This window comes from Coffea arabica, chromosome 8c (genome assembly GCF_036785885.1).
Source record: "Coffea arabica cultivar ET-39 chromosome 8c, Coffea Arabica ET-39 HiFi, whole genome shotgun sequence".
In the NCBI taxonomy this organism is placed as follows: Eukaryota; Viridiplantae; Streptophyta; class Magnoliopsida; order Gentianales; family Rubiaceae; genus Coffea; species Coffea arabica.
The window spans coordinates 41,498,766-41,630,019 of NC_092325.1; the positions used below are offsets into that span (position 1 = coordinate 41,498,766).

At 35.6% G+C, this 131,254-nt stretch overlaps 13 protein-coding genes, 2 long non-coding RNA genes and 1 other non-coding gene across 32 annotated transcripts; 10 read left to right on the forward strand and 6 right to left on the reverse strand.

Annotated features, from left to right (window-relative positions):
- The first annotated feature begins 998 nt into the window (after positions 1-998).
- LOC140013739 (serine/threonine-protein kinase SAPK3-like) lies at positions 999-5,454 on the forward strand. 2 transcript variants are annotated; one of them, XM_072063810.1, is made up of 9 exons: positions 999-1,359; positions 2,534-2,608; positions 3,490-3,591; positions 3,698-3,751; positions 3,823-3,915; positions 4,026-4,118; positions 4,490-4,594; positions 4,702-4,800; positions 5,013-5,454. In XM_072063810.1, exons 1-9 carry the CDS (start codon positions 1,237-1,239, stop codon positions 5,277-5,279), a joined length of 1,011 nt encoding a protein of 336 aa, XP_071919911.1. In that variant the 5' UTR covers positions 999-1,236; the 3' UTR covers positions 5,280-5,454. The 2 variants fall into 2 exon arrangements, with proteins under 2 accessions (XP_071919911.1, XP_071919912.1); XM_072063811.1 differs by having other exon boundaries at positions 1,082-1,359; positions 3,698-3,730.
- A 751-nt stretch (positions 5,455-6,205) lies between these two features.
- On the forward strand, positions 6,206-8,117 carry LOC140013762 (uncharacterized). Its single transcript, XR_011820602.1, has 4 exons — positions 6,206-7,026; positions 7,136-7,415; positions 7,571-7,692; positions 7,778-8,117. It is a non-coding gene; the product is annotated as an uncharacterized lncRNA (long non-coding RNA).
- Positions 8,118-16,405: 8,288 nt separating this feature from the next.
- On the forward strand, positions 16,406-21,407 carry LOC140004296 (uncharacterized). Of its 2 annotated transcripts, XM_072063369.1 has the most exons (5): positions 16,408-17,346; positions 17,938-18,036; positions 19,244-19,288; positions 20,134-20,271; positions 20,702-21,407. In XM_072063369.1, exons 1-5 carry the CDS (start codon positions 16,960-16,962, stop codon positions 21,056-21,058), a joined length of 1,026 nt encoding a protein of 341 aa, XP_071919470.1. In that variant the 5' UTR covers positions 16,408-16,959; the 3' UTR covers positions 21,059-21,407. The 2 variants fall into 2 exon arrangements, with proteins under 2 accessions (XP_071919471.1, XP_071919470.1); XM_072063370.1 differs by lacking the exon at positions 19,244-19,288 and having other exon boundaries at positions 16,406-17,346.
- Positions 21,408-22,887: 1,480 nt separating this feature from the next.
- On the forward strand, positions 22,888-25,050 carry LOC113706559 (flavonoid 3'-monooxygenase CYP75B137-like). Its single transcript, XM_027228486.2, has 2 exons — positions 22,888-23,891; positions 24,266-25,050. Exons 1-2 carry the CDS (start codon positions 22,941-22,943, stop codon positions 24,884-24,886), a joined length of 1,572 nt encoding a protein of 523 aa, XP_027084287.1. The 5' UTR covers positions 22,888-22,940; the 3' UTR covers positions 24,887-25,050.
- Positions 25,051-27,137: 2,087 nt separating this feature from the next.
- LOC140013654 (uncharacterized) lies at positions 27,138-34,022 on the forward strand. Of its 8 annotated transcripts, none has more exons than XM_072063256.1 (9): positions 27,138-27,337; positions 27,785-28,144; positions 29,351-29,512; positions 30,217-30,300; positions 31,764-31,856; positions 31,929-32,072; positions 32,997-33,104; positions 33,340-33,391; positions 33,475-34,022. In XM_072063256.1, the coding sequence occupies exons 2-9, from the start codon at positions 27,818-27,820 to the stop codon at positions 33,504-33,506; spliced, it is 1,002 nt and encodes a 333-aa protein (XP_071919357.1). In that variant the 5' UTR covers positions 27,138-27,337; positions 27,785-27,817; the 3' UTR covers positions 33,507-34,022. The 8 variants fall into 8 exon arrangements, with proteins under 8 accessions (XP_071919357.1, XP_071919362.1, XP_071919361.1 ...); XM_072063261.1 differs by having other exon boundaries at positions 27,168-27,321; XM_072063260.1 differs by having other exon boundaries at positions 27,173-27,415.
- Positions 34,023-34,572: 550 nt separating this feature from the next.
- Positions 34,573-40,903, forward strand: LOC140004071 (DNA repair endonuclease UVH1-like). 4 transcript variants are annotated; one of them, XM_072063251.1, is made up of 10 exons: positions 34,574-35,250; positions 35,844-36,148; positions 37,228-37,448; positions 37,693-37,772; positions 37,897-38,061; positions 38,467-39,264; positions 39,479-39,586; positions 39,660-39,920; positions 39,994-40,217; positions 40,525-40,903. In XM_072063251.1, exons 1-10 carry the CDS (start codon positions 34,693-34,695, stop codon positions 40,733-40,735), a joined length of 2,931 nt encoding a protein of 976 aa, XP_071919352.1. In that variant the 5' UTR covers positions 34,574-34,692; the 3' UTR covers positions 40,736-40,903. The 4 variants fall into 4 exon arrangements, with proteins under 4 accessions (XP_071919354.1, XP_071919355.1, XP_071919352.1 ...); XM_072063252.1 differs by having other exon boundaries at positions 37,696-37,772; XM_072063253.1 differs by lacking the exons at positions 39,994-40,217; positions 40,525-40,903 and having other exon boundaries at positions 34,573-35,250; positions 39,645-39,792.
- A 1,323-nt stretch (positions 40,904-42,226) lies between these two features.
- On the forward strand, positions 42,227-42,298 carry TRNAW-CCA (transfer RNA tryptophan (anticodon CCA)). The gene has a single exon. It is a non-coding gene; the product is annotated as a tRNA-Trp (tRNA).
- A 124-nt stretch (positions 42,299-42,422) lies between these two features.
- Positions 42,423-45,788, forward strand: LOC140013836 (thioredoxin-like protein CITRX, chloroplastic). Of its 4 annotated transcripts, none has more exons than XR_011820650.1 (5): positions 42,423-42,796; positions 43,042-43,164; positions 43,725-43,822; positions 44,967-45,047; positions 45,375-45,788. XR_011820650.1 is itself a non-coding variant. In XM_072064021.1 (4 exons), exons 1-4 carry the CDS (start codon positions 42,563-42,565, stop codon positions 45,489-45,491), a joined length of 555 nt encoding a protein of 184 aa, XP_071920122.1. In that variant the 5' UTR covers positions 42,423-42,562; the 3' UTR covers positions 45,492-45,788. The 4 variants fall into 4 exon arrangements, 2 of the variants coding, with proteins under 2 accessions (XP_071920122.1, XP_071920123.1); XR_011820651.1 differs by having other exon boundaries at positions 45,354-45,486; XM_072064021.1 differs by lacking the exon at positions 43,725-43,822.
- Positions 45,789-49,603: 3,815 nt separating this feature from the next.
- Positions 49,604-50,417, forward strand: LOC140013283 (uncharacterized). The gene is made up of 3 exons (XR_011820358.1): positions 49,604-49,819; positions 49,902-50,004; positions 50,147-50,417. It is a non-coding gene; the product is annotated as an uncharacterized lncRNA (long non-coding RNA).
- Positions 50,418-56,515: 6,098 nt separating this feature from the next.
- LOC140013581 (receptor-like protein 6) lies at positions 56,516-60,798 on the reverse strand. Its single transcript, XM_072062921.1, has 2 exons — positions 57,706-60,798; positions 56,516-56,726 (listed from the first exon to the last, which is right to left on the reverse strand). The coding sequence occupies exon 1, from the start codon at positions 60,796-60,798 to the stop codon at positions 57,760-57,762; it is 3,039 nt and encodes a 1,012-aa protein (XP_071919022.1). The 3' UTR covers positions 56,516-56,726; positions 57,706-57,759.
- A 2,230-nt stretch (positions 60,799-63,028) lies between these two features.
- LOC140013582 (receptor-like protein 6) lies at positions 63,029-67,311 on the reverse strand. Its single transcript, XM_072062922.1, has 2 exons — positions 64,219-67,311; positions 63,029-63,239 (listed from the first exon to the last, which is right to left on the reverse strand). The coding sequence occupies exon 1, from the start codon at positions 67,309-67,311 to the stop codon at positions 64,273-64,275; it is 3,039 nt and encodes a 1,012-aa protein (XP_071919023.1). The 3' UTR covers positions 63,029-63,239; positions 64,219-64,272.
- A 3,597-nt stretch (positions 67,312-70,908) lies between these two features.
- LOC113706171 (beta-amyrin synthase 2) lies at positions 70,909-85,166 on the reverse strand. Its single transcript, XM_072063903.1, has 16 exons — positions 85,082-85,166; positions 84,394-84,591; positions 83,513-83,597; positions 78,876-79,042; positions 77,948-78,136; positions 77,206-77,325; positions 76,864-76,983; positions 76,230-76,352; positions 76,005-76,103; positions 75,853-75,909; positions 75,578-75,624; positions 75,300-75,443; positions 74,576-74,753; positions 74,053-74,133; positions 73,581-73,664; positions 70,909-71,191 (listed from the first exon to the last, which is right to left on the reverse strand). Exons 1-16 carry the CDS (start codon positions 85,142-85,144, stop codon positions 71,075-71,077), a joined length of 1,872 nt encoding a protein of 623 aa, XP_071920004.1. The 5' UTR covers positions 85,145-85,166; the 3' UTR covers positions 70,909-71,074.
- Positions 85,167-86,706: 1,540 nt separating this feature from the next.
- On the reverse strand, positions 86,707-87,757 carry LOC140013786 (germanicol synthase-like). Its single transcript, XM_072063902.1, has 2 exons — positions 87,508-87,757; positions 86,707-87,033 (listed from the first exon to the last, which is right to left on the reverse strand). Exons 1-2 carry the CDS (start codon positions 87,703-87,705, stop codon positions 86,836-86,838), a joined length of 396 nt encoding a protein of 131 aa, XP_071920003.1. The 5' UTR covers positions 87,706-87,757; the 3' UTR covers positions 86,707-86,835.
- Positions 87,758-102,456: 14,699 nt separating this feature from the next.
- On the reverse strand, positions 102,457-108,496 carry LOC140013260 (receptor-like protein 6). 2 transcript variants are annotated; one of them, XM_072062464.1, is made up of 2 exons: positions 105,334-108,496; positions 102,457-102,738 (listed from the first exon to the last, which is right to left on the reverse strand). In XM_072062464.1, the coding sequence occupies exon 1, from the start codon at positions 108,475-108,477 to the stop codon at positions 105,448-105,450; it is 3,030 nt and encodes a 1,009-aa protein (XP_071918565.1). In that variant the 5' UTR covers positions 108,478-108,496; the 3' UTR covers positions 102,457-102,738; positions 105,334-105,447. The 2 variants fall into 2 exon arrangements, with proteins under 2 accessions (XP_071918565.1, XP_071918564.1); XM_072062463.1 differs by having other exon boundaries at positions 102,461-102,738; positions 105,323-108,496.
- Positions 108,497-112,284: 3,788 nt separating this feature from the next.
- Positions 112,285-115,255, forward strand: LOC113706863 (uncharacterized). The gene has a single exon (XM_027228893.2). It carries the CDS (start codon positions 113,652-113,654, stop codon positions 114,981-114,983), a length of 1,332 nt encoding a protein of 443 aa, XP_027084694.2. The 5' UTR covers positions 112,285-113,651; the 3' UTR covers positions 114,984-115,255.
- A 1,538-nt stretch (positions 115,256-116,793) lies between these two features.
- On the reverse strand, positions 116,794-120,906 carry LOC113706701 (cationic amino acid transporter 6, chloroplastic-like). The gene is made up of 5 exons (XM_027228651.2): positions 120,470-120,906; positions 120,070-120,292; positions 119,211-119,541; positions 118,840-119,068; positions 116,794-117,366 (listed from the first exon to the last, which is right to left on the reverse strand). The coding sequence occupies exons 1-5, from the start codon at positions 120,861-120,863 to the stop codon at positions 116,798-116,800; spliced, it is 1,746 nt and encodes a 581-aa protein (XP_027084452.1). The 5' UTR covers positions 120,864-120,906; the 3' UTR covers positions 116,794-116,797.
- Positions 120,907-131,254: the final 10,348 nt, after the last annotated feature.

Here is a 131,254-nt window from a genome sequence, read left to right on the forward strand (position 1 = left end):
AAATATATCTCCATCAAAAGTAAGGAGGTTTTTCAAGGTTTTAAAATCATTAACTACAATACGACATTTGCCCAGAAACCAAATTGACATTTGCCCCAACTAGATTATTGTTTGTTTAATGATCTTCTTGTCCCTTAATAACACAGAAAGCAGTAATTTGTTATCTTTGGTTATAGTAAATGAAGATTTCTTTGGACCAGGAAAAAAAAAAGAAAAAAGAAAAACTAGAATTATGCCAATCAGAGGTGGAAGTTCAAAAACTTGATCCTGCTACTTGTCCAAAAGCAGACAAAAATCCAAGACACCGACCATCCAATAAAGTAGCAAACTTGAGAAGCACCTATAATCTTGGTCGGTAGAAAGAACATTAGAAAATATTAGGTGTGGGGCTAAACACACACACACACACACACACACACACACACACACACACACTTTCTTAGCTAAATTAGTAAACAAAAGCTGTACCAGTACAGTTCCACCCCAATTATTGGATTTAACATATTTAGAAATACATCAAACTCCATTTCAGCAACTGGGCCCCACATATACTACCGCCTTTTTTTTTTTTTTTCTTTTTTCCGTCACTTGCTCATGCTTAACTTAATACTTTCATGAAAATAGCTTTACATTTTAACTAGTTTAAAATTTTATTTAATTTAACTGAATTAAACTTAAAACAAGGTGCAAATATACTACTATCATCTTAGAGCTAAGTGACTGATTTAGTTTAGCCATAAATAAATTCTAAATTTTATGCTTATTGAGTTAAAATCGAGCTAAGAGGTTAGAAATATTCATACTCAATTTTTATACTCTACTTGATAGTGACCCGTGGGTCACAAGTGAGCTAAGATGTACCTGTCAGGTGCACAACATGGACAAATTGTCAACATCAGGTTCTATCACGAAGATTGACCCTGCTTTAAGCCGACTCTTTAACGTACGTGTCCCTTTAACGTATTCTTATATTGCAACTGTCGATGTTTAGATCCTCCAGACTTTAAATGGGACAATTTTGTCAGCAATAGTGACTTGGTTGGCTCTATTTAGCGTACAATAATCATCTAGACTGTTTGATATGGTGGTCTTGTTGCTTTGAAGCAGTTCTTTCCTTTTGCCTTACTCTTAATTTGCGCGGTTGTTGATCAGGGGTTTCCCGCTTTCTGCATATCTTTTGTGGGGTGCTCAATTTTTTGGCTTTGAAGTTTTCTTTATTGTTGAATTTGAGCTGGGATGGAGGAAAGGTATGAGCCATTGAAGGATCTCGGTGCTGGGAATTTTGGTGTGGCAAGGCTGGTCAAGGATAAGAAGACAAAAGAGCTTCTTGCTGTCAAATACATTGAAAGAGGGAAGAAGGTGAATTTATCTTCCATATGTATCTTTTTATTTGCATGTTATTCCAGCAACGAAAAGAATTTATGTTGCCTCTGTCCATGGAAGGTGTCTTTCCACAAAAAGAACAAAAAATAACTATTTTTATCTGCTGAATTGTCTGGAAATGCCAGTTTTTTGAAATTGGAATGTGCAATTTTTTGGGGGGGGGGGGGGGGGGGGAGGCGTTGAAATATGGTAGAATCATATATGCTGTTTTGTCCTGAGGATTTTCCAAACTTTTCGATTTGGAAAGTTGATCTCAGCCTATAGCGGGGTTAACAGAAGCAAAGTCATCTTGAATGGTGGCTCTCCTGTACTTGTTGACAACGAATAAAATGGACAAAATATCTTTAATCTGAGCTAAAACACAAAATTTTGATAAACCGGAATTGCAACCTGCAGGAGGGGCTGGTAAGTAGTAAAGGTTTTCCGGCTAAGCCAGCATCTTATGTACTGCAGTTGGCGGGAGTAATAGTTTGGCTGATATCTTGTACTCTAGGTGGGGAGTTTGGATGAATTTGGTTTTTATTAAACCGGTAGAACTTCTTTCAGTTTAGTTACTGTGTTTGCAGTTCAAAATTGTCATTAGCCCTGTTTTCATTGCAAGTAAAAGATTAATCTATTCGGGCATTGAAATTTTTGTACATCCAAACTGAAAGCTAAAGGACTAGGGCATTTCAATGTGAAGTCCGAGGCCCAGCAATTAATGGAAAGTCTTCTTATCATGAGTGCAGGTCTTCTCTTAAATGTGATTCTTTTGTTTTGTTTTGGAGATTGCGTCCTATTTCTTACAGTTTCTGTGGGTTATCTATAATTTTCAACAAAAACAGCTATATGTGAATTCTTGTTTACTTGGCACTTGCATATCTGCAGTGAAGCATTTGTTACTTTTGCTGGTCCTGTTTAGTAGGAAGCTTGCAAATCTTTTGGGTTCTTGTGTTGGAGAAATGCTCTTATTTATTCTCTTGAGCTTAGATTGACTTTGAAAGGAAAAAGAAAAATTCTTAAGGAACGGTGTCATTCATTTAGCATTTTCACCAAAAATTGATATGCTGTTTTGGTTTTGGAACGGTCATTTGAGCTAAATTCCACCGAGGATCATTCCAATGTGATGGATGGAGCGCATTCAAGTACGTAATATATTTCTTCTTATCAGATTGATGAGAATGTGCAAAGAGAAATCATCAACCACAGGTCGTTGAGGCATCCTAACATTATTAGATTTAAAGAGGTAAGCATCTCAATTAATTTATTTTGGAACTCTGATGTTTGCTTTAGTTTTTGCTGCACTTCTGAAGCTTCGTCTGGGTAGAATACCTCAATTTCATATGGTAGGGAATTGGACGTGCGTGCAAGCATGTATATAATTCTAGATTTCCTGGTGTAAAAACCACCAAGAGAAATTGCTGAGTTCAAGGATGAACACTATCACACATATGAGTTTCTTTGATGAATGGATTCACCTCATCAAATTTCTGTCTTTGTGAAACTGGTTGGTTCCTTGAACTTTGTGGCTGTTTAGCTCTTCAAATTGTAGAAAACCTATGATCTAGACCTTAGTTTCTGTGCCCTTCTGACCCTAGGAATGCATAGCCAGTTTCCTTATCTTGCATCAAGCCTCCAGTAATGAAGTCTCTAGCTATAAAACTGATAATCGCCTATAAAGTATATATTTTCAATTCTATAAGCAGTGAGTGTCCTGATAATTGGAGTTAGATTTTGGCAGAAACAACAGCAGTTTTAGAGGTGGGGACACCTGAGAAAATTTGTGCGTTATTATCTAGAATTAGTCCCCTTCCCCAAGGTCCGAGAAAAGCATGTTAAAGTAGCGACATGAACTGCTTTTTCATGCTTTGATTAAGTGGTACAGGAACACATTTTTATTCGGCCGAAGTTGGTCGCTAATTGGTAGGAATGGGTCCTGTTTTTGGCTTCAATTAAACAGAAAATAGTGTTGTCTTCGAGATCATAGATGAGAGATGATAAGATAGAAATGGAACTAGATTATGAATCAGGATGAGGAGCTATTGTTTGTACTTTCAACTTCCTTAGTGGGAGATGTCTGTGATAAAAATCATGGAACCATATTTTGATGCATACTTTTGTCTGCAGGTCGTGCTAACTCCGACACATTTAGCTATTGTGATGGAATATGCTGCTGGTGGAGAGCTCTTTGCAAAAATTTGCAGTGCTGGCAGATTCAGTGAAGATGAGGTGTTAACACATGCAAAATATATTTCGTCTGCTTTGATCTCTTTTTTTTTTTGGCATTGATTTTATACAGAGATACTTATGGGACTTTCTTATTCTTCAAACGCAGGCTCGCTTTTTCTTCCAGCAGCTAATATCTGGTGTTAGTTACTGTCATTCGATGGTGAGATATTAGAACTGTTTATTCTTTTTGAGTCCTCTCATTACTACCTCATTGTTGTTCTCTCAATGCAGGAAATCTGTCACAGGGACTTGAAGCTGGAAAACACACTTCTGGATGGGAGTCCAACACCACGTCTTAAAATATGCGATTTTGGTTATTCTAAGGTTACAAATCTTTGCATTTGGAATTAAAAAAAAAATTGTGATTCAATTGACTTCATATTTTTTTCTGTAGATAATTTGAAACTTTGTTGGTTTCTGACATTTACTTGCAGTCCGGTTTGTTGCACTCACAACCCAAATCAGCAGTTGGAACACCAGCATATATTGCACCTGAGGTCCTGTCAAGAAAGGAATATGATGGGAAGGTATGTATCATCAAAATTCTTAAAGAATTTACAGAGATTCTCTACCTGTGAGCATTAGTTTCCTCTGCTAGTTAACACTTCACTATGATAGTATAATGGAATTTCCTGCCCTTTTGCTGTGATATGGTATTACTAGATGGACTAGTATCCCCAACTTGCATCCAAACATAATCAAGACTAGCAGTACTGTTTCTTCTAAATCAGCAATGTGGCCCTTGTCTCAAGCATCCTGTAAACTTTGTGCTGGTGGTTATGCTTGTTCAGTTCATTTCTTTTCCTGCTTAATAGGCACTGCTGCTTACTTTCTGCCCATTAAATAGCTTGTTTCAAGTAGGTCTTCATTCATTTTGTAATTGTTGTCTATTTTCTAGATTGCAGATGTTTGGTCCTGTGGTGTGACATTGTACGTGATGTTGGTGGGAGCTTATCCTTTTGAGGATCCTGATGACCCAAGAAATTTCCGGAAAAGCATTGCGGTAAGAACGAATGTTTGAACCTGATAATTTATTAAGGTATCTATTATGACAATCTTGTCATGATCTGTCATTACCTGATCCGATTCTTGGTATTTTCCTTTTAACAGCGAATAATGAGTGCTCAGTACTCAATACCTGATTATGTGCGAGTATCTGCCGATTGCAGGCAACTCCTTTCACGCATATTTGTTACTAATCCATCAAAGGTGATTTCACTTCTTGTATATAGACATTATTGCAATATTTTCTGAAAGCTTCGAATGAGATATTTGCATAATCTTAAGAGAAAAGGTAAGATTAAGTTTGTTCTTGTTTTTCTAGCACCAAAAAGGAATCACTACATACTTGCTCCAATCATATTATTTCTATTTTCTCAAACCCCTTATTCATCCAGTTAAATTTTCTTTTCTTTGTGTAGAGGATTACCATTCCAGAAATAAAACAGCATCCTTGGTTTTTAAAGAATTTGCCAAAGGAGCTGATAGAGGTGGAGAAAGCAAAGAACAAGGAACCTGACCCTCACCAACAACTTCAAAGGGTGGAAGAAATAACGCGGATCGTACAAGAGGCAAAAATCCCAGGTGACGGAACCAAATCAGCAGCACAAACCACTGCTGGTTCAATAGATCCTGATGACTTGGAATCTGAAATTGACAACAGCGGTGATTTTGGCGTTCGAGTCTGAGAGTACCTTTGTCTTCTGAAAATAATATAGCAGAGTTTGTTCATGATAAACAGTTGTTTACACAACCTGGCTTGTATCTAATGGTTTTGTATATTGTAGATTATGCACTTTAATTACATTTTCATCCTGAACAATCCAGAAAACAGCTCAATATGTACAACTCGAAATTCGTACTTGCAGAGGGGTTCAGCAGCATTTTCTTGAACTTGTACAACTGTTTCAAGTAGATGAAAATATCCTTCTACTGAAACTCTTTTCTTTCATGCATATTTGATCATACTATGAATATTAATTACCCCAACAATATCTTTCAATAGATCCTTGAGGATGGACTTTAGGGATGAGAAATATAAAACTATCTGATTAGTTTCTGGAGATGGGCCTGTTTGGAGCTCTTATTGCAACCTTACAAGTAGAAACCAGATTAAGAGTAGAGAATCGGATGAGAAATTTAAGACAATGTCGTTAATCAAGAATTATTTGCAGGACTGAGGAGGTATGACAATTTTCCAAGTCTTTGGTACCAGATAATAAACGAGTCTCTCAAGAGCCTTCCAGTCCAGGCGTCAAGGCCAACCAAAGGAAACACAGGTGAGAAGCAAATTGTCTCTAGTCGATGACCGTTTGTCAGAGGTAAAAGTCTTTTGGCCATAACCCAACTGGTCCTACAAATAAATATTCCAGATGAAGACTTGGAAATCTTGAATGTTATTTTCTCAGAACCAATTGTCGTTGTATGTGACTCGTCACTCAACTGGCTTAAAATTCTCATGAATGCATAGTGCATTTCATTTGATCCGGATAGTAGTTTAGTCTCCGTCGATCCCCTCATTGGATCAGTTGGACCCTCTCCATAAAATAGGCTTAAGTACAAGTATGAGTAGGTGTAAAGTAGATTAATGCTAACTACCGGTCCCTAGCTTTGAAGATGGCCTGCATGGTTTTGCTTTTATCAGTGCTGGTTATGCATGAGGGGGAAATGGTGCACGTGCAGCAATTGAGCCCCGGGCAGTGCAGAGAAGAGATACGGCTAGTAACCAATGCCTGTAGGCCGGTGGTTTTCGGGCAGCCGGCGTCCCCGGGATGCTGCCAGAGGGCGAGAGTAAGCCACTTTGAGTGTGTGTGCCCCATGTTTACTCATAAGCAGGCAACTTTGTTGAATGTTAGCAAGGTTACTAAGCTCCTTCAAAGATGTGGAAGAAAGGTTCCTCGTAAAAATTTTTCTTTTAAAAATTAGAATCCAAACAAGACTATCGTGCGACTTTTGGATATACAATTGGGAGTGTTTGGATACGCAACGGATCTTCTGTCCCATACCCTGTCTCACATCCTATCCCACTCCTTATAATTTCGCCAAGTGTTCCTTAATAAATCAAACCCTCAAATAACCCAACTCAGACCATAGTAAGTTAATTAATCGGTTAATCGGCAAAGAAACTTAAACCCATTCAATCTCTATAACCAAAACTGATTAAAATAAAAACATAATCTGAAATTCACGGTTGTTTCAAGAGGAAAAAAACCCTAAAAGCCAGGAAATCTCTGTCCTCTCTTCATCATCTTCTCCATTCAAACAGACAACTTCACGGATAATTCAGCGTCATGAATCAGCTTTGACGAAATATTCACGGATATGGTCCGACATGCCGAAAAGGGTTTGCACGAAGATGCATTGGCCGGAATTTCATGGATAAGGAATGGGTTACAAGAGGATCCCCCACCTGATGCTCTGAACGAGAAGATTGTGGTAAGTTTGATTGTTTGTTTTTGGTTTTCACAAATCCCCTCCTTTCTCCGCTTCCGAAGTTTTGTTTTTGGATGCAAAGTTAATTTAGCTTTTGTTGTTTGCGTCAAAGCTCATCAAATTACATGCTCTCAATGGGCAATTGGACGAAGCTCACCACCTGTTCGATCAAATGCCTAAGAGGAAGATGAATCAAACTGTTTATAGTTACTTCTATGTGCCTCTGGCCTTGAATGAATAACTTGAGCACAGGTGCTATCAGGGGGATCTGCTAAATCATCCCATGGTGACATAGGTTGAGGACTGTCAACTTCTACAATCCTTTTTGACCAAGAACTCTGCTGGAAGGAGATATTACAATCAATTGACGCTATAAACAAACTTGATCACGGGTATGTTTAAGAGTAATCACACGTAAAGTGGACATTATGAATTAGTTTCCACAATGTTTTTAAGTTTTGCGGTGCACTTTATCACTCGAAGATGAACACAGACTCCCTAAATTACAAATGCATGATAAAGTATTTTTACTATTTCCATTTTGCAGTTGATGACGCCAAACAAAATGAATTGGTCAAGGTCTTCTTGCAGTTGATGACGCCAGAGGCACATAGCAGTAACTGGGTGGGATATGCTACGGTTTTTCCTTCCCTGTTTACAGTTATAAAGGTTTGATCCCGAAAACAAAAACATTTTCATTTCTTGAATTTGTTAAACATTTTCATTTCTTGAATTTGTTCTGTGTTGTCGAAAGTCGTCAGATTGGTTTTGGAGAAACCAAGAAAAATTCGTGTTAATGCATCTGAGACTATAGAAGCCTATATCATTCCGTGCAACCTTGATGGTGGACAAGAAGAGCAGGAGAGGAAAAGGTTCTTGCGTGAAGGAGGAGGAGGAGTGGGGTAAGGCAAAGCCATCAACTCTCAAGAATTTGCCGGTTTACAAGCTAAGGGAGGCTCTTGAGGAGGCTTCTGAATAATATTTTAAATAATATTTCGCTTGCATCACAAACACATTTTTCAACCTACTTTTTTATATTTCCAATAATTTTTTTATCTCACATTCATCATATCACAAAAAATACTACAATAGTTATTTCAAATAATATTTCAAATAATACACTGTCCAAACAAAATGATTTCCTTGAAAGTAGTCTTTTACCTAACCCGTCAATCACTACTGCGACAAGTAAAAATGGACGACCACCGACTAGCTACTGCAATCTACCTATTGAGTATTCTCTTCAAGCACGCCATCCCAGGGTTACATTCCAGAAATTAAACATGTCATATGGGATATGGCCCATGGACAAAATCATTTTACCAATGAAAATAAACGAAAATGAAACTTCTTAGCATCTTCATCAGGCTTCACGGGTCCAATCTCGACTTTTACCTGGTAAACCACGAGTCTTCGCAAATATGTTATTGTCCTTGTTATGTAATAGTTATTGGGGAAGTTGTACTGAATAATAGGTGAGAAGCAGACCTAAAATGTGATGTTTCAAAACTTAAGAATTGCTTCAAATTCCTAAATTTGGAACAAAAAGTTTCTGTAAGGAGAATTACAGTAAAGATAGGAGGTCCAAAAATTTGAAAACGCTTATGCTTTCCTTCGCTAAAATTTCTTCACAGAGAATATTAATGCGACTTTAGATATGTTATCCAAATTGAAACATGCTCAACTCACTATATTTTACTTTCTTGAAGTCCTCGAAATCCACTACAATCCCATAAAGTGCTGCATGCCGAGCATTTCCGCACTAGTAACATGCACTGCAAAGGCCGTACTGGAAAAAAGGATTTCAGTGTTGACCATTGTGTCCGCTAGTGGGGCGAAGCTGGCTACATAGAATCATCAAAGTCAACATTAACCAAAAGAGACAAAAGAGTATTCGGCAGTGCACTTAACAGTTAACAAACAATGGCTATCTTCCAATTTCGATGCCTCTGCTCTACCATATATAAATACCCAGTCATAGCTAGGTGTCTAAATTGAAGAGTAGGTGAGAAGAAAAAAGAGAGAGGCCGAAATGGGAGAATTTAGATCGTGTTTTGTGAGCATCAGCATCACGATCTTGCTCCTCCTTTGTTTGAGTGCGAAAAGGGCTAGTGCAGCACCAAGTGAGGCACAATGCAGGCTGGAAAGGAAGCTTGGGATTAATGCATGCAAGCCTGTTGTGTATGGAAAGCCTCCTTCAGCTGATTGCTGTGAGCGTGTTAGAGTCACTGATATTGAGTGTGTTTGCCCTGTTATCACTCCCAAGTTGGCTGCCCTTATCGACCTCAATCGAGCTATTCGCCTTGTTGAAGGTTGCGGAAGGAGGGTCCCTCGTCACTTCAAGTGTGGAAGTACGTCCCTTTAATTACCCTCTTACTCTCTTCTTTTTAGATCAAAGAAAGCGTATAAATTTTGTTTTTACCAAAATTTCAACCCCTTTATAAGAGGGGTAAAAATTCATTCGAAGTGATTCTTGTAGTATTCGTAGGAGTTGGCACTATCACTAAGACAACACTTGTATAAATAGCTTAGGAGCTTGATTTGTGATTCGAAATCCATGTCCTTGCTTATTATTGTATTTAGCCAAACAGGCTTACGTAAAAGAAGAAGAGGATAAGCAAGTTAGCTAGCTAACACTTTTCTCTAACTCTTTGATTTTCAGGTATCACCACACCCTGAGCCCACTGGATAGTCTGGCAGCTTACAAAAATACAAGTGCAATTACGGTTTTCTACTTGTGTGCTTTGTTTTGATAATAAGATGATAAGACATTGTATCGTAACATGGTACCAAACAATAGATGCGATACAAAATATGATGGTGATTTCCACAGTCTTTCCCTTACTTGATCTGTAGTTATCTATCTAAGCGGGAAGGCATCTTAAGCTTTGTATGATTTTGGTAACCGAATAAAGAAGTGTCACTATTGTGTAGAAGTTGCGAATTTTGGATACCTATCATATTCATGTAACAGCACCGATTTTCTTTTTCTGTTATGGACTACAATGACAAGTTAATTATATTTAATTGTTTGAGAGCTAAAATTCAGTATTTTCTGAAATCTGCTCTTACGGATCAAATAAAAGGGGAAAATTGGAAGATTGGAGTCTGAGTTAGATGACCTTTTGGGTGAAGAGAAAAATATGAGAAACGGGCTCGCAAATTGAGTTCTGTCTAATTCAAATCGATTTTTATGTAATTTTTTCAATGAATGTTTAGTTTAAACTCATATAACTTGGGTTTGTTAATTTATACAATTGAATTGGTTCGCGATTATACCAAAACTATATGGGTTTACGCCAAATGTTGCAAAAACTACACGAACTGAATTGAACTAGTGGCCCCGGATCCAAAATTATGTGAAGCCAATGTAGCAAAAAGCATTAGTTTAGGGCCGCAACACAAGATATTTTCATTCTAAAGCTTCTGCTATGATATGGGGGGCGCGGCGTTAGGTGATATTGAAAGAATTATTATGGATCATTTTCGGAGATTAATTTCCTCCTCGGAGGAGAATATTCAACTAGTGTCGAAGAGAGTTTGGTGTAAGGCGACAGATGGCATGAACCAAGAACTCACTAAACCATATACATACTCAGGCTGAGGTCGTTAGGGTTTTGAGTCAGATTTTTCCCTGTAAATCTCCGAGGCCAGATGGCTTTGTATGGTCCTGTTTTGTACCAGAAGGAGGCTTGCTCTTTTTTATTTATATCTGGTAAGGAGTGAACTTTTGCATAGAAACACTGTAAAAGACAATTCAGTATATATTACCTGACTATAAGCAATACTCTGGACAAATCAAACTCAGAAATAATAGTCCTCGACCACTTCAAAGCTTCCTAGGTTAGATCTTAATCTACCTATTATATAAGAAAAAAGCCAAGTTACTATTGCACCCCATCTTTTTGACACATGTATTGCACATATTTTTGACAAGTGGATTCTTTGTCATTTTAGCTAAACTTTTCCTTCTACCTATTATATAAGAAAAAAGCCAAGTTACTATAGCACCCCATCTTTTTGACACATGTATTGCACATATATTTTGACAAATGGATTCTTGGTCATTTTAGCTAAACTTTTCCTTTCATTTTTTGATTCAATTGGGCCAAAATAATTAAAATATTTTTTCTCCTTCACAAAATCAACTGTGTCGCTTCTTCTTCTTCTTGCGGCAAGTGCTATTTTTTTTTTTTTAAAAACTAATCTAACTAAAATTGTTGCCATGTTCTTTTTTTTCGTCGAGATGATTAGCTACTTAACAAAGAGAAGTTTTTATTATTTTTTTATCCCATTTTACATTTTCTTTTCTTCCTTTTTTTTCTTCATGTCTAATCTCTCATATTTGCTCTATTCTTCGATCATAATGTTATAGTCAACTGGCATTTGTTTGTTAAATTTATAGGATGATGCTATTATTTGGTATTTTTCATGGGTAAAAGGTGAAATATTAAAATATGTAAAAAGATCTTAGAATTCATTTTATACCAATGATCATTTTCTATGAAGAATAGAGCAATAATTCTTTCTTTTCTTTTCTCCTCCCACGATTTGATTTCTTACTTCACATTTTTTTTCTTTTTCTTTGTTTTTTGGTTACATTTTGTAATTATCTACAATTTTGTGTATTTTTTAAAGAGAAAAGATATATCATGTGATATTTCCACCAAGATAAATCTAGCTAGGCATTCTTCTACCTCTGTGTTCTATAAGATTTTGTATATATTTAAACTAACGTTAATTTTTGTTTGTTTTTTAATTATTCAGGTTCTGTAGTATCAATTGGGTTGGCCTATAAAAATTGTAGTTGGTGGTAGAAGTCACAATTAAAAATTGTTAGAAAATTCAATTTTGATTAGGAAGATATTTTTGCAATAAAAAAAATGGTTCAATTCTAATTTGTATATGTAGATCTGGAAACATAGCAATTCATATTTTTTATCTAACCTTGCTATTTTATTCTGGAGCTACAGGATAATGTTATCACCTTTAAACGGGATTTAAATAAATAAAGAAAGAAAAATGTGAAACTTCAGAGTAAGTTATATTGATGTTGAAGATTGTGACATGTCTTAGTGGCTTTCTAAACTTTTTTTCATTATTAAAATACTGGAAGCATTATGACTGCTTTTGATTTAGTTACAACTAAGACTATGGTGCTAATTAATACAGCAATGCACTTGTAGTGTATTGATTTTCTCTCTTTTTTTGGGTATTATCATAATAATAGTTCAAAAATCTTTATTCAAATCACAGTAAATAGGGGTATTAACTTCATAGATGGAATTTCTCTTCACAACAAATTTTGAGGGAAATTTTATCTATACTTCATATTTTATTAATTGTATTCCTACAATAAATAAAAACTATATGATAAAAATAATAGTGAAAATGTGATTAACAAAAATGAGAGTTCAAATAACATTTGTTAATTTTAATTGTTTTGAGGCCCAATTTTCTCCCATATTTCTATTGATTTATCATGTGCCAAAATAATTTGAAGTTATGTGTTTGGCTAAATTTCTAGAGGCCCAACCTGTGCTTTGCACAGCTCAAGTACCTCTAGTTTTATCATAAGTGCCTCCTCCAATTCTCCTCATTGTAACAATTTGCGTCAAAAACAATTGTCTTGGTTATCTTTGGAGATATAACAGATTGTCTTGTTTGTAAATTAGAAAATAATATCTTGACCAAAAGAGATATTGGTGCGCGATTCATTTATCTGTGGGGGTGAGTCTAGATGGAATTTTCTGTTGATAGAGGAGGGCTCCATGACCAAATACAATTCTACAAGATTTGAGTACTGTCATCCAGCTGGTTATCTTTGACGAGTGGCAGGAAGACCACACCAGATTACTAGCTAGGGCATGCAGTGGCTTCATCAGTCAAACCTTGATAAAGTGTTGCTGCAGAATTTGGTCCTTACATTGGTTGTAGGCTTCCAGTGGTAGCCCTCTCTATTAAGTATCGTAAATTCTATTGAATTTTGAGTCAACCGTTAAAGTTTGTATGCACAAAAATATCAATTCTTCTTCTTTTTTTTTTTTCCCGTATTTTTTTTGGCAAAGTCTTGAAACCTGTAGTTGTATTTGGAATTTGAGGGGGAAAACCGTAAATTAGTTTGAAGTTCACAGAGAAACAAAAGTGAAATCCATTCGCACCCAAAAACATGGAACTGATGTTTCACTTAGACATGATTATTTGGTATTAAATTGGAGGTGCACTAGATCGAAATGGACAGATGAGAGTCGAATATAAACATATTCATTAAAAAGGGTGACCATTGCTACTGGTCTAGCCCTCCATCTTCATGAACATTTCATGAAGATGAACACATTTGATATGGGACTTTATTTTAGTTTTAGACGATTTACAAGAAAAAGTTCAATCATTTTCCCATATTATCCTTCCATTGTTCTTCACCAAATTCAAGATATTTTAAGGGGCCAATACACACCATAGGGAAATGCATGCCTCGCAATGGCTCTTTGAACCATGATTAAAGTACCACGGAGAATCCTATGTCTAAATTCTGACTAGAGCTGTATACGATTCATATTGATCGCGAGCCACTCGCGATCGAGCAGCTTGATTCGAGCATATCGTTGTCATGTGTGAGTCAAGTTTAAGTGGTATTTTCACTAACTCAATGGCTAGACAAGCTATTCGATCAGCTCAAATTTATATGAAATTATATAATTGTCCCTCTATGAATTACAATAATTCCCATTTTCTAAATACAATTTTGAGTTGCTTGCAATCCACAAAATCGAGTACAACTCAAGTTGCTAGCAAGCTAGAAATCGAGTTTCAGCTTGCGAACCTTGTTAAATGGAGCTCGAGCCTACCTTTTCCTTGATCTAGTCGAGTTTGAACTCCAATTTCTTGACTCGTCGTACTCGAGTCCAAACATAAACAAGACGAGTTAGGCTCAATAAGCTCAAAATTTGACTCGTTTGCAGCCGAGTTCTAACAAATTCATTAACCCATAGTTTGAATCAAAGAATTTGATGAATTATTTAAAATCCATTCAAATCACTCTACTTGTTTCAAATGCTTAATAGGTATTCAAATTTGTTATACATCAATTATTAAAATATATTTTAAATATTAGAATAATCAATAAATTTACAAATCCAAATATCTTCTAAATAAATGTAAACAATCACAAGAATTTGATAGGATTTTAAATCTTTCATCAAATACTTCGATCCAAATGCAACCTAAATTAACGAATAAAAAGAAATGGAAAAATTTGGTTAAACTTAGGAGAAGTTACAAATCCATTTGCCGAGTGCCCCAAAAAAAAAAAAAAAATCAATCTCATGAGTGACAGGTGCCTCTGGCCTTCACTCCTACAAAATCTTCCAAAACTCTAGTCAAACTCTTGACGTAAAATTTTTATGCCGAGTGCTACAGGCATCAAACCGCAACCTCAAGTCAATGAAAAATTAGAAGTGAAAAACAAAAATGCTCATCAATGTCCTCAACAACCAAAGGCAAATGGTAATTAAATAACCTCCATGTTCATTTTTCTTCCCAAAATATACTGCTCACATTTGCTAGAGTAGATTGATGCTAATTGCTACTAATCTGTTAAGATGGGAAACAAGTGTTTGGGCATGATGGCTGTGTTATTTCTGGCGCTTTTAAGTAGTGGAACAACCATTTGTGATGCAGAGTGCAAGAAGGAGAGGGGAATTGGGATGAAAGCTTGTAAGCCTGTTGCCTATGGACGTTTTCCTTCACCCAAGTGTTGTGAGACCATTAGAAACACTCATCCTGAATGTGTCTGCCCTTATATCACACCTCAAGTGGCTGCCCAAATTCATGTTGAGAGAGCAATAAAGCTTGCTGAAGCCTGTGGAAAAATAACTAGTATTTTTCGTCCCTTTCACTGTGGAAGTAAGTTTTTTAGCATCGCTTTTTCAATTATTTAGCCACTTTCTTTCACAACAACGGATGAATTTTTTTGAGATTTTTTCTATTCCCTTTCTTGGAAACCAGAAATCTTCGATTTAGGGAGCTAATCTAGCGGCTTTATTATGGATTTTGCTAGGCATCTGATTTACTTACATGCAGAGGCTTTCCTTTAAACATTTTGTTTGTTTGTTTTTATATTTTCAGGTCTCGTAATACCTAACAAGAGGAGTAGCCTGGATTGGTTGAGAACTTTATTCTCCAGCAAAAAATGGTTCCTAAATCTCTTAGAGATAATGTTCTATGCAGTTTTATGATTTCTGTTTTTCTGATTTGCAATTAATAAAATGAAAAGCTGAATCTTTGGTTGATTGTTCTCGAGCGTCTAATAACGTGCGTATAGCACTGTATTGGAACCTATGACGATGTAAGTTTCGGAAAGAGCGCAAGTTTTCCTAACCTTAACCCTCGATATTAAATTTAGGTTGCGTGCGGTAAAACTGAAATTTGAAATTTGAAATATGAAATTTGAATCCATTAAATTATTGAATTGTTAAGTATTAAATTTAATACATTTGAGTGCATATCACATTTAGTAATAAGTGAATATGCTATTACTTAATTTTGAGAGCAAGTTCTGCCTAGAAAATTTAGTGCCAATTATTTAATTTGACTGTTCAATTTTTGGTTATCAAACGGTTTGAATATGTTAAAATCTGAATCTATTAAATTTAAGTGTTGAATTCAGTCATTAGCACGGTTAAACTTAATAAACAGTTGAGGTACATTTAGACAATTGAAGACTTTTAAATTGTAATAACAGCTCCAATTAATTTTTTTTTGGGTCTGTCTAACAAGTATCGAACTCCATAAGATAAGATATAGTTCAAATGTTATATTTTTGAAAATGTAAAATTAATTAAAAAAATATAAATATGAATGAGGATAATAATTATTAGTGTGTATATACATGATAGGTCGAGTGAAATTTAAGTGGGCTAAAAAGTGTCCATTGGACACCTTGTTTAAAAAAATCCATTCTTTGAAATTTTGTTTATTTTCAATACTTTAATTATTTACACTCGTATTTTTATTAGTCACACTTTCACTATCATTTTAATCATATAATTTTTTATTTATTAGACCATATGATAAAACAAATGATGAAATTGCAAATAACAAAAAAAATAGAGTGCAAATAATTGGAACAATCATCATGAATGAAGTTTTGCACGAGTAATTCCACAATTACAAGTTTTTCCTTCTTTGCGGATATAAGAGCATATTCCTGTCCTATCAAGGAAGCTGGCAAACAGGGACAGGGCGTTGTTGGGTCCAAAGTAAATTAACATGCAAACTGAACGGACGAAGTGCCATAATGACCCACATTAAGATTCCGGTCCAGATTTGGTCCAAAAGTTCCATAATGACCCTTTGATGGAGATTAACCTTCCATTGTCATTAGTGAACTTTCCATATTTTTCTCTTTAGAAAACCAGTACTAGTGGCTTGAGCATTGGAAATTCTTCTCTTTTTTGTAGCCGGTTTCCTCATTCACACTCCAATGCCTCCAACATCAAAAGTATAGGAAAGAAAGACAGCTTGCAGTACCGAAATTTCCACCTTTAATTGTCAACCTAACTGCTTCCCTCCATGACCATCCCAATTCTCAAAACAAGCTAATATTTTGCGACCACTTCATTTCAATAATCAGTCACTACCTTTACATTATGCATCATTTCGTTGTTGGCAACCACAAAAGAATTGAAGATTCCGTTACTACAATTATGACATTAAGCATCATGTCATACTAATTGCTAGTTTGCTGCAGTGCTATATAAGACTTGAATTTCAAACTCAGCTAAACTGATTCTAAGGTCAACTATCCCTCCACCCAGCCCGGCAAAACCCAGAAAGAATAAAAATAGGAGGTCACCAAATCTCACAAACCAAACCAAGCCAAACCAAATCAGGCAAAGCCATTTCTGGGTTTTTCTCATCTTTCCCCAATCTCAAATGGGTCGGAAACCAATTGACTCGGAACCCAACAGATGGGGCTCCATGATCCTCCTTTTTCTGGGGCTGGTCTCGTGTACTGTGGTCTACTTGTTCACGTCATCGGTGTTCAGAACTGCTGAGACTTCAGAAATTGAATCTTTGACAAGTTTGGAGGTGCAAAGTGGGAATCTTGATGGTGAAGATAGCGGTCAATGTTGCACTGGGATCCCAAATTTGGAGCTCTGGGGGCCTGCCGTGAAGTGGGGTACGGATTTCAAGTTCAATTCATCTGAGGAGTGTTGTAGGGCCTGCAAGGCAATGTGTACTGGCAATGATGGGCCTTGTTTGTGTGATTCTTGGGTTTTTTGTGGGAATAAACAGGCGTGTGGATCAAAATTCGGTGAGGTATGTTGGAATTCTAGATAATTATGTGATGCTGATGAAATTTGCATTCATTGCTCGTTGAAATGGATTAATTTGGTAGCTCCGCTTACTGATAAATGGTTGCTATGTGTTGCTGCGCATTTATATTCGAAGTATGCGTGAATTGTAGGTTATGGGATATCTGTAGCTTTGTAAACCCTTAATGTTTTGGAATGAGAGGAGAGACAGAGATTTAAACTTCATTTCTTTATGTTTCTTGTTTTCACTTATTTCTAGATGGTAATTCCCCTTCCTAGCTGGTTAATACATGAATTTAATAGTTGGTCTTTATTTTCAGGAATTGCAATCGCTTTTATTATATCATTTACATAATGCTGATGATTAACGGTGGTCTTATGATGTATATAGATTGATTATCTGTCACAAGAGACTGAATTGTTTGATCTTAGTTCAGATGCTTTCGGTTAGCATTTGAAAGAAGATAAAATGAAAAATCTGACACTTGAGTATGCGTAGTATGATTAATGGCTTGGTAAACCTATGGGTATGTGATAATTGATTTTGAGTGTTGTGCTAACTTACATTGTTCTGGATCTTATTTTGTTGGTGTAGTGCTGGTTGAAGAAACAGAAAGATACTCTGGCCCCTGATCGACATGAGAAGGGGGACAAAACGATGTGGACTTCTGGCCTTGTTTTTGGAAAAGGAGAAGTATGACATTCAGTCTATTAACAATTATCTACATCTTTATATTTCATAGATCAAGTACGTGATATGGTATTTGGTCATGACATTTTTCTATTTGTAAGCTTATCCTGTATATTTTACTCTCAAGTTTCAATTCATACCAGCATTTTCAGTTTTGTTGCATAAATGGTAAAATTAGTAGACTGAGTTCTATCTTTTAAACATATTTCTTCAAATGATTTTCTCACTTAAAGTTTTCTTTTCGTTTCCTATCACGATCAGCAGTCAATCTTGCTGAAGCCTCTATCTTTTTTGAGAGTTCGGTTTTTCTATTTCCAAAATGGTGCACGAGGATGTGTTGGACAAAACTGTTGCTGCTTATTCTACCATATGCTACAGATACTGTATTTTAATCCCTTTGGCTTTTATCTGGCTAGCTTGAATTATTCATGTTGATTTGTGATCTTGTATACAAGGAAAGAAAGTCACAACAAAATTATGTGGTACCTATATTGTGGTGTGTTTAAACATGAAATTCAGCTTTGAATTGAAAGGCATTTGCTTTTTTGGTTTCCTTTAGTGATTTTCTTTCTTTCCTGCCTGTCCTTTTCTTTTTTGTACTAATCCAATATTTCTATCTTCATGCAGCTGTAGTTGTCCTTGCATCTTGAATTAATAGTTATCAGGAGCGACTAAAGCTCAAAAGGATGGGCAATTAATTAGAAAAACACTGCAGGGACTTTTCCATTATTTTTTTATCTTCCTTTCAAATATACGTATCTGTAGTATTTTATTAAACATTTTAAGTTAATTGTAGAACATAGAAACTGCATTTTGGAGTCTTCATTGACTTTATCATTGAAAAGATAGTATTGAAAGAACCAAAAGCCAAGCAATTGCAGGAGTACTGCAGCAACTGCAATTTTGCTACTATAATGAGGATTCAGCTTTCAAATCCAATCCCATTTTTAACACTTTTTTCTACCAATCTCCCCATATTTTGAACAATTTTTCACTTGTTTCTTTCATGAATTCAACAGAGGACTTCATCTCATTATTTGATATAGTCAAAATCTTATTTTCATATCTCTTTTCGAAATCTTTGTGCAACATATATACTTGTTTCTCTGTGTCTACTTTGGGGATCGGTGGAATGTTTCTTTCAAAATATTTTTGGATGTGAAGTACATTGTGCTTCCTGCAAGCTTTTGCTTATTTGTGTTTCCTGTAGGGCATAATTGGCATGGAAACTGATTATGGAACTCTTCACATAAAGGTAATTTTGCTTGCTTTTGGTTAAAGTGGAAGCTTTTTATGTTTACTGATCTCACACAGCTGTCCTAATGGTTTCATTTTATATAGAATCAGCTTCATGGAGACGTTTTAAACTACATTGTAGATTATGAGTTATTACATATGGTACTGTAGATCGTTGTGTTGTACTGAATCCACAGAGTGGTTGAGAAACTTATTTGAGGGTTGAAAATTGTAGCCAAAGTGGGGTTTGAACTTTTATTGAAATTCTTGCAAAGCATTTAAAGTGTAGGTGAGATTTTTCAGAGTGTTGCAGTGTAAGAATTTTATGGAAACTGTGGACAGTCTGTAGAAGCAATTTTCAGAATTACATTTCTTTGTTCTGTAGTTTTGTTAAAATGTAATGTGAGCTGTTATAATTCTTTGTTTTGGAATTGTATTGAAACAAAACTTGAGATGTTAATATAGCTTTTTGCCCTGGGATTCCATGATAGTTTAAATTAGATATCTTTCTCTATGTCTTATTCCCCTGCTTAGAGTTTTTTAAGGCGTCCATGGGTCTTCTTTAATGCTAAAATTCAGATTTGCTCAAGTCTTCCATGCAAGTGTCTCATATTCTAGCTTATGCTTCTGGAGCCATTCCGGCATATTTTTATAAATCCCACACTGTGATACCACGTGTTAGGAACACTGACTTAAGAAAACCATAAGACTGCTGTAATATTCACTGAATTTCTGCCACAATCATCATTTTTCTTCTATTTTCTTCCTGCACATGGTTAATATGTTGTAACCTTTTCTAGTGTGAGACTTCCTCTTTGACTTCTTATCCTTTCTTTGTCTTTAATACAATATTCTTTCTTGCAGCTTTTGCCTGAATGTTCACCGCATTCAGTTCTCTACATCTTAGAGTTGTTATCGTTGAAACACTGTGCAGGCTGCGAGCTTTATCGTGCTGAAACTCGGGGTCAGTCTTGGGATTCACATGGAAACCACATAAAAGATGTAAGGGCTGCAATTTTTTTTATTTGTTTTTGATAGTTGCATCATCTCCTCTCATGTTCTATCGCCTATGAGTGCAAATGCACTAAGTCTTGATGGTCTCTTCCAATAGGGTTCAGGCTTATGTGTTGCTATCAGAGTATATATATCAGTCTAAGACACTCTTTGGGAATCTGTATGAATGGACACTTAATTGGTTATGTCGATGTCCTTTTTGATATTCCCCTTGTTTGAGCAATTTATCAATATTATTTTATGTATATATTTGAGTGTGTGCATATGTGTGTGTTTTATATGATAACTCTGCGTATGAACGCATGCAGGCACATGGGATGTTTATCTCATCATTTATCGTATACAAGAATCTTGTGATCTTCTATTATTTTCTACTCAAGTTTCTGCCCTGCTTCTGAATGCTTTTCTAACTTTCCAGGCTTCCTTTGGTCCTCCATTCGCACTGATTCAAGGAACTCTTAATGCCCAAGGAACGGCTTTTGAGAAGCTGCCGGGTGAATTCTGTCCAACAGTAAGACGGGGATCTGTGGCATGGGTTGGTTCTGGCCCTGAATTCTTTATAAACCTAGCAAACCATGTGGAGTGGAAAAAATCCTATACTGTATTTGGATATGTACTCCCCGAGGACATGGAAATTGCTGAGAAAATTGCTCAGCTTCCCACAAAATCTGATGTGTGGAACAATATTAAGGTGGCAGTCTTGGAGAAGCCTGTATCTTTGTTGATACGAAGAATGAAGAACAGTGAAGAGGACCTAAACCAGAGCGCTAAGTAGGACAGGGCTTTTGTTGGCTTTATCGGGCAACTTTGTAAATCAAATTATAGGTTTGTCTCCAAAATTTCCAGTTTCTTTTACTTGTATACCGTTTTTTATATACTCAATCGAGCATACAGTTTACAGAACACAAAAGATGTATAACATGGCATTTTGAGGCCTCAAGTATGAGTACTCTGGAAAACTTTGGCTGTGGTTATGCCATTTCGGACTCAAGGGTGCATGAGTTAATTAAAAAAGTTGCTCGAGCACCTTTGACGCTCTCATGTAACAATTTCAGATGGTTTGTTTGATGGAGGGTCTGACTCTGACATTATGCAATAACAAGTTGGACTACATCTTGCTGCTAGATGCGAATCAAGTTCTGTGGTTATTCTAGTCATGTCTAATTGATCGGTTAATTTCTTGATAAGTATTTCCAATTGTTAGGAGGGACTGCTCCTGCACAGTGGGAAAGGGTTCAAGAATTCTACATTTAACTTCAATTATGGTCTTTTCGTTTGTTGTTACTCGTATTGCTAGGTTTACGTGAACTAATCCTCTGTGTTGTTGGTGACAGATAGCCAAGAAACCTAGAGGAAGTCCAGTGAAATAGTTAGAAATCTCGGGGTGGTTTGTGAAATTATCCCATTAGACTAGTAATCTACTGTCAGATCCCATACTTAAGGTCTATTTGATAACATAAAAAAATGCTGAAACTGAATTTTTTCAAATATTCAGATGTGTTGGGTGTTTGATAAATGAAAATCTATCTGCTGAACTTGTTAAGCAGTGCTGAACTTATGTGTATTTTTTTTAGCACAAGAATCATAACTGAATGCTGAATTCTGATCAGAATCAATACGCCATTTAATTAATGAGATAAGATCATGTAAGTTAAGTCAATGACAATCAAAGATTTAACTAATAGAGAGATTATCAAGTTTACTGTATTATATGCAGAAAGGCCAAGTAGTTTAATAGTGTAAATGTTGCTTATCAACTAATTTTTTTCCCCTTCCAATCGTGTTAATTTGCTGGTAAGAAAATAGGTATTGTATTATTTATTAATTGGAAGTATTAATATTATGCTAGTGTCCTGCATTCATAAATGTTCCAAAAATCTCAATAATGACTGAGTGATAAATAAAACTCAACTTAAATAACAAATTTAACTTACCAATATTGAAATGATTGAAGTGCAGCACTTTGAGAAAATTACATTGAATAAAAATATGATTTTTGCTATTCATGTTCCATAGTCCACAACCAAATTCAAGATTCATTTACAACCTCTGAACAAATGTCAATTTGTTCCCTAAGTAAATACCAAATATAATTAGGGAAAGCTTAGAAGTCAGATGGAATATTTTCTTCACATCCTATGCTCATAGCCTCCTGAATTCCATTACTCATCATCCTGTCTCCACCTCTATCTATGCATTGAGAAATTTTAATTGCATTATTTAATGTACTTCCTTTTTCCATAAAATCTCATTCCTAATAGGACTAGCACATTCAAATGAGTATGCTGCCACATATCAAGGACTTCACAATTACAATTGTCCCTCAGGTTGATATACAATCAGGGCACTCAAAAGGATATATATATAAAATTTTGCTTGTGCTTACTGCTTATGATTAAGATTCTTTGTGTCCATACTATAAGAAGAAAATGCCCTGGTTTGATACAAAAAACTGGTTAAAAATTCACAATGATGCCAAACAGCCTTATGGCCTGCAGGTTAAAAGAAGATCCCTCCATCAAAATTCTAGCTCTGATCCTGAACAGGGTGTTTGTATTTTTGCTCGAAGAAACCTTATATAAGGAAGCCCAATTTAATCTTAGTATCACACACAATTCTTTCTTTGACAATAGCTACTCTTTCTTTCCTAAGCCATAATGTTTCAATTTTTCGTTAATACCTTCTCCAATACTGCTAGCATCTCTGCTAATCTAAATGATCAACACGCTCGTCTATTTTTGTCTTCTGCAATTTGTGGGCTTACCTTAATATGGTTTGCTTCTATGTTTATCAAGAAATCAAACAAGAAACAGCCACCATTGCCACCAGGACCTAAACCATTGCCTCTAGTGGGAAATCTCTTGTCCCTTGATCCTGAACTTCCCACATACTTCACAAACTTGTCAAGAACCCATGGTCCAATCATGACTTTTTGGCTTGGCAAAAAGGCCGGAATTGTCATTAGCACTCCCAGATTGGTGAGGGAAGTGCTAAAGGATCAAGACACCACATTTGCCAACCGGGATGTGCCCGCGGCCGCCAGGGAAATCGCTTACGGTGGCTCAGACATTGTCTGGACACCATATGGACCGGAGTGGAGGATGCCGAGGAAGGTTTGCGTTCGTGAAATGTTGAGTTGTGCTACTTTGGACGCCGTTTACGCCCTCAGGCGCAATGAACTTCGACAGATGATCAAGTACATTCACAGCCAAGCTGGAAAACAAGTAAATGTGGGTGAGCAACTTTTTCTGAGTGTGTTAAACGTGATTACTAACATGTTGTGGGGTGGTACAGTGAAAGGAGATGAGAGGGCCGGTGTTGGAGCTGAGTTCAGGAAAGTGATTACTGAGATCACTGGATTTCTGGGAATGCCTAATCTGTCAGATTTTTATCCTGGTTTGGCTAGATTTGATCTGCAAGGTATCCAGAAAAAGAGCAAGGTTTTGGCTCAGAGGTTTGATGCAATATTTGAGAAGATGATAGAGCAAAGACGACTCAATGATATTCGGAGCGAAAGTAAGGACTTTTTGCAGTTCTTGCTGCAGCTGAAAGGTCAAGGAGATGCCAGGACGCCTCTTACAATGACTCACATCAAAGCTTTACTCATGGTAATATCTGCCATTTCCATGTTATGCATAGATATCATTTTGGTCATAATTATGCCCAAAATCACAGAATTTTTTTTCAAAAGATACAATAGCTAGTCTGTCAGAATTAAGAATAACTTAGAACTCAATTTTATTATTGCAAGGATGACATAAACGAATCTAACCACTTTTGTTAGTAGCTTAATTAGCCTCTGTTGGTGAAGGACCTATCCAAAACTGAATTTGTTAAGTACTATTCAAGGATGAAATATACATAAGCCAATACTACTTAATTAACAAAAGGTAATAATTAATTTCCAACTCCTCAAATAAATAATTGCTGTGCTTACTTTTTATTTATTTATTTTATGGTTTGTATGCATGATTGTCAGCAGGATATGGTGGTGGGAGGGAGTGACACGACCTCGAACACGGTCGAATTCGCAATGGCTGAGATGATGAACAAACCAGAAGTTCTGAGAAAAGTTCAAGAAGAAGTTGACAGAGTGGTAGGCAAAAACAGGGTGGTTGAAGAGTCTGATATCCCAAACCTCCCATACTTGTATGCAGTAATGAAAGAACAACTGCGTTTGCATCCAGCCCTTCCACTTCTGGGGCCTCATTGCCCCAGCGAGACGTGCATCGTTGGAGGCTACACAATCCCAAAAGGTGCTCGAGTTTTCATCAATGTCTGGGCTATTCATAGGGATCCTAATATATGGGAAAACCCTTCTGATTTTCGGCCCGAAAGATTTATCGATAGCAAGTGGGATTATAGCGGAAATGATTTTAATTATTTCCCATTTGGATCTGGACGAAGAATTTGTGCAGGAACAGCTATGGCTGAGAGGATGTTCATGTTTTCACTTGCTTCCTTGGTCCATTCTTTTGACTGGAAAACTGCTGATGGAGACAACATAGACCTGGCTGAGAAGTTTGGAATTGTATTAAAGAAGAAAACGCCTTTGGTCGCTATTCCAACCCCAAGATTGTCTGATGCATCTCTATATGCCTGACATGACTAAAACCAAAAGCTAGAAAGAAGTCGAGGGTATGATGCCCCTAGAATATTTGAATTTAAAGATGCACTAGTTTTTGAAAGAAATTGCTGAAGTGTTTCGAATCTATGTTATAAAAATTTAGGAAAAGATGAAAGAAAGATTGGGGAGATGTTTTTTTCTGCCGACTGTTACCTGTATTATTATCATCTCCCCGTATACTTCCAATCGCCAGCTTAGGATACTACATATCTATCGTTTGAAGATGCCATCATAAGAAAACAACAAAACTTCTGACCAGAAAAATGTAAATTCAGGAAAAGACGGAGATGGGATCCTCTGCATATGTTATTTATCCGGAACAAGACAAATGGATCCTGTTCTATTCTTCACCAGATAAGCCTGTCTTGTTTAAGGACTAGCATAAATTAGTAATCTATATGTAGTCGTGCTCAGCATGCAATTTTGATTTTTTTTTTTTTTTTGGGAAATTTGAGTTTCTTGATGTCGACATAGATACAAATTTCATGCCAAAATATTGAAGGGATTAGATTAGGGAGAGGAAAATAAGTAGAAAATATTAAGAGGTGATTGATTATAAGTGAAAAGATTTCGTAGCTTCACCTTTCTCCTTCGATCCATTGGGAGCAACCATCCAAAAAAACAGGATGAAGATATCTGATTAGGTAATCGAATCCTCTAAAGCATATCATGCTTTTCTATCTTCTTCATTTTTTTTTTTCCAGCTTACATGGAATAGGGTAAAGATTTATAAAAGAAAAAGAGCAGAGTTATTAGTTCTTGAGAGAATTCTCAAGTACTACAAAAACAATTGCTATGACATAGGTGAAACAGAAAAAACTTGCTACGACAACAAAATGGCGAAACTTGTGGTGTATTTGTATTTGCTTCAGCAAAACTTGCAGGATATTTTAGTGAATCATGGGTCGAACCAACACAAGTTGAAGATGGAGCTGACGGTGTGTTGGTGAGGCTGTGAATGCAATTGGCTTCTTTCGGAGTGGCATATGAATTTCGGGAAACAGATTTGACCATAAATAAGGGAAAGGATGTCAATAAGACAATGAAGAAGAGATGGGGACAGAATGACAGAGAAGAACTTCCACTGATCAACACAATATGGCACCATAGCTCATGGCAGTGGCAAGAGTGCAAACGATTCTAATCAAATCAAATACTCTAATGTTTAAACTTGTTTTGATTATTTTAACGAGTTTAAAATTTTATTTAAATTTGATTTGTTTATTTGCCAACCTAAGGTTGAACAAAAACTTTTTATCGAATTTAAAAACTATCGAATATAAAGTGTTGTTCAAACTTGACTCGATTAGTTAGCTAACCAAGTTGGAACGAGCTCTTACCGGAGCGAGTATGATTCAAGTATTAAGTAGTTTGGTTCATCTTTCAATTCTCGAATAATCTTAAACGGGACATGAGTGTATTAGCACGAGCATTTCTTTTTGTTCATGACCAATGTTTCTATGCTAATGATGTAAAGATTTTATTGCAGTAACAAGTTTAGCTACATAACATATAATTTTTATTCAAATTTTAAGGTTTTAAAGTCAAGTTTACAAGCCAGTCAACTTCAACTCACCTTACGTGTAACTCGAGCTAATAATAATCCTGTGGAAGGCTTTGGATGGGTTTTTAATTTGAAAGGAGAATGCATTATATATATATGCCAAGCTATCCCAAAATGATCAAATAGCAAGCACGAAATCAAAATTATACAGGAAAAAAAGATAAATTATTCTTCATATATACATTGACGTGTATAAAAATTAATCCTACATATATACACTTTTATAAACTGTTAGATCTGAATTTTTAGGGATCTAAACAAGTCTAATTAATTTGATGAGATTGAAATTGTATTTAATTTTAACTTATTTATTTATCGAGATGAACTTAAACAAGTTTTTATCGAGTCGAGTTTCAGTAACTTGACTTTTTACTTATAAATTAAAAATTTCATGCTTATCAAAGTCAAGCTTACACAAAATTTAAAACTATGCTAAATATAACATGTTATTCATATTTGGTTTGATTAATTGACAAATCAATCTTGAACAAGCTCTTTAATAGTAAGGTTATCCTTTTAATACTACAAAATTTTTTTGTAGTGCAAATGGGTAACATGAAATTCCAAGACGCCCTTGCAAAACGACGGGGTTCATGGCAAGGGACTGAACCGGAGCCAAAAGTAAAACCCTCAACCGGGTTTTACCCATCTATGCCCCATCAATAACTACAGCACTGCGATCCCTACTCCCAACCACCCCAGCCCCACCCCTCCCCATGCCCTAGTCCCCCAACCATACCCAACCACCCCACGCCCCCAACTCCCCAACCGGCAATCATGTGCCCCATCCCCCTTCCTTCTTCACGCGAGTGATGCCTTCTGTCCTTGGGTTCATAAAGCTTCTTCAGTTGAGTTAATTGGAGGTTTGATCAATCATATTCAGTATTTATAGATAAATTGTTTGGATGATCCATTTGAGTCTCCTGCATTGTATGCTCAAGGTTTAGCCTTTTGATCCTCAAAACTAGAGTCTTTAGTCTATTTTTATTAAATAGGACTTGGGTTCCTTACAAAATTGAAACTTTATTCATTTTGCCTACTAAAGCTGGAACTTTTAAGAAGCTTTGCAGTTAATGACTTGCATTATTTTGTTGGATATTCAATTTTCTGATTTTAATTTTATTCAACTCAATTAGATGGGAACTTCACTTGTAGTTGCAAATTATTAGGACCCCTTCTCATGTTCTTGCTGTTATAGGCTCTGAATACAGTAGTTTTGCCAAAAACTTAAGCTTTTTCTTTATTGAATTAAGAAGGCTCTTGTTAGTTTTGGATTCGTTGTGAAAATGAAGATAGGCGGCTTCTTTCAGATCCCTGGAGAACTTGGGGGGAAGTAGAGTGTGATGAGCAGCTTGTTTCATGCATATTTTTCGGCGTTGTTACCAAAGGCTTGCCAGGTTGTTGTGAGGAGTGCAGTTTGTGGATTTTCGTCGCCCTCATGGAAAAGAAGCTTTCAGTATGTAGGTATTAGAGCTGCTAATTTGGAACATTTGTTGACGCGAATTCGCTGCCAGTGCTATTCATCTAAGAGTTCTACAACTAAAAAGAAGAAGTCTGAAAAGAAATCGGCGATGAAGGAAGATAGGGAGGCGTTCTTTGTAGTGAGGAAAGGGGATGTTGTTGGTGTCTACAAGAGTTTGAGTGATTGTCAGGCTCAAGTTGGATCCTCGGTATTTAATCTGATTCCCTGTACTTTTTATAATTTTGTTGATTGATATAAGCTCTTTTGTGGATTTCAGTCTGTTATGCTTCTACATAGGTCTCTTTACTAGTGAATCAATGGTTAAGCCACTCATCTTTCCGATGCATGGGATATCATGCTATAGGTGGATGTACAATATTGTTAGCTTTTGAATTTAAACTGAATAATATGTGTCCAGGAATTCCCTTGGATAAGGCTTTTAACATATTAGTCATTTCTCAAGCATGTCTCTAGTTTTTAGTTCCTTTTGCTGCATGTGGATGTGTATACACCTGCTCATGCGCATGTCGGTGCACTCGTGTACTTTGTCAGTGTTTTACTTTAGAAGCATTTAACTCATTCTGCAACTGGCCTGATCAACTGCGGGGTAGAATCAGCAACTGTTGTTTCTGCATGTTGAGGAAGTGCAAGAGTTATCTTTTATTCCTATTGCTGCCAGCAGAATGTGGTTTTTTTTTTTCTTGTATGATGAAGATGAATTTGCTTGATAAGATGGGAAGTCCGCATCTGACCTATGCTTGGGTGAGTCTTAACTCATGTATGTAGTAGCAGTTATTTGCTTCCTGTTGGTTATATAGAAATAGAAGCATAGATGGTTGGACATTTTCATCTATTTCTGAAAAATTGTTTTCACTTTCTTAAATAGTCAATGGGATCTTCCTGTCCTATTGTACCTTCTTCGTCGTCTAAAGTACCATCTTGCATGTGTTCATGTTGAATAAGGAGCTACTGTTATGTTTGGTGATTGGATGAAATCATTATGTTTTTATCTTTGGTAACTATGCCTTTTCTTCTTCACAGTACCTAAACTACTTTTAGGTTCGAGGTGTATGTAGTGTGAGAGAGCGAGGGTATAGGAAGATAACAAAAAGAGTGGAATTTGTTTCCTGAAGCTTTTTCTTGATTTAATGCTCAATTCTGCAGTAGCGTTCTTGTTGGACGTTATGTTGGTGTATGTCAGGATATTGTTTGAAGTATATAATTAGGATTTCTGCTTTTAGCATGGCTTTTCTTAGGTGAAAAGATGTGCATTATTAGCTTGGATGCACTTTCGTAGCAAGATCACTGCTCTATAGCAAACATAAGACTTTAGTAATTTTTTCATCCTGGTATGGAACTTTTAGAAATTTATGAAGGATGATTGAAATGATCTTCCCCATTCATTTTCTTGTAGATATGTGATCCTCCTGTAAGTGTATATAAAGGTCATGCTATGCCCAAGGATGCAGAGAAATACCTTCAATCTTGTGGCCTTAAAAATGCTCTTTATTCTTTTAAAGCTGAAGATTTTACTGAAGGACTTTTTGGCCCTCTTTCACCATGCCACTCTTATCAGGTGAGATATGATATCATGCTCTTTGTAAACTTTGTGATGTGTTTTCTTCTTCTCTGTCTTAGATGTTCTAGTTACTAAATTCTATCAATTATGAAAATGGTGATTCCAGTGTCATTCAAAAAACTTTAAAGTGAATTATCACATTTCATTTCCTAGATGCAGCTGCTGGGCGGCGATAATATGGTGACATGAGGTTTTTGGTTGTTAGGAAGGCAACTTTTTTCATTTCAATTTGATTGAAGAACGTATTTCAAAATAAAAAAAGATAGACAACTTTTATATGTGAACTTTTGGAAACATGAAGTTGAAAACAAGAAACAAAAGCAATTGCAAGGCCCACTTTAGTTGGTTATCTTATACAGTCCATATACATGTAAGGTTCCTCTTTATCAGTAAAACTATTGAATTGGGGAAACAAGCAATTATTAGGAATATTTGGAGCTTGACTTGTAAGATTTTGACTCTCTTTTCTTTTTATCTTGATGTATTGTGAAGATAGTAACTAAAAATTTTCCTTTGTAGGACTAATAGTCCATGAGTTTGTAACATTGAGCTTAACCTTTTCCCAATTAAAGGTTCATGCACATTAGCTGGAGAATAGCTAATGGTTTGGATTGCTATGTTAGTGCAGGGATATTGTTGAATTGTCCTTGTTCTTTTCCAGCTTTTTGTCAGTTTCTGAATAAAATCTTATTTTCTTGCAGCTTCCTTCTTCTTCTAGAGGTGAAACATCTAGCGAGCTTGTGTCCAAGAAGAGGCCACATGAAGCAATATGGTCTGGATCTGGGGTAAGTTGGCTGATGACTAGGGCTTGAGTTCAGTTATTACATATGAATAAGCTGTTTGTTGGACAGACTTAAGTTTTAAGATTGTCCCATTACCTGATGCTGTTACCAATGAATATGGTAAGCCAGTTCAGTTGTTAACTCAAAAAATCTTACAGTATCCACAATATTTTCTCTTAATTTCATATTTTAGTGATTTGGAATTCATCTGATGGTTTTTAGCACGTGGATTCACATGTTAAGAAACAGAGAACATCTTTATTTAAGCATCTGTCACGTTTGTTTTCCCCCTAAACATTGGTTAAACGATTACTGCTACTACATCTGCTGTGCTTTCAGAAACTGCATTCGACCCCTTCGACTTGACAAAAGCTGAAAGGTGTTAGATGAATTATTCCAATTCATTTGCTAAAAGACCACAAATAGGGAGAGAGAGAGAGAGAGAGAGAGAGAGAGAACTAAACAAAAGAAAATCTGCGACTGGATCAGTCCACCAGCCCCACTAGTCCCTCAATCTGGTTCTTCCTTAAGATTGAACCACTCCAAGCCAAAGGTGTCCTTCTCTTCCCCTGCTGTCCTTCTGTCCTTGCCATCCCCGTCTCACATGCATCTTGTTGGTCTCCCACAATGATTGATCTTCAAGCAGCAATTTCCATCGTAAAGCCCACTCAACTGCATCCCTCCGGTCTTTTGCAATTTGTGGCAAGCAATCTTCAAAACTTCCACCATAAAGCTCGTAGCTGTCCACTCATCACCGTTCCTAATACCTGTGCGTAGTGCAGCCCAGCTTGCCTGAGAGACCTTCCTGCTCCTTACTTACAAACTGACCAACTACCAATGCTGTCAACCTTCTCTCTGGAAGTTGGATACCCCTTAACTATGAACGCATCTGAGTGTCCTTATTGTCTAAAGGTTCTTCCTTTTACTAGCAGAATTTTATTTTTCTCATATTTGATGTAGTCTAGTTGACTGAGATTTCTTTTATTGGATCTGCGTATGTAGACTTAAAACTTGATCTAATTGCTGTTGATTGGACCCGTGTAGGACATGTAGTTGTTATTAGTTTATTATTATTATTTGTAGCTGCAGTTGAGTTTGCAGGACATAACATGTAAAATGCACCAGCAAGTGGGTAATTTTAGGGCATTATTTCAGAGTATAGAGGGCAGAGTACCCTGACCCTTCTTGAGGTTTGACATAGGTACAGATACGTCCAGTGTGGTTTGAAACATTATTTTGGCCTCAGGGTTGATCATTGTAATTTTACCAAAAATAATGGGGTAATTTTTTCAGTATTATATCATGAGTAGGAGTTTGAACTATAATTTGAGAGGGCTGTAACAAAGCTTAAGTAGATGTGCAAAACTATAAGTAAAAGCTAACTTTTTAGTATTTGCCACCGTTTTCTGCTGGTAGCTAGATGTTTTTAAGTGGTGATTGTTGATTAACTGCTTACTTGTTAGCAGCGGTCTTGCACTCTAGAGTTTGATGGTGCATCAAAAGGAAATCCGGGGCAGGCTGGTGCAGGAGTTATACTCCGGGCTGATGATGGAAGCTTGGTAATCACCTTGCTAAGTTTCAATATCTATTTTCTTCATTGCACACTCATGTCTTGCCTTTTTCATTCTCAGAGTTGTAGGTTACGCGAAGGTTTAGGCATAGTGACCTGTAATGCTGCTGAATATCGAGCTATAATTTTAGGGCTGAAATATGCATTGGATAAAGGTTTTTCAAGTATTCGTGTTCGGGGTGACTCTAAGCTTGTTTGTATGCAGGTTTGTCACATCCATAAACATCTTTTGTGGATCCATCTTTTATCCATCTATTTTGAAATCATTAGTTTATCACTGACCTGCTTGGCTCGTTTGCTCATAAAATCCTCATTTCATTGTTTTCATTCACTGGCTTGTTTTCCCTTTTATGCGGAGCCACAGTTTCGAATTCTATTTGACATGTGATCGAAAGAAGGGAAGTTTAATTTGGTAACATCTTAAAGGCAAGTAGCATTCTCTTATGCAGAGTCCCATCATGACTATATTTACCAATAATCCTTTCTGAGCTGAGGAACGACATATTTTGTTGTGCCGACTGGCACAAGGCTAATGAGATATTTTTGGAAACAGAATAACCTATCTTGGTCTTTTGTCATGATACTTGACTGATATGAAATTTGGGTTTTATTCAGTTAAGCAATCCCCTGAATAAGGTTTTTCGTACCCCTATGGCTCTTAATATCTAAGGTCAAAAAACAGTGCTACATTACATCTGGGGTAGCTAGGAGGAATGAAGCTTCTGGTAACATGTTCAATAAGCTTTATCTTGAAAATAGCCCCAGAAGGTGCATTCTTGCTCTAGCTAAGACTTCCAAATTTTCTTTCTTGGTGGTAGCATTTTTCTGTGTAAATGTCTGGCTATTTTTTCTGCCCTTGTAAAGGTTTTTGCCAACGTAGATGTTTTTAAATGTAGCATATGGCAGGCAGATACTTCAGGCATAAAAACAGGAAAAGTATCATGTTACATTAGATACAACTATGCGGTGCCTCTTATTTGTGTGTAATGCGGCTACCCTTTATGCTTTGTTTCCCCCTTGGGAGCATCCAGGGATATTGCTTTTACTTTCTGGTTTTTATAATTTGTATATATGGATGTGTTTTGCATTTTTCTGCTCCAAAAGTTTACCTTTTAGCTCTGTGATATAGATTCAAGGTTTATGGAAGGTAAAAAACCAAAACATCGCCATCTTGTACGACGAGGCAAAAAAATTGAAGGATAAGTTTATGTCATTTCAGATCTTTCACGTGCTGAGAGTAAGTTCATTAAGTTCACTGTCCACTATTTTCTATCTCGGTGGTTGGGTATAATATATATTTATACATATATAAATAATATATATGTGTGTGTGTGTGTGTGTTCTGGTGGCTTTGGGACATAACTAGGAACTGTAGGCTTGACATTTTGCAAATGATTTTTCTGTATAATATTCTGCTAGATGACGAACTGTAAATAAAATTGTGCTGATGTTCTATCTTGTAATTTTGAAAGGACTCGAACTCTGAGGCCGATGAACAGGCAAACTTGGCCGTTGAGCTTGCAGGTCAGTTTTTTCTGTGTTTGACGCTCACCTGCTCCTAGCCTTGTAGGTTGACTGAATTTATTTTGATCTTCATGTTGCTGCAGAGGGCCAAATTCAGGAGGAAATTGATAAATAGCCTACAATAAGGTGATATGATATGGAGTCCTCCATGCGAAATACATGGCTTGGAATGAAGTTATGTTGACTCTTTTCTCCAAAGGGTTCCATCTTAAGCGCCAACCTAATTCTGCAACAATTAACCCTATAATATTTCGTGATTTAGACATTAACCCTATTAGGCTGTGGTTCACTTCAGTTTGTTCACTGGTATAAGCCAGCACTTTAGATATTAATGTTGCAGATCTCTCATTGCATTTGTTGCCAAACATGTAAATTGTAGTCTGGGGTAAGCTATTATTCACAGTGCAAAGTGCGAGATGGGATAGAGGTTTTATGCATTGAGTTTTCAGTTCTCATTGGCATTGAAATTGGAGAGCTCAATCCAACCGAGGAGTTCGGGATTGACCTTCTGAAATGGCACAGAATCCATTGCTGTTGCTCTCCTATGTAATTCCTCATTTCATTTCGAGTATCAGAGCAAACAGCAAATGTATCAATGCTGCTATTGAATAAATTTAACCTGTTTCACTCATGTTTCTTGTTCTTGTTTTTAGCATTTGAAGATGGGGAAATATTTTTAGATATATAATCTTCTTGTTGCTGAAAACTCTATTGAAAGATGTATGTTTGATTGGTCTTTGAAAAAACTCGAGACCATCCATCATCATGTTTTGATACTTTGCCCCCCTTGCTAGGCCTTTTGTGCACGGAATTAAAGTAACACAACTAAGAAAGTTTCTTTTAACGATGCTATTTTGTAACCCTCCTCCACCCGCTACCATCTTTGGATCAAAAAATTTTAAAAGGCCACTTAATATATCGAAATTTTCATAAAATGCCTTTTAGATATTTTTGCAATGAAGGCCACTTAATATATATATTTTTTGCAGAACATTAAGCATAACAATTACTGATAAGACAATTTGGTCTAATTAACTACTGTGAGAACTTTTTGCTCTTTCAAAATCTTTTTAACTACTATAAAGTTTTGTGGCTGAAGTAGATATGTTCTGAAAATTGAAGGACTTATCTGGTAATATATTCATCTGCTACTTGCACCGCTGTATAGTATTAGTACTCCTCCTTTCAACTTTGAAGTCCCATCCCTCCAAAATCAACCGCCACCCTTCCCGCCACCATCCACAACCCATGTAACACCCACTACCGCCTCCGTCCGCCCCAATACCACCCGCTCAGAAAAAATGGTACAATTCCACGAGAACATAATTACAGACCTTCTGGACGACCCTCAAGGTGGCTTAGTAATCCTCTCCGCCGGGCTTGGTCTCCACAAGCTAATTGCCGCCCTCCTCCACCTCCACCACCCATCTCAAGGCTCGCTCTTAATCCTCTCCGCCTCCCCGTCCCAGAAAACCTCCATCATCCAAAATTATGAGAATACCCTTTCCTCTTCACAAACCCCGTCCGAAATCACCTCCGACCTCCCAGCCCACCATCGCCTCTCCCTCTACTCCTCCGGCGGCATCTTTTTCATCACCACTAGGATTCTTATCGTTGACCTGCTCACCCGCCGTCTTCCCACCACCGCCGTCGCTGGAATTATACTCCTGAATGCCCATTCTCTCTCTGATACTTCCACTGAGGCCTTTATTGTTAGGATTCTTCGGTCTTCAAACCGAGGCCTCTTCGTTCGGGCCTTCTCCGACCGGCCCCATGCCATGGTTTCGGGCTTTGCTAAAGCTGAACGGACACTTAAGTGTCTTTTCCTCAGAAAACTCCACCTCTGGCCCAGGTTTCAGGTGCTTAATTAGTTCTTTTTTGCATTAAATTTTTTATATTTTCTTTATCCTTGAGCAATGTTTATCTGAACTTATGCAAAACTTTGCCCAGGTTGTTGACAAAATGTAGATTTGCATCCTTAACCTTTCTGGGTAGTCGTAATTTTCAAATTGATTTATGCGTTTTGTTGATGCTAATTTTATGTAATAACTCATGGCTAATGTCTTGTACACTGCGTTTAAGAAGTTTTACCTTGCTCCTGCTGATTTGACTTTAGAAGCTAGATTCATTTCCTTGTGCTAGAGATGGCTACATTTGCTGACTATATAGTTGATTGTAGAGTGAGCTTAATCATTTCTTGGAAAGCTTATAGCTTCCGAGTTGATATGGAACTTTGCTCCTGTGTCAGCTCTGAAATTTTACCTTTAAGATGTGTTCGTTTCTCTGTCAGAGCTGGAATTTGAACTGTATCCTAAATGAATGTAGCTTTTGTTGGAAAGAATACAAATCCGTTCTCCAATACTGATTCCTGTGGAGAACAAAAACAGTAAAAGAGATATAGCACATCAAAATTTGGGACTTCCTGTCTTTTGATATTCATATGGTTTTTTAGGTGTATGTTTCACAAGATTTGGAGAGGAATCCACCTGCAGTTGTGGACATAAGGGTGCCGATGTCACCCTACATGATTGGGATTCAGAAGGCAGTGATTGAGGTGATGGATGCATGTCTGAAGGAGATGAGGAAAACTAACAAAGTTGATGTGGAGGATTTGACGGTGGAGAATGGGTTGTTCAAGTCATTCGATGAGATAGTAAGAAGGCAATTGGACCCTATTTGGCATACGTTAGGGAAAAAAACAAAACAGCTTGTTTCAGATTTGAAGACGTTGAGGAAACTTTTGGATTACCTTGTCAGGTACAGAACAAGTAAAACTTATTAGTGATTGATCTGAAATTAATCCTTTTATGGACTTTTTGTGTGTATTACCTCTTATATATTTGATGGTGATCACTTGATGTTCTCTACCCATTTACATATTGATGCTCCTGAATTTTGTTTCAGTTAGAATGTTGACCTCGGTCATATTGTTCATGTTATGTTTTCCCTTTTTTAATGTCTCAAATTAAGTTACTCATAAGAAGTCTACCAAAAAATCTTAGTAACTTAATGAATTTTGGCATTTGATAAAGTAATCTCTGCAGATCCTGATGCACTCCTAATTAGTTAATATTTTGAGTCAGCAGTAAATTGATCCAGCTACCTCATTGGCGAATAATGGTTACATCTCTTCACAAAAAGTGTATCCCTTGTAATGACTTTAGCACTGGGACGGATAGAGTGGTATGTTTCTCTTTTAATGGCTAGCTGGTAAATATTGACATCGTTCAACCTCTAAACATCTGGAGTTAGTTCATTGTCTGGAAGATCTCGTGAAAATAGTGTTGTATCCTCGAGGCTGGCTTTACATTTCCATTGTTGGTGAGATTCTGTTCAACATTAGGATTTTTGTTGACATGTAGTGCTAAAATTTAAAGGTGCTAGACATGCATTTTGGTGGAGTAGTCGAAGAGAATTCTACGAAGAATAAGATTTCTTGTACTTTTCATTTGCATTTTGCCAACAATATAAAAACTTACAGAGAAAACATTTTAGGACACATTCTTGTGTTACTTTGAGGTTTCAGAGTTGTTTAACTTTCTTTTGGTGTCTTATTATCTACCATGTGATGAGTAACATTCTTTCATCTGTCTTAGATCTGCCATGAAGTTTCAATTTTACTGTTCTATTTTAACTGAAACTGCTAGATGAAGATGTAGTTTATCCATCCACCTTATAGAAAAGAGTGTAATACCATTTACGATCTTTTAACCCAAAAAATGTGAGGTGAGAGAAGTATTTTATGGGTGCAGAAATGGGAAGCTTTTCCATTTTGTCTCCCTCCTTCTATCATTGTTTTCTCTAATAGAAAATGACATGGCATGTGGCCTGAATAGGTATGATGCTGTGACTTATTTGAAATATCTAGATTCACTCAGAGCATCAGAGAGTTTTCGGTCAGTTTGGATATTTGCGGAATCTAGCTACAAGATTTTTGATTTGGCAAAAAAGCGGGTTTTTCGTTTTGGGAGGTTAGATGGTGGGAAATATGTTGGGCAAAGTAAGACTACAGCAACCAAGAAGAGAAAGCTAGAAGACAGCAACAGCGAGAAAGAAGGTGAGTTTTGTGGTCATGGTTTTTTCTTGGGGTAATATTTGTTTGCTTCTTGCTTATGTTGCTAATTTCTAGAGGTAACATGTGAAGGTTGAATTAGGCAAATCCTTAGGTATTTGTGCTTCTTTTCATTCATATATTCTATTATACTTTGCAGTTCAAGTTCTACATGCAGCATAGCTGTTTGAATAGTAGGCTAATGAAATATCAGGATTATGATTCTCAGCCTCTTCTTTGTGTGCCTTAGTAGTAGTGGGAGCAAGTGCAGATAATGGTGCTGTTTTACAGGAAGTCCTGGAGGAGCCACCAAAATGGAAGGTGTTGCTTGTGAGTGAGTGGATTCCAATTTTCTTTGCAATTCTTGAAGTTGATTGGTTGAATCATTTTTTGTGGATACCTATCTCAGTTTTCAAGACTTGAAGAGAATCTTGCATGTGACTTTTTTTGGCAGGACATACTTCAAGAGATACAAGAAGAAAGACAGAGGAAATCTTTGTCTGGGGAGGAGCTAATTACAGAAGATTGTGCGTATGATAATGGAATTGTTTTAGTAGCATGCAAAGATGAGCACTCTTGTATGCAGCTTGAGGATTGCATCAATAAGGGCTCCCACAAGGTTCTTCCTATTGCCTTAAATTTCATTGTGTTGCCCATATCATGAACATCTCCTCGCTTCATGTTTTTTTTGGTGGATCTCCCAAAATATGAAGAGTGAGACGTTCATTCTGTTGTAAATTTATTGCAACGGTCAATTACGGTTTCTTTTTTGGAGAAAAATGGCCAAATCCTTTATAAGGGTGATAAACTGCGAATGAGCCAATTTGGCTTTTGTCAGTTACTTTGTGATTTTGCGAGTATCTGAGTTGTAAGAAAATATTTACATACAACTTTTGCTTTTTAGTTGCATTCCATGAGATAAAATGTTGAATCAAGGCAACTGATTTCTGAGCTTGGTTTTTATTATATTCGTATATTTATTCTGTTGGAGAATGTTGAGTCTTTGGTTTTTCTTCTTTTGAAGGTTATGCAGGAGGAATGGAAAAAATATTTGCTTAGCAAAGTAGAGCTGCGCGCTTTACCCAAATGCAATAAAAAGAAAGCAAAAAAACCTAAAGGTTTTGGAATCCTTGATGGAGTCATTCCTTCAGCATCTGGACAAAAAGCGGAGATTAGCAGCATAAGCAGGCTGGAGCATGAGGCGCTGCTAGCAGCAGCATCTGAAATTAATAAACAAACCGAAAAGAATAATGCTGCTGAGGATGAACTTCAAACATGCGAGGGTAGTGAAGGACACAAGAGAGCAAGACGGAAAGGAAAGAACAAGAAAACAGTAGTAAAGCCTGGTAAAAGTGACAAGAAGTCTGCAAGAAAGAGTAAATCTGAAGCATGTTCTTCTGAAGATGATGACCAAAAAAATCAATGCACTTCAACAGCTGCTGGTGGTTTAATTGAACAGCCTAATGAAGTTACATCTTCCAAGAAATGGTTGCTTCAAAAGCATTGTCAAGGGTTTGATGCTGAACAGCCGATTAAAAATAAGCAGTTTCCACCAGTGCATTTCCATCCCTTAGATACTGATCAGCATATACTTGACATTTTGCAGCCATCTGTCATTGTTGTATACCATCCTGACATGGTTTTTGTCAGACAGATTGAAATATATAAAGCTGAAAATCCCTCAAAAGTAATAAAAGTGTATTTTCTTTTCTATGATGAATCCACTGAGGTGCAAAAGTTTGAGGCAAGTATACGAAGAGAGAATGGAGCATTTGAATCCCTTATTAGGCAGAAATCAATGATGATGATTCCTGTTGATCATGTGAGTTTCCTAATCTTGTTTTAAATTTGTTGATTTTAACTCTATGTATTGCCTCTGTGCCACCTCATTTTTTGCCCAATGTAGTCTTCCCTGTAGTGCTCTTACCATGTTTACCAGGATACTAATTGTATTAATACATTTCAATTAATTTCCTTATTAAGGCCGCAGAACTCATAAAGTTTTGCACTGTTGGCTCTCCTCTGTCTACAATCAGGATATATCTCTAGCGCTGGATTCTTCTGCTGAGCCTCAGTCTATAATTGCCCAAAATTTGATTACTAGAAAGGCAGGTGGAAGAAAGGAAGTTGATAAGGAGACTCAGGTATATGCCCAAAGCCTCTTTTAGTTGATCTTATCAACAATTGAATTTGAAAGGATAGTTTTGTTTTCCGTAGGTTATAGTGGATATGAGGGAATTCATGAGCAGCCTCCCCAATGTATTGCACCAAAAAGGCATGCGCGTAGTCCCTGTGACACTGGAAGTTGGAGATTATATCCTGTCACCCTTGATATGTGTTGAAAGAAAAAGCATACAAGATCTTTTTGGTAGTTTTGCATCTGGTCGTCTTTACCACCAGGTGGAAATGATGGCCCGCTATTACCGGATTCCAGTTCTACTGATTGAGTTTTCACAAGACAAAAGCTTTTCATTTCAGGTAGCTCTCGAGGTTTGGATTTCTTTGGGTTAGAGGTGGATTTGGATCTGATTTAGTTACATTTGTTTTGCAGTCTGCTAGTGATATTGGTGATGATGTTACGCCAAATAACATCATATCTAAGCTGTCTTTGCTTGCTCTCCATTTCCCTCGTCTTCGCATTGTCTGGTCTCGCAGTTTGCATGCTACTGCAGAGATATTTGCTTCTTTGAAGGCAAATCAGGATGAACCTGATGAGGCCAAAGCAATTAGAGTTGGTGTACCGTCAGAAGAGGGTATTGTGGAAAATGATGTCAGGTAAGCGTTAATTTCTATCACTGTGATGTCAATCAATCTATACACAGTCACGTATAGTTTGCGTGTACCTGTGCATCTCTACTATATAGATGCATATTTCTTTTGACCTCTGATTTTCCAGTTTGTTCAAACCTGATATCCTGCTTTATATTTAAGAGCCTCATATGCATCATATATCACGAGTTGAAAGAAGCTGTCCATAACTTTGTAGGATTGAGACTTTCTTCCTTTGAGATCATTTCCTCAGTAAGATTATTCTAAATTTTTCAAAACATGTATCAATGGTTTGATAATTTCCCTTGACTAGAGCTGAGAATTACAATACGGCAGCAGTGGAGTTCCTGAGGCGGCTCCCAGGTGTGACAGATTCCAACTACAGGGCTATAATGGATGCTTGTAATAGCTTGGCAGAACTTGCCCTTGTTCCGGTAGAGAGGCTAGTGGATTTAATGGGAGGTCACAAAGCTGCTAAATCATTGAGAGATTTTCTAGATGCTAAATATCCAACCTTGATCTAAGGCGATGTTCAATTTAACTGTCTGTAATACTGAGTCAATAGTCAAGCGGGAACCATTGTTTTTCATTCTTCTCAACTTATGTAATTCATTCATTCTTGAAGATATTGCTTTACATTGTAACTTGGAATGCAGGGATCTTACCTTCAATGAGATTTGCTTTCTGCTGTACTCCGGAAGGTCTGTCAACTTAAATTACTACTAAAGTAACCAAACTATAATTCGGCTCCTCTTTCTCCAATCAATAGATTACGGTAGCAAAAAAATCTGGGCACATTAACTTTTTCTGTTTGTCGTCTGAGTGGAATTCTCTCTGTTTTTTGTTTCCTGTTGAGCAGCACCTCATGCTTTGACTTACTGTTGTGTATGTTTTCTTAACTTGGGATCATGTGCTCAGGAAGTTTTAGTCTAGTGGCTAAGGTTAAAATCTCAAAATTAGAGATTTTTTTAAAAAAAAATGACATCTGACATTTAAATCCTCCTGTGATTATTTAGATGGGCTTTGGTTAGAGGAAACAGAGAAGAAATTTGGGCAGATATTTTTGGGACAAATAGGGAAAGAACTAAGAAGGTTATTCCATCATAACACCGTATAAGAGTCAAAAGCGAAGAAATTTTTCATTTTTTCAGTGAATCGATAATATCTACATATTATTTTTACTCTAACCTATACTAGGAGAGGGGTCAATTAGGCCGTGAGGGATTTAAAGAAAGAGATATCTACCTCTAAATCAAAATGATATATTATTGTGCGCTCTTTAAATTTAAATTTTTTTTTTGATAAAAAAAAATACATTATTATACACTCTTTAAATTTAATTGCAAATGCAATAATTGGAACCTCTAACTTGTAACTGTGATTGCATTTTACGCCTAACTCGCCTGCAGGGAGGTGAGATTAGAGCATCAGAAAAATATGCTTGGAAGTTTCTGGCAATCATAGAGCTGTGAGATAAGAGATACTTTTCTAGTCAATGCCCCAACACTCTTACCTTTGCAGTCCACAGCCTTAAATTTATTGTTTTCTTTGCATTTTTTTTTACTTTAACAATATATTTTTTTTAAGAAAAATTTATTAGTTTGAGCATCACGTTGGATTGCCATTTTTCTTCAAAAATTTTTTATATTTTCTGTGAATATATTTTTAATCATTTTTTTCTTACATATATCAAATCGTTACAATACATTTTTCTCTAAAAAAAATATTCAGTGCCTCACTTTTGTAAAAATTCAGGCTCTCGGAACATCAATTGGAATCAAATTCATGTTGCTTTTCATTGTTTAATATGTGTATTATTTTGAACAAGTTGTGCAAAACTTGGTATACCATCCTGAACTATTCTTGCTGCAATTAGCTATGCCCTCTTTAGTGGAGCCAATACCATGTAAAATGTTATGCTGGGATTCGTTAGGTGATCTCAGAATTTTCATAGGGAAATTTTCTAGATGCCAACTTCTAAGTTCAAGAAAACGAAAGAAAGTTTCACCACCAACGGATCCGTGGCGCAATGGTAGCGCGTCTGACTCCAGATCAGAAGGTTGCGTGTTCGATTCACGTCGGGTTCAAAACCCCCGATCCTTACGGATCCTCTTTTTGGCCTTTCGACGCGTCAAATTCATGCCACTAATTGTGCTCCGCACCTATGTGACGTCGTTTTATCTCAACAAAGGAGCAATAGTTTTCTTCGTCTTCTGTCTCTCTGCGCCATTTTCCCCCCCTCCTTTCTGCTGGAAATGCCGCACATCAGATGAGGTGGCAGTTCCTTTTTTCCGACTTCCTCTCTTTAGCATCAGGTAAGGAGGAAAACGGACGGCGGGCGGGCAAAAAAAATGCACTCTGCTCTCTCTTCTTCTTCTTCCTTTCATGCTCCGCCACGTCTCGGTCCCTCTGGCATGAATCTACTACAAACCCATTACTCCAGCTCTTTCTTCTTCAACCCCATCCCCAACAGAAATCCCATCTCCACAGCCAATGGGCCCTCTTTGCTTTCAACTCAACAGCCATCAAGAAAGTTGCTTTGCATACCACCTGCTGGCAAGTATGTCAGAGAGGATTATCTTGTGGTAATATTCGGTACTCTTTTTTTGTAGCTGATTACATAGTACTGCTATTTTACTGCTCTTTTAGTGGCTGGTTTCTTGGGATTAGGCGGTGCAGAGAATTCATTGTTTAGCATGCAACAACTACAAAGTGTTTTTTCTAGTATATTTTTCATTTTTCTCTTTTTTTCCTGCGAGAAAAAGGAAGCTTCTTTCGATGTTTTTCAGAGGCTTATTGGGGGGTTTTTTGTTTTGCTTCCTTTGTGTAGAAAAAACTGTCTGCTAAAGAAGTCCAAGATCTGGTGAAGGGGGAGAGAAATGTACCACTAATAATCGATTTCTACGCAACATGGTGCGGTCCCTGTATTTTGATGGCTCAAGAACTTGAAATGGTATGGATGGTAATTGGATTCAGCTTATATGTTAGCACAATGCCACTTATGTTTTTTTTTTAAAAAAAAAAATTTCTCCCTGACTTTCTTGATTCGTATCCTGATGAATCTGTAGTAGAATGTTTCTTCACAAACTAGTTCACTCAAGTCGGAAATGTTTTTAATTGTGCTTGTCATGATAAGATTATGAATTCAAATTTGTTGCTAGAATTGGAAACGTCAGCATGATTACGTGTAAGAAAAAGAAAACATCATGACTTCTGATAAATATGGAGGGAAATCATGGAATTCAGTCCAGCTTTTATCCTTGAGAGTGGAAATAATTCCAGATGAGGGCTTAGCGTTAGTATAAACTCCCCTGTTATTGCAGCCTAATCTTCACTGATGCATCTATGAAAGCTACAGAATGTTTATCTGCTTTTAGACTGGTTTAATAAAGATTTTGAAATGGAGAAGTGCAAAACTAGTGCTCAACAAAATTGCTGGAAAACTTCTACTGGCAAAGATTTCTAAAAAAATTCAATTATAATGATTGTTTCTGATTAATTCACCATCTGCAGGGAGCCAGTAAATGCAACTATGAAAAGTCTTCTCTTCAAAATGTTGCTGTATCTGGAATGCTGACAAAGACCATACTTCCATGGCATCTATATTACAAGTATATACTTATTTTAAGAACAGTGAAATTGCAAAAAAGATTAAAAAAAAAGAAAGAAAAATAAACCTGCCCAGAAACTATTGTGTGAGAACTTTGCACTCAATCATCTGAAAGGAGCCAACTTTCAGCTTTATTATGGAGCCAATAATAAATCATTCTCCTTTGATTAAATCCTGCAACTTCAAATTAGGCATCAGCATTTCCCTCAAATGGTGCACATGTAAATGTAACTTTTTTGGAACTGGATGTCAAATTAAGCATTTGTAATATGTTTAGGTGATTTTAGTTTTCAGATGCTTAGCTTATATTTGCTTGAGAAGAGTGTGTGATGTGGCATAGATTTCCTCTCAACTTTGTTTTATGTGTTTTAGCTAATTTTCTCAAGAATTCTTTCTTGGGACCTGATTTCTCCTCCTGAAAGAATTGAGAGGAGGTGTGTCAAAGCATATTGATTGGCACATGTTGGTATTTTAATAGCTTATATAGTAATATATTGGATTATGTGTTAATTGGGTTAGTTTACATGGTAATCATTTTTGTTTCTTAGTTGAGTTGAACTCTTGATGTTAGATAATCTAAATTTTACTCCAGTGTAGATAATGAGTTAGGGAGCACATTAGTAAATTATTGCTTGGCTCAACTCTCTTGGATTAAGTTTGATGTGCTAATTGGAAAGTCAAAAGAAAGCTAGGAGACTTATTTCAAAGACTTAAAATGGTGAATTTGGTGTCTTTTGATGATTGAGTTCAGTACTTATGTAACTATGCAAGTATGATTGCCTTCCATCAAGTTTAAAAGAGGGGACATTTATTAATCCATACTCTGTTTTATTTCAATATTTTCATTCTATCTACTATCAAGGGATGTTTATAAAGCTTTTGCAATAAAACATTGCTAGACGTCATATTAATCTATCATAGCCAATTCTTTCCGTAGTATGAGTGGTGAAATTTCAATTGTGCAAGTTGGTTCCCTTGGATTCCTTTCATGCATGTTTTCCAACGGCTGTACCATTAGATTTGTGGCTAACCATAGCATTAATCAATCTCCACCAATTCTGCTTTACCTTTCACATACAAAGTCTGGGCGGCCTCAGTCAACTAGTAGTATAATTAATGAGCTCTATTGTATTGTCGTTCTGCAGCTTGCCGTAGAATATGAAAACAATGTGCTGATTGTGAAGGTCAATACAGATAATGAATATGAATTTGCCCGTGACATGCAGGTAATTTCGAGGCTTTCTGTTTTGGATTCTTCACTTTTATCTGCTTTTCATGAGCTCCTTTTATTGTTTAAATACATAATATAAGCTACAATATGGAAAGTGCTTGCTGTTTTCCTGTGCTGCATTCTTTTACTATTTCTATAGTGAGATCTTGGTTGCTTTACATTTCATTGCAACTGGTTCTTTCCAGAGCTTTGAAGCTTAGTGCATGCCACCATACCTGGTTTGGTTGTGAAGTTGCTCTAGGAATAGTTTACAATTTTCCATTTTTTCATGTCAAGTCTTTTAGTTTAACAAAATTATTAGGGATTTGTAATGTGATGTCAGGTTCGTGGGTTACCGACATTATATTTCATCAGTCCAGATCCACGCAAAGATGCAATAAGAACTGAGGGGCTCATCCCTATACAGATGATGCGGGATATTATTGAGAACGAAATTTGAATGCAGGTTAATTAAGGACCTGCTGGATGTAGTCTAAAGAAGCGTCAATGGCTTCTAGAAACATTGTTAAACTGCTCCATTAGTATTGTTGTCATCGTGCTGTAGTAAAATTTTGTAGCCACGTATAGTTCAAAAACATCTAGAGCTTGATGTGCTATACTGCTAGTGGTCTTGAAGAACCCTGCTGTTTGCAGCTGTTAACTGTGTACTGGAAAATGGCCAATACGCCAGTCTTTTGTATTATTGTGATTTTCAGCTGTGTTGAGGAAGTCTTGTGGATTAGGCTTTCCCGGGAAATTTAGTGCAAGGGGATATTACTATAAGTCTACTGCTATGATTGTTTTGCGGAACTGTAAATGAATCGAGCACTTAACGAAGAGTTCGGGGTCGATTCGTTAAGGGCTCGATTTTCAATGAATTTGAGCTTGAATTCGAATAGGAATTATAATTTATTTATAGTGTCAAATTGAGTTCGAACTTATAGATATTCGGCTCGTTAAAACTCGATTTAATTCAAATAATTTTTAATTTTTGTATTTAAAATATCTGTTAATATTTTATATAAATTTATATATTTCTTATTTTATTATATAGAGATATTATATATGTAGTAGTGATAATCTAATATTAAGATTCAAGAATTAAATAAATTTTTGAGCTCTTGAATCGAGTTTGAGTTCGTATAGAATCTGAGCTCGAATTTTATTTAAGCCCAAAATTTCGAATAGAGGGGAACATACCTTGAAATGTTTGATTCGTAGTGACACAATTTTAGCATGAGATCTGCGGTATGTATGTAGAATCTCCTTTCCCTTATAACTTAAACTACTTACAAAAATAATGTTCCCTTTTTTTGTTTTTTGGCTTCTTTTTGAGCAATTTGCACACATGGAGCAGTAATCGAACCATGTATTTCACATCTTCATCAGAAATTGTACAGATGATTTACAATGAACTACGATAAGTTTAAAAAGTGATTGCCGGCCTTAGCAACAATTTCACTGAGAACGGTTCTTGCCCCCCTCTCCCTTCCCCATCCTGCCTTACATGCAAAGAAGTTGCCCCGAGCAGGAATTTTGGAGAATAAGCGTCCTGCTTATTCACTTGCATTATTGCCGGCCGCCTTAGGCCCTAAGCAAGAGGCCACCATCATTTTCATTAGCTACTTCATTCATATGCTTCTGTAAATAAGGAACCAGATCCCAAAAGGCCGAAAAGCAACTTCTACTAGGGTTTTCTATAACACTCGGCCTGGATCATACGAAACCATGGAGAACACGTCGTGAATACATATTGATGACCAAAAAAAAAAAAAAAAGGAATGCATACTGGATGGCTTGGGCAGCTGGGAACCCCATGGATCCAGAGGGTGTTGTTTAATTATCAGAATGGTCTTTAGAGTTTCAACGAAAACGCATTTCATTCTCAATCTTTTCAATTTGAAGAATGATGAATAGAGGACAGTTTCAATCTTTTCAACGAAAAATGGGGACATTGCTACTAATGCTTATGATCTTGACCAGGTATAGAAAAAAATCAATTGCCCTTTTTTTTTCTGGTTTTATATGTGTTTGGGACTACATAAGTATTATATACAGTCACAACTTTCTACTTAATTTATACTGCAGCGTGATGTAAACATCATCGCTGATCTTGGTCTTGATGTTCATCGATTCTCAATCGCATGGAGCAGAATATTGCCAAGTTAGTTTCCTGTGTTTATGCACTACACATTTCTACGAGAATTTCTACTTAAAATTACAAGTAAAAAGCTCCCAGGGCACACACACACGTACACATGCACACAAAACATATGTACATCAGAGCTTTTCAGTGAAATGGATTAATCTGGTAGTGGAAAAAGCTAAAATTCATTAAGTTAATGGTGATCGTTACTTGCTAAATGCAGTAGTAATTTCAATTTTAAGGTTTTGATTTCTCACATTCGAACTTCTAACTCTCTCCATGCACTCATTCTTACTACTCGACAGGTGGTCAGTTAAAAGATGGTGTGAATCAAGCTGGAATTGACTACTACAATAATTTCATCAATGCTCTCATAGCAAAAGGTTTAGCTTGGTGTCGCTTCATTTATAATGGCCCTGACTGAATCTTTGATTTTTACAAGATACAATATAGAAAGACAAACATGAATGATAATTAGTTTTCTCCCATTTCCTTGCGTGTTTAAAACTTTCAAATGTAATTGAAAGTTTAACATAATGGAAAACAGCTTCGTATACTAATGAACAACTCATTCTTTATTTAATTTGGTCTCTTTTTTATTTATTCCCCTTCACAGTTAATTGATTTTTTTTGAATTCTTTTTTTTCCCCTTCACTAAATTCAAGTTCCTAAAAGCGCATGATATATATGGTAAATGTGCCTTTTATTCCCATCGCGTAGGAATTGACTACTTTTCATTGGGATGTTCCCCAAGCTCTACAATCTCTATATGGTGGATTCCTGAGTCCCCGAGTAGTGTAAGTAGCCCAATTTCTTGTCTATATTAATTAATTCTTCGATGTTAATTATTATGTAGTCCTAAGGCTTAGGGTATCCTTCCAGTTTTGATTTCCTCATAATTAATTTCTTAAATAGGGAGGATTATCGAAACTATCCTGCTCAAGAATTTTGGCGATCGGGTTAAGTTTTGGATCACACTCAACGAACCATTGTCTTTAACTTACAGGTGGAGACGAAGGAATAGAACCGTATTTGGTGACACACCTCCAACTTCTTTCCCATGCAGCTGCTGTTGACTTGTATAGGCAAAAATATCAGGTCACACCATTGATGTAAGTTGCATGTGTGGTCTTCTACAGGTTTTGAATTGAAAATTTAGCAAACGAGAAGCCTAAAAGGTCCTATTAGGAGGAGAAATTAGTATATTAGCTGATGTTGTTTATTCTGCAGGAACTCCAAGGTGGGATTATAGGAATCACACTCAATAGCCAATGGTTTCTACCATTTAGGGATGGAAATGAAGATGACCTGAAAGCAGCAGAAATACAACTCGATTTCACGTTTGGATGGCAAGGGATATCCTCTTGGCTCTTGATATTGAACATCAGATGGGCTTTACATATTTTAAAAGATGAAACCAATTTACAGTTCGTGCCGATCATCACAGGTTTACGCGTCCAGTCACATTTGGTGACTATCCAGACACCATGAAGGAAAGAGTAGGCGAAAGATTACCAAGTTTTACTCCAGTGGAGGGTAGAAAGCTAGAGCGTTCGTACGACTTTCTTGGTTTGAATTATTATACTGGATCAGTCACCCACTTCCTTGACGAAGGTTATGTACCACCATGTCCAAGCTACGTCACAGATTCTGGAGTTAATGTAACAGGTGAATTCCAATTTATTCTTTAGTAACCGAAAGAACAAAAAATATAAAAAGAACCTACATCATGTATTCATGTGTAGTTTCATAGCCTAAATAGTAGAATTTTATATATATATATATATATATATATATATATATATATATATATATATATATATATATATATATATGATTTGGTGTCCCTCAATTTATATCCTCACTATATTTCGTCTTTGAGATTCCACCCTTTTGAGGGACTAAGGGCATGGTGAAAGTACAAATATATACACATAATACGTTGGCTGATTTTGACATTGAAACATGCAAATGACCTTGTGATTTGGAAATTGCTAAATGTGTCAAAATTAAAAATAGCAGAAATAAAAAAAAAAAAAAGGCTGCGATCACTATATTGGTCTGCGTGTATATTGAATGACATATCATTTCCTGTCTATGGATTAACTTCCTTCTCTTATTTTTCAGAAACTGATAGTGAGGGCAATCCCTTTGGTCGATCTTGGACCGGTAAGTTATGCAATTATCACATAGTCAATGGGTTTCATGCAAAAAATTGTTATATCTTATGATGCTAGATAACTTTTCTACTGTATTTTTTGACAGCCACAATATCTAAATGTTAAAAGCTCACGAATTCGACCCACATGAAAAATTGCTTGCAATGGCCATCCGATTATTATTAGAGATGTAAGCTAACAGCCTTTTTAAATTAGAGTGAACAAAGGAATACTAGCGTGTGTTTTCTTCTCTTAATGAAGTCAATTTTAGAATTTCAACGTGTTTCAGCATATCTTAACTTAGTATAATTTTGTGATTTTGTGATTTTTGAGTTTGATTCTAAATCAAATGATCAATTAACTCTCAAAAAATCTTGTGGGCTGGTGTGTTTTGGCTTCAAGTATATCCTCGTGGAATCGGAGACCTTCTGAACTACACGAAAGTGGTTTATGATAACCCAACAATCTACATCACGGAGAATGGTAATCAACCAAACACTCATCTTATGACTCATGAGGTAATTTATTGATCATGTGTTCATCAATTTCGGTCGTCTGTTTGCAGGTGTATGCGCTAATGACACACTAACCAAAGAGGAGTCCATAAATGATACAGTTCGAATTGATTACACAGAAGACCATTTGTGCTGTGTTCTTCAAGCAATTGAGTAAAGACTTTGGGCTCATGCATGCATGCTAGCTACTAATTCCCTTTACGTTGTTGTCATTGAATTAATTAATTACGTATGTACTAATTATGATAAAATATTTCAGCTTATTGTTAAATTTCCCTTAATTAATTCTTGGCAGTGAATACGACGTGAATTCCAAAAAGCTTCAGCCGAGTGGTACAAAGGAGTGATCAGCAAGGTTCTTATCAGAGAAAACCCATCATCAGTTCATAATCCAGGGGTAGAGGAATAAGGAGCCATCAACTGGTTATGAAGAAATGCTATGCTCTAAAAAGCTACCAATAATAAATTATGCCCCTCGTGCCGTGAAGAAATATCAATGGTTTTCACGGTTTTGAATGTTCTTCTTGTTTATGGTCGCTATCCTTTTGCGGGATCAGGTTTATTGTAGTTTTTGTAACGTACCTTTATGTTGTTCTGGAATAAAGTTTGACTTACCCAAAAATATAAATAATTGGTTTTCAGCTTCGGCAATGCATCGAGTTACTGTGGTTATTGCTATGTGCTACTTTTAGTATGAAACTTATGACATATATTCTTACTAATAACGAGGGGTCCATTACTAAACGCCCTTGGAGTTATATAAAGGGAATTTCATCTCTTTGGTTCCTGGATATTTTCACTAAAATCAATTTCATCCTTTATGGATTATTTTAATCAATTTAGTTCTTGAAGAAGTTCTTTATTTCCAACATAGGAATTTTGACCACATTTTACTCAATCTGCATGAACCTACAAGGGCATAATCGTTACACTTGTCTAATCTTTTGCAATTAACGGACGAAATAGATTAGAAAGATCATCAGAAAACGACAACAAAAACTAACAACTTGTTCCCGGGTTTTAGCTTTCCAATTTCAAGCTTCATCATCTCATTCTCTTCTTCCAACCTTGTAAGTTCAATCTTCATGACATGGTTCTTTTGTTCGACTTCCCTTAGTTCTTTCAAGAATTTTGCCATCAAATTTTTCATCATCTTCGGCATTGGCGGACCATACCACAAAAACTATTTGCAAGTTTTCAGTGACAATAATGAATAGTAATACCCCATTAGGTGTAGAAATTAGATTGCCCATTATTGCAAAGCAAATGAAACTAAATCAGAAATTACTACTAAATATCCATATCCACTTATATTGCCAAAACACAAAAAAAAAAAATCCCCCTCAAATATATTGACAAAATAAAAAAAAACTCATAATTCTTGTAGCCATGGAATCTTCTTTCTGGATTTGAGAATATCCATGAAGTAGCTATTTGACATGATTCATTACAATTACAAGACGCTGTTTTATCTCCATTGTAGTGCTCCACCTTCTCTATCTTCACCCCTGATAATTTTCCACTTTTTTCACCCCCGATGATTTGATTGTTGGCAATTACTCGAACTTGATGCTCCGCATATGCATGTTATTGGAGCTCCATCACGAAGAGAATCGAGAAATTGTGAGGAGCTCTAATGGTTTATAAGACTAGATGCTCGCACCATTATTTTAAACATTAAGCAACTTCCAATGATCTTTCAACTGCAAGCTTTTTTTTTTAAATCTTCAACCACAAGTTGAAATAACCGATGTCCGTAAATATTTGTAATAGCTTATTATCTCGAATTCAACCTCCTAAGGCAATTTTGATGATGATTTTAACCATAATAAGTGCACTTAATCTAAAGGGTTGATCAATTAACCAGTCAAAAAAATGGACTGAATGTGTAAAATTGCATCATAATTGTTCGTGGACTATGTCAAGAATAGGGCCTTTTTTTTGTGGATCATGACAAAGCTTGTGGCAGCGAGTTCTTTTGGGAAGTTTGGAACAGTAAAGGAATATCCAAAAGTTGCAAACTTTTGAGTCTTTTCGTGGCTACTTTTGTTTTTCGTTAGAGAATTACGTGCTGGAGTAGCTTTTAAGTTCCTCGTTGGGTTGCAGTGTGGTTCAAATCTCACCTGTAATAAAAAAAAAATTTAAAAATGGTACCAAAGCATTCCTTTGATTTAGTAAGATTTGTATATTTACTAACCCCTAACACAAGTTTCTTTAGACTACCCCTCCCCTATGGATTAGGATAGAATATATTATACAATTGTTCAAAAAAAAAAAAGCCTCTATTTATGTCCCACACGAGTGTTCCTCGTGGGATTTTGGGCATGAGTAACTGTGTTTTACAACTATTTCTTGCCGCCTAAAAAAATTAAAATGGGAGATCTTGATTTTATCATCTAAAATTACCATTCTATGAAGAATCGTTTAAAGTTGTATGTGGTGATCTACATTACCATATTAACGGCAGATTACATTGTACAAAACAATTGCGACTACTGAATATTGTTCATTTGCGGAGCTATGTGGATGTGAGGAGGGAACTTACCCCTTGAAAATTCTGAAAATTTCTTAAAGAAAATTTTCCTGTCCAAACAATGTCATACTCCAAACTAGTTTTGCCTTTTCCTAATAACAGACATCATTAGCACAAAAGTAGTTTTTTTTAGAACTGTTTTATAAATCCGTATACAATCACACCAACTGATAGACCTTTGCATGAATCGTCCCTTCAAGGGGACGAAATAGTCTGTTTGAATTAGAGCTGCAAAAGAACCGAATCGCTCGAGTCAAAACTAGATTCGAGTTCAATCAATATCGAATTCGAGTTGGACAAATCGAACTCGAGCTCAAAATATTAAGTTTATTAGCTCGCGAGCCGACTCACGAGCTCGAGTATATATATATATATATATATTTATTTATTTATTTTAATAGTAAAATTACATATATATTTCTAATATTTTATTATTTATTAAGAAAAAATATTATTTTATTTATTTTTTTAAAAAATAAAAATAATTATTTTTTATTTTTCAAGCTCGAGCTTGACTCAAAATTGGCAGCTCGTCGAGCTCGAACTCGAGTTTCGAGGTTGATAAAATTAAGTCAAGACTCGGCTTAATTAGTTGAGCTTGACTCAAAATTGGTAGCTCATCAAAGTTGAACTCGAGTTTCGAGGTTGATAAAATTAAGTCAAGCCTTGCCTTGATTAGCCAAAATTCGATTCGAGTCGACTCATCTGCAGCCATAGTTTAAACATACATAATTCAGATATTATTTTCAAAAAATTTTTGTTTTTCAATCATTTTTTTACAGCTCAAATATCCTTTTAAAAAAACTTTTCTAGAAAAACAATCCCAATGAACTCTTTGTTTTCCTATTTAACAAAAGTCAAGTCAAGAAACCAATAAAAGAAGGGGAAAAAAAATAAGCCGTGGCTGTCATCTTCAGGTGCCGTCAAGAAAAAGTTTACAAGTTGCTTCCAGGAGCTTTACTTTCAACAAGGCTCGGTGAAGACTGGACTTTTTTATTGCAAGAGTCCTCCAACATTTATTGCACAGGCTCGAGAATAAATTTCACTCGAATTAATGTCTCTATTCACAAACTTCAGCTTGGAATAAACAATCGAAGCGTGAATGGTTTTCTCTCTTGTTTGTCAAATGTTCATTGGTGAATGCAAATATTCAAGAGCAAACGTGCAAATTCCGGCTATAACGTTCATTGGTGCATGCACGTATTCAGTCATGAATTAATAAGGCCTTTGTCAAACCTTTGATTATTTCTAAGTGCGCGTGCATATGTGTATATTTGTTGGTTTTACACCCAGTGTAGATTTCTTTAATAACGTGTTTAATCATCTAAAAAATCCTTATCTTTCTTTATATTGCTTAATGATGAGGCCTAAACCTACACTCTAAATTTTGACCTAAATCCCTCGTGCACTGCAAGTGTACAGGTCATAGTTAGTAGTACTCAGGAATTAGGATCGATCTCACGAGGAATCACTTGCAACTACCAAGGTTTCTAACTCACTCGATTATCTAAATTTATCAAGAATTTTAACTAATTTAATCATCCAAAATGCAAAAAGTAATATAACGCAAGTTAACAACTTGAAGTAACTCAACAAAAGTGTCCTAGGGTATAGAATCCACTAAATGTACCTAATCATGGATAAATTAACTAAATATCACTCATGATCTTGTCTTGCTATGGATGCATTTCATTCAAACCATTGGCACTCGCTTTTGCGAATGAACCAAACTTAGTCTACACTAGAATTTCCCGAATTTCCCTACTTTCGTGGTGGAATCTCTAGTTTAAACTATATCAAGGACAAGAAATGTCATAAATATCCACCTAAACGTACCTCTACTTTTGTGTGTCTACTCCTTCATTCATTTTTCATTATTGTCAACTATTTTCATATATTAACAACAACTAAAGTGGCTAGTAAATGGTGATCAAGCATTTACAAGTATTAAAGCATGAACAAATGAACTAGCAAGTGCAAGATATAGCAATAATTAACTTTATTCAACTATAGTTAAGGCACAAATAGTTTCATCTATCCCTAGAACAAGAAGATTTAGTTAGACATAGTAAATTTAACAATAAAGCTCATGTCTTCAATGTAACAAAGTATTAGTGAAACAAGTAAAGAGAGTAAAGGAGAAGAAATGCTCATTCAAATGAAGAAACATGATCTTCAAGTTCCATCATTTTCATAGCTATAAAAAATACATGGTTACATAAAGAGTTTTTTAAGTTCTTTAATAGAAATGAAAACTTGATCTAAAATTATCACTAAGTTAAGCTACAGAGAAAAGACAGAAAAGTTCTATATCTTCCCTTCTCTATCCCCTCCTATCTCCCTTCTCTCTTTTTAATAATGTGTTTTTCTACTCGTTTTTTTCTTCTTCTTCCAAAAATGCCCTTCATTGGAATCTCCAATATTCCTTTTTCAAGTGTATAAGATGCTTTGCCAACTTTTCAATCGAAATTTGTTGTGAAACAAGAGTAAAAAAAGTAAGTGTGAAATGTATACAAATTGCTGAGGAAGAGAAATATCCGAACCCTTGGATTCGAGGGGTACCAAGCTAATCCGAGCTCGGATGTAAGGTTTCTTCAATTTTTCACATATATTTGCATGCAAGGTCTGAGGCCTTTGTCGAAGGGATCCAAGCTTGGATCATGGCCTCGGATACAGCCTCTGATTACAGAAGTTTTATCCGAGGTTGGATCCTTGGTTTTCTACTCCAATCCAAGGTCGGATCCAACTCCCCTATTTCCAGTTTCAATTTCCTTCCTTTGTCGTGCAACTTTCTCTTCTGGTCTCACTTATGTGCTATCCTCCAAAGTACACATTGCATCTTCTTCAACTTAAGTGAGTGTTTCATGCTCCAATAACCTACAAAATATCACATATTTATGCATTAATCCACTTATTTTGCACGTTTGGCTCACTAAGTAACACTTGAAGCAATTTTACACCAAAAAGGGCTTAGACGTGGCTATGAACACCTAAAAACACGAAAAGCTTACATGTAATCATATGAAACACATGTAAAATATTCACTTATCACTTAATGATGTTCAGTCATAGTACTGCCTTCAACTGGTTAAAACTGAGTTTGCATGCAATTCGTGTAGTAACCTGCTTGTACTTTTATTCTTCACGTTAACAAAGAGAAGTCGCATTGATTCAAGAGCAGGATTTCCTTTTTCATGAAAGTTATTTGTTTTGGGACAGGGCGCAATTTAGTTGGTAAGTAGATTATTCTTGGTTTGACTCTCAAATCCTCCTGTTTTCTCTTTTTCATTATAAAGCTTAGAGTTTCTCCTTAAATCCCAAAAAAAAAGAAGAATAAAGTTACTTATATCCCCTGCTCATGAGAGGTCTGCATGACGCTGAAGTTATTTTCATATATTTGTTGGGTTTATTATACTTTACACTTTTCTATTATACTTAAATTCTCACTTGGATTCTTGTGTTTCAAAGTGGGATACTTCAATTTTTAAAGTATAAAATCTGTCCCACTCTGATCCCTAGAATATGAAAGGGAGAAAATGAAGTGAAGTGTTCAACTACCCATCCCCAACCCCCTACCCTACTGGAAAATATAAAAAGAAAAAGAAAAGAAAAAGGATCAAATTATTATTTATCCACTGTGGTTTCGCACATAAGTTAGTGTACTAAAATGACGATGTTCACTTAATCCATCTAATCCTCATATGATTTTATACAAAAGCGGCCAACCCTGTTATATTCAATACCTAGTAAGGGTAATATTGAAATTTTAACTAATAACATTGTGGAGACTACGTTTTATTAAAATTTCACTTTACATAAAATTTCAAGTATGTTCGATCACACTTGGGATTTTCGGTGACATGTTTTCTATGCTAATCCAATATCACCTATAATATTGTGCAAAGTGTCCTGTTATTATTTACATTTTAATTTTCTAATAATTCAACTTGGTTTTGTTTAACACAAATGTAAATAATAACAGGACACTTGACACAATATTATAAGTGGCATTGGATTGGCATAGAAAATATGTCACCGAGGATCCCAAGTGGTTCGACAGATATTTTAAAATTTAAAAGTGGCGTCTTGTATTAATAAAAAGGAGAGAGAGAGAGAGAGAGACAGAAAAAAGAGAGCAAGTTGGCGTGCTTTTATTGATAAGAACAGAGTGTTTACACACGGAGGAGGTAGACCACTTCTAAGTACATCAATCAACTATAAAGCCAACAAATCGAACACAAAAGGAAAAACGATATTATACTGTATACTACCAACACACTTAAAACTCTATGCCCCATTCAACAGCAAGCTAGCTCCAATTCTCCTTTATCCTGAGCCATTCCTGCAAGAAACCAGCACGGCTTTAAGATCTCGAGTAAGCCAATATTCAAAATTTTCCCCATTTCGTGAAAGAGCTGTGGATTATGCATATTCATGGACTTCAAATAGTACATCTGCTAGAGCAATTCTCTATCAAAAGGGACTTCAGGAAAATTCTCTTTCCTTTTACTCCAATGGCAACTACACCATCCAAATTCCCTATGTCACCATCCATTTCATGAGAAATGGCCAAATCTTCATGGATTTTAAATACTTTTGAAAGCCATAGGGTTCATATGAATTACTCGTATTTATTTCCTTTATTAAAATTTGAAAAGATGCTTAAAAAAAAACCTTAAAAAGACACATAATGGCCTGACATTGTCAACAAATATCAGCTAGCGTGGAAATTCTACTTCTTTTCCTTAGGAAAGTGTATAGTCATATCTAAAAATGTATGTGAACTTGCTTAATGGCATTTAATCAAATTGACCTCAAAATAACTTCAACAGTTTAGCTTATTGAGTACTTTTACAATATGCATTCCCTATTTCTAGTATCATTGTGTTTGTTTCATAGAGATGGGGAAATAAGAAAAGACAAGAAAGAGTTTAAAAACAAAAAGAATAAATGAGAAGCGATTAAATTTCGCAAAAGGAAATAAGAAAAAAAAAAGAAAATAAGGTTTATCCATTGTCGATTCAAGATGAATTTTCTATTTTTTTCATCAACGTTAGTACTAATATATGTTATATTTCTTGATAACTTTACGTGCGTTCCTCAACATCTTCAAAAATCTAGATGATTGTTTCACATCCTTTTACCAATATTTTGATGAAACAAATAACTTAAACAGTTTTGAGATTAAATTATTTTCAAAATGAAAGAGACATGCAGAATTAATTAGATGATCGGACCAAATTAAACCCTTTTACTAGCTCCAAGTGAGTACTATTATTCTAGTTAAATAAAATTATGGCCAGATGCGGATTGTGCATTACCTGATACGCACATACAGAAAGGCTTTGCTCCATTACTGTAGTTGGATTGGATCTTTAACGAGTTTTCTGTTTTCTCCGTTGATACCTCGCGTCTTCAACAAACTTTACCACCCATTGTGGCTTTCCTGTTGCAAACATTAGCCATCCCAAAGCGAGTCCAAGGACAACTCCAAAACCATATCCTATAATCACCGGTTTCCATGTAAATCCACTGAAGAAATCTGATTGCTCTTCTTCTTGATCTATAGGACGTGGTGGTGGCACCTCAAAATCAGATTCGCTGCACTTCTTTGTTAGTGGGAGTCCACACAGTCCCACGTTCCCCTTGTATGAATCATTGGAAAATGTATTGAATTGGTTACCTTGAGGAATGCGTCCCACAAGATGATTCTGTGAGAGGTTTAAGAATTCAAGCGAGGTCATCATTGTAAGTTGCTGTGGGATCTCTCCATCAATTTGATTGCAAGAGATGTCCAATGATTCAAGGGAACTCAAATTCCCAAAGGAGGAGGGAATATGGCCAGAGAATCTGTTATTGGATAAGTTCAGAACTTTGAGGTCGACCAGGTCACTGATGACGTTGTCAATCTCTCCACTGAATCTGTTGCTTGATAAATCAATGGCTGTGAGAGTTGTTATGATTTGGGGCAATTCCATTGATAGCCCTTTCAAAGATATGCTTAACGAATATCTGTAATCATTGTCATAAAAGATATAGCCAGCGTCCAGGTACATTGCCCTTGATTCAGTTCTGTCTGAATTCATCATTGCTCTCAAGCTTGTTAGAAGCCTGATAGGTACAACACCGGTGAACTCGTTGTTGGATAGATCCATAATTTGCAACTTCTTGAATGGGCTTTTTGTTTTGAAATTATTGTCTATGGTTCCAAAGAATCGATTCGATTTCAGAACCAAAACTTTGAGCTCCTTGAGATTTTCCACCCACGTAGGGAATGTGTCATTTATTCTGTTATTCCCTACATCAAAGACTTCCAGTTTTTCACACTTCACCAAAGATCTTGGCAACTGCCCTTCAAAAAGGTTGCCCTGCAATCCAAGATATCTCAAACCATTTTTCGGTGCAAAGATCATCCCAATGCTTCCTTGAAGGCGATTATTTTTCAGATTGAGCACAGCCAGTCCGCTACTGAAGTTTCCGAAACAAAGTGGAATTTCACCGCTGAATTTGTTTTCAGACATGTCAAGAAAGAAGAGGACTTCTAAATTGCATATTGAAATTGGCAGCGGACCTTGAAGCTGATTTGATCGAACATCCAATACAGTAATACTCTTCCAAGGTGGTATGAAAGGAGTAGATATATCATTATAAGACAGATTTAGGTAAGTTAGTGAATCCCAAGCCATGGAAGTCAACCAACTGGGAATTTGACGAATGTTGTTGCTGGAGAGGTCTAAATATGACAAACTCTTTGAGTTTTGAATGAAACCTGGAAATTCTTTTAACCCACAAGATGATAATCCCAACTGTCCAAGGTTAAGAAGTGAGACATCTTTGTCGATCCTACATACTAATCTATTGGAGGAAAGATAAAGGTAAACAAGGTTTTTCATATTCAAGAACATAATCAAATCAACAATGCCACTTAAATTGTTTGATGAAAGGTCAAGCCATATTAGGTTCCTAAGTGTAGATATTGACTTGGGAATTGAACCTTGTAATTTATTATGATCCAAAAAGACAAAAGTCAATGAAGAATTTCCTGTGAAATCTGGCAATTGTCCAGTGAAATGATTAAACGCAAGATCTAAGAAAATCACTGCTGGAAGGTGAAACAACCATGGTGGAAGTGTGCCATTGAGCAAATTATGGGTTATCTGTAAACTTATGAGTTCTTGGAGCCCAGATGCATTCGCAGGAAGTGGACCAGATAGCAAAGTAAATCTGATGTCTACGTCTACCAGCGCTGTAAGGTTGACAACTGAAGGTGGCAATGGACCAACTAGACTGTTATAAGAAAGTGATAGAGAGGTTAGTTTTTGGAGATTGTTGAAAGAATCTGGAATTGGACCTTGAAATCCATTGCCTGAAAGGTCTAATGTCTTCAACGACACAAAATTTGAAATACTCCTTGGGATTTGTCCCACAAATTTGTTGGAACCCAGTATCAAGTCAGTGAGTTTTGAAAGGTTGCCAATGGATTCGGGTAAAGAACCAGAGAATTGACAGCCAAATAATATCAAGGAGTTTAAGGATTTCAAGCTGCCGATTGAAACAGGAAGTTCACCAAACAAGTTGGTAAAACTGAGATCCAAGACTTCCAAAGAAGATATGCTGGAGTTGAACTTAGGTAAAATACCGGTGAGGTTCTCATTGCTACCTAACACAAGAGCCTGCATGTTCGGTATCTCAAAAACATGATCTGGGAGCTTACCATGCATTCCTGTACTGCTAAGATCTAGATATGTTAAGGATGAAGAAAAATTTAATGGAACCTCAGATGCTATGTGTACAGCAGACAGACAAAGCACACTTATCTTGGTTAAATTTCGTAGAAGCATTTGAAAATCATGTTTTTGAAGTCTTAAAATTGCGGAGCTTGGGGGATGTAGAGAGAAATCAAGCAAAACTAACTTTGACAAGTGAGCTATTTCTGCTGCAATTTGGCCGTTGAAATTTGAAGTTGAGAGGTTGAGGTGTGTCAGGTGTGTTAATCCACTGAACTCGCGCAAAATTCGCGATTGCTGGAAATCATTGTATGCCAAGTTTAGTTTCTGGAGTTGAGAAAGGCCGAAGAGGCTACTATTAGGACTGATGACTCCTTCAATTTGGCTGCAGCTGAGGTCTAATTGAATTATATGACCAGTGATCTCATGGCATGTGACTCCATCCCAGGTGCAGCAATCTGTACTCTCGTTCCAAGATGTGATCTTTGGATAAGGATGCTGACCAAAGTAACTACAGTCGGAAGAAAATTCATTGGATGCGCTAATCTTGAATTGCTCCTTAAACTGAAGTAATGCAAGAGCTTCATCATAGTGGCAGAAATGATGCACCGAAAAAGAGGATGCAATTGCAATATGCAGTATGAGAAGGTGAACTGATATTATACAAAGCCAATTTTGCTTCTCCATTTGGGTTTGTTTGATAAAATTTAGAATGGCGAAAATGAGTCTTTTATAGAGCTTGAGTTTCAACTTTCAACCAATTAGTATACGAATTCACTCTTCTGCTTGCAATGACCAAAAATTCTTATCCATCACCTAATTTTGAAAGATATGACACCATGCTCCAAACCCAATTTAGTAATTTACCCCTCAACATGGGAAAATTTGTGGATGGAATATTAACTTGGAAGACTTGACTAAACGAATAGTGGCAAAATTACTTGACTTAAATTTCTTGCAGAGTCTTTGACATGGCTTCCTTCAGGTCTTCCATGACGCATTGGAGGAAGACTTAACATGCTTGCTCCTGTTCTCCATATTAGAGAAATTTATGAGAAGCATATTTTAAAAGCTGAGAAGACATGGGAATAGGGTCTCTAAGTTGAGTTATATCTAATTAAAACAGTTGACGTAATTCTTACAACCTTTTTGCTGTAAACTAGAAAACTGTTGACAAAAAAAATTAAACCAAGTCTTTTTAGAAGTTTTGTTGCTTTAGAATTATATTTTTTATTTGTTAACTAGATTAGAATTGGTGTCAAAGTTAATTTAGGAAATACGTTTGAGTCATGTTTTGGTATTATAATAAGAATAGGATTTGTGGTTATGTTTCTCTATTTAAGGACTTTGAGTTCTAAGTTTGTAGTTGAGGGAAATTAGTGAATTGAAATAGAATATTTTGTTTCCTCCTGTGCTTTTCTTATATTATTGTTTGCAAGATTACTTCCATTGGGTGATTTTTTGTGCTAACAAATGGTATTAAAGCCCTAGATTCAAGAGTTTGATGTTGGGGTATTTGTAGTGTCTGAAGGGTGTGCAGAATTTGTGGTAGAGGAGCATGTGTTATAGAAAGGTATAGAGGTTGTGATAGAGTAATCATATATTGAAGAATTGGACCACAAGGTTGGTTTTGGAGTATTCCATCATTGATTGGAATTAGGGAAAAGCGACCCTCAGAGAGATGGCTGAATGGTTGATAGCTTCAGTCTTGAAAACTGGTATAGTTTTGAACAAAGAATTATCGAGGGTTCGAATCCCTCTCTCTCCTTTTTTGTTCAGTACCAAGTAATTCTATGATACCGGTGGAAATTCGGGTTAAAATTCCCTTTTATGAAAAAGTAGAATAGGAACGGAATAAAAAAGAATAATTGCAAAGTAAAAGAATATGAACAAAGGTCTAAAAAGAGGTATTCTATTAAGATTGTTGGTGTTGTGCAATGATAAAAAAAAAAAAAAAAAAAGGTTCTACCAAATTGTTGATTGTTTACCGTGAAGTTTAATCAAACCTGAAGCCAGGGAGGAAAATTTTTTTGTTAAGGTACGTAAATTGTTTTAAGTTGCCATGGAGAGAGAATTTGTTAATGTTAAAAAATTAAAAAATTTGCATACATTGAGTACTATTGAAGAAAGACGAGAATGGGAGAACATAATGGAGAAATATCTCACAAGGTGTGGAGAAATATTTGTTGGGTTTATTATACTTTACACTTTTCTATTATACTTAAATTCTCACTTGGATTCTTGTGTTTCAAAGTGGGATACTTCAATTTTTAAAGTATAAAATCTGTCCCACTCTGATCCCTAGAATATGAAAGGGAGAAAATGAAGTGAAGTGTTCAACTACCCATCCCCAACCCCCTACCCTACTGGAAAATATAAAAAGAAAAAGAAAAGAAAAAGGATCAAATTATTATTTATCCACTGTGGTTTCGCACATAAGTTAGTGTACTAAAATGACGATGTTCACTTAATCCATCTAATCCTCATATGATTTTATACAAAAGCGGCCAACCCTGTTATATTCAATACCTAGTAAGGGTAATATTGAAATTTTAACTAATAACATTGTGGAGACTACGTTTTATTAAAATTTCACTTTACATAAAATTTCAAGTATGTTCGATCACACTTGGGATTTTCGGTGACATGTTTTCTATGCTAATCCAATATCACCTATAATATTGTGCAAAGTGTCCTGTTATTATTTACATTTTAATTTTCTAATAATTCAACTTGGTTTTGTTTAACACAAATGTAAATAATAACAGGACACTTGACACAATATTATAAGTGGCATTGGATTGGCATAGAAAATATGTCACCGAGGATCCCAAGTGGTTCGACAGATATTTTAAAATTTAAAAGTGGCGTCTTGTATTAATAAAAAGGAGAGAGAGAGAGAGAGAGACAGAAAAAAGAGAGCAAGTTGGCGTGCTTTTATTGATAAGAACAGAGTGTTTACACACGGAGGAGGTAGACCACTTCTAAGTACATCAATCAACTATAAAGCCAACAAATCGAACACAAAAGGAAAAACGATATTATACTGTATACTACCAACACACTTAAAACTCTATGCCCCATTCAACAGCAAGCTAGCTCCAATTCTCCTTTATCCTGAGCCATTCCTGCAAGAAACCAGCACGGCTTTAAGATCTCGAGTAAGCCAATATTCAAAATTTTCCCCATTTCGTGAAAGAGCTGTGGATTATGCATATTCATGGACTTCAAATAGTACATCTGCTAGAGCAATTCTCTATCAAAAGGGACTTCAGGAAAATTCTCTTTCCTTTTACTCCAATGGCAACTACACCATCCAAATTCCCTATGTCACCATCCATTTCATGAGAAATGGCCAAATCTTCATGGATTTTAAATACTTTTGAAAGCCATAGGGTTCATATGAATTACTCGTATTTATTTCCTTTATTAAAATTTGAAAAGATGCTTAAAAAAAAACCTTAAAAAGACACATAATGGCCTGACATTGTCAACAAATATCAGCTAGCGTGGAAATTCTACTTCTTTTCCTTAGGAAAGTGTATAGTCATATCTAAAAATGTATGTGAACTTGCTTAATGGCATTTAATCAAATTGACCTCAAAATAACTTCAACAGTTTAGCTTATTGAGTACTTTTACAATATGCATTCCCTATTTCTAGTATCATTGTGTTTGTTTCATAGAGATGGGGAAATAAGAAAAGACAAGAAAGAGTTTAAAAACAAAAAGAATAAATGAGAAGCGATTAAATTTCGCAAAAGGAAATAAGAAAAAAAAAAGAAAATAAGGTTTATCCATTGTCGATTCAAGATGAATTTTCTATTTTTTTCATCAACGTTAGTACTAATATATGTTATATTTCTTGATAACTTTACGTGCGTTCCTCAACATCTTCAAAAATCTAGATGATTGTTTCACATCCTTTTACCAATATTTTGATGAAACAAATAACTTAAACAGTTTTGAGATTAAATTATTTTCAAAATGAAAGAGACATGCAGAATTAATTAGATGATCGGACCAAATTAAACCCTTTTACTAGCTCCAAGTGAGTACTATTATTCTAGTTAAATAAAATTATGGCCAGATGCGGATTGTGCATTACCTGATACGCACATACAGAAAGGCTTTGCTCCATTACTGTAGTTGGATTGGATCTTTAACGAGTTTTCTGTTTTCTCCGTTGATACCTCGCGTCTTCAACAAACTTTACCACCCATTGTGGCTTTCCTGTTGCAAACATTAGCCATCCCAAAGCGAGTCCAAGGACAACTCCAAAACCATATCCTATAATCACCGGTTTCCATGTAAATCCACTGAAGAAATCTGATTGCTCTTCTTCTTGATCTATAGGACGTGGTGGTGGCACCTCAAAATCAGATTCGCTGCACTTCTTTGTTAGTGGGAGTCCACACAGTCCCACGTTCCCCTTGTATGAATCATTGGAAAATGTATTGAATTGGTTACCTTGAGGAATGCGTCCCACAAGATGATTCTGTGAGAGGTTTAAGAATTCAAGCGAGGTCATCATTGTAAGTTGCTGTGGGATCTCTCCATCAATTTGATTGCAAGAGATGTCCAATGATTCAAGGGAACTCAAATTCCCAAAGGAGGAGGGAATATGGCCAGAGAATCTGTTATTGGATAAGTTCAGAACTTTGAGGTCGACCAGGTCACTGATGACGTTGTCAATCTCTCCACTGAATCTGTTGCTTGATAAATCAATGGCTGTGAGAGTTGTTATGATTTGGGGCAATTCCATTGATAGCCCTTTCAAAGATATGCTTAACGAATATCTGTAATCATTGTCATAAAAGATATAGCCAGCGTCCAGGTACATTGCCCTTGATTCAGTTCTGTCTGAATTCATCATTGCTCTCAAGCTTGTTAGAAGCCTGATAGGTACAACACCGGTGAACTCGTTGTTGGATAGATCCATAATTTGCAACTTCTTGAATGGGCTTTTTGTTTTGAAATTATTGTCTATGGTTCCAAAGAATCGATTCGATTTCAGAACCAAAACTTTGAGCTCCTTGAGATTTTCCACCCACGTAGGGAATGTGTCATTTATTCTGTTATTCCCTACATCAAAGACTTCCAGTTTTTCACACTTCACCAAAGATCTTGGCAACTGCCCTTCAAAAAGGTTGCCCTGCAATCCAAGATATCTCAAACCATTTTTCGGTGCAAAGATCATCCCAATGCTTCCTTGAAGGCGATTATTTTTCAGATTGAGCACAGCCAGTCCGCTACTGAAGTTTCCGAAACAAAGTGGAATTTCACCGCTGAATTTGTTTTCAGACATGTCAAGAAAGAAGAGGACTTCTAAATTGCATATTGAAATTGGCAGCGGACCTTGAAGCTGATTTGATCGAACATCCAATACAGTAATACTCTTCCAAGGTGGTATGAAAGGAGTAGATATATCATTATAAGACAGATTTAGGTAAGTTAGTGAATCCCAAGCCATGGAAGTCAACCAACTGGGAATTTGACGAATGTTGTTGCTGGAGAGGTCTAAATATGACAAACTCTTTGAGTTTTGAATGAAACCTGGAAATTCTTTTAACCCACAAGATGATAATCCCAACTGTCCAAGGTTAAGAAGTGAGACATCTTTGTCGATCCTACATACTAATCTATTGGAGGAAAGATAAAGGTAAACAAGGTTTTTCATATTCAAGAACATAATCAAATCAACAATGCCACTTAAATTGTTTGATGAAAGGTCAAGCCATATTAGGTTCCTAAGTGTAGATATTGACTTGGGAATTGAACCTTGTAATTTATTATGATCCAAAAAGACAAAAGTCAATGAAGAATTTCCTGTGAAATCTGGCAATTGTCCAGTGAAATGATTAAACGCAAGATCTAAGAAAATCACTGCTGGAAGGTGAAACAACCATGGTGGAAGTGTGCCATTGAGCAAATTATGGGTTATCTGTAAACTTATGAGTTCTTGGAGCCCAGATGCATTCGCAGGAAGTGGACCAGATAGCAAAGTAAATCTGATGTCTACGTCTACCAGCGCTGTAAGGTTGACAACTGAAGGTGGCAATGGACCAACTAGACTGTTATAAGAAAGTGATAGAGAGGTTAGTTTTTGGAGATTGTTGAAAGAATCTGGAATTGGACCTTGAAATCCATTGCCTGAAAGGTCTAATGTCTTCAACGACACAAAATTTGAAATACTCCTTGGGATTTGTCCCACAAATTTGTTGGAACCCAGTATCAAGTCAGTGAGTTTTGAAAGGTTGCCAATGGATTCGGGTAAAGAACCAGAGAATTGACAGCCAAATAATATCAAGGAGTTTAAGGATTTCAAGCTGCCGATTGAAACAGGAAGTTCACCAAACAAGTTGGTAAAACTGAGATCCAAGACTTCCAAAGAAGATATGCTGGAGTTGAACTTAGGTAAAATACCGGTGAGGTTCTCATTGCTACCTAACACAAGAGCCTGCATGTTCGGTATCTCAAAAACATGATCTGGGAGCTTACCATGCATTCCTGTACTGCTAAGATCTAGATATGTTAAGGATGAAGAAAAATTTAATGGAACCTCAGATGCTATGTGTACAGCAGACAGACAAAGCACACTTATCTTGGTTAAATTTCGTAGAAGCATTTGAAAATCATGTTTTTGAAGTCTTAAAATTGCGGAGCTTGGGGGATGTAGAGAGAAATCAAGCAAAACTAACTTTGACAAGTGAGCTATTTCTGCTGCAATTTGGCCGTTGAAATTTGAAGTTGAGAGGTTGAGGTGTGTCAGGTGTGTTAATCCACTGAACTCGCGCAAAATTCGCGATTGCTGGAAATCATTGTATGCCAAGTTTAGTTTCTGGAGTTGAGAAAGGCCGAAGAGGCTACTATTAGGACTGATGACTCCTTCAATTTGGCTGCAGCTGAGGTCTAATTGAATTATATGACCAGTGATCTCATGGCATGTGACTCCATCCCAGGTGCAGCAATCTGTACTCTCGTTCCAAGATGTGATCTTTGGATAAGGATGCTGACCAAAGTAACTACAGTCGGAAGAAAATTCATTGGATGCGCTAATCTTGAATTGCTCCTTAAACTGAAGTAATGCAAGAGCTTCATCATAGTGGCAGAAATGATGCACCGAAAAAGAGGATGCAATTGCAATATGCAGTATGAGAAGGTGAACTGATATTATACAAAGCCAATTTTGCTTCTCCATTTGGGTTTGTTTGATAAAATTTAGAATGGCGAAAATGAGTCTTTTATAGAGCTTGAGTTTCAACTTTCAACCAATTAGTATACGAATTCACTCTTCTGCTTGCAATGACCAAAAATTCTTATCCATCACCTAATTTTGAAAGATATGACACCATGCTCCAAACCCAATTTAGTAATTTACCCCTCAACATGGGAAAATTTGTGGATGGAATATTAACTTGGAAGACTTGACTAAACGAATAGTGGCAAAATTACTTGACTTAAATTTCTTGCAGAGTCTTTGACATGGCTTCCTTCAGGTCTTCCATGACGCATTGGAGGAAGACTTAACATGCTTGCTCCTGTTCTCCATATTAGAGAAATTTATGAGAAGCATATTTTAAAAGCTGAGAAGACATGGGAATAGGGTCTCTAAGTTGAGTTATATCTAATTAAAACAGTTGACGTAATTCTTACAACCTTTTTGCTGTAAACTAGAAAACTGTTGACAAAAAAAATTAAACCAAGTCTTTTTAGAAGTTTTGTTGCTTTAGAATTATATTTTTTATTTGTTAACTAGATTAGAATTGGTGTCAAAGTTAATTTAGGAAATACGTTTGAGTCATGTTTTGGTATTATAATAAGAATAGGATTTGTGGTTATGTTTCTCTATTTAAGGACTTTGAGTTCTAAGTTTGTAGTTGAGGGAAATTAGTGAATTGAAATAGAATATTTTGTTTCCTCCTGTGCTTTTCTTATATTATTGTTTGCAAGATTACTTCCATTGGGTGATTTTTTGTGCTAACAAATGGTATTAAAGCCCTAGATTCAAGAGTTTGATGTTGGGGTATTTGTAGTGTCTGAAGGGTGTGCAGAATTTGTGGTAGAGGAGCATGTGTTATAGAAAGGTATAGAGGTTGTGATAGAGTAATCATATATTGAAGAATTGGACCACAAGGTTGGTTTTGGAGTATTCCATCATTGATTGGAATTAGGGAAAAGCGACCCTCAGAGAGATGGCTGAATGGTTGATAGCTTCAGTCTTGAAAACTGGTATAGTTTTGAACAAAGAATTATCGAGGGTTCGAATCCCTCTCTCTCCTTTTTTGTTCAGTACCAAGTAATTCTATGATACCGGTGGAAATTCGGGTTAAAATTCCCTTTTATGAAAAAGTAGAATAGGAACGGAATAAAAAAGAATAATTGCAAAGTAAAAGAATATGAACAAAGGTCTAAAAAGAGGTATTCTATTAAGATTGTTGGTGTTGTGCAATGATAAAAAAAAAAAAAAAAAAAGGTTCTACCAAATTGTTGATTGTTTACCGTGAAGTTTAATCAAACCTGAAGCCAGGGAGGAAAATTTTTTTGTTAAGGTACGTAAATTGTTTTAAGTTGCCATGGAGAGAGAATTTGTTAATGTTAAAAAATTAAAAAATTTGCATACATTGAGTACTATTGAAGAAAGACGAGAATGGGAGAACATAATGGAGAAATATCTCACAAGGTGTGGTTTGAGTGACATTCTTAAAGTAAATTCTTTCTACTGTTTACCAAAAGTTCTACTATTATAATGCAGTAAGACTTTTGACGTTAATTCTACTATTTTATTATTATGTGCATGTGAAAGCAGAAAGTTAAATTTTTGTTGCTTTTCTGATTTGTAGTTTGAATGATGGGCAAATTCGACGTACAATTCAATCAAATTCTTACATCTCGTTCGGAGCAGAAAGACGGCATTCTCCTAAGCGAAAGACTTACTAGTGCTAACTTTTCTCTGTCCTTTTAGAATAAGTTAATCCAGAAACAGATAGTAGATTCTAGCGTGACTTTGTTTGCAAGCAAATGACCAATTAATGCAAATCCGTGGAAGACCCATCAACCCAAATCGTTTGTTTGCAAGACATGACACGTTGATGAGTCTGAATTGGAATACTTTTAATTTGCATAGACTTCCAAGCCAATGCGTTAGGTTAACAACAAAAGTCTGATTCAGGCTGTTGAAAAAAATGCGTTAGGTTTACAGAAAAAGACCCACCAATCCAAATCCGACTTAACATTTGTTAAATTGTCTGCAAGACATGACAGACGTTGATGAGTGTGAATTGGAATGCGCTTTGCATGGACTTCCAAGTCTAGCAAGTTTTCCAAGTCTTGGAAGTTACGGAGGAAGTTTTCCAAGTCTTCACAGCGTAAGAGGATAATCTTAAACCTACATACACTACAAGGTTGGAAAGAGCGACAACATTAAAGTTATAACTCCATCTTGTGACTAAGGTCCCTGCCACTGGCCGGGCATGACCTGTGGACAAGGCACAATGGACAACTAACAAATTTGCAATTCCATAATTCTTAATAATTTTATCCACCACATGAATATTTTTATACACGTCTCTATTCAAATCAAACTCTTGAATTTAGAGCTCCGATAGTATTTGTTGGCATAAAAAATTATGCAACGAAAGTAACATTGAAACCTCCGGTGATGGTTGGAGCAGCAGCAATGGCCAGAAGGAAGAAGAAGAGAGAAAAAAAAAAGGGGGAAAAAGAAAAGAAAAATAAAAATAAAAAGTTTTTCAATTCTACAAATTCTACAATAAATTAAAGTTTTATACAAACACCTAGAAAACATACCATCCAAATACACCCAACATAAGCTCTCTGCATTTTGCAGAAACTCAGAAAAGTCCTTTATTTGGCAAGAAGAAAATCCGAAGTGTTCCAAATTTGGACAGGGAAGTTTCATACTGTTGGTAGTTTTCCATGCTACTTTACTGTTAGAAGTGTTGTTTAGAAGCTTCTTGAAGTCCGCAAACAAGTCATGGTCAACCCCACTAAATCATTGGATGAAAGGCCACCTTAGGAGTAAGGTTTTGAGGGTTAAAACTTGTGGATGGATTTCAAATTCACCCAAATTAGTTGTCGTTTCAAATTCTTTTTTAAATTCCTCTTCATTTGCCCTAATTATTTGGTATTTAGCAGTTTATTGCATGTACATAGGGAAGGTGAAGATGGCAACTTGGCAGATGGCAAAAGATATGGTATAGGGTAAATCACGGGTGAGTTTTTTTAGGTGCATTTTAGAGAAGGGCCGTTGGCACTGGCAGCGGTGGTGTTTTCTTCCCCGAGAAAAGCAAGTACGGTCCTCCGGGTTGTGCCGATTGTTTGCCAAGAGGAAAGGGCTATAGTTGATGGTGCTCCCTAATTTGCCTGTCTTGTAAAAAGAAGATGATGCAGTAGTTTTCGCACGTAATGATGCTTAGTAGTACTTGAAAAGTAAACTGTATCTGCGCCAATTAATTAAATACGAAACCAATTCTGGGATCTGAATTAACTAAAAACAGAAAATTCAAAATTGAGACCATATTCGAAATTAACTAAAATACCAAATTCATTCAAATAAAATCCTTCACCAAATACAAATCCATCAATTTAAGCCTCTTCTTCTAATCCCTATTTCAATCCGGTTGAGTTCTGTCTGCCCTTATAGTGGATAGTCTAAGTGTTATTGAGAGTTAAAAAAAAAAAAAAAATTCAATGCGATCATATATTTTTTCCTTTTTCAAGATTGTCCCTATAGAGAGTTTATTCGATTTGTTTCTGTCCATATGTTGGTACAAAATGAAGCAACAACAGGCCTCTACAGTCATCCTCAAGAAGGCTGCAAATATTAATGGTGAAATTAAAAGACATGGATTTCGTGCTTTATGCTTGGTGCTTGGCATGCATTTGGATATCAGTGACATATATAAGAGGGCATTGTCGAGGTACATAACATATCAAGTATTTCAAGCTAGATAGGGTACAACATTTTTTCGATATTCTGCCAGTGCCCATAATGGAAAAATATTCCTATGTGCAGCATAGTGTAATATGCAATTTCCCATGGATGCTCCGGTCATTTCCTGCAGCAGCATATATAGAAGATTGTGATATGAAAAATTCTTACGCACAAAGCAAGTAGTCGTCTCATAACAGCGCTATGGGAATGAACAATAATCTCTTGATTCAACAAAATTAACAATCCAATTCGTTGGCTAAATGGTGATCAATTGGTTGGTCTATGGTGTCAATTCATTGAATGACATAATAGTCACTTGACCCAAGTCTTGTTACTTGATTTGAATGCATTCTTGCATCTACTAATTATGGTGTCAAAATTGCATTCACGTCTCAAGTCTCTCCTTGATAGCTCTCTTTCCACTTTTAATTTGTTAAAATCTTTTATAAACAAAACCCTCCCTGATATTATAGTGATACGTCTGTTTTCTTTTGCAATAATAAGATAGTGGTTGCTTTATTAACTTACCCAATATTATGACCTTTCCGACCGCTGAGATAAATCAACAAGAGAAGCATTAAAAGAATTATGGGGTAAATTTTCAAAATAGATGCAACAAACATAATGGTCAAGCATTGGGGAGAATTGCAGCTTTGATCCTTAATATTTGGTCTGTGTGCCAAATTGATCCTCAATATTTTGGTCAAAACAGATCTAGTTTCCAAGATTTAAGATCTTAGGCAGATTTAGAACAACTAACGGAAATGCAACGATGACTAACGGTCAAAATTAAGTTGCCATTAGTTAACAACTTTGAATTTCACACTTTTGATCCCCAAGGTTTTGATATTAAATCATGAAAGCGATATTAATGGCTTTAACATGAATTGAGATGCAAAATAGAATGAAATTGTATTAAATAGGCAATAAGAATTCTAATTAAACTTTTTGTCTTCTCTTTTTATTTTTATTTCATTTATTTATGCTAATAATATATCACATATTTCTTTTCTTTTGCATAGTTAGTCTCAAATTCGGCATAACATATATATATATATATATATATATATATATATATATATATATTATTGTTTCTCACTATTAATAATTAATTAATTATGAGTTTTATTATTTTTAGTTCTTATGATAATTGAAAAACTTGATTAAATATTACTTTAAAATATAAGAAATTTATTCTCTTTGTAAATTAAGTTGATCATTTTTTTTTTTTGGTATTTTAACAGGTTGTCAATTGAGTTTGAAATGAAGTTGGTATTCTATGCATATTGTATTAACCATTAAACGATTATCAAGGTACATAAATATTAAAATAAATACTTTAAAACTACAAAACTGGAACATAAGATTTTAATTGGTAAGAAAGACAACAAAACATAAAAATAATTTTCTTAGGAATTCCTAAAATTACTTCACATTGATACTTACCATCACAAGTTTTATAAGTACAATGGTTAGTTACAAGAATTTGAAACCTAATGCACAAGACATGCAACAATTTTTGTAGTAGTAACTATAGCAAACTTAAATTATAAAACTAAAATTCTCTTTTTCTTCCACTATATTATGTTTTCTTTATTATTGGTCTATCATAATCCACTTATAACTTAATTAACAAAGATATATATATATATATATATATATATATATATATATATATATATATATATATATATATATATATATATACTATTTAGGCTACGTTCATGTTGTGCCAATATAAAGTGTTTTATGAAATTTTATAGAAATTTAGGATCATATTTGTCAAATATTTAATTTAATTCACAAACTTTAGGGGCCATTTGATGTTGATCGTTAGCTATGAATATTTTCCATTAGTTGCCATAAAAAAGCCAAAAATCACAAACTTTGCAGATCAAAAGTGCAAAGTCAAAGTTGTTGACTAAGAGCAATTTGATGTTGACCATTAGTCATTGTTTCATTTCCTTTAGTTGTTCTAAATCTATCTAAAATCACAAACTTTAGGAACAAAATTTATTTTGGCCAAAATATTAAGGACCAATTTGGCACATAGACCAATCATTGGGAACAAAAACTGCATTTCTCCCCGATCATTATGTGATAGTCTAATAAAAAACCAAGAGATACTAATAAAGAAACTAAATCAGTTTATACAGGTTATGGACATTTACTTAGATCTTATTTGATAAACTAATTCAACAGTTAAATTTAATGGATTCGGATCTTAACATGTTCAGATATGTTTGATAACTAAAAATAAAATATTTAAATTAATGAAATGGTACTGAATATTTTAGGCAAAACTTAATTAAAAAAATAAGTAATAAGTTACTCACTAATCACTTAATGTGATAATATACATTCAAATGTATTAGATTTAATACTTAACAATTTAATAATTTAATAAATTCAAACTTCAATTTTATCAAACATACCCTGGGTGATGTAATTAATATTCATGGATCACAAGTAATTGAAACTAATTTTATTGACAACTTTCTCAATAAATGTACCTGCTGAGGAAAAGATCCGTCATCCATCTGTGAATTGACTAGTAGCATTGCAGCTTTATGCAAAGGTATCGGATCTCTCTTTGCCTGTTAAACAATACGACATTTAATTGTGTAATAGAATGCCATTTTATATGAATAGTTCTGTTGTGGAAAACATCCTTGAATATGTAATAAGGACAAACATATGAAATGTATTTAAGAAATGAGTTATTCACTTTACTTTGGTTGGATAGCAAGTCACAAATTGGATCAAATCAAAGCAATTAAGTTCTTAATTTTTTGAAATTCAAATTCAAGGGGTGACTTAGTTCATTGTTAAATATTACTTTTGCCTCTTACATGAAACGTATACTCCATTGTACTAGTTTTACGATGGTCTTGTAAGCACCATTTAGGTCGTATTGCTTAGCTTGTGAGCAGAAAAACACAGTAAAAAATGCCACATATCATCTCGAGGTTAAGGATAGCGAACCTGTCCAGCATGTATGAGTGCCATCAGAGCCCATGATGTTTGTACCAAATGAGATGTTTCACCATCAAAATTTGTGTATTCCTGGTAACAATAATATCTTGAAATATAAGCCCAGAAGTTCTCACTATATATGAATAGAAGGAAAGATGTGTGTTTCTTTGGTTCATAAAGGTAAGTTGCTGACCGAAGGATTAATATGTTTCAAAACTTATTTAAGATTCTTTTTCTTTTCCTTGCCACTTAAAGCTGTTCACTGGTGAAACACTCAACTTCTCTCATTCATTCATGCCCTAATCAAACAAAACATCTGTACAACTCGACTAATTAATTAGTGGTGAAAACGGGTTACATGCGTGCATGAAGCTGGTTTCTAATTTCCACTACGTACATCAAAATAACAAACAAAACAGATTAAAAACATTTTAGTGGGGATTCTTGGAAAAAATGGCAAAAGGAAAATGAAACACCAAATGGATGTAATATGGTTAAAAAATAATGGAAGGAATTTTAAAAAAAAAATAACCTTTTTAATGCATGAATGGTAGCTTTCTCCCCAACCACCTGATTCCTGTTGCTTTGAGAGCAAAAATTGACATGCTTTTTGAACTGTTTCACTATTGCTATATGTCTTCCCGCACGCAGCTAATGCTCCTAATGCTGACCAAGAGGCGTAAGTGTAGCATATTGCCCAAAAGCCAAACCTGTCAAAGTCATTGCAATGAAACTGTGATAATGTTCTTTTTAACATACATAAAGGTGCTTAATAAGTATGCAATGTGTCTTTCATATGTTAATCTGACTTTCTTTGGTAAATGTCTGGGTTGATCGAATGCCCACTCTACAAAGATATGCCGAGCTTTAAATGAATTATCCATGATTCATATGGTCACAAAGATTATTTTTGGTGCACATTATATTTTTAAGTAGGATCCGATAAAGTGAGAGGAGGGAAGAAAAACGATTTTCATTGCCTCAACAACCAAAATGCACATTAGGAATTGCCAAGGAACCACTAGGAGTAAACCGAAAATAGAAGTATTACTTTTCAAAAAGTTGCAAGTTAGTATAGCACATAGGTGTACAAGTTATTATATGATATTCAACTTTAAGGTTTTGATTTGCTCGAAAACTTAATTAGCATCAATTGGAAAGATACGTGAATTATATTTTGAATGTGTCAATCTCTTTGAAGTTCTTGATCACATTGTTTTTTTGTGTGCATCTTCAAGTGATCGATTAGGATTTACCACGAACCATCTGGATTTTGAGTTTTCTCAATGAATTGTGTTGCGCTCTTTATAGACGCTTTTACGTCTTTTTGCCGGTACATGGGAAATGAATTGTTGAAGAGTACTAGAGCTTGAACAACAGAGGAAGTGCATTCAACGTACCTGCAACCATCATTTATGGATGTTAGTAATAGATATCGGAATAATCACTCACAAGTTTTTTTTTTTTTTGTTTTTTTTGGACTTATAATCACTGACAAGTTAAACGATAAATAAGCTAGATGGATGGTTCTTACTCATATTCAACCATGGCATTTTGAAACAACTGTGTTGGATTGAAAAACTAAGGAAAGCATAAAAAACGAAGTATTAGAAACTAATTAGATATGCTAAAAAAAAAAAGAAGGAAAGGAAGCATTAGAAACCAATTAGATAATAGATAAATATATCTAGAGTATATAATGAGCATGTTGAATAATAACTTTCCAGAATAGTTGTTTAACATACTATGAAATTTGGTTGAAGGGAATGCAGAAGGCAATTGAAGTATTTATTACACCAAGGAAGTTACCTCAAACCATTTTGGTAAAGTTGCCGGCTCCCAAATGGTAAAACCTCCAGTTTTGCCCTATGTATAAGCAAAATGTCGAGACAAAAAGTAAAAGTTAATAAAAAAAAATCTAAGAATGCATTTTTTCCCCCCTGAATGAATTAAACCCTAACCTGTAAACTGAGAATAAAATCAACAGCTTCATATAGTCTTTCAACTTCAATCATTTCGCCCACAACATCTATTGACATGTTCGAAAGCAGGAGTGAGGCCTGAATTAAGCAAGGATGAACCGTATGATTTAAAATATGATTATATGATGTAATATACAAGTAAACGATCATTTAGATAAACAATCATTATTGTTTTCTTTTGTTTTTTGGGAAAAAGTAAAAAACCTTCAGTGCCTCAGCAGTGCAGTCAGAAACTTGCCAGCCATGATCTCTATCAGCCAGCATCCAAGCACCTTTACATGGATGACGGTACATGCTACGGAAGTTGCCCGATGGATTTTCTTGTATCTTTTTTTTTTTTTCCGGATATAAGACACAACAAAAACATTTATTCCCCGGAAAGAATTGAAATGAAGAATAGAAACATAAGAATGAAGAAAAAGCAGAATATTTAACACATATTGAGTTTGTGGTTAACCACCGGAATCAGTCCGGTGATCTATTAAAGTCTTCCCCATTATCAAGTTTAGATTCAGAGTTCAAATCATATGTCTAATAGTTGGAGTAGAAAGGGTGCGAGAATGTGTGGGAGGATTAATAATAATATAAAAAAAAGATATTCATTTCGTATCATAGTCAAATATGGAATTTTTTACATCAACATGTCTAAATTTGTGTCACAATTTTAAGGACTTTTGAACAATAATACCAATCATGTGTAAAATCCACAAGTGTCATTAAAAATTTCATTAAATTAATAATCAAAAAATTACTCTAAGAAAGAGGCCTCAGTTTTTTTTTTTTTTTTTTGGAGGAAAAACGAGACCTTAGTTAAAGCCTTGAGGAGTGGAAGTAATACCTGGGATTCTTTGATGAATTGATACGCTTTTTTCAAAGTTGTACCAAATTCATCTACGAGGTCACTTGCAACAATTGCTTGTGTGGTAAAAACAGTATCCCATAGTTGACTACCCATGCTCTGCATTTGATAAGAATATATTTGAATTAGAAATCTAAATTTCAAGAATGTTGTTACTAATTTGCATTCAATAAGCTGTAGATAAGTTAATGATGTGCTAATATTTGGATTTTTCCCATAGTTATATGCTGGTGAAATGTAGAGTTGTTTGGATACATATTACACAGATATTACATAGATGGTAATAAATGAAAGATCATCTAGAGAGTTGACTAATTAGACCTGCATTTTCATCCCATCTTCGGCAATCCACAAGTAATCAGGAACTCGGGCAAGATGACATTTGAAAAAGGTTGAGTTTGGATTTGGATTTTCTGCCCAACAGGCCATCATGTGGAGTACCTGTTTAAATAAGCTTGCAAAGATTAGACAATTTATCTTATGGTGTATATGATACCTTTTTTTAAACGGAATTTATCTATGAAAATTGTCAAATCAATATGTTGTCTTGATTGTTTACAGAATGACAAGCCATATTGGAACATAAATTTCAAATCAAGGAGAATGAAGTCTTTTGCACATCAGATCCATCTGTTATAATCAGAAGGATTTTGTCTCTAAGTCCCATTTTAGTTGGTAGCGATATTAGTTAGGTGGCCGTAAAGTGTTTAGTTCGACTCTTAAACCCTTCTCATTTCTCCTTCCTCTTGTATGCCTCGAAGTCTCCTTTGAACTATAAAAACTGAAAAAATAATAGTAATAAGAAAAATTTTCGAGTTCAAATGCATCAGCTGGCGTTATTGGTAAAGAATTTTTGCGATAAAAACGTGAAATCTGAACCATATATTACCATCTTTTCATATTGTCTATCATGTCTAAAACTCAATGTGCAATAAAAGTTTTATCAGAACGAAAACGATAATTAATAGTCGTTAGCTATTGGAAAATGTAAATGAAGCACATCGATTCTAATGGAGAGATAAGGTTCTAATGGAGAGATAAGGACCAAGGTTTCTGGATTTACCTTCTGTACACATGCTATGTTAACATATCGACTATTTTCATCTTCATAATGAATGTGTGCCATTAGTTTTCGCAAAGCATTTTCTCTTAGCTTGGAGAAGGGCCAGAGCTTTAAAACTGGCTCTCCAACGTGATGGAGGATGTCCCAAACTGTATCTTGCATAAAAGGTTGAGGGCTGGTGAGATCGTCCTGCATTTGAGAATTGTTACATTTCATGTCTTGTTCATGCATGCAAAATAATTAATTCAGAAGGACAACTTAATAAGGAGTTTGAGGAAACTTAGAAGGCATCTAAATGCCCAAATTGAATCTCGAACGACGGAATGAACGTTTCTAGTGTGGAATTTCTTGCTTGCTAGCTAGTATTGAAGCAAGCAAAGAATGGAATTGTGAATGCAGAATGGAGAACGGAATTGGCCTACCGGAAGACGTTTTAATGCTAAGGAGCAAGAGCTTAAATGCAGTGTTCCTACTTTACTGCAATCTTATATGCAAGATTGTGTTTGATGGGCAGCAGCTGCTAATGGAGTATTTTCTGTTAAGTCTGCTATGGAAAAACTGTTCCGCGCAGGAGCGAAGGTATCTTGGTTCAAGTTTCTCTGGGGGAATTGTAATATACTAAAGTTAGATTTGTGCTGACTGCTGAGGTTAGCACTACAACACAAACTGTTGACCAAGGACAGACTTGCTAGATAGAGAGTAGCTAATTTCTCTGTAGTTTGTGTTCTGTGCAATCAAGAAAATGAAACGATTTAGCATCTATTCTTCCAATGCACTTTTTCTGGGTGTGCATGGGAGAAATTACAGACTTTGTGAAGTTATTTTGCACAAATCAACAACAGCATATTTCTTTTGCCCAGAAAAAAAGGGGGCCCGGGGTGTGGGGGGGGGGGGGGGGGTGGGTTATTCATTGTTGCAACTTAATTACCTTTAGGCACGAATGTCGTGTTGCATTCCAATTGATTGTATCATAAGGTTCATTGTAGAGCTCATTTCTCAGTGACAGTATCAGATCGGTGATTGGCCCAACATATTTCCTCCCATACAAATATGCAAGGGGCATATATGTTTCCCGTAAATAGCACCACAAATTTCCTATATTGAAAGAAGAAAGGTGATAGGGCGTCAATTGTAGTCCATTTATATGCATACATTGCAAATTAATTATATTATTTGAGATTTATCTTAAGTGAAACTACTTAATTTTACTCTTATATTATTCTAATAGATGAAAAACCCAATTAGAGGGAAAATGGACTAAAAAAGTGGCGTGAAGTAGCAATAAAAGAGGAAAAAGTCAAGAGAAATGGGTTTGATATGATTAACATGTTTCAGTATTTTGGTGATAATTTGAGCTACACAAACAGATTGAGATGATTCTTGATTCGATTTGCAATTATGAAGACATCAAAGTTTGGTTCTTACGTTTTCATGGTCAAAAATCTAAATTACTAAAGTATAGTTGCGCTGCAATACTCTTACAACCACGTCTCAGTATTTTAGGCATATTTCAATGTTCAAACCTTCAAATGACTTGGTTCTTATAGAGTTGGAAAGGTTATTAAAAGGACTACAACTTTTATGTTTTGAGTAAAACCTGATTCGACCTATTTGGTGGAGTTTTGGGCTTCAAAATTGATCCACGCGTAGATCCCTATTGATCCGCGGACGGATCCAAGACCGACGCCGGACATTGGGCTGGTCTTAATCGGAAAAATGTGCAAAAATGTGATTTTTCAAATTCAATAAAGCCTATTCCTATCCTGTTTGGAATACATGTTCAAGAAGCTATAAATAGGGATTCTTTAGGTCATTTTAGGGTGGAAAACATTAGTCTAAACTAGTTTTAACATCTTTTCATAGTTTAATCTTAAGAGATCAAGATCAAATAGAGGTGAATCAAGGAACGCGCAAGGAGAAGATTGAAACAAGCAGCTGAGAAGTTTTCTTACTCTTTTTCTTATCTTTGTAGTAACTCTTTGAATTCGTGGTCATAATTTTCTAATCATGTTGAACTAAATTGTTGCTAGACTTAGGGTTTTTATAAAGGAATTTGATTAATTTTTCTAATTTAACTTTTTGCCTTTTGCTATAATTTATCTATGTCAATTTTAATTACGTGTTTATGTTTGGCCACCATAGACATACTCTTCGGGTTTGTATTAAATTAAGAAGGGATATACAACTGTGTACTAGATAGATAAACATACTTAACCTAATCACAAGAGTATGTTAGAATTCGTCGATCAAGTTTTTGACGCCATTGCTGAGGACGACACTAAGTTTTTCTTCACTTTTATTTTTATTTTTATTTTTCTTGCTCAGGTACCTTAGTTTATGATGGCTTTGGACATTCCTACCAATCAGAATCCACCACCAGCTCCACCTGCTAGACTTCATCTGAGGGACATCCAACGTTCTGTGATAACAGCTTCCTCCACATTATATCCGGCTAAATGATAAGGTTAGGAATTACAAGTCCAAGACATTGCATTTTAATATGCTTCTTGCTTTTCATGGTTTAACTAATGAAGACCCGCTATCTTTTATCCGAAAATTTTATTCGGTGGTGTAGACTTTTCCATTAAGTAGGATATTAAAAGATGATTTGTAGATGAGGTGCTTTCCCTACTGACTCAAGGACCGTGCTAAATTTTGGCTGCTAAACTTACTTGCGGGATCCTTAAGAACGTGGGAAGATATTTACAATATCTTTATGACCAAGTACTACTCTCCACAAAAAACTATTAATCTAAGGAACAAGATATGCTACTTTGCTCAAATGGAAGAAGAGTCCATTCACAAAGTTTGGGAACGATTTAAGCTACTAACTAGTCAATGTCTTCATCACCAGTATCCGTTGGCTCTACAATGTAGTTTTTCTATGATGGATTTCACGACTCAAAATATGATAGATTTTGCAGCATAATGGTATATTAGTGATAAAATTTCGGAAGAATTGGTTGCAATGTACGAGTTACTTGCTAATAACTCTCAACAAAAGGCAAGTTGAGGTAAAAGAATAAGTGTCCATAAAGTGTCTACTTCTAAGGATTTTAGTTCACAAGTGGCCAAATTCAGTCGTCAGATGCATCATATGCAATTACTGCTAAAAGACGAAACTCAGTTTTCATGGCTATGTTCTTAAATGAATGATCTCTTTTCTAATACGTATAATGAGGGGTGGAGAAATCTCCCTAATTTATCATGAAGAAATTAAGGGATCACCCCTATGGGACAATCTGGGTTCCCAGATCAGCCGCAAGGATCTCAATATCTACCTCCACCTACTCAAGAAAAGAAGCCAAGTGTTGAAAATATGATGTTGCAATATATGCAGAAACTGGAGCAAATAGCTCAATTTCAACAAGCTTCTATTCAAAGTTTGGAGAGACAAGTAGGCCAACTGGCGAACGCAATGATTGAAAGGAGGCAAGATAAACTACCTAGCACCACTGAAGTGAATCCCAAAAAAGCTATAATGGCAATAACAAAGTGTTGGATGATCCAAGAGTTAAAGTAAAGCCAATACTTGAGAAAAAAAATAAGGCTAAAGTGGATGATGAAAGTGAAAAAATTGAGGATGAGAATGATGGTTTGGGCAAACATGGTGAAGATAATCAATGTATAAAATTGCTTGAAGTTAAAGCTTATGTGCCGCATATTCCTTTCCTGCAAAGGGTTAAGAAAAGCCAACTGATACACTATATCAGAAGTTTGTGGATATGTTTAGGAAGTTATAAGTCATTGTGCCTTTTTTGAAATTTTGGCAAATATCCCTACTTATGCAAAGTTCTTAAAGAAGATAGTGTCTAATAAAAAGAAGTTAAAGGACTTTACAGAGGTGTCTCTTACTAAGGAATACGGTACAGTGCTTCAAAATTGTCTCTAATTAAAATGAAAGATCCAGGGAGTTTTACTAGTGCCTTGTCAATTTGAACATATTTTTGTTGAGAAGTGTTTATGTGATCTTGGATCTAGTGTTAATTTTTGCCTACTCAAGTGATTCTACAATTGGCTAAGCATTCAGTTTAATATCTAATAGGCATTGTAGAGAATTTATTGATTAAAGTTGGTAAATTTTATTTTTCTATTGATTTTCTTGTTCTTGATATGGAGGAAGATATTTCTATACCTTTTATCTTTGGTAGAAGATTCTTAGCTACAGGAGGTGCTAATATAGATTTATTTGAAAGAAAATTAATTTTAAGGGTTGGTAAAGAGAAAGAAAAATTTAATGTTTTTGAACCCTTTAAATACCCTTTGTATGAGGAGTCTTGTTCTTTTATTGCTGCTACTGATAAGTTGTATGATAAAAAATATGTTTTAGAACAGGATATAGGATTTATGCCTTGCGTGATCATCACTCATATTCTTCGTTCGCGGTCTGGAAATGCAATGCTGATGCGAACAGTTATGCAATACTGCGGGCACATAAATTAAAGGATATGCAAAAGTCTGAACGATTTCATCCCCCATGACCTTGTCTATCCTTGTTCGGTTGAAGACATAAAATTTAGTGCTTATCGGGAGGCAATCCGACTTTCTTTTTAATTTATTTAATATTTTCCTTTTGTTTGGGATTAATGGCAATGTATATTTCCTTACAATTTTATTGTTTTCTAGTTTGGGTTTTAGTGGTGTATATAACTCCTATTTGTAGTATTTTCTAGTCTTTTTATAGTTTGGCAGGATGACTTCTTGAACTTGACTATTGGATAGTAATTAGCAACTTCTCTCACTCCACTTGATTTTTAGCACAAGGGAGTTTCATTTTCAACTCTTTTCTTGTTATTATTTCTTTATTTTATCTCCAACATTGAAAACAATGTTGTCTTAAGTGTGAGGGAGGAGTAAAAAAGTAAATAATACAAATTTACAAGTCCTCGATAATAAAATGCAACAGCTAATTGATTCAAATTCTGGATTAAAATCTAAAACCCCAGACTCACCACTACTTTATTTGAATTGATTATTATTTTATTGCTTAGTTAGAAAATACAATTCTTTGAATTTAAATTTTGTTATTTCGTTAGAATAATTAAAATAGCAAAAATTAACTCGTCTCTGTAGGTTCGATCCTGGAATACTCCAGGTTATTTATTACTACAATTGACCCTGTGCGCTTGCACGAATTCGTGGATCAAAAAGAGGTTGCAATTCCACAGTTTAGCCTACGTGCGGATGCTTACCCTCAAAAGAAGACTTCTACATCATAAATCGTAAGGAAATTCTACAGTCCGTTTAATGTTAATATAAACAATGATAACGTGGTCTGAGTAGTAACATGCTCAGCTCATGCTTACCGGAAAAGCAAATTAGCAGGTAAATTAGTCCCTCTAAATTTTTTTAATGCCAGTAAATTAATGATTAACGTTCTAGATAGATAATTGATCTTTAGCAGCAGGAATGTTGAGTTTTTCAAATGAATAAATAATTTTATAGTGTCTCCGTGTGAGAAACTGGTGTGAGAATGAATATTCAGAAATTGATATTTGGTAGAAAGAAAAAAATAATCAGCAAAATGTAATTTAATAGTGATGGCAAGCTACAAGTAACTAGTACCTGGGTGTATTGGCAGACAGGAAGGTAAAAGAAATAACTCTGGAGGAATGGGATTGCAGCCTGACCAGTCGTACAGTCCGATCAGCTAATTAAGAGAGTGAAATTTCGTTAAATATATGACGAAAAAATCAAGACAATGAGGAAAGTGTCATTCCACTTTGGAGTTAAGCCGTCCAAACCTGCGATCTAGCTGCTGTGTCCGTCCATATATCAGTGCAAATTTCATAAACACATGCATTACAGTGTCAGCTAGCAACTTCCGTTATAAATTGTCGTTTTAGTATGTTGTTAATGTCGTTTCGGTGTAAATCATAATTGTATTGCAATTAGAGTCAAGTATTACTAAAACAGCATCATTTTACTAGCGATTAGTTAGAAAAGACGGTTATTAATCAGTTGATGTGTATGGAATTGAGCTCAAAAGTTTGTTAATGAAGAATATGTTCTCTCTTTTGGTTGTCTCTCTCTAGTCTCTCTGTTTTCTACACCTCTTCTCTTTCTCTCTTCTTTTTTTTTTTTGATAATTCAGAACATGCTCCGATTCGAGCCACTTAGAACTCTAGCCGGCACACCAAACCGCGGAATATACTGTAGCCCCCCACGACGCACCCAAATTAGATAGAGGGGTTCAAGTCTAGAGAAAAATTCGAACGCGTGACCTCTCTTTTTTCGTTCCCTGCTAAAACTCCTTTCTCGATTCTTCGACCTATTTCCTCTCTTTTTTAACGAATGCCAAGATCCTCCTCCTCCTCCAATAAAAATTTTGTATAGTTTGTGATAAGCTGTGTACGCAGTAAAATTAAGGACGGCATTATAAACATGTAAGCCAATTGTGGACTTATCGAAAATTATATCCGGGACAATTTTGGATAGGAATTTACCGAGAGACCCATCTTTCCCCAGGATGGTATCATTGTTAAGCCTCCGTGATTTAATATCCAGTTCCGGGCTTTTGAAAGAGCATTACCATTCGGGCCATCAACGTTTTCGCCAAGCAAACGAAGAGCGACATAGTTATTTGCTGACCCAAACATGGTGCTGTGATCTTCCATGTGAAATCCCCATCCTCCGTCTTCATTCTGCGGATTTGAGCATAGCGAGTGTTTAACAAAGAAGCGAAAAGTTTTACGAATGTGATGTGATGCAAAATTAAGAATTTTTATCGTGATGTGATGCATAAAATAAAAATTCTGTACTAGCAATTAAAAAGTCTACAAATGTTTTGCCAACCTTTTCTATTTTTTTCTGGAAGCAAAAAAAACACACACACAAAAGAACAAGAGGAAGGAAAACGAATATTATGAAATTGTTTAGTCAGCTATCATCCAAATGCATGTGGGCTAATTTGGTGCATGTGTAACATTTGAAAAATAACTAAGCTAGTCTCTTTATGATTTTTTTTTTTTAAATTTCTACCAATTAGGGACATCTCAAAAACCTCGTGAAACTGAGTCGAACATTGTCAAATGTACATCGACGGGGTTAAATTGATAACCTACGGAACTAAATTAGCTTTGTCGGAGAATTATGGAACCAACACAATCTGTACACAACCAATTTTCTGAGTACCTGGTGATTGTAAATATAGCGCATAATCTCCTTCTTGTGCTCGGCTGATAGAACCACATTCATGGTTCCGCTAGTGTACAGGAGCATGGTCTGCATGTAGCAAGAGGTAAAGTTCATTGACATCATGTCGTATTGAATGATTAAGAATATGAAAATAAGAGATGTAATTAGTTGCGGTAGGGACTTTGCAAATCTATCACGGAGCATCTAAAACTAGGCAAGAACTTGTATAAGACTCAATCTGCGGACTCACTTGTAGACATCAATCCCAATCTTAGCCCCCTCCCCCATTTCCCACCTGAGGTATCACCACCACCAACATCACCATTATCAATCAATCCCAATAGATCCCTTTTGCCATGATTTCTTTCCCACTTTTTCACAAAATTAAGATCATGGTTTTAATATTTTTGTTTGGTTCAACTAATAAATTTTGAAGAAAACCCCAAATGTTAACCCAACATTACACCAGAAATTACAAAAAATAAAAGGGTAAAAAATAAAAAAACCTCCTGTGGTAAACCTAATATACAGAAAAGCTTCTCGTGATTTCAAAATATACAATACGACACCCCGCACTTTGAACTAAATTGTAAAGATGACGGAATCCGTTAAACTTAACGGAAATAAACGAAATGACCAAAATGCCCTGATATAATTAAGCAAAAGACAGCTAAAAAAATTATTTGTTTTATTCTCTAGGTAGAGACAATTGAGGGTTAAGGGGTAGAACAGATATATTTGTTAGAAATTAGGTATAAAATTTTTTTTTATTTTCCAATAAGTCATTTCCGTTATGTTTAATGGATTCTGTCACCTTTACAATTTAGTTCAAAGTACGGGGTGTCGTGCTGTATATTTTGAAACTATGGAAGGCTTTTCTGTGTATTAGGTTTATCACAGGGAACTTTTTTTATTTTACCCAAAATAAAAAGAAGATTATTGTGGGGAAGGAGATTGGTTTGGAGATCTTACAAGAACGGTGGGACAGAGCTTGTGGAATAAGGCAAAAGGAAACCTAATCTGGAAGATTGTTGCAATAGGATTTTGAATTGTACTAATACTTGTATTTCGAAACGAAAAGAAAAAATTGAGAAAATGACCAAAGTGCAGAGCGTTCCAAGCTAGGCAAAGGAATTCTGAGTATTTCAATCTCAATTACTTCTGATGACGTGGGAGTTTCCTGCGCCACTTGGCTTACGAGTTTATCTACACAAGTTTTTTGTCCAAAAACTACTTAAGATGCGTCACATAAAATTGAGATTTGAAAATTGAAACTTGGAATCTAAATTTATTAAATTATTAAGTACTAAATATGAAACATTTGAGTGTATATCACATTAAATGATAAGTAAATAATTTATCATTTATTTTTTTGGAACAAGTTTTACCCAAGAAATTTAGTACCATTTAATCAATTCAGTTGTTCAATTTTTTGTTATCAAACACGTTCGAACATATTAAGATATGAATCCATTAAACTTAAGTACTGAATTATATTATCAAACAGAGCCTGAGTACAAGCGGATTGTCTGCAATTGCAAGTGTGACACATTAAACAATTAGTGATCTAGATTGGATTGCTATTGACTTGACTTGATCATTAAAATTGTTAATTTCAAACTATAAATTCCTTTTTTATTGAATTTTGAACAATAGATTTGAATCGCTCATATGAGGTTACATCAACTACAACAAGATCTGATCCGTGAATCAAAGCAATAATCGTGAACACAACCATAGAGGACTCTTAGTTAGACGCTTACCAGAGGAGGCAGGTAAAACAATGGCCCAGACATTTCAGCAGGCCAGTGTCCATCTTGTGCTTGCACAGCTGAGGTGAATCTCACGGCTTTCCTTAAAGCACTTGTAACCATTTCACCGGTGATTCCTTCTATTCTCTCAAACCGTATGTTTGGCAAGCTTAGATCTGCCTGGTTTTCTTTGATAAGCTGGTACACATACATGAAAAAAAACAGCGACTTTAGGAATATTAAGGTAGTCTAGTGCAAATTGCTTTCTCTGCAATTAAGGCAGTCCAGTTCGATACTTCGATTGGTTCTAGCTGATTACAAAATTTAGGTATTGCAACATTTTGTTTGGCGGCGAGGGGTTGGAAGGAAGGAACAGAAAAGGAACAGGTCCATTACGCTTGTATGAGAAAAACTAAACTTGTATTTGATCAAGCAACACAAGAAAAAAAAAAAGAGACCAGTTAATTAATTCACCGTTTCATTGTTTAGTAATTCTTCTGTTTCACCAACTCTTTAAATCAAGGCTCACTTTTTATTTAATAGGTCGACATAGGGGGGAACCGTCCGGCTATAGATTCTATTGAATGAACAGAAACCTCAAAATCTCAGGTGTCTATTAATTCTTTTTCTCCTTTTTTGGGCAACACGGGAACAAAGCTACTATACTTTTACCTGCATTTGCTTAAGGATGTCAGCAGAGGGCTTTGCTTGAAATCGATTTTTCCGGTAATCTGTTCTAGCTTTTTCAACTTGTGCTCGTTCTTCTGGGGTGCCGAGGTCAGGGTCAAACTCCCATATTTGTCTACCAAGAAAGTTGTTGGTGCTAAACAACCACGGTCCATGGCCTTCCGCAACCTTAAGCTTCCACATTTCTGAGATGGTATCTTGTTTATCCTAAGCCAAAACTTCGGAGAAAAACTAACTAGGCCAATTTGAAAGGTACAATTTACTACCATCCAACTGCATTTATATAAGCAACAAGGGATTGTTTAAACATGTAGATCAACTTCATTGTCAATATCATGGTGAATAAATGACTTGGACTTTTTTTTTCCTTTCTGGAAATTTTGCATAATGTTAGTGATTTGTGCGAAGCTATGAAAGTGAGAGATCTGATGCAGAAAGGTTTAGCGTTTAGACTTTTTCAAAAAGAAAATTGAATTTTTAAGCACGGAAAATAATTGCCAGGAAAATAGAGGTGAGATTCGAGGATAGCAACAACAAAATCCAGGGATTTTGTTTTCAGCAAAATAATTTTTAAAATCAAATTTTATAGTTAATGGCCGGACAACAGATGCACTTTAACCACAGAGAAGCGACCTTGATAATATATGTTGGAAAGCAAGGATTATACAGCAAAGAAGCTGAGAAGCAATATATTGGCAGTGAAATTTGACTGGGGCAAAACTACATTTTGCACCTCGGAACTTATATCACTTTTCTACTTTGCACCCTATACTTTAATTTTTAGACACTTTGCATTTTAAAATCTTAATTTTAGATACTTTACACCCTAAACTCTCAAACTTGCTCTATTTAAATCCAATCAATGACAACTTTATCAAAATTAACAGCATAGAGAATCTAACAAATCATTGATAATATGCCGAACGTACTCAAAAAGTGTCAAGGTATATATCATAAAAAAATAAAATAATACATTGTCATTAATTTATACCATCTTTTATCTTGTTAATTTTGTTAATAATATTAGTAATTGAGACCTTATAAATTAAGGATAATGTAATAAAAGTGGTCAAAAATTTTATTGGATCACTGTTGGAATAAAATGGTACATTGTCATTAATTTTCGCCATTCTTTATCTCATTAATTTTGCGAACATAGTCATTAATTGGACAAACTTGAGATTTTATGGTGCAAGGCATCCGAAATTAAGACTTTATTATGTAAAATGTTCAAAATTGAAATTTATGATGCAAAATAAAAAGTAATACAAGTTCAGAAATGCAAAGTAGAATTAGTCCATTTAACTAACTTGCGCTAGTTTAGATATGATTATATGGGCTTCGACGGTGCAACTAATTTGCTTGGCTTAGCTAGAGGAAAAACAGATTGACTTGTGAGATACATGTTTAAATTGAATCCTAGTTTTTAGATTGCAAAATAATTTCGTATATGGTCTTTGCGCATGCATCGTCCGAGATACAATAGTTGTGAATGTCCCACATCCACTAGCGAAAGAGGAAAGAAATTGTATAAAACTAATAATTTTGGATTAATCATTTTTATTCCATGATTTTTACTCAAAAAGGTTATTGGACCAGCCCAGCAGGCGCAGGGTATTACAAATGGTATCAGAGCAAATCTCACGTGATCTTTGCGTAGTGTAAGGTTGTAAGCCTAGGGTCAAGTGGGGGTTTCAACTACGCAAAGAAGTGTAAGGAACTAAGTATTGTACAAGACTAAGGACCTGTTTGATAACATAAAAAGTGCTGAAATTAAACTTTTTTAGACATTTAGATGTTTTGAGTGTTTGATAAATGAAAATCTATCTGCTGAATATGTTAAGCAGTGCTGAACTTATGTGTATTTTTTTCAGCACAAAAATCCTAACTGATTGCTTAATTCTGATAAGAATCAATAGAATTATTTCAATTATCTTATCTTATCTATCAAATCTACCCTTGTTTGTTAATTATATTCAAAATTTTTATCTAATTAAATAACCTGATATTTTCTATCTAACGGTTTTCTATTTCTTTTTTTTCCCTTTTTAATGACTTTCATTTTTTTCTCCATATTCTTTATATAATATATTTCATCTTTTATATTAATTCAATTTAAAAATAAATATTATCATTTTCATACCTAACAATTTGCTAATTAAATTGTAGGTTCTATTTTTTTTTTGAATGAAAATATATAAGGGCAAAATTGTCAAATTAAACTTATTAAGTATTCAGTTATAAATATTTATCAAATAGCATAATTAAGTTTAGCATTAAAATTCAAACATTCATATATTTCTTTTCAGTGCTTAAAATTCAGCAAATTAATTGTTTCAATATTCAGACTTCAGAATTCAGATTCAGTTTTATCAAACGGAACCTAAATGTCACGTTCGACGAGAGGCCACCTTTAGAATCCGTACGAGTCACTTCTAGAATCCATGCACGATTAAATGGACAATTGGATTGTAACAGGTTTTGCAAGGATACAAAGTTTAAAAGGTGGGGAGAGTGTGATGACCCACATTAGCTAGCGAAAGAGGAAAGAAATAATAATATAACATCCAGCCCGTCGAATTAATAATAACTTTGTATTAACCATTTTGAGCCCGTGATTTCTATTCAAAAGGTTATTGGACTGACCCAGTGGGCACAGGGTGTTGCAAGTAGCTTTTTTTGTTTGTCGACACAATAATTTCTATTCTACATATACTACTATGCAATTTTGGATACTAGCTTTCAAGAGTTTAGAGACTTGGAATCAGGAAGACTTTTATCAGCCATATTGGAAATATGTCACCTTTGTATGAGTGTTTCCAACTATGCAGATTCAAATCCTGTCTATTACATTACACAAGAAGTATAACGCTTCTTGTTTTTAAAAAATTTAGAAGTACAATAGTGCACTTATTTGATTTGATGGTTTAGACTTTCTCCCTCAACTCCTCCTTAGGCTTCCCCTTCCCCCTCCCCCAGCCCCATTCTCTCATAGATTAGGAGTAGATTAGATTAGTTATCGTTATTGAAAAAAATATATATATATATATATATATATATATATATATATATATATATATATATATATATATATATGAGTGTTCCCAACGTCAAGGACTTCCAGTTTTCTTGGGAGTTGGCCAATCATCATGGTTAGTAGTGAACCTTCCAAGAAATTGCAACTCAAATTTAGACTTCTCAATCAACATTTTCTGAGTTTGTTGTAAATGTCATAACAATTCTCACTCTCAGACCAATTTTATTTTTCAAGTTCAGTGCCCAAAGTTGAGAAGTTAAGTTTCCAAAACATTTTGGAATTGCAATTGCATGTTCGATTTGTTGTTAGACAAGTCAAGGATTGTCAGTCCTTCTCAATTGCACATAGAATGTGGGAATGGAAGCTGGAGCTGTGATTAAATCCGAATTTTATCGTAACTCGATTTTTTCTAACTAGTGAGCCAAAAGAAGAAAAGTAGGACATTATCAAAAGATTTTTGTATTGTATCTTTAGTTGATAAAATTTGTTTAAATTTGTATGAGCATAGTACAGAATACTAGTTGCCAATTGTAGGTGAACGACTGGATTTATCATAATACTGTCTTGACTCTTCTGAAAAATGAAGTAAAGTATTTGAGAAAAAAATACGGTCGAATTCTACTTAATCTTACTTTTCTGAACAGCCAAAAATTCACAATGACTTGAATCCTTTTGCTGAGTCTTTGGCCTATCCTTCCCTCAAGACTTTCGGTGATAGAATAGTCAAAAAATCGCAATGGCTTTTGCAGAGTCTTTGGCCCATCCTTCCTTCAAGACTCCAATGACAAAGACTTAGTAAGATATTTTCCATTTCTTTTTTTTCATCTTAAATATTTTTCCTTGCTTCATAATGGAATCGGTTGATCTTCCAACCACCACCAAGTAGCAGCCAACAATCACAGCCTTTGACATCAGGAAACATAGTGGTCCCCAAAACTTCACAAATTTAATCTCAAATTCTTCAAACCATCTCCACCCATTTTAGTGAAAACAAAGGGCCTGTTTGGCAAATAAATTTTTTGTCAAGTATGTTTGCTACAAATTTTTTAACAACTTTAGCTGTAGTAACCTCAAAAAATTTTTTAAAATTTTTAAACTGTACACTTCAAAATATCCAAAAATTTAAGCAATTTAAAAATACAACTTCTACAATAAGTTAAAGTAAAGTTTAAACAAATATCTAAAAAATTCATTTGCTAAACGAGGCCAAAATTTCAATTGAAATTCAACAAACTATTTTTTTTCCAATTTGTACAAATCTGAAAACCCACCACCATCACCACCAATTGCTAATTAAAAAAAAATCACCATGAATACCCAAAAATTGACCATAACCACAGAAGAAGAAGAATAATAAAAAAAGAAACTCAACCATTACCAGCGAAATCAGGAGGAGAAGAAGATGAAAATGAAGAAAACTCAACCATATCTAGATTGGATCCCATGGTTGACCTATGTTGGAGGAATCTAGAACTGATGGGTTAAGGGAAAGCTTAGGTAAGGAGGTAGAAACAAGGGGTGTGGGGTGATAAGGATGAGAGAAAGAGAGAGAAAGGGAGAGTTTTGTGCGATGAATTTTTTTTTCTTTTTTTGTGGTTTGGTGGGTAATCAAGGCAAAAGTACCCAATTTACTCTGGAACGGCCATTGAAGAGTTTTTGGTCTTCCATTATCATGGATTCATTACCTTTGCAGTGTTCCAAACATTATCAATGATAATCATTGATTGTCATACCCATTGCCTGCCCACTAAACCCTCCAACCAAACGGGTGGCCTAATAGATTCCCATTGCAACCTAATTAATAAATGAGTGAAAAGGAATAGGCAAAACCTATTGACATTGAGGAACTTTTGACGGTCATTGTCATTGTCATTGTGGAATTCTAACCAAACGGGTGGTAAGAGTATTCTTGCTCCTCTTGTCTATATCAAAGCATTTTTTTGAAAAGGCAACATAACTTTCATTAATACGAAGAAAACAGAATTACCAAGTTAGTAATGTAACGAGTTAGTGTGATAAAATATTTCAGCTTTCCGTTAAATTTCCCTTAATTATGACCCTTAATTAATTCTTGGCAGTGAATACGCGATGACCATATCCGGATACATCACATGGGCTGTGACTAGGGCTGCAAACGAGTCGAGTCGAGTCGAACTTTGGGCTAATCGAGCCGAGTCTCGACTAAATTTTACCAAGAGCTCGAGCTCGACGAGCCGGCAATTTTCGAGCTCGAGCTCGACTCGAATCAATTTGAGCCAAACTCGAGCTCGAGCTCGAAAAAAATTAAAAAAATAATTATTTTATTTTTTAAAAAATAAATAAAATAATATATTTTTTAATAAATAATAAAAATATTAAGGATATATATGTAATTTTACTATTAAAATAAAAATATATATATACTTAAAATATATATATATATATATATATACTCGAGCTCGCGAGCTAACGAGCTTAATATTTTGAGCTCGAGTTCGATTTCGACTTCGACTCGAGCTCGATTTTGATCGAGCTCGATTCGAGCTTGAATCAAGCCGCTTGCGAGCGGCTCGATTCGTTTGCAGCCCTAGCAGTGACTGATAACTTTGAGCGGGCATTTGGTTACAATAATTGGTTTGGTCTTTACCATGTGGACTATGACAGCCTGACTGACAAGAATTCCAAAAGCTTCAGCCGAGTGGTACAAAGGAGTGATCAGCAAGGGTCTTATCAGAGAATACTCATCATCAGTTCATAATCCAGGGGTAAAGGAATAAGGAATCATCAACTGGTTATGAAGAAATGCTATGCTCTAAAAAGCTACCAATAATAAATTATGCCCCTTGTGCCGTGGAGAAATATCAATGATTTTCACGGTTTTGAATGTTCTTCTTGTTTATGGTTGCTATCCTTTTGTGGGATCAGCTTTATTGTAGTTTTTGTAATGTACCTTTATGTTGTTCTGGAATAAAGTTTGACTTATCCAAACAATAGAAATATTTGGTTTTCAGCTTCTGTGATGCATCGAGCTAGGCGTGGCCACGGTTCCAGAACTAACGGTTTTGATTCTTCAAAGTGGTAGAACCAGAACCGCACTATATAAGATGGTTCTGGTTCTGGTTCCAGAACCGCTTATTCTGGTTCTTCAAAGAAGTAGAACCAGAACCGCATAGTTTTGATTTCAGTTTCTTATGGTTTTGGTTCTGGTTCCGGTTCCATATGATTGTATACAATTTTATTTAATTCCTGATCCTTACCAATTTTAATACGAATATAACAACATATTTAAAATTTCAAATAAAATGTAAAAAAATAAATACAAAATAAAGATCATATTTTAATTTTATTATTATTCTACAAAGTAAGAAGTAATAAATAGATAATATAAATTTTATGAAAAGTACATTACATTGTCAAATTAAAAATACATTACACTATCAAATGGTTGTCATGTGTTGACTTTCTTGAATTGGACAATCATCAATGTTGAAGATTCTATTTGAAGAAACATTGCAAAAAATATTTTTTTGCTTGCTTGATTTTGAAGATGAGCTACTACTATCAAAACTTGTCATTTGATAGCAAATAAGCAAAAAAAAATATTTGTAAGTAATAATTTAATACTTACAATTATAATGATAGATATTAGATGAATAGAAAGAATTAAATAATTAATAAAATATATAGAAAGTCTACAAAATTTAAACTTTCTTAAAACCTATTAAACACAACTAATTTTTTTAAATTATCTGACTACTTATATTAATTATTTTTAACGGTTCTGGAATTGGCGGTTCTGGTTCTGGTTCTATTTTTTAGAGAACCAGAACCGGAACCTTTATCCAAGGTTCTACCACGATTCTGGTTCCATGGTTTTGGTTCCGGATCTGATCCGGTTCCAAACGGTCCGATTCCGGTTCGGTTTCCGGTTCCAAATGGAACAATGGCCATGCCTACATCGACCTACTGTAGTTATTGCTATGTGCTACCTTTAGTATGAAACTTGTGACATATATTCTTCCTAATAACGAGGGATCCATTACTAAATGCTCTTGGAGTTATATAAAGGGAACTTCATCTTTTTGGTCCCTGAATATTTTCACTAAAATCAATTTCATCATTTATGAATTATTTTAATCAATTTAGTTCTTGAAAAAGTTTTTCATTTCCAATATAGGACTTTGGACCACATTTTACTCATTCTACATGAACCTACCGGGGCATAATTGTCACACTTGTCTAATCTTCAGCAATTAAGAGACGAAATAGATTAGAAAGATCATTAGAAGTAGCTTAACGACAACAGAAACTAACAACTTGTTCCTAGGTTTTAGCTTTCCAATTTCAAGCTTTATCATCTCGTCCTCTTCTTCCAACCTTGTAAATTCAATCTTCATGACATGGTTCTCTTGTTCGGCTTTCCTTAGTTCTTTCAAGAATTTTGCCGTTATATTTTTCATCATCTTTGGCATTGGCGGATCATACCACAAAAAGTACTTGCAAGTTTTCGGTGACAATAATGAATAGTAATACCCCACTAGGTGTAGAAATTAGATTGCCCATTATTGCAAAGCAAGTGAAACTAAATCAGAAATTGCTACTAAATATCCATATCCACTTATATTTCCAAAACACAAAAAAAAAAAAATTTCCCCTCAAATATATTGACAAAATAAAAAAAAACCCCATAATTCTTGTAGCCATGGAATCTTTTTTTTTGGATTTGACAATATTCATGAAGTAGCTATTCGACATGGTTCATTACAATTACAAAACACTGTCTCTTCTTCATTGTAGTGCTCTACCTTCTCTATCTTCACCCTTGACAATTTTCGACTTTTTTCACCCTCGATGATTTGATTGTTGGCAATTACTTGAACTTGATGCACCATTGAAATAGTTCCTCCGCTGATGCATGTTATTGGAGCTCCGTCACGAAGAGAATCGAGAAATTGTGAGGAGCTCTAATGGCTTATAAGACTAGATGCTCGCACCTTTATTTTAAACATTAAGCTACTTCCAATGATCTTTCATTGCAAGTTTTTTTTTTTTGAATCTTCAACCACAAGTTGAAATAACCGATGTACTTAAATATTTGTAATAGCTTATTATCTCGAATTCAACCTCCTAAAGGAATTTTGATGATGATTTTGACCATAATAAGTGCACTTAATTTAAAGGGTTGATCAATTAACCAGTAAAAAAAATGGACTGAATGTGTAAAATTGCATCGTAATTGTTCGTGGACTATGTCAAGAATAGGCCTTTTTTTTGTGGATCATGACAAAGCTTATGGCAGCGAGTTCTTTTGGGAAGTTTGGAACAGTAAAGGAACATCCAAAAGTTGCAAAATTTTGAGTCTTTTCGTGGCTGCTTTTGTTTTTCGTTAGAGAATTACATGCTCGAGTAGCTTTAAGTTCCTTCTTGGACTGTTGGTGGGGGTTCAAATCTCATTTATAACAAAAAAAAAAAAAAAATTTTAAGAGTGATACCAAAGCATTCTTTTGATAGAATAAATTACACAACTGTTATCATTTTCGGAAAAAAAAAAAGGCCGCTATTTATGTCCCACATGAGTGTTTCTCGAGGAATTTTGGGCATGAGTAACTGTGTGTTACAACTATTTCTTGCCGCCCAAAAAAATTAAAATAGGAGATCTTGATTTTATCATCTAAAATTACCATTCTATGAAGAATCGTTTAAAGTTGTATGTGGTGATCAACATTACTATGTTAACGGCAGATTACATGCATTGTACAAAGCAATTGCGACTACTGAATATTGTTCATTTGCGGAGCTATATGGATGTGAGGAGGGAACTTACCCCTTGAAAATTCTGAAAATTTCCTAAAGAAAATTTGCCGGTGTAACAGGTGTGCTTTAACTACTGCATCTCATCAACATAAATTAGGAAGAAAAGGCAAACTAGCTATTGTGATATTATAAACTTTAACTATTGTGATACTACAAATTAGGGTTAATTATATTTACCTTCCCTATGGTTCGATCAAATTATGAAACAATCCTAAGATTTACCATATAATAGATTCCCCTTTTAAATGAGCAAATGTTTATCAGATATTTCCTTGGCATCTAATCCTGTTAGGAATACTGCTGATGTTAGTCAAAAAAGCAGTATGAGAGGCCAAAAAATACCCTTATAGTGGGCATTAATTTGCAATCAGAAGCTTATATTTACTTCCAAAATTATCCTTTTCCAATAAAGGTGGAATAAAATATTCTGAAAAGTAAATCTTATTTACTTTAATAGAAGAACGAAAGCGATTGAAGAGTGGGTTAATAAAGAACATCCTTTCGGCCAATCCAAAATACGGGTAGCAAGCACTCATGGCTGCAGAACTGAATCCTTCGAGGAAGAACTAAATAATCAAATTGTGTATCGGATTCCAAGATCAAGATTCAAGGTGCAAATATTGCAGGTGAGTGTCGTATTGTTTCGTTTAAAACAATCCATTTCAACCATCTGGAATAAAAGTAAATGGTTTTTTGTAATGTAACTTTATGTTGTTCTGGAATAAAGTTTGACTTATCCAAATAATTAATTGGTTTTCAGCTTTTGTAATGTATCCAAATATGCTACCTTTAGTATGAAACCTGTAACATAGAATCATGCTAATAACGAAGGTTCCATTACTAAATCGTGTTGGAGTTATACCAATGCCATGGAGTTTGAGTTGGTAAAAGTGGTTGAGATCGAGAAGACAAAAGCAAAAAGGGCAAAAAACAGAGAGAGGAAAGGTAGAGAAGATGAAAGAAAATTTGATGGATTACTAGTAAGTGTTTGCAACACCTTATTAGCTCGAATTCAACGTCTTAAGCCAATTTTTGTTGATGGATTTAATCATAATAAGTACCCATAATTTAGAGCACGAGTCATTGAAGACTGAAGAGCCAACTGTGGTGAGCGAAATACATTACATGTGGATTCATTTGATATTGCAACTTTTAATTCCCCTTGTAGACTTAATACTTCATCTCAGATTTAAAAAAAAAAAAAAAAAAGGGGGGGGGGGGATAATTTCACACACCTCCCCTAAGGTTTTAACAATTATAGAGAGCTCCTTCTAGGTTTTAAAAATTACATATACCTCCCCTATTTTTACTTTTTAGTAACAATATAGTCCAACAATATAGATTTTCTCACAAAATTCCTAAATTGCCCTTTAAACTAAGAAAAATATAGTATACTCAATTATTTTCTTCAACACTTTGCACAAATCAATAAACCTAATTCTTAGCAATCATTCAAGCATAAGTTTTAAAACTAAATAGCAGTACAAAGGATCACAAATTACATGTACAGTATCAATACTTACTACATAAAAAACACACACATACACGCAAACCCCATTGACAACCAATTTTACATCCCAAAATTAAATATCAATGCTCAAATACATTTTCAATACAAATTAATCTGACTTAGAGCCGCTATTACAACCCTTCTATGGCCTTAGAAATATTAATATCTCAAAAATAGAAAATAAATTCTACCTCCACAATAAAATCATAATAAAAAATTTCTAATCAAATGAAAGAAATCCTTATGTAATTATTGACATTTTATAAAAAAAAAAAATTTGACAACAAACAAAATATGATAAATTCAACATCTTTAGTTCTTTTTCCTTTTTCAATCATCAATTTCATTATTTATTTCTCTATCACTGCGAGTCTCTTGATTTCCTTCTAATTTGACACATAATCTACTCCCTCTGTTGATTTTATAATTTCAATTTGCTAATATCCACAAAATTGAAGATAATAAAAGAGGTTATATTAACTAAAAAAGAGATGAGTGAAAAATAGACAAGAGACAGAAAAATAAATTTTTTTTGGATTTTGTAAATTTATTGCCTTAAATTTAAAATTTTTAACCAAGTGGAGGGCATTATAGGTATTTTACTATACCAAGGAAGGTAAGTGTAATTTTTAAACCTGAGGGGAGCCGAGTGAAATTGTCAAGGTTTTTGAAATTATCCCAAAAAAAAAAAGATACTTCATTTCAGATTATTAACAATTTTCAAAACTAGATTGGCACACCATTTGTCAAATTTAAGCCTTAAAAAGCATGCATTACTGGATAAAAGATCAAAGTTTATTTGTGGAGGATATCAAAGCAAAAAAAATAGTTAGGTCATTATGGAATCCCCTGAAGGTAATAGTCTGAACTGTTTTTCCGTTGAATTAAGATTTCAAATATATTGATTAAAAAGCGTAAAATTGATAACGTGAAATGGAGAAAATACTCTTGGTCGTAATTTTATTTTCTTTGTATGTCATAGTTGCAATGCTATTTTCTCACTGTACTCCAATTGATGTTTCTTTTTTCCAGATTTAATATGAAAATATTTTGACCCTTGCAATAGCTCAAATTTCAACGTTCAATTGTACATTTTATGTATATATATGGGATAATTTCAGAAACCTCCCTTGAGGTTTCTGACAATTTTTGGCAGTACCCTTGCAATTTGGAAAATTACACAGCCTCCCTTGGCATAACAAATTCTCTGAAATAACCCTTATTTTATAATCAAATTACATGGACAAAATTTTTTTAGCAAAAATAGGAAAGAATGAATTTTACTTGCCGCTGTAGACTTATTGATTGCTTGTAAGTCGTAATTAGCTGCCTACTTTCTCCTGCCACCCAATTACCGCTATGCAATCCATTTTCTGCCTATTCTCTGTTTCGACCATGACCATTTGGGGCCTTTCAATGGTCGAAACAAATCATAAAACAATAAACGAAAATCAAGTTTTTGTCTTTCTGTAAAATACTTGGAAGCTCTTCCAAAGCTGTCGTTATTTATTTCAAAACCAGATATTGGGTATTTGCTTCTTGTAGTTCTTGGTTTGGATTGGGATTCTGGTCATCGTTTTGTTTACTAAAGTCGTATGTATGTAGTCTCCAACATGGAGATTAATTATGCCTATTCTCTCTTTTTAATTTGCTCCCACATATAAGTTTGAGTTACCATACTTAATGGAAGCACGGAGTCGCCAACTGTGGAGCTATTTGTCAAGAGGGGGGGGGGGGGGGGGGGGGGGGGATGAAATTTCCAGCTCAAGTTTCGTTAGTTTTGTCTTAGTTATGGCCGAATGTGTGGAGCTTGTAGTCTCATTTAGTTAGTCATAGTAATTGTCTAAGTGTCGTTATTGAAGCCGGGCCTTGTTGGCCCTCATTTTCCAGCATTAGTTTTCGTTAATTTAGTTGTTATTTGGATTGGATTAGTCGTTAATTAATTAGATTTGACCAGCTTATGTTTGGCTCCGTGGTCTTAGGCTAAGTTTTATGGGCCGGCTTTCAAGATCCATTAGTTGTGTTTTTTTGCATTACGATGCAAGGAACGATAAAAAAAACATTATTATTTTCCATTTTCAATGATAGTTCGCAATAGTTACAGAACTTTGTTCTAGACAGTTGCTCTCTTTTAACTCTACGAGCCTTTTTTGAACACCAGAATCATCTAGTAGTGTCCGTTCAGATTATCAATCAAGAATAACATCCTTAATTGTGGCGCCTTCTAACAATTCCTAAAGTTTGCTGATTCGTAGGATTGAAGATTGTGAAAGTATCGAAATTCCAATCATGAGAATTAGAGGAGTCCAGACAGAAAATTCCGTCAAATTCAAACTTGAGATAATCACCATTGATCCGGGGCTCGCTATCGCGAATTTCGTCATCAACGTGATTCGTATCAATACTTATACATAAATAATTTGTTAAGCTACTTGAAACGGTGTAAAATAGATGGTATTTTCTTTGACTTGCTAGTATGTACACGTGAAATTTCTTTTTCCTAATAGAAGAATATAAATGCTCTCTGAACTAATCATCCTAAGTCAATGGTGGGGGTGTCTTTGTTGAGAAGACTTGGTAAAATAACAAACCAATAACAAACAAGCAATGAATACTTTAATTCATTTTCAATCATTAAAGGGTAAATTATATTTTACCCCCCTGTGATTTACCCTTTTTTTACATAATCCCCCTATAGTTTCAAAAGTTATACATAACCCCCTCATGGTTTGGATTAAAGTGTCAAAGTAACGGAAATAGTCACTCGTAACGGAACTTCTAAAAATGTCGAAATTACCCTTATAAATACATGACACATTAACTCCCTATGATTTTTATATTTTACCATATAACCCCCCTATGATTTAATACTTTACCATATAACCCCCTTATGATTTTCAAAACAAACACATAACCCCCCTTGGTTAATACATAAATTTCAACCTTACATAAGGGTATTTTTGACATTTTAGGTGACACCGTTACGAGTGACTATTTCCGTTACTTTGACACTTTAATCCAAACCATAAGGGGGTTATGTATAGCTTTTGAAACCACAGGGGGGTTATGTGAAAAAATGCTAAATCACAGGGGAGTAAAGTGGAATTTGCCCATCATTAAATTACATAAGGGCAGTCGCATTTGACCATCTGCCCCCATCCACAAACCCCCAACAAGCATCTATTGTCTAACCTCTTTTGTCCAACCCTTAAATAAATTCGTGGTACAATCTCACTTCTAGAAACTTTCTTTTTCCTAATAGAAGAATAGCTAAAATAATCATGAGAAGACTTGGTAAAATACCAAACCAAAACCAAACAAGCAAAGAATACTTTGATTCATTTTCAATCATTAAATTACATAAGAGGAGTCGCATTTGACCATCTCCCCCCCCCCCCATCCATAAATCCCCGGCAAGCATCTATAGTCTAACCTCTTTTGTCCAACACTTTCGTGGTATAATCTCACTTCCATAAAGATATTAATAAGAATAAAACAAGGAGAATACATTTGATCAAAACAAAAAAGTTCAATTAATTAACTTAACAACTCTATGCCCTGTGTAATTAATAAGGACAACATGGTGCAAGTGTATTATTTGAAATAATTACTGTAACACTTTTTATAATGTGATGTATGTAAAATAAAAAAGTAGTTGGAAATATAGAAAGATGGATTGAAAAATGTTTTTTTTTATGCAAACAAAATATTATTTGCTTTCCTATTTAACAAAAGTAAAGTCAAGAAACCAACAGATACCTAAATTTCAAAAACGATGGGGAAAAAAATAAGCCGTGGCTGTCATCTTCAGCTGTAGTGTAGTCAAGGAAAAGTTTACAAGTTGCTTCCAGGAGCTTTTACTTTCAACAAGGCTCGGTGAAGACTGGACTTTTTTTATTGCAAGAGCCCTCCCAACATTTATTGCACAGACTCGAGAATAAATTTCACTCGAATTAATGTCTCTGTTTGCAAACATCAGCTTGGAATAAAAGATCGAAGCGAGAAGGGGTTTTTTTCCCTGTTTGTCAAATATTCATTGGTGAATGCAAATATTCCAGAGCAAACATGCAAATTCAAGAACGACTTTAACGTTCGTTGGTGCGCGCAAGTACTCAATCATGAATTGACAAGGCCTTTGTCAAACCTTTGATTATTTCTAAGTGCGCATGCATATGCGTATATTTGTTGGCTTTACACCTTGTGTAGATTACTTTATTGTCGTGTTTAATTATCTAAAAAAATCCTTATCTCATATTTATACTGCTTAATGATGTTCAGTCATAGAGCTGCCTTCAAATGGTTAGAACTGAGTTTGCAATTCGTGTAGTTACCTGCAGTCTTTGTGCTTTTATTCTTCACGTTAACAAAGAGAAGTCGCATTGATTCAAGAGCAGGATTTCCTTTTTCATGAATGTTACCTGTTTTGGGGCAGGACGCAATTTAGTTCGTAGGTAGATTTAGTTGGAACAAAGAGGTAAGTAGTAATTTATCCAAAAAAGAAAACATTGGCATTGCAAGTTAAAACTATCAATCAAACCTTTTTATTTCGTTCACAAGGTATGTGCAAAAACCCCAAGGCAACTCAAAACCCCATCCCCTACCCAAAAAAATAAAAGAACAAAAACAGAGCAAATTGGCGTGCAAAAAAAAAAAAAATTTTTTTTTGGTTGGGGCAACTTGTTAGCACTTTTGTTTATCAGAATAGAAAGTATACACACAGAGTTAGACCACCTCTAAGTACATCAATCAACTACAAAGCCAACAAATCAAACACAAAAGATAAAACGATAGTATTATACTACTACTAAAACACTTAAAACTCTAGGCCCTTTTCAACGGCAAGCTAGCTCCAATTCTCCTTTATCCTGAACCATTCCTGCAAGAAACCAGCACGGCTTTAACATCTCGAGTAAGCCAATTGTCATCATATTCAAAATTTTCCCCCTTTTCATGAAAGAGCTGTGGATTATGCATAGGGATAATTTCAGAAACCTCCCCTGAGGTTTCTGACGCTTTCACTGACATCCCCTGAGGTTCTCAAAATTTCACTTACCTCCCTTGATAAAAAATTGGGCCCCTTTTCTGACGTCATCAGGGCCAAAATTACAGATATATCCCAAGTAGTTGGGGTTAATTACTACCGTTTAGTTACATAATGGCATCTGATATGATTAATTAAGCTTAACAACAATAATAGAAACTTGATTCCTGATACATGATTATTGTATTATTTCTTATGCAAATATAACATTTAATTATTTAAATTTTATTTTATTTTTACAATTTATAAAGTTTTTATCACTTATATAATATTTTTAAAACCCTAATACATCTAAATTTGATTTTATTTTTCAAATTTATAAGATTTTTATTTAAAAAAATGGGATACGGATAAGATATCCGGTTGGTTCGATTTGCATAGGTGCATATGAGAATATCCGAATACTCCTGAAACCCGCAAGCGGGATTCTGTGTTTTTTCTATTTCAAGGTTAGCTCGCATGCGGGTTAATGTTATATTTGAGCACGAGAAGAAAAAATTGGTAATTAGGCTCTTTGGGCATTATAAGTAAATATTTAAATTAATGGCAGTTTTATTACACCAATATTATTGTATTATCATTATTATGATTATTGTATTATTTCTTATGCAAATATAACATTTAATTATTTAAATTTGATTTTATTTTTACAATTTATAAAATTTTTATCACTTATATAATATTTTTAAAACCCTAATACATCTAAATTTGAATCTAATTTTCTACAAGTCATACTTATAAATGCGAAATCTAACAAAAAAGTTAAATACAATTTTTGCAGGTCAAATTTAACAAATGCGAGCTATTTGCAAAATTTTAAATATTTGCAACATTTTTTAAAACAAAAATTAGAAGCTTTCTGCAAATAATTCCCTACCTCTCAAAAAATACCAAAATAAAAAAGATAAGAGCTCGCATTTGCTTCCTAGAAATAATTCCCTAGCTCTTAAAAAAGGAAAAAAAAAATTGAGAAGAGCTCGCATTCGTGGAATGCGAGCTCAATAACCAGAGCTCGCATTCCACGAATGCGAGCTCTTGTAAGCTCGCATTTGTGAAATGCGAGCTCATTGAGCTCGTATTTCACAAATGCGAAGACCCCCCTGACGGAAATTAAACCCAAAATCACCCCTTTTGTAGAATTTTTTTAAAATTCATCACAAAGTTGGAAATTTCTCAATAGAAATACAACTTGTCTGGATTCCTTTCACTCTCTGATATCATTACGGTTGCTTTGCGATTACAGCGGCAAAACCTGTTTTTAATGGAGAAAGATGTAGGTGAATTCCATGATTCTCCCCTATGGCTTGAAGAGGCCATGGTTGCAGCTAAAACTTTTTACTCAGAGCTCTAATTGTAGCACAGCAAATGCACTTGTTATCACTCCAAATTAGTAGCAAAGAATGTTAATAGCTTGAAACCTCAGAGGTAGTTAAGTTGCTTTGCTTTATATGCTATTGCTACTGAAACAGCAAACCTTCTGGCCGTTGCAATTTGCAGCTAGCCGTTGCAAAATCTGCCAAATAACTGTTGCATGGCACATCTGGTGCATGCAATTTTTTGTATTGCACTTACCCCCCCTCAACTTTACTAATTAGTCCAAATCATTTATTCTTCTTTGAATCTTCTACTAATACAACTTCTGCAAAGGGTAGCTATGGAATAAAAATACCTTCTCACACATGAAAATAATATTTTAATCTGATTTGGACTGGATTGTTACCACAAAATCAAAAGCAAGGGAGGTAAGTGAAATTTTGAGAACCTCAGGGGATGTCAGTGAAAGTGTCAGAAACCTCAGGGGAGGTTTCTGAAATTATCCCTTATGCATATTCATGGACTTCAAATAGTACATCTGCTAGAGCAATTCTCTACCAGAAGGGACTTTAGGAAATTCTCTTTCCTTTCACTGCAATGGCAACTACACCATCCAAGTTCTCCATGTCACCATCCATTTCATGAGAAACGGCCAAAATCTTCATGGATTATTTTAAATACTTCGAAAGTCATAGGGTTCATATAAATTACTCATATCTATTTCCTTTGTTAAACTTGAAATGACGCTCGAAAAAATAAAACTTAAAAAGATACATAATGGCCTAATGTTGTCAACAATAACAACTAGTGTGGAAATTCTATTTATTTTCCTTAGGAAAATGTAGTCATGTCTAAAAGTGCATGTGAAGATTTAATCAAATTGACCTCGACATTTTCAAAAATATAGACAATAGCTTCACATCCTTTTACCAATATTTTAGTAAAAACTAATAACTTAAACAGTTTTGAGTTTAAATTATTTTCAAAATGAAAGAGACATATAGAATTAAATAGATGATCAGACCCAAAACCCTTGTACTAGCTCCAAGTGAGTACTATTATTCTAGTTAAATAAAATTATGGCCAGATGCAGATTGTGCAATACCTGATACGTACATACAGAAAGGCTTTGCTCCATTACTGTAGTTGGACTGGATCTTTAACGAGTTCTCCTCCGAGGCTTCTGAAGTTTTCTGTTTGTTCTTCCAACCAGTTTATTCACTTGGATCTTCAACGAGTTTTCTGTTTATATGTCGCGTCTTCAACAAACTTTACGATCCATTGTGGTTTTCCTGTTGCAAACATTAGCCATCCCAAAGCAAGTCCAAGGACAATTCCAAAACCATATCCTATCATCACCGGTTTCCATGTAAATCCACTGAAGAAATTCGATTGCTCTTCTTCTTGATCTATAGGAAGTGGTGGTGGCACCACAAAATCAGATTCGCTGCACTTCTTTGTTAGTGGGAGTCCACACAGTCCCACGTTCCCCTTGTATGAATCATTGGAAAATGTATTGAATTGGTTACCTTGAGGAATGCGTCCCACAAGATGATTCTGTGAGAGGTTTAAGAATTCAAGCGAGGTCATCATTGTAAGTTGCTGTGGGATCTCTCCATCAATTTGATTGCAAGAGATGTCCAATGATTCAAGGGAACTCAAATTCCCAAAGGAGGAGGGAATATGGCCAGAGAATCTGTTATGGGATAAGTTCAGAACTTCGAGGCCAACCAGGCTACCGATGACGTCGTCGATCTCTCCACTGAATCTGTTGCTTGATAAATCAATGGCTGTGAGAGTTGTTATGATTTGGGGTAATTCCATTGATAGCCCTTTCATGGATATGCTTAACGAATATCTGTAATCATTGTCATAACCGATATAGCCAGCGCCCATGTACATTGCTCTTGATTCAGTTCTGTCTGAATTCATCATTGCTCTCAAGCTTGTTAGAAGCCTTATAGGTACTACACCAGTGAACTCGTTGTTGGACAGATCCATAATTTGCAACTTCTTGAATGGGCTTTTTGTTTTGAAATTATTGTCTATGGTTCCAAAGAATCGATTCGATTTCAGAACCAAAACATTGAGCTCCTTGAGATTTTCCACCCACGTAGGGAATGTGTCATTTATTTTGTTATTCCCTACATCAAAGACTTCCAGTTTTTCACACTTCACCAAAGATCTTGGCAACTGCCCTTCAAAAAGGTTGCCCTGCAATCCAAGATATCTCAAACCATTGTTCCAGGCAAAAGTCATACCAATGCTTCCTTGAAGGCGATTATTTTTCAGATTGAGCACAGCCAGTCCGCTACTGAAGTTTCCGAAACAATGTGGAATTTCACCGCTGAATTTGTTTTCAGACATGTCAAGAAAGAAGAGGACTTCTAAATTGCATATTGAAATTGGCAGCGGACCTTGAAGCTGATTTGATCGAATATCCAATACAGAAAGACTCTTCCAAGGTGGCATGAAAGGAGTAGATATAGCATTATAAGACAGATTTAGGTAAGTTAGTGAATCCCAAGCCGTGGAAGGCAACCAGCTGGGAATTTGACGAATGTTGTTGCTGGAGAGGTCTAAATATGACAAATTCTTTGAGTTTTGAATGAAACCTGGAAATTCTTTTAGCCCACAAGATGATAATCCCAACTGTCCAAGGTTAAGAAGTGAGACATCGCTGTCAATCCTACATACTAATCTATTGGAGGAAAGATAAAGGTAAACAAGGTTTTTCATATTCGAGAACATAATCAAATCAACAATGCCACTTAAATTGTTTGACGAAAGATCAAGCCATATTAGCTTCCTAAGTGTAGATATTGACTTGGGAATCGGACCTTGTAATTTATTATGATCCAAAAAGAAAAGAGTCAATGAAGAATTTCCTGTGAAATCAGGCAATTGCCCAGTGAAATGATTAAATGCAAGATCTAACAAAATCACTGATGGAAGGTGAAACAACCATGATGGAAGTGTGCCATCAAGAAAACTGTGGGTTAACAGAAGACTTACGAGATTTTGGAGACCAGATGCATTAGAAGGAAGTGGACCAGATAGCGAAGTGAATCTAATGTCTAATTCTACAAGCCCTGTAAGGTTGACAACTGAAGGCGGCAATGGACCAACTAGAGGGTTGGAAAAAAGAGATAGAGAGGTTAGCTTTTGGAGATTGTTGAAAGAATCTGGAATTGGACCTGGAAATCGATTGCCTGAAAGGTCTAGTGTCTTCAGCCACACAAAATTTGAAATACTCCTTGGGATTTGTCCGACAAAATTGTTGGATCCCAGTTCCAAGTCAGTGAGTTTTGAAAGGTTGCCAATGGATTCGGGTAAAGAACCAGAGAATTGACAGCCATATAATATCAAGGAGTTTAAGGATTTCAAGCAGCCGATTGACACAGGAAGTTCACCAAACAAGTTGGTAAAACTGAGATCCAAGACTTCCAAAGAAGATATGCTGGAGTTAAACTTAGGTAAAATACCGGTGAGGTTCTCATTGCTACCTAATACAAGCGCCTGCATGTTCGGTATCTCGAAAACATGATCTGGTAGATTACCATGCATTCCTGTACTGCTAAGATCTAGATATGTTAAGGATGAAGAAAAATTTAATGGAACCTCAGATGCTATATGTACAGAAGACAGACAAAGCACACTTATCTTGGTTAAATTTCGTAGAAGCATTTGAAAATCTTGTTTTTGAAGTCTTAAAGTTGTGGAGCTTGGGGGATGTAGAGAGAAATCAACCAAAACTAACTTCGACAACTGAGATATTTCTGATGCAATTTGGCCCTTGAAATTTGAAGTCGAGAGGTTGAGGTGTGTCAGCTGTGTTAATCCACTGAACTCGCGCAAAATTCGCGATTGCTGGAAATCATTGTACGCCAAGTTTAGTTTCTGGAGTTGAGAAAGGCCGAAGAGGCTACTATTAGGACTGATGACTCCTTCAATTTGGCTGCAGCTGAGGTCTAATTGAATTATATGACCAGTGATCTCATGGCAGGTGACTCCATCCCAGGTGCAGCAATCTGTACTCTCGTTCCAAGATGTAATCTTCGGATGAGGATGCTGACCAAAGTAACTACAGTAGGACGAAAATTCATTGGATGCGCTAATCTTGAATTGCTCTTTAAACTGAAGCAACGCAAGACCTTCATCATGGTGGCAGAAATGATGCACGGAAAAAGAGGAAGCAATTGCACTTTGCAGTATGAGAAGGTGAGCTGATAGTAAACAAAGCCAATTTTGCTTCTCCATTTTGGTTGGTTTGAAAAAATTCAGAAGGGCGAGATTGAGTCTTTTATAGAGATTTGAGCTTCAACTTTCAACCAATTAGTATACATATTGACTCCTGCTTGCAATGACCAAAAATTCTTAGCCATCACCAAAATTCTTTTTTGGCCAAAATTCTTAGCCATCACCAAAATTCGAAGCCATCAACTTGGTAGAATTTGTGGACGGAATATTAAGCTTGGAAGACTTGACTAAACGATAAGTGACTAAAATTTCTTGCGGCGTCATTGGGCATGTCTGCCGTGATGTATTGGACGAAGACTTAACATTCCTGCTCCTGTTATCCGTATTAGAGGGGAGTCTTTGGCCGTGTCTTCCTTCAAGTCTTTCATGATGTACTGGACAAAGACTTGAAACACTCTTGCTCCTGTTGTCCACATTGGAGAAACTCATGAGAATCATATTTCAAAACGTGAGAAGACGTGAGTTCTACCCAACTCAAAACAGTTAATATAATTCTTACAACTCTTTACTGTAAACTGGAAAACAACATGAGTTTGCACTAAATATAGTAAGACCTTTAATGTTAATTCGACTATTATTTTATTATGTGTGAGAGCAGAAAGTTAAAAGCTCGTGTGTTTTTGTTACTTTTCTGATTTGTAGTCTGAATTACGGGTAAATTCCATGTACAATTGCCAATCAAATTTTTACATCTCGTTCCGAGCAGAATTATCAAAAACATTTTTTTATTAAGCACACTTGGCTTGTTTTTGGTCCAAAGATCAAATTCTTAATGATAGTTGGTTGTATTCAACAATTTTTGCAATAATAGCTTAGGCTACCGCAAGATTAACCGCATTTTATATTTTTCGGATGTATTTACTTACTTGTTGGAGTGCTGACTAACATCTCACGCAACAATATGTGATGTTTCATTAGAAAGAGGTAATTGAGGGGGGAAAAAAATACTCCCTCCGTTCCACTTTGATAGTCCTGATTTTTTTTTATTTTTTTTTCACACAGTTTAAGAAAAAGTAGTTAACTTTGTTGGAACAATCAATTTAGGTAGCTATTTTCTTAAAATACCCTCACATTAATTAGAGTACAACTTTATGGGAACTTGAATTGATGGTAAAAAAAAAAAAAATCAACTCTCATTAAATGGGGTAAGCTTATAATAACGACAACTTACATTGAATAAGAGTATTTTAGAAAAATTAAAATATAACTATATTTTTCAATTAGAAAGTGGACTATAATTTGAGACAGACGAAAAGAAAAACAGGACTATCAAAGTGGGTGGGACAGAGGGAGTATGTTGTCAACAGCTGTTATCAGACTTTTGTTGAAATATAAACCTAATCCCAAAACAGTATTCAAAAGCCGATAACTCTTGAGCATGTTCCAGGGACTTATAACCCAATCAAACCCCAACCCCAACCCCAACCCCGATGTTAAGTTTGGAATCTTGGCACCGTTTTAGTCAAAGTAATACACGATTCACTGAAAACTGACTGCAACTTTGATCTTTGAGTCCAGCACTCCAATTACAAGACAACTGATCTATTAATCCTATCCTATCTACAATAATGTGTACTAATGTTCCCAGATAGCATCTTTGGATAAGGATACTGACTACAATTGTAAAAACAGGAAACACCAATAGATGACTTTGTCCTAAAAATTCTTTAAATTGAAGCAATTAAAGTGCCCATTCAACCTTCCTGCTGGCACAAATATTCTTCCAAAGAAAGAGAAACTGTAGCAAAAAGAAGAAAGGTGACGTGCTTCTTGCTAAAAGATTTTTTGTCTGCGCTTTTTGTTTGACAAAAATTAGTTAAGTTTGTATCAGCATAATATAGAATGCAAGTTACAGTGCTAGTTGCGAATTTGTAGATGAACAACTTGACTCGTCAAAGCGTTGTCTTCTTCCAAAGATGAAGTCAATTCTTTTTGTCTCGAGATTGGAGGCCCAAAAATGTTATTGAATTCACTTATGCTCACCCTTCTGAGTAGTGACGAAATCGCAAACACTATAATACTTTTGCAGAGTCTTTGGGCTATTGTTCCTCAGTTTCAACCCTTCCATGACACAGTTGAGGAAGGCTTTCTAGGAACATTCTTGTTCCTTTTATCCGTAACAGAGCAATTGAGAAGTGCAAAACATTGCATAATTTACAAATCAAAAACAAATAAATAGTATAGTGATGAAGTGGACAGAATTTATGAGAAATGGAAAGAAGTTCTAAAAAAAAAAAGAGGGAAAAAAAGAGCATAATAGCAGAGTAAACAAAATTAGTGGCAACGAATGTAGAATCTGGAAAAGGTTACTGGGAGTTACGATTAGATACACAAGTTTATAAATTTTCAAAAATAAAATGTATAATGGGAGTTAGGATTAGATACACAAGTTTATAATCAAGTCACAAATTCATTTTGTGATGTTTTCTTGAGAATAAAATAAGAAATTGGGATTGGAAGGTCAAAAGGCAAAAGAATTGAAACGTCCAATAATGGTATTTGGGGAAGAGGTTTGAATATTTTGTGATCATCTATGGAGAAGATAAATCTGTGCAATTCCTCGTTAGTTTCAATCATTGGGATGAAGTTTCTTATGGAAAAGAAGAAGAAGCAAAGAAAGAGGCAAAGGAAATAAAGGAGGGAAAATGGGGAAAAACAAGAGAAAAAATAAAAATTTAGAATAGTAGAGGGGTGATTTTGTCCAATAGAGGATAAAATGATTCTAAAAAAGGTTAGGAGATAAAGTAAAAAATGACTCGATATACCTTAAAATTTTTGGTTGACAGATGAGAGGGAATTATTTATCCTGGAATTATTCATGGAATTGTACATCCCTGGGTTGAGTTATCATGAATAATCTTTGTTATTCAATGTTTTGTTGGCTTTTATGTTAGATGGGATGTTTTAGAAAATAACCTTGTTCTATATTTGATTGGAGATAGGATGAGATAGGATTATTTATTTATAGACCAAAATACCCTTTTTGGCAAACATTAGGGATGTTTGGATTTTGCTAAGCCTTGTCTTATAAAGGTTATATATGTATGTGTGTGTATATAAATATATACCGACGGATATGAACATGAGTTTGACGGATTTGAACATGAGTTTGATTATTAATAAGTAACACACATATGTCAACTTTGTGTGGTAAGAGCCCAAACCAACATATAATTTTTTTTTTTTTTTGGGGACTGAGCTAAACCTTATTAAATGGGTTCACAAGTCTCAATTTACATGTTTAACTTTTTATGGGTTTAATTTGACCAAAAAAATATGGTTATATAAGTCACTAGTAGGGCCAAAATAGTATGGAATTTACTTTAGCATTTTGTAGGGATAAATCGGTCTAAAATTTAGTAAAGCCAAATTAGTCGAAATTTTAATTTATTAATAATAGGGTTAAATTAGTCCAAAATTTAGTTATTTCAATAAAATGGGCAAGTTAGTTCAAAATATAAATTTTTTTTATTTATAGGGGCAAATTTATCGATAATTTAGTTATTTCATTAATATGAGTAAATAAGTAAAAGTTTAGTTTTGTTGATGGCGCAGGCAAATCAATCCAACATTATTGTATATCATTAATATGATAAAATTAGTCCAAAAATTAATTTGTTTATCAGTAGCAGCAAATTTATTCAAAATTTTATTATGCAATTAATAAGGAAAAATTAGCCCAAGATTTAGATAATTATAGCTAGATAGTAGGTTTATATAGATATTAGAATAAAATATTTTTTTTATTAATAGGATAAATAAATTCTAATTGTCATAATTCCAACTCTTACTCATCTCCGAACAACTCATACCACCTCCCCATAGAATTATTTTATTCAATTAGGTGGAATGTATCATCCCGTACATAGAACACAACCAAACCAAACCAAACCAAACCAAATGAGATGATATAAGATTAACCAAAACGAACTAGGGGATTAATTGTGATTAGCCCTAAGATTTACATAAAAATCCCGACGGAGAGAGGGCGTACCTCCTCCAAAAGTTAGGGGCTTAGGACAATTAGTCGATTACCTTCAATAATAACACACAGAGTACCAGTCCCTTCTAAGTAGGGCACTACCGTAAATGCACCACTTGGACAATAATGTCATAGCGACCTACTGCATCTATGGCTCCAACCAGGGGTCACACGCAGTCACACACAACCAGCCAGATTACGAGTGAAGAAGCCATAACCATGCCCAAAACCCCCCTCCCCTTCTCAACCGGTCCACAACTATTAGTAGAGACGGTGGTTGGGCAAATTTCGAGAGACAAAAGGACAAATGGAAATGGGATAGAATAGGTGGTCTTGTGCGTTAGAGTTTGAGTGGTGGGAAATGGAAATGGGATAGGTGAGTGGATGGGATGGGTGGGGGGCTGTGGTGTGGTGGTGAACTGGTGGAGTAGTTGCGGCCTTGTGGGGCGTACTGCACTGCTTACATCCCATGCGCAAGCTAGCATCATCCGACCCATCCTCATCATCATCGTCATCATCATACTCTATCCGTAATCCACCCACCTTCCTGACCCAATCCCCAACCCCATCCCCATCCCAGCCGCTGCCTTGCGCTGATGCCCACCCCACTATCTACCCTCCTATTACTATTCTTACCACTGCATCAGAGCCCAAAAATTCAATGCTTTACTACACCCCTATCCCATCACCTATCAACTACCTTATCCCCACCACCACCTCACCCACTCTCTCTTTGTTTTTTTCTTTTTTTAACCTCCTCTGCTAACGTGCGCCGTCTAACAACACTACCACCGCCGCCACCGCCTCTTGCCCCCGCTATTTCTTTGCCCCACCCCACCACACTACGCCACTTGTCTCACCTCCCAACCAAGCCTCTTTTATATTCCTAATCTGCACCCAATGGAGCCCCAACCCAACCACTCTGCTTTTACTCCCCACTCCTCACCATCTTTGCTAATGTGCGCCTCCACCTCGTGGAACTTACCTCTACCATGTCTGGTTTTTCTTTGCTTCGTATCCCATTTCTTTTTATAGCTTTCCTCCACACCTCCGCTGGTCCCAAAGCTAGCACTCCTAGCATAGTTGCTAACGTCCGCCACCATCAGTATTGTCACCAATCATCATAATTTTTTTTTTTGGGGAAAATTTTTTTGGTCAATCATCATAAAGTTAGCATCTTTAAGGCAAGCTTATGTCCGTCACCACCACAACCGTTGCTCCGGCTGCTGCTGATGCCGCCGGGAAGCCTGCCAGGAAATTCCCACCGCCTTGTTGGACCCAAGAGGAGACTCTGGCCTTGATAGACGCCTACCGCGAGAGATGGTATGCGCTCCGCCGCGGATATCTTCGAACGGCCGACTGGGATGCGGTGGCGGCAGCTGTCACCAATCGCTGCCCAGATGCTTCTCCCGCCAAGACTTCCGCTCAGTGCCGCCACAAGATGGAGAAGCTCCGGCAGCGCTACCGAGCAGAAAAGCAGCGGTCACTCTCCTACCCCTCCGGCAGATTCTTCTCCTCTTGGTTTTTCTTTGAGAATATGGACGCCATGGAAAATGGAACCTCTGTTTCAGTGGCTGGATCGAATCGAGAACCTGAGAATCGGGAAAATTCTGCTAGTGGGTTTCCGTTGAAGACTTTTCTTGATCAGAATATATTGAAATTAAAACTTAGTACTAAAAACAGAAGTACCAAAGTTGATGGCAATTCAAGTCCTAACTTTGGTTTCAGCCAAGGTGTCAGGGCTAAGAATTCGTCGAAGAATGCTGATCAAAAGGTGGGCTCTGATTTTAGTTCTAAAGTTTTCAATGGTGGATACTCTTCGTATATGGATATTGGATCTGATAAAGATGAGGAAGAAATGGATTTCCATGGCGGGTTTCGCGCCAAGAACGTTGATGATGGAATGCCAGGGCTTACGGGGTTTAAAGGGAAGAACTTTGGCAAGATTCTAGGGAATTCTAGGAGTGGTTTTGAGTTTGAATCTCTAGGAGGCAAAGGTTTTGAAGCTAGTGATGGATTTCATATGCAAACTTTGGGTGATGAGAGTATGGTTCCGCCGCGACTTAGGCTGAAGAGGATTGGGAAGGTGAACAGGAGTTTTGATGCTGATCAGGCTAAGGATGGGTCATGGGTGTCTCTTGGCACTAGGAGAAAGTATGCTGAAAATTTGGATTCTGATCTCGAATCGTCTGGAGGTTTGAATGGGTTTTACGATCAGTCAAGGTTGGGATTTGAGAAGAGGGGTTTTGGCGGCGACAGTGGTGGAAGAGGAGAGGCGAAAAGGGGGCGGAGTTCAATTGATGAAATGGTTTCGTCCATTAAGATGTTGGGAGAAGGTTTCATGAAGATGGAAAATATGAAAATGGATATGGCAAGGGAGATGGAGAAAAATCGAATGGAGATGGAGATGAAACGGAATGAATTGATACTCGAATCACAGCGACAGATTGTTGATGCTCTTGCACAGAGTTTGATGGAGATCAAGAGAAAAAAGGTGAAGATCACAGCTGCACCAGAAACGTAGCTAAGGGCTGGGGGTTTGGGATTTACGGGTGTTGATTTTGGAAGGTGTGAGCTATTCCCAGTTTCCAGCTGGGAAAAGATGAGCTTTTCTACAGATTAACTAGTTTTGTTTTTTTTTTTTTGGCATTCTTGAGAGTTTTTTTTTTTTGGCTAAATCTTAGTTCTAACTTATGTAAGAAATTATAATTGAGGTTATGTAATGCGAACTCCTTGGCATCTGTATCTGTAAGCCATAACTTTGGTTCTACATCAGTAAAAGTACATACGCGTCAATGTTGTCTTGTGAGGCTGTAGATTTTCTGAAATGATCGATGGATCTTGGGACAGTGAATTTTCAGGATTTCCAGCTTTTGCGATCAGCGGATTAAATATAAATGTTGCCTGTGCTTGTATGTTTCTATGTAGTACTACATGTTAACGATTAACACGTGCGTTTGGATAGCTATTATTTGTATAACAATTATTTACTTGCATTATAAATATATTTTTTAATATACATTTTTTTATCGTTCGAATAACTTTTTTGTCTTTCATATACGTCACAAGTGTTATAATAATTATTTTAAATAATATATCAAATAAACTCCTATCCATTCAAACACAAAGAACTTTTTTTCATGTGTTTTGGAATTAGTGGCACAGTGAGAGTACCTCTAGCAAACCGTTCAGTGGTCACCAAAAAGGAATCAAGTCTTTCTTTGGATTATACGTTGTAGGTTCGAACTCCACATGCAGTTGAAAATTTTCAAATGAGATATCAGAACACCTTTATAGCTAGTTTGGAAGGATGGAAATGAAAAGAAAAGAAAGGTTTTGAAGGGATATCCATTGTTTGGGAGTTAAAATGAGAAGGAAAAGAAAAGAATAGGAAAGATCCCACCGCCCTTCATCTTTTGGAAAACTTTCCGCCCAATGTTGGGCGGAAAGGGAAGGAACGGATAGAAGTTTAAGTAAATTTTTCAATATGACCAAATTACCCTTAGAATCCTGATACAAAACATTTTAATACCTGATGAATCCCTCTCACATTTGTTTATAAAAAGGGCATATTTGTAAAATAATTTGTTTAAGTATCTTTTTCTTTCCTTTGCATTCAACTCCCAAACAAAAGAAAACTACTCACTTTCTTTTCTCCTTTAAAACTCCCAAACAACTTAGATAGAAACTTTGATCCTTTCTTTTCTTTTCTAACTTATCATTTCTCTTCTTTTCTTTTCATTTCCATCCTCCCAAACTAGCTATTAGTGATCACAAAAAAGGGATTAAGTTCTTCTTTAACTTGTAGGTGGGAGGAGGGTTTTAGGCCTGTTAATTGAGGATATTCTGGGCCAGGGAAGCCCAATTAGTCATAAATATTTGATGGACCCCTAGGCCTAGAGTACCTTTGTTGTAGGTCTGATGAAACTCCAGTAGGTTTGTTGGATTTTCAGGAGGGCTTTAGGCCTGTTAATTGAGAATATCCTGGGCCAGGGAAGCCCAATTAGTCTTAGCCTACCAGATTTCTCATTAACTAAGAAGGCCCGTTAAGAAATTTCATCCCAAACTGGAAACTGCTCTTGGCAACGTAACCAACCAGGCAGCGCATGCATTTCATTCCCTGCCTAGAATGCACCTCCCAAATTCGACTAACCAACCAGGCCTATATTTAGTCCCTGTAGCTTTTTTAATTTAGAGAGGGTCAAAATTTCAAGAATCCAAGAAGAATTTCATGAAATAGTTCATAAAATTCACTATTTTCAACAAAAACAACTAATTGAATAGTAAGAAAAAAAAAATCGGAGAAATGGAAAAGCAAAGCAAAACTGGTTCCTTTCATTATAAAACTTGGATATCAAACTTTGTCGGCTGAACGGATGAGTTTGTGGTGACACCATTATCAACACATACTTCCATTTCTTCTGCCTGATATGTAGAGTGAACACCATACACTACATAAAACAAAGTAATAAAGCATGCCCATATACCAAATCTTTGGTAGGAAAGCTTTTGTAAGGTAGTCATGAGAAAAACATTGAGAAAGATGGATATTGCAGCCGGCCATGGCATGAAGGGCACTGACCATTTGGCAGGTTCCTGGCGCTGGCTAGCAGGAGGGGCCATAAGATATTGGAAAAGGGCAGTGATAGTGATCATCAGCCCACCAAATAATGGTAGACCCCACCAGTGTCTTTTCAGCTTCCAAGAAATGGAGAAGCCAATTGAGGTGCAAGTGAGGAGGATGAGAAACAGGAGAGTGGGGAATGGAGGATGGCTGCTTGTGATTACGTATCGACGATATAGGAGAGCATTAGCCACCAGGTAGAACACCAGAAGGGTTCCAATGGAGATCATCTCAATCACAATGTCCAGTTCTGTGAAGAGTGCAATTGATGCTTGGCAAAATCCTGCATCAAGATTTGGAATCTAATGGGTCATATAAATTCATGGATATATAGTTTTTTCTGTTACACGTTGTAGCATTCGTAGTTTCCCTGGCAGAAACAAATTTTGAGCTCTTAGGTCTTGATGCTTGGAAAAGTTGGAAAACGAGTGTAATTTCCCCTATAATTGTTTGCTCATGAACATCTATGGTACCATAAAGTTAAAAACTTCAGCACAAAGATCAACCAGAATCAATTGGAGCAAGGCCATGATGAACTGTGATAAAACTGATCAGAGGAATTCAGAAGGTTTTGGTCCTTATAGGCCTTCCAAAAACAGTAACATTGCACGAGTTCTAGAGCACTATTAAGTATTATGATTAATCTTTTATACACTGACAGTGTATACACTTTCACCGTTAGATATACGACACATAAAAATTTGAATTTGAAACTCAAATTTTGTATATATGTCGCATATCCAACTGTGATAGTGTATACACCGTCAGTGTATATAAAATTTACAAGTATTAATTCTACCAATTACACCGTACAAATGCTTGCTCTTTAATTTCTCTATTGTCTAATCCATCATATTACTGAACTTATGCCAACAGATATGACTCATCATCAACTTGAGAACTACTCCCAAAATGTTAAATCAGACTCGCAACCTAATTCATATTTGATTGGTTAGAAAGTTTATGGTTTCAACGAACTGATGAGGGATCACTTAACATCCAAGAACCATACAGATATAATGACGATGATTATCAAGATTTAATTGCCAACATTGAAATGAAAGGACAAGATAAGATAGACATTTAAGCATTTACAAGAGAATACCATCAGGCATACGTTGACTTTATCTTCAATTCTCTACTAAAAGTGCTTTGCATCAAGTGTAACAGTAAACGACAAGCTTTTCCTGCATTTTCTCAGCCTCTAGCAGGCTATCATTTTGCAGGGATTCATGATCTCCAATCGATTAAACCAGGAGAAAAAGAAAATCTAGTATATCATTCCCCAAGATCATAAAGACGTTTTCGTTTCAAGAGTGGGATTATGAGTGCAAATCTTTCTTGCTTTTCAAGAAAGACCTCAATCATTAAGTGAGGAAAAACTTTTCCTTTCTTTTTTCCTTTGGGGGTTTTTTTTTGGGGGCCGGGGGGTGTTTCTGCGGGCGGGTGTTGGAATGAATAATGATTGTATAATCATATGGTCAAAATAGTAGAGCAATATTTGCCTTTTGAGACAAGGAGATTCTGGAATTTCCCATATTTGCACAAAGTAATAGTCAAAGAATGTACACTAAGGTCTCAAAAAATTGAGAATTTGGCTCAGTATAATCATCCAAATTTTCTTTCTTCCACATACAATTCCGTCAATTAACTCAAGTTTCAATAAAGAGTACTACTATTATGAAAACGTTTTGCAAGCAGACGAAAACCATTGAAAGGGTTGTAATTGAGAGACTCATTGGTTGAAAAAACTCACCCAAGAATATAGTTGCGTTTAGTGGGGTGCCTGTCTTCGAATGCACTTTAGCTAACCAGGATGGCACAAGCCGGGCCCTCCCAATAACACAAAGATATCTTGCTTGGCCTAGCATGGCAACCAGGAGAGAAGCCACAATTCCCAGGCTTGCACCAACTCCTACTAAGTTGCTTGCCCATTTCCAACCTATATTTCGAAAAACAACCGAAAACGATGCCCTCTCTGGAATCTAGGAATCATTTGAAACATAGTATCAAATCATGAGAAGTTACATATATGTGTGTGTGTGTGTGTGTGTATTTCAGGATTTTTTACCTCAATTTTTCCAAAGACTTGAATAAAATGATTCGCTTATATTTTTGTCCACTGACCTGGTTATAAGGAACCAACAAGCACAAAGACAAGGCCATGAGGCAATAAAGTGCAGAAACAATAAGTACTGAACCCACAATTCCAATTGGGAGGTTTCTTGAAGGATTCCTGATCTCTTCTGCCATTGTTGAAACTGAATCATAGCCTATATAACTGAAATAGACTTTTGCTGCACCATCAAGGACTCCCTTAGCACCAAAAGGAGTCAGGCCTCCTGGTTTGATCAAGTTTTTGGGGCTTCCATTTTGAAAACCAGCAATGATAATAAAACCAAAGAAAGCTACATGGAACACTGTCATCGCTAGGTTCAAAATTGAGCTTTCCTTTGTACTGCAAATTTCCGAAAACAAAAAACCAAAAGCCATCGCTATCAAATGCCACTTGTATATTTATGTTAATTAATACCTATGAAAATACAATAATTCTCTTGAAGCACTAGATGCTAAGATTGATCATAGTATTGGTGTCACTTCTATCACATTAACAAAAAAAAAAGTTGCATTTCAAATTTCATTCAATCAATGAATTTATCCAATGAATTTATCCAGATAATAGTAATTTGTGGCTGAACAGCGCACTATACCGGCCATCTCCAGTGGTTGATGCAACAAATGTTCCAGATGAAGATCAAAATTCAATCACACAACTTTTTTTCAAGTAGCATGAGTTATTATGGCATGTTTGCTGAGATCTTTTTCCAAACTTTTTTTTATATTATTATTGAGAACGGAATATCAGGGCAGCATACAAACCTTAAAAGCTGTCTTACTAACTAACTGGTATGAGAAATATAATTAGAACAAATATAAAAAGGAAAATCTGGGGAATGATTGGAAGCAGGAATTAAAAGGGATCAACCTATGACACAAGCACAGAGTTAGAACAGCAGTTAAAGCAACTGCTGGAAAGTCCAACATGTTATAACCCTTTACTAATCCATCCACTTCAACTCTCCATGAGTTTGGATCGTTCCTTCCAAAAGCAGTGCAGAGATACTCCGTGAAACTTCTTGCAACAGCAGCATTTGATAAGACGTACTCCATCAGTATGTTGGCACCAGCAAAGTAGCCCACAAATTCTCCTGCATCATTTCAGACTATGAGCAACTTTCTGTCTTAGGCTGAACAGCTAAATGAAGACATGTCTAAAAGAAAGAATTAGTCCTACCCCTTAGTAAAAGAATGTCTGGGGTTTGAAGCTCATGCCTTCCCCAAACTTCATAATAATATTAAAAGAGGTTAAGGATTATTTTCCTTACCAAAAGTAACTCTCAGGTAACTAAATGCGCCACCAGCAACCGGAATCTCAATGGAAAATTCAGTATAGCACAAAGAAGAGAGTAGAGCTGATATTCCTGCTATTATGTATGAAATGAAAACAGAAGGACCGGAGATATCTAGAGCAACAGGACCGGTAGTAACGAATACTCCGACACCAAGCATTCCTCCAACTCCAAGAGCCACTAAATCATACCAGGTTAGTTTTCTCTTCATGTCTGCACCAGACCTGAGCCTGACTTTATTGACCTCTTGGTCTGGTGTCCATGTTGCTAATATTCTCTTCTTAAGCCTCTTAGGCGTCTGAGAGAGCGAATGAAGGTAAGTAGAGAAGGTCATAGATCCAGATGTTTCAGGCGGATCAATTGCTGCCATTTTATACACTCCAGTGAATGTTTTTGGCTTCCACGAGAAGGTTAAGAAGTATGCATTGGGTTTTGTAGAATGTGTCTCTCTATATGTGTGTATATATATATTGCATGGTACATATTTCGAAGGGATGATAATTTCAAGAACCTCCCTCAAGATTTCTGAGAGATTCATCTAATACCCTTGAGATTTTCAATATTACACTAATTTCCCTTGGTCTTATAAAATAATAATAATAACCTTAACATATTAATGTTTTTCATGCAATTAAACAATCTGCTCCTAATCTACTCCTAATCTTATGCATATGAATGCATTTCATGCAATTAGACAATAAATGGAAACAAAAACAAGATTTGCTCGTTGAATAATCAATTATGTCTTAAACACTATTTTAACATATTACAAATTAATTTTAACTTTGCTTGGAGGATTTGGGGAAGAATAGAACAAGATGAGGGCTGAAGGTTTAAGAAAGATGGGGTTGTGTTGGTACTCCAACATTTGAAAGATAGAGTGTTATATTAATGCAATTGGTGAAATTTGTTTAAGTTTAATGGTGCTATTCCTTTTTTAGATTGAGATTTTAGAATTTAGGGACTTATGGTGATGGTGGTCATGGAGAGAGTGGTACTGATGTAGGATGTGGGAATATGAAAAGTTTAAGATGGTAGAAATGAGAGTTGAAAGAATTTGTGATATTATGCATGTTCTAACTTTTTTTTGAGAATTTTATGAGAGTAAAATGAACTTTACAATTTCATGAGAGCATTTTGAGTTATTTATTCAAAATTTTGACCATTGAAAAGTTTTGGTTATCAAAACAGTAACTTCAAGAGAGAGATATGTATAATTTTTAAAATCTCAATGGAAATATGTGAAATTGTCAAAAAAATCTCAAGGAAAGTTTCTAAAATTATCCCTATTTCAAAGGATTGTTGGATAATTGGAGAACCCTGATTGTGTGCCCCAAGATTGATGAAAGTACAAAGTTCTCCTTGGCCTCTAACAGATTGATTTATCCCATTAATAATCCTTTTTCTCCTGGGCTTTTTAGGGCCCCAAGACATCAAAGAGGTTCTTCTCCTAAAGAAGCATGCAAAGAAAGGTGGGAAGAAAGCAAAACAATTTTGAAAACAAACTTGTAAGACGAATCACAAAGCTGAAAGGACTTTGACCTAATCTTTGGAATTTCCCTATCCAAGTACTTTGAAAAGATGTGACTAGCATCCAAACTTTGTAAAAGCAAACTAAAGATTTCTTCCTCAAGTGTTGAGAACTATTTGGACTTGATTCCTAAACTGATTCTTCTCATAGTTTTAGTTCACAAATACTTGGTGGCAGCGTACTCAGATGCTTATTTATCCCCTTCCCACTCCGTAGAAATCGGCTTTCCGTTCTTTGGATTCTGTCTTCCAGATTAATCAAATTATACAGTACAAAACTTTTATTGCAGTTTATATTCATCAGTTGCTGTGACAAGGAGGTTACAAATTCAAGTGTTTCACGCATGACAAGTTAATTTACCATCAGGTTATGGCTTATCAAGTCCAAAGGCGATGGTTTCGGAAGCTGTCGTAATGATTAGCGACCAACGGGCAGTATGCCAACTGCATTGCTTTATCAAGCAACTACGTCATTAAAGAAGGATTTGCAATGAATGTAGGGACTGTTTAATACAAGCTATGCCTTTTCCTGTAATTTATTACGCTATAATAGTGTGTCAGATTCATGACTCAACTGAGTTGGATTAGTAAGGGACAATTGCCAGGAAATTACTAAATGTTGAATGGACCACCTTCTTTCTTTCTGTTACATTTTTTTGCAAAAATTTTACGTCTTATTTGAATATCATTTCTTAGATGTTTTTATATTTAGTTCTAGAGAAGGGCTTCATGTACCCCTTCGTCTATATATGTCCTTTGTTGTATATCTGCAGTGGCATAATTTTTTACACACATCATCGGTGTAGGAAATATTGATCTTAATTTAAGGTATTAGGTAACAATTATATTGAGCAGAACTTATGTACTTCTGTTCTTGAGTGGATGATTTATTCAATTCCAGTAAGGTATGAGCAAGAGATAGCAGTAATGCCTTTAATAGAAGGACCTTTCAACTTTCAACTAGGTATGCTTCAGGTGTATAGTCAATGCCAACTGTATCAAATTTAAGCTAAGATATTCAGAACAAACAAGATTCAGAAGCATGCATGAACTAGACTTCATATACGTTTACAACTGATCAATTTGATTTGCACACAAATGCAAGCAGAACAGCCCTCAGGATTTTCCTCACTAATGTCTCATAATTTAGAAATGATTAAGATGAACATGCGAGATGTCTTTGGACTCAGAGAGATCAACCTGCAGGATTCCCTCCATTCGACCAATGTACATAGACAGCTTAGTCATTGCCTCTATCATCACAATTTGGCTGCTTGCCATTCATTCTGTTTGATAGAGGCACTGGTTTATCTATATCCAGCAATTGTACCTGGCTAGCATATTTCGTACTGGAAAGGCTGGATTCATGACCTTAAGCTATGGTGCTTGATGGCCTTTTTGAATGTCCCTCATTCTTCAAATCTAGACATTTAGCCAAAAGAAAAGTTAGGTAAAAGTCTTGTAGTTTGGACATGCAAATGGTTAATTAAGTTCTGGACAGATGTTGATTGCTTAGTAGCTATATAAGTAGCCATTTTGAGATTAAAGTTCAATATCAATGCATTAAGAAAGAGTTCCACGAGAGAATAAACAATAAGAGTGGGAAATGTAATTAGCCACTCCATATTTAGAGGAAGGTCATTTTCCTTGGCAGAAGCAGATTCGGCAATTTCTTTCACGTAGCGTGTTACATATGTATTGGTGTTTCCTGCAAATCTCCATTGAATTCGGTTCAAGATAGGCTATTTAATTCCACTAAAGGTTATGATTGCGTATAATTTGTGGAGAGCAGATGCAGTCGGTGGCTATTTTTCTTTGAAGCATATATTCATCAAGATCTCATAAAGTTTGTATTCATGAACTTATTTCGCCTTGATCTAGTAGAATGTACGCTTTTCCGTGCTAGTAAATCTCGAGGTTTCTAGGGCATATACCTATATATCCTTATCAAAGCTGTAATTACCTTTCTGAGATTTGCTCAAAGTTCAAGTCTGCATTATTGAGCAATGAGCCTTAGTTGTCTAATGATATATATCTGAATGAGGGAAGTCTCTAGTAATCTATAATTGAACAAAACCATTGTTTTTGTCATGTTGATGAATAAAGAAAAACTAGGACTCCATAGCATCAGTTAAATAGTCAGCATAATTTTATGAAAACCTTTTACCCGAAAGACTGGTAATGGACATGTACTGATATACATGATACAGCATCAGCAGGAAAAAGTCCAAAGGCTCTCTTACTTTGGCACAAATCAAATACAGCAACTGTAGTCACAGAATCAAAGAATATATGAACTCCTTGCCCTCAAGTTATGCAGTTGATATCCTTTTCTCATTATCTCCATATAATACGCTGAGTATCGCTGGCATAGTCCCCACAAAACTTTTAATTCTGCACGACTGAAAAGGCCAGAGAGTAAAGAATATTGAGTTCATATGGACCTTGGGCTTTCCCCTCTTAAGAGTCCTCAAACAAGGAACTTTTAGTACTTTTAGTTACCGACACAAGTTTCTGTCAACAACATCTACTCGCATTGGAAATTAAGACGATTTCTTGTATGCATCAAGAATCCAGAGCAGCTCATACCCGAGATTTACTTTTCCTTGGTCTTGAGCATTTTTCAATCTTCTATACCAGCAAGAATTAGGTATATTTGGATGTCTGACTTACAATGTTCGGTTGCAATCCCACATTATTTTGACGATCCCACATTATTTTGACGAGGCTTATTAGTCGACAAAGCTACTGTGCTTGAATTAATTGATGGAGAGCTAAACCCAAACGCTAATCATGAAACTTAAACCATTAATCAGAATAAAGAGAATCAGCTGTTATTGCACTGTATTGCCCAAAAAAAAAAAAAAAAACTATGCATTATTGCACCGGTGGGGTTTCTTGCCATGGACCATTCTCAAATGCTAGAGATGGTGAAGTCCTAAGCCTCATAATGATGGATAGTTCTGCAGCAGTATTGAAAACAGGTAAAGTTAGGCAAGGGTTTGAATATGCTTGAGCAACATTACTTCAGCAGGCCACAAATTTCTAGGGATATGGTTTCCCTCCTTCGAACACTAAGCTGGACCACTTGTATTTCCTACTTCAAACACCATGTTGATGATATCAGAGAAATTTGAAGTCCTAACAATGAAATCAACATGGGAACCTAATGTAATGCGTTGCCCAAAATAAAATGTCTTCTAAGAAAATAATGCTGGCAGTCAAAAAAAAAAAAGAGTGCCCTGTTTTAGCAAAGCTACAAGATGTTGATGGTTCTTGATTCTTGAATCATGATTTTACATGAGGTAACTCAAATTGCTGCCAAAAGATATCCCAATAGTCTATCTCACATATACTGCATGCTCAGGTCAATACCATTATCTCCGCAACCTTGCCGTGATTTGTGACAATATCCCCCCTCTGAACCGACCCCGGACTGGCCCTTGTACATTCCATTTTCTCGTAAAGTTTAAAACCTCTGTTAATGTTAGCACTTTAAACATGGATGTGTTAGAACCACACATTGCAAATAAGGTACAAACTACGATGAATGGAGACTGGGGACATTCAGGTGCCATTAAGATTAGATTATCATGCAGTTGTAAGCAATTGATCATAATCACAAGACTATTATATGAAAAGAATGAGGCCCGGCCAGTGGCATTGTTTGCTTTTCAATGTCATTGGTTGCTCATTTGCACTAATGAGAGTAGTAGGAACTAGTCGGAGCCTTTTGCATTTTTATTTTGACAAGTGGGGTATCCAAAACTTTCCAATTGACCTCATTCCTCACCCATCCTCGTTTGTGACTTTTGCCCAAGTATCAAATTCTTTAATCTCTGTGTTCTATGCCTTAGGAACACTCACAATGCCATTTCATGTGTTAAATAGAGCTTTCTTTCTTTTGAGTATCAGATGAGACAAGATACAACCGTAAAGATAATAAAAAGAACCCAAGCCGAGTCAGCTGTTCAGGAACAAAATACCTTTTCTTGAGGGGAGGAATCAACAAGGATAATCCTAGTTTAGCAAGTGTCTTTTGGTAGTTTCCTATATTTGAGAACAATCAAATTTGGTTTCACACTAGACCTGATGCACGTGAGACGAGCATGGTGATTGTAAGCCTGGATGGTCTAAAGGTTCAATGGATGGTGATATCCTTCGGATTCCTGGTTTGAGGTGTAAAGTGCTAAGCAGTCTCTTTGTTAACCATCATTAATCACACCATGAACACACACCTGCTTACTGTTTTAGAAGCTAATCAATCCTTTGGCAAAAGCTCAGCTCAAGATTGTTGTTGACAGCATATAATATCAGGAGTTTGAGATATCCTACATGAGCTGCTAGTGAATAGCAATCAATTGGGAGCCCTGAGAAAGAGTTGGATATGATTCATGAATTCATCATACCCCCGCACCTGTTTCCATTTGCATTCCCTGATGCAAATCATTATATAGCCCATCAACTATCAAGCATGCATAACTTTTGATCGTGTTCCTTGTAGGATTTATAGGCATATTTCTAGGCAAAGCATTATAGCTTGCAGTGCACGGTTATTTTTGATAAACCAGTACAGCCTTGACATGACTTCCATGTTAAAATACAATAAGGAGATAATGGTTCATGTTTGGGAAATGATTACTTCTTCATTAGTTACTCATATTTTATTAGGAAAGCCAAAATTTATGGATCTGAAAGTATGATTACAGCCTTCATACATTCGTTCTCAGATATGCAGAGCGCCCATGATGACTTCAATCAGTGTGCTGATTTGAGATACTGCAATCGAACTTGGTATGCATGAAAGGACCTCTGGGCATTAAGAAGGCAGAATCCTTTACTCTTTTTATGATTGAGTAAATATTATGACCTCCGTAAATTCCTTACAAAAACTAGATAGAATTTTCTTCTTTTCATTACTACCTCCAACGTGTTAATCATTTTTACTATGATGGAAATACTAGAAAGCTTCTACTTGAGATTTTGAGCATGCATAAGTATACTGGGCTGGGATTTAAATTCCAAGAAATTAATAAAGATCATCCTTGTCATAATTCTGTCTTAGCTGCTAGCTAGGTAATGTTCATGAACGTGACATAGAGAGTGCTTAATAACTATACCCTTGCCTGTATCTTCGGATTAAGCAACGTTGCCACTAGAGCTGGCAATTATACCCAAAACTCAACAACCCACCCAACCCACCCACTAATTTGAGAGGTTGGGTTGGGTAAGTTGGGTTTTGGGTTAATTTTGGGTTGGGTAATAAAAATTCATATATATTTTGGGTGGTTTGGGTATTTGTGTTGGGCACCCATTACCCAATTTAAGTTAAAAAAAATTAACAAATTAAAATCAAGAAACAAAAAAGAAATGACCCATATATGTACTGGTATGTATAATTATCATATATATACTACTACTACACACTGAGAAGGATGATCAACGAGTAATGCTTAAAAAGAACAAAATTGAGAAATGAACGGTGCAGCACAAATGTCAGTAGGATTTAAAAAAAAAAAAAAAAAAAAGAAAATCCTTGTACTCTTCGCTCTTCACATCTATCCTTTTGCCGAGTTCCGGAAAAATGCATCCTCCTGTTCTTCTATTTCTTTTTCTTTTTTTCATTCAAAATGAAAAAACAAGTCCCTCCCCCCCAATTTATTGTTCCACCCAAAATTGTTGTTTCGGTCTCTTAGTTTGGATCAAAACAATACCCAATTTGAAAATCTTGTATAAAAAATAGTGAGTTCATCCAAGTAATTTAAATAGTTAGTATGTGTGTGTATTTGTAAAAGTATATTAGTGTGTATTATAATGTGTAAAAATAACGTATTTCAAAAGAGTTTAAAAAGTGAGTGTGTGTGTGTGTCTATGAGTGTTTTAGTGTGTAAAAATATGTCTATCTATGTGAAAATGTGTTTATGCGTGTGAAAATTTTTTTTTGTATGTGAATATGTATTTGAGAGAGTTTATGTATCAAAATCTATTAATTAATATATTGGGTCATATTTGGGTCATGGGTTTGAGATGACCCAATATGACCCAACCCAAAATTAACCCAATCTAAAGTTGGGCGGATTGGGTGTCACCCATTTAAATGAAAACCCAAATCAATCCGCCCAACCCGCCCATTTGCCAGGTATAGTTGCCACACTTGATAATTCGCTATATGCAATTGTTCAACCCTAGTTATGGTTGTCCTGCTCCGCAGAACGTTAATTTTCTGGTTTTCCAAATGGCAGTCCAGTCACCAATTTAAGATTTGATTTAACCTAACAAGTTGTCTAAGAATAGAAACAGAAATTGTTTAAAGCTCATTACCATGAAATCATACCAGTGAATCGGATCTTACTTTCATGAAAACGTAAGCTTGGTATCAAACAAGACAACAACAAAACTTCACCTAAGAACATATTGCTAAAGAGTTTGTCTGTTGTGAATTGCTTTTGGATTATCAGATATAAGATATCAAGAAATTATTTCTATTTAATTAAGACTGTCTGCCAACGCTAAAAATAAACTTGTTTTGTTTCATGACAGACCAATAGAAAATTGATAAAATAGCAATGCATAGCCCACAAATCAGTAAAACCACCATTCGTTTTTCTCCTCTGATCCGCAGTGCTCAAAGAGATCTAGATTCATCTCATGGATGAATAGTCTTGTCTACCACAAGGAATGGATTTGGAATACTTAACACTTGAATAATTAAACAATCTTCTTCCTTCAGAAAATCGCAATCCACCAATATATACTTACATCCCAAAAACACATATCAAAAGTCACACATTGTTTATCCCAGAAATCAAGTTGGGGGTTGACAATCAAAAAACAAACATCAGCATCAATCAGCATCAACAGAAACAGTTATTTCAGCACCCATACAATGAAAACAAAGTGGCGGCTTGTATAGCTGTAAAATAAACAGGCCTTTCACAGACCAGAATTTTCTTGAATTTTTCTCCATTTGCTGTCTTTAGGTAGATACCATAAAAAATCAAGGTTGCTTTCACACGAGGAGCAAGTTCTAGAAGGCATCTGCAAAAGCAAATGGAAGTGGCTTCTGAAATTTCTCCATCTTAATAATGCCGACAATCTATTGAAACGAAATAGTTCCATTAGATCAGCTAGACTAGTAGAAATATGCAGAGCTCTCCATGAACCATTTCATGGAACTTAATTCATTCAGATTTCATTCTCAACTTGTTTTGTGAATGTCATTTTCCAACATACTTCTTTCTGACTTGACGCCATTAGCTACCATATAATACGCAGAATCTAAGCAACTACTTTTTCATGATTGAAATTCAAACAGGACAGTTGCTATTTTCTTTAATTTCACAAGTACGAAAAGCAATTGTAACCTAAAACACTGTCCAACTGATAGGAACTCAAGCGCACTGATGTAGAGGATCCCTTTTCTCTTGAAGGTAACCATACTGAAATGATGACTGAGGTAAACAGTGGCTAGTACATAATGATGTTTAGGATAATGTTGAACATCAGCAATTTAGGACCTCGGTTTTATGGACACTAGTTCATGAATAGGATAAAAGAAACATCAAATCAGTGGGACATAAGCACCCGGAATTCACAAGGCCGGAAAGACCTGAGGGAGGGCTTCATTTGGATACATATTATTTCATGTATCTTTCAGATAGGAAACGCGAATTCTCAGTTTATCGAAATTATCCTATTCTCAAAATTTTGTAAGCTTTTAACAGAAAGAAAATGTCGGTAGTTGAATCTTGTTTGCTAAATCTATATGAATTTCAAAACACAGTTAAGAACATTTGTTAAAAATCTGACTTCTTCTAGCGTAAACTAGTAAAACTTTGGTTTAATCGCGAATTAGTTGTATGAATTGAAAAAATTCACGTTTACACAAAAAATGTAATATCTTACAGCAAACGCTGTATGAATTACATAACTGGACAATGTCAATGGACATAATTTGCAGAAAGAAGCCGAAATTTGTTGAATTCTGGCTATTTAATGTATACATTTTCAATGAGATTAGAGTTACACAAATTAGTGTTTCTGTTAAGTTAGTACTATTTACGTGTATGTAAACTACACAACGGTTTTTTTTTTTTGTCGACACGATAGATTTTATGTTACAACTATTCCTACTCTACACTAGGGAGAGGGGGGGGGGGACCTAAACAAGTCAAAGGGAACCTGTAAATTATCACCAGTCTAGACGGTTGCTTATGCACCAACTGACGAAATCTTTTCAGGAAAGTCTAGATACTAGAATACAGGTTAAGGGATTTTATTTCTTGACCTACGTCCAAGTGGAGTTTTAAAACTCTCTTGATGACCAATTACTCTAGGAGCAATTGGTTTACAGAGCATTGTTAAGTAGATCCAAATTGATGTTCAATAAGCGCTTTCCATGGCCAGCTCCACATTAGCATCAATAACTTGGCTCTTTTTAATTAGATGAAATTCATTGAGAATAATTACTTGGAACATAATTCGATTAAGGTTGACCAAAAGACTTGATTAGAGACCTTGCTCAATTTCAATGGACTTTAAGAAGCAGTCAAAAGCTTTAACATTAAAAAAGCACCAAAACCCGTTTTTGATCAAAGCTTTGGAAGGGAATTTATTAGAGGCATCTAAGCTGAATGAATGGCAGCAATGATGACTTTAGAGAAAGTGAAAAGACTAAATCCTTTTGCTAGAGAATTAGGTAATGCTTCGGGATCATGATATTCCCATTTGGGAAAGGCTGATCTGGATTGGATGTATTCCACCAAACATATTATTGTGGAAAATTGTATCAAACGAATGGTGAGGAAATTGGTCGTAGGATTTGTGCTCCCTTGCAATTTATTCGTGGGGACACGCAGCAGATGCATCCTTAGGTGGTCTCAGAGTTGCCACGTGGAGTCATTTCAACTCCTGGTTTATTTTCCGTGATCATGATCATGATCTTGATCTTGTAGGGCAGCAAGGGTTTTGGCCATAGAAAGTGAGTACACATTTACTTTGGGGATGATGACGAAAATGATGATGATTAAATGGGGCTAATATAATTACGTGTCTAAAAGTGATTCCTACGTTGAGACTAATACCACAATGCTGATTAATTTACAAGTTTGAAATCTGAAAATTGCTAGATCCATCATTAATTACTTGCTTGACCTTTCTTGCTTAAAAGGGTATAATAATCTTAGATTATCCTGATAACGTTTACAGTGTTGCATAGCATTTTACATCCAT

What these genes read in the sequence shown, in the direction of transcription:
- LOC140013739 (XM_072063810.1), top strand. Translation starts at nt 1,237, where the DNA reads ATGGAGGAAAGGTATGAGCCATTGAAGGATCTCGGTGCTGGGAATTTT. An exon ending in GCAGATTCAGTGAAGATGAG is followed by an intron (nt 3,592 to 3,697) that starts GTGTTAACACAT and finishes CTTCAAACGCAG; the next exon opens with GCTCGCTTTTTCTTCCAGCA. An exon ending in TTAGTTACTGTCATTCGATG is followed by an intron (nt 3,752 to 3,822) that starts GTGAGATATTAG and finishes CTCTCAATGCAG; the next exon opens with GAAATCTGTCACAGGGACTT.
- LOC140004296 (XM_072063369.1), top strand. Translation starts at nt 16,960, where the DNA reads ATGGGTCGGAAACCAATTGACTCGGAACCCAACAGATGGGGCTCCATG. An exon ending in TTGTTTTTGGAAAAGGAGAA is followed by an intron (nt 18,037 to 19,243) that starts GTATGACATTCA and finishes TGTTTCCTGTAG; the next exon opens with GGCATAATTGGCATGGAAAC. An exon ending in ATGGAACTCTTCACATAAAG is followed by an intron (nt 19,289 to 20,133) that starts GTAATTTTGCTT and finishes TCTTTCTTGCAG; the next exon opens with CTTTTGCCTGAATGTTCACC.
- LOC113706559 (XM_027228486.2), top strand. Translation starts at nt 22,941, where the DNA reads ATGTTTCAATTTTTCGTTAATACCTTCTCCAATACTGCTAGCATCTCT. An exon ending in ACATCAAAGCTTTACTCATG is followed by an intron (nt 23,892 to 24,265) that starts GTAATATCTGCC and finishes GATTGTCAGCAG; the next exon opens with GATATGGTGGTGGGAGGGAG.
- LOC140013654 (XM_072063256.1), top strand. Translation starts at nt 27,818, where the DNA reads ATGAGCAGCTTGTTTCATGCATATTTTTCGGCGTTGTTACCAAAGGCT. An exon ending in AGGCTCAAGTTGGATCCTCG is followed by an intron (nt 28,145 to 29,350) that starts GTATTTAATCTG and finishes ATTTTCTTGTAG; the next exon opens with ATATGTGATCCTCCTGTAAG. An exon ending in AGATCTTTCACGTGCTGAGA is followed by an intron (nt 33,105 to 33,339) that starts GTAAGTTCATTA and finishes TAATTTTGAAAG; the next exon opens with GACTCGAACTCTGAGGCCGA.
- LOC140004071 (XM_072063251.1), top strand. Translation starts at nt 34,693, where the DNA reads ATGGTACAATTCCACGAGAACATAATTACAGACCTTCTGGACGACCCT. An exon ending in CTTTTGGATTACCTTGTCAG is followed by an intron (nt 36,149 to 37,227) that starts GTACAGAACAAG and finishes TGGCCTGAATAG; the next exon opens with GTATGATGCTGTGACTTATT. An exon ending in CAGCAACAGCGAGAAAGAAG is followed by an intron (nt 37,449 to 37,692) that starts GTGAGTTTTGTG and finishes TGTGTGCCTTAG; the next exon opens with TAGTAGTGGGAGCAAGTGCA.
- LOC140013836 (XM_072064021.1), top strand. Translation starts at nt 42,563, where the DNA reads ATGCACTCTGCTCTCTCTTCTTCTTCTTCCTTTCATGCTCCGCCACGT. An exon ending in TCAGAGAGGATTATCTTGTG is followed by an intron (nt 42,797 to 43,041) that starts GTAATATTCGGT and finishes TCCTTTGTGTAG; the next exon opens with AAAAAACTGTCTGCTAAAGA. An exon ending in TGGCTCAAGAACTTGAAATG is followed by an intron (nt 43,165 to 44,966) that starts GTATGGATGGTA and finishes GTCGTTCTGCAG; the next exon opens with CTTGCCGTAGAATATGAAAA.
- LOC140013581 (XM_072062921.1), bottom strand. Translation starts at nt 60,798, where the DNA reads ATGGAGAAGCAAAATTGGCTTTGTATAATATCAGTTCACCTTCTCATA.
- LOC140013582 (XM_072062922.1), bottom strand. Translation starts at nt 67,311, where the DNA reads ATGGAGAAGCAAAATTGGCTTTGTATAATATCAGTTCACCTTCTCATA.
- LOC113706171 (XM_072063903.1), bottom strand. Translation starts at nt 85,144, where the DNA reads ATGAATGTGGTTCTATCAGCCGAGCACAAGAAGGAGATTATGCGCTAT. An exon ending in AATGCCATGGTTGAATATGA is followed by an intron (nt 75,444 to 75,577) that starts GTAAGAACCATC and finishes TGATGGTTGCAG; the next exon opens with GTACGTTGAATGCACTTCCT. An exon ending in CAAAATCCAGATGGTTCGTG is followed by an intron (nt 74,754 to 75,299) that starts GTAAATCCTAAT and finishes TGACTTTGACAG; the next exon opens with GTTTGGCTTTTGGGCAATAT.
- LOC140013786 (XM_072063902.1), bottom strand. Translation starts at nt 87,705, where the DNA reads ATGTGGAAGCTTAAGGTTGCGGAAGGCCATGGACCGTGGTTGTTTAGC. An exon ending in ACATCCTTAAGCAAATGCAG is followed by an intron (nt 87,034 to 87,507) that starts GTAAAAGTATAG and finishes TATGTGTACCAG; the next exon opens with CTTATCAAAGAAAACCAGGC.
- LOC140013260 (XM_072062464.1), bottom strand. Translation starts at nt 108,477, where the DNA reads ATGGAGAAGCAAAATTGGCTTTGTTTACTATCAGCTCACCTTCTCATA.
- LOC113706863 (XM_027228893.2), top strand. Translation starts at nt 113,652, where the DNA reads ATGTCCGTCACCACCACAACCGTTGCTCCGGCTGCTGCTGATGCCGCC.
- LOC113706701 (XM_027228651.2), bottom strand. Translation starts at nt 120,863, where the DNA reads ATGGCAGCAATTGATCCGCCTGAAACATCTGGATCTATGACCTTCTCT. An exon ending in TTACCTGAGAGTTACTTTTG is followed by an intron (nt 120,293 to 120,469) that starts GTAAGGAAAATA and finishes GAAATGATGCAG; the next exon opens with GAGAATTTGTGGGCTACTTT. An exon ending in TGTTGGTTCCTTATAACCAG is followed by an intron (nt 119,069 to 119,210) that starts GTCAGTGGACAA and finishes AATGATTCCTAG; the next exon opens with ATTCCAGAGAGGGCATCGTT.